The sequence below is a fragment of the Anopheles nili genome, chromosome 3 (assembly GCF_943737925.1).
Source record: "Anopheles nili chromosome 3, idAnoNiliSN_F5_01, whole genome shotgun sequence".
Lineage (NCBI taxonomy): Eukaryota > Metazoa > Arthropoda > Insecta > Diptera > Culicidae > Anopheles > Anopheles nili.
In genome coordinates, this window is record NC_071292.1 from 7,954,769 (window position 1) to 8,093,845 (window position 139,077).

A 139,077-nucleotide genomic window follows, 5' to 3' on the forward strand; every position below is an offset into this window, starting at 1 on the left:
CACTCTCAACTCGAGCGAAACCGCGATGGCGCACGTTCAGCACGAAAACGGCCAATCATCGCTCCCGGACCACCGACCGGAGCAGCGGACTCCTTTCGCCACTTTTGCCACGCCAAAGCGACGGAGGAGCGTGACAGTCCAGGCCGGGCCAAATGTGGTTCAAGGTCGGATCTTTTCATCACTGCCGTACTACGTAGCCGGGTGTACGTGCGCCTAACACCACCCCCATCGGTTCGATCCGGTTCGGGTGGGATTAAAAGACGGCGCCGCGTCACGGACGAACCCGTTCGTGCCGGTTCATTCACAATTTTTGTGGCCACGAGAGATCCCTCCAACCGCCGGGACACACAATTCCGACGTCACAATTCGTGTCACCCTGGCTTCCGTCATTAGCCTGGATAGTTGCGGACCAAATAGAGAGAGAGAGAGAGAGAGAGAGAGAGAGAGAGAGAGAGAGAGGGAGGGAGGGAGATTCCGTGGTCTGTGGCACGTCATCGCGGGAAGGATTTTACAATTCGCACACAACCACCTCCTGTGCATTCGATGACGTGCAACGAAAGCGAGAGTGCATACGGTCGATGGTGACGACGAACGGACGTGGGAGTGGGTTCGTGAGCGAATGCAACCCTCCTCCCACCTACCTTCCATCCTTGCAGGAAGTGGCCCAAGCCAAGCCTCAAACCGCACGGAGACCTAGTTCCGGTGCCTGTACGGGGTTGCAAAAGGGAGCGAAAGTGCCGCTTTGGATGGTTCGTGGGACAGCAAAAAAGACACGTACACACGAAAGCCCACTTGCGCGTTTGTGTTTCGCGGTTCTTATTCTAGCGCACAACATTGGCTTTAAGGAGGTGACCGGAATTGAAGTCAGCGTGACGACTTTTGATAGATCGTACAGGGGTAGAAGAATTATGTAAACATTTTTGAACCCAACAAAACCAGCTGTTTCGGCCTTATACAAGCTTATGCTCTCACACCCGATATGTTGCTCGAATGCGACGGTTAATTCATTTCCATTTGGTTCTCATCGAAAACCTCCCCACGAACAGGACCGCTTTCGTACACCTTTCGCGCATATAATCGATTGCACTTTGCCATCGGCTGCACCGGGCTGCTGCACGCCGGGAGCCCGCTGGATAATCGCGCGATCATTGGCTCGCATTATCCTTCCCTCATGGGCTCGGAACGGGCATATTTCATCATCGTCACCGTCCCGCCGATTCCACCGTTTGCTGGCACATTAACACGAACATACCAATTTTCTCCCTTCAGGATGAAGGACGCATCAATTCGCGTCCGCAAAGAATGTCGACCATCGACGGGCTTTTTTTTCTCTCTTTTCATTCGCCTTTCGCTTTCCACTTCCATACGTTGTGTTCTCGCGATACGGCGCGTCTTCTATCCCGCACGCGTTCATTCTTATCATTTTATCTTGCCCCCTTTTTTTTGCAGCCCCACCAGCCAACCAAACAAGCGCCTCCAGCGGTCGGCGATGAAATATGAAAAGAATGTGCGTAATGAAACGTTTAGCGAATTTTTCATCCGCTCTTCTGCGCATCGATTCACTTTCTTCGTGAGGAACCCTCGGGGAAGTGGAAGCAGGACAGCTCGGGAAGGCGAGTGAGAGTTGTCGGTTTTTATGTGGCTCATTTTTTATTCGCCGTTCCATAATTTATAATTATTATTTAATACATTCGAGCAAAAACCGGACACCTCGTGCGTCGGGGTGAAAATGGAGGGCTCATGCAGGGGAAAAAAACACATTCAACCCCGCATGGCCACCGGGCCTTTCCCATGCGTAAGCCAATACACCGCCGCCGCCGCCAGGTTCTTAGGGCTCGATAACTGCTTCATTATTTATCAGTAGCCTACATTCGGATTACACCCTTTCGCTGCTATCCCGCAGGGTGAGCGACCGCGTGGCGCTGAGCCTGAGACGCGTCCTTTTTTATTTTTTAATTTATTTTTTCCGTCGCATTGCATACCATCACTTGGGGTAGCTCCCAGCGAATGATATTACATTTAATATCTTAATTAAAGATCGCCATGAGAAATAGAAGCTGCAAATGTGAGTTGCCGGAGTCAGTGGAATGAAAAACCCGCATTCGAATGGTAATGAATATTCAATAAATAAAATGTGCACTAGTAAAAAAAGGCGACCGATCCATCGTAAAAACGAAACGCAATATGTAAAAAGCGTCTGGCACCGGCGCTGGAATGCTTTGTGCCTCCGCAAACGACTATTATCACCTCACAAAAACGAATGCCTCAGTAATGGAAGGTGGGGGGGGGGTTCCATACAAATATAGCAGCACTACTAATAATATCCTATGTTTAACACGGTCATAAATAAGTGAAAGGACGAATGGTAAAAAAAAAACATTCAGCGCACGGCTGAATTTTGCTGCTCTTTTTTGAACTCTTCTTTTTTTCTTGCTTACAATTTTAATACATTTTCTCAATCCACTTGAGACCGCCGGGCGGGACACGTGGCTGATGGCTGATGTCCTATCGGCATCCTGTGCCGATTACGCCACACGTTCACCTGATCCTCACCAGCAGACGGACAGTCGCCGATCGCCGTCTCCAAAAGGTAGATAAATTGAAAAACGAACCCAAAGCAAACGCCTCCCAGCGTGCCACCGCGGTGTGTATCATCATTCCTCATAAATAATGAAAAATGAAAATTTCCACTTCGGAAATTAAAACGAAATGCTGCCGCCAAACGAGCGAACCAGCGATCGTGCGCTTCCTTCGAGTCCGGCGAGCGAGTTATAAGAACGAAAGGAAGAATTTCCAATGGAAGGAATCGTAAGAACACGACTTATCGTAACCCCGCTCCCGGATGATCACGACGACGCCCCATTTCCGTTCCGGCGGCTGGTGGCCAATGCGACACTTTTGCGGGTTCTCCATCCAAAAGGGAACCGCTGTGTAGTGCTCGCACACTGTAACACTGCAGGGCAGGTGTGGAACCGAAAACGACGCCAGATCGATGAAGAAAAACGGAGACCAAGAGCAGGCACGGTGTGGAGAACGAATGTTCTCCGGCCCTAATAAAAAAAAAACTACTCCGTGGGACGCCAATAGGGAACGCGAATAGTGTGAGCAGGCGGTATCAAGATCAATTATTTTGATAACGGCCCGAAACTGACACTTTTTTAATTTATTACCGCCCTTGTTTATCGGGCCCCACGGTTCGAATCCAGGACCACCAGTTCAGCTGAGGGATGGTGAAACAGCCACTTGAGCAAACACACACACACACACACGGACGGACGTACGTATCAAACGGTGTGCTTAGTGAATAAAATATACACACTTTTGGGGGATGATAGTGATGGCGCTGGAGTTGATACGGGTAAACGATACGTTGGCTGGCGATGCGACCCTTCCGAGTGGGATAAATATCGCTCCGGGCTCGGTGCATTTGGATTGGGAGGCTTAAAAGTATGCAAACGAGAAAGGACACCTCGTCCTCGTTGCAGTGTTGGAACGAGCTGGGCTTCTGCGTGCGATAACGTAAACGTAAAGCTATTCCGTTTCAGACAAACACCACCCAAATGTTTACCCATTCGCCACAACTGTTCGCTGAGGAGTGTGAAGCCAGGACGAGACCCCAAAAAACCGCCCGTTCGTACACATTTGATAACAATAATGACAATAAAAGACATATGCGCAAACAAAGCACCATTCGTTGAGAGAGAGCGCGAGAGAGAGAGAGAGAGCCTGGTGGCCACAAGCCAAGAGATTGAGACACCACCAGGTAGAATAATAAAAGTTCATAAAATTAGGATTAATTAACAAATTGAAGCGGGACGAACGAACGGCGGATGGTCAGTCGCTTCGCGTCCGAAGGGTGCATACATGCTAATAAATTAGGCAAGAAATGAATTAGTTTGTCAAAATACGGTCTCCACTAGGACACACAGCACCCCAAAAAAAAAAAAGGAATCCCATTCACACACACTGACGCGCACGCACACGCCTGTGAATGACCCGCCATGGTTGTGGTTTTTGTCCTGAGTTCAGAAACCCAGAACCCCGATGGTTCGCTCACCTGCCCTTACGGCGACACAGTGATATAGTTTTTAATTTGAAAAGTGTCCCATCACCCAGCCTAGCACGCCGCCGGCCACCAGGCCACCAGTTATGGCAATAGTAAATCTTGGATTATCGCAACCACGCTGCCGGACGGCACTCGGTCCGGCAGATGGCTCCAGCTGATACGGGGCCCGTACCATGGCATGACCAAGGGCCGGCTTCTGCCCTAGTGACATTTAATGTCCGCGCTACGGCTGGCTTCCCCGGGTGCTTCCTTATCATGCCTCATTACCATATGTGCCGGGGAAGGAATATTTCATCACCACACGGGGAAAAAAAAAAGAAACCCCGGGGCCATTTCACCGGAGGCGAAAATAAAACATTTTATTTACGTGCCGTACCTTCAAATCTCTAATGGAAGATATGTGTAAAAGCGAGCGTCTTGTGGTGGAGGAGATAAAACTTTCGCATGGGAGAGGACTAGTTGAAAAATAATGTAATTAAAACCCATCCATACCTGCACGATATTAATTTCGAGATGCGCGCCAAAGCGCCCATCCTTGGGCCTTGTTTTGGAGCGCCGTTAAACTGCTCGAGCCCGTTCCCTGGGATGGGCCGCGGGATATTAAATGCCAATAGTGAAATGGAACGTAAATCACGGATGAACCACTGCTAATGGCAACGTCAATCCGTGCATCCACCTTGTTTTTTTCTTCTCATATTTACCCCGGCCGATGTGACAATGATCGTTAAAAAAAAGTGCATCACCTTCCCGCGACCAGGCGAGGCCCGCTAAAATTATCCAAACAGCTACAAATTATGGAGACGTTCCTCCTCCCCTCCCCGAACGTGGGGAGACGTTCTCCCACTCTCTGGGACGGTTGACGCCTGGTTAGTGTGTGATTTTAAATTGTGTCGCTAAAAATAGGTCCTCTCTGGCTTTTTCCGCATTTACATTGCCGCAACGACAGAGGGCAACGGCAGCCGGCAGCAACAAGTGTGCAATTTTCCAACTACTTTGTCAAACAGGCAGACGACGATGATCGTCAGACGAGATGCCGAAGATGCTAACGGGTGCCGTAATGTGCATCGTTTGCAGCTGCACTTAAATGATGCCACTGTAAGCAACCTGTTGCACTCAGATGGCGCGAACGATCGTTTGGTTGCCAGTTTAAATGGCGGACGATATGATTTTTGTAAGCATTTTTTTCGTAAAAGCCATCTCCTGACTCCGTTTGATCCTTCTTCAGATCGTCCTTAAATGCGTGCTTTCTAATTTCCCATTCCGATTCCGATTAGTCGCCATGACATTCAGTCAACTGTCGTTCACTGCTACGAGAGCTTCGGTACCGTTCCATTCGACTGAAAGAGTAATCAACAATTTAACGCCTTCCCTCGCAAACGAACGTCATTGACAGATAGCTACGAAAAAGTATCTGATTTCATGGTGCCAATTTTAAGCCACCCCAGTTGCGAACGCCCGGATTCCCGTTCAAATTAATCGAGACATGGTTAGGTTTTATCACCGTTTCATCGCCTTCGCGGGCGATAGTGACGAGGGGACGGTAACAAAAAGCCCTTGGGCTCGATACTTCTCGATCGAGTGACGGGCGAGTTGGGATTGGCCATCGAGCGGTATAGATTAGCCGCCGCTTATCAGGGTCACTGACATAACGGCGTGGCGCCAAAATTCGCCCATTTGCCGTTCACAACGCACCCAGCATAAAGCACGCCGTTCCCGCTTTTAGGGAAAATTCCAATCCATTCCCTCGTGTCTTTCTCTCTCTCTCTCTCTCACACATACACACATAAGGCAAAGCATTTAATCAACCCCAGAGGCCCCACACAGGGCGGTGGTCTGGTTGCTGCGAGCTCCACCGATCGAATTATGCTCCCAAGCAACCCGAAAGCAAAAGGAAATCATGCTCCTGCAGCACAGCACAACCGAATACGGAGTCACATTTGCCTGCGTACCGCACTGCGCCGTCTGTATGTGTGAGATTGTTTGTGCACGGGGAAGGTGATGAAACTTTGCGTCCCAACGTGACCATCATCCGCGCTCGGGTGCGTTTCCTCCGAGCTCTTTCTTCTTTATGCTCCGCTATGCTTCCTCCCGAGTCCACGGCGAGGATCATCATCTCGCGCGATGCCGATCGCGCCTGGCAGCATTGAAAGCATACCCTTCCTTAGCTTAGCGCCAAATGGCACCGGTAGAAAAAAGGGATCGCGGAGGGACGGGATCGACGCAGGGGTTACGGAAAAATCGTGACTTGATCTTGTTGTTCCCTCTCTATCGTTTCCACTTTTGGTGCGCTTCCGTCCCGTTCCGTCCACTCCGGCTGGGCTGGGTAGGCCCTAGGTAGGGTTTGGCACCGTCTGGCGCGGACAACAGAGCCGCTCACACACACCCAAACCGGGGTCGACATTCCCGGGGAAGAGTGTCCACTCCTTTCCCCCTCCGGCCAGCAGCACTCTCCCTTCACGGTGTGGCCTTCTCACGGTGCACAGCACGCTGGGGACTTGGATCGTCGCAATCCGCGAGCGAGTGACCTCTTCGCGATCGCGACCACGGCTACAAAGTCCGAGTGTCGAGTGGAGTGGGGGAGAGCAAAAAACAAAAAGTAAAATCGGGTCACCGCTTATGCTCACTCCCATCAGCGCCGTGGTGATCGGTGACCATCTAAACATAGCCTTCACGATGCTCACCCCGTGTAATGAACGGCTTCGAGTATCATCTCCCTTTCTCATCCGGGATCCGGATTGTTTCTCACCGATCGAGCTCGTCATCGAAGTTACCTTCGCCTGCATGTTGCGGAAGGATCGAAAAACTTCAACGCATGCTGCCTACGGAACGTGCATAGCGCGCGCAATCGAGCTGCTGCTGCTGCTGTAAAAAAAGAGCAAGAACCAAACGAGCAAAACAAAAGAGAACGACGGCAAAAACAATGCATGTGACGATGGCTGACCGCGGGATTGCATTCGCTTTCTTCCTGCTCCATCTCGAGCTGCACCAGTGCGTGCGTTTGTTGTCTTTTGGCTCCACACGCCACACGCCACATGCTCCACGGTCTCATGAGCACACGCTTGTTTACATAACAACACCAACGAGCATCCGACAATGCGGCTCTCGTAGCGCATCTTGTGCCTCGAGGCAAAGATGACCTCTTGAGACGGTCCCGAAATCGAACGGCACTAGGTTCTAGGGCAAAAGGGAAGCCACTCTCTAGCCTACATTATGGTTCTAGCCATCTTCGAGCCATCGACCGCAAACACGCATGCACGAAATCTCACCCCATAGGGACACGGATTTTAGCGCCACTACCATGCACAGTCCATTGACCCACGTAATAATCTGCCGAAGGTTTCTCAGGTACCGTCTGGAGCCTGGGAATGATTTAAAACACGCTCCAGGACTTCGCCCTACGTGCACCACGAGTACTGCTGAAAGCATGGGAGGAGTGGGTGCGCGGAGCGCGAAGGTGGTGGCTTATGGCACCTTGGCTTACCTGACGATGAGGAGTAGGATTGAGCTATTGTCGACATAAGATGTGACACGGCAACGGTACAGCTTCACACGGCACACGATTAAGTCACAGTTTTGAGCACGCAGCGTATTGAAAATCACCGTTTTTTCATGAAACACTTATCACACAATTTTCCACAACAATTTTCACAGTTTTTTTTTGTTTTTGTTTGTGTTTGACAATTTTTTGACAACTGCCTTGGCTGTGCAGAACCAATGGCCGTATGTTTATTGCCCCATGCTCAAAACTCTATACCGTCTAGATGGGTGATGCATGTGGGCCATTATTGGAGCTCTTTAGACTAGTTTGGTTGTGTAATCACTGTCTTTATTAATGGAAATGCATGCTATTTGATAGATGGAACAGTTTCTCAATGAGGTTTCTTAGGATAACAAAGTATTTCATATAAATTCGCGATATACGTGAAAGCTATATCAACCTTGATTATAATACGCCTGAAAGTATGCAACAAACAAGACATTCTATCCAATCAGGTTGCAACAATTGATATTGAACAGATATTCTTTTATTTGTGCAAGACACAATTAGTTTCCCTTCAGCAATTATTATTTTCTTATGCAAAAACCTCTAACACAGCAGGTATTGTTTGCAATCCGATTTTAATTAAAATAAAAATCGTCTAATTAATACCTTAAACAATATCCTTTTAAATAGAATACTTTCAGGAGTATTCAAAGAAGTGGTTTTTAAAATAAATCCTTAGTTATGTTTCCGACATTCTGTTCCTTATAGATAAACTTCCTACTGATAACATCATTCCCATCGGCATTATTTTCCAGTAATTGCTTCTCAAAACCAACTCTGCGCCATGCCATGTGCTCCCACGATGGCCAGCATGAATCCTTTCACCCTTGACAGTTGCATCCGTACGGTGCGAATCGTGTGCCGATGCGCATGACGGTGAGAGCGTTTTTTCCTGCCCAGTTCATTTCCACCATTTTCCAGCCAAAAGCATCAGATCTTTCCCAGACTCGGTCCGACCAGGACCCGGGCTGCAAACCACCCATTCTCAACGACAGCATTCCGACGTCCGTGTCCTTATCCGTCGTAGCAACCACACTCAACCTTGTTGCACTCCACAGCCGGTCGCGAAAAACCCAGGGAAGAAAAAAAACGCCACAGGACGAACCTGAATACGTTGCTACAAAAGTTGCCTTTGCAGGAGTGCGTGTGTGATTGTGCATGAGCTTTGTGTTTCTGAGCGCTTTCTCCCCCAGGGATGTGCAGAGTTTGTGCAGGTTGGAATAAGTGTTCGTTCTAATCGCTCAATTATGACGAAAGCGAGTTGCTCCGTTCGTGATGGCCAATACGTAAGCTCCTCAGCAGCCATTCGAGCCATCCTTAATCGATAGTGGTGGAGCGTAAGTTTGTGCATGCATAGTTTAAAGGGCCCCATATCGGCTGCCAGCATGTGAGCGGTGCTAGGCAAATCGACCCAGGGTGTTTGGTTGTGGTGTGGGTCTCCTCCCATCCCATCCCAACCCATCGCTAGCCCACTGATGAGGCCGAGCTCTTGCGTGGTGCGAAGAAGCCTCCGTTCCAGCTCGTTACTACCCAGAATGAATTGACTGCAGTATCATCGTTCGCGAAGCGGAAGAATATTATATAACGCCGTTCAATTAAAATTGCAAGAACTAATTTTGCCCGAGCCTATGCTATGCGCCGGAACGGTTGAAGTTTTCCATCGCAAGTTCGTGTTCCAGTGCCCCCACGGAATATGGCTCGCAAAGTTCCGTTCAAGGTGGTGTTTGCCTCAGGTACGATGGTGTTCGAGTTAAACCCGTTTCCGATACGATACGCAACATCCTGGCGGGTTGACTCAGTATGCATGCTTTTCCTTCTCTACGCTTATCTCCCCGATGCAGACGAGGACTCGGATTATCCGGCCAGCGAGCTGAACGGCCACAACCCAACCGTGCACGGTTGGCGTTCGAACGCGGACAGCTCCGTCAGCCCGAAAGAAATCGTCCTGCGGTTCTTCCATCCAGCCCGCATCGTGCGGATACAGGTCCTGGCGCATCAGTACTACATCCGTAAGTATCCTTTCCCGCACAGGCGATGCGGAACGGAAGCAAGCGTTCATTTGTGGTTCATTCCGGTTTGGGAAAACTCCGCTCATGAACCGACCCGGAAAATGTTGTTGTTCTCCTGGTGAACGCGTGTGGTCGCCTCGTGTGTGGTGGTAGTAAACACGTGGCGCATTTTACGGTGTTTATGTCCGGGTACCGTGCGACAGTGTGCGAACGTGATAGCCGGCCGTTTCCGGTGTTTTGCTGGCTGCCGTCACCCCAAAAATAGCCCAGTAAACATGGGCTAATTGACAAATAGAGTGGAAAATGGGCATGCGGGAAACGATCGTAGGAAAGGAAAGCGAGAGAACAGAGAGAGAGAGAGAAACACAAACACACATACACACGTTTCTATCTTTCCACTCTGTCCCTTTTTTGGCACGATTTCAGCCGATTATATCGATTATCCTTGCGGCTAAACGACCGGCATGTTATGTGACTCAGCGGTATTCAAATTGATCAAACTTGGGTTCGCAATTAATTGCGTGCATGACATGACACTCCGGCTTAAGTAATTAATGACGGGATTCCTGTTTTTCTCGCTCCAACCGTGCGTCCATCCTTCCAGCGGAACGCATCGAGCTATGGATCCACTATTCGAGCAAAAGCGCCCCCAGCACGCCCTCGAGCCAGAGCTTCGAGTATATGGGCTTTGTGGCGTTGTCCGACAACGCCAGCACCAACTACACCTCGCGCGAACTCCAGAGCGTTACCGTCGCCCCAAAGGTGGGCTCTCACCTGAAGCTACGGTTGGGTCCAGCTCACCCAAACCAATTCAACAAGGACAACCAGGTGGCGCTGTTGGCCATCAACATCCTCGGAGAGGAACTAACGGCTGATGAACTAGCCGCATCCCAGGGCAACGTGTCGGCGTTGCTAAATGCCGTACCAGCCAACATCGACACGCTAACCAGCTCGCTGGCATCGGCCTGTGACGATCTATCGTACTCGATGTACGTGGAGGAGAGCATCTGTGAGGTGGTCCGCAAGATGGAGCTCCTAAAAGTGCAAGCCGTGCAAGGTAAGGTCCTATTACCGGTCCCTACCAAACGAGAGTCTGTGAACGTTTTTATCATTTTCCAGACGAACGCTTTGAGTACGCGAGGAAGCTGAAACTCTGCATGGGAGCGCTCAGAACTGCTGGTGAGCGTCTGGGCCGATATGCACTGGCCAAACGACAGGCTGTCCAAGCGGAGGACTTCACGACGGCTCGGTTGCGCAAGGAGCAGATCGAGATGTACCGAAAGGCCGTCTTCGATCAGCTGCGAGTCGAGTTGCTGCTGCAAAGCGACAAAAGCGTCACGAGTAATGACTCCTGTTCGGAGCTGTACGCCTCCAAGCCAACGTTGCCTTCACCGCCCAGCTTGCAGGATGTGGCCAGTGCACTGTCCGCTGATTCCACGCTGCCCCACGCACACCACATGCACACGCACGCTGGGCTAGAGGGTGCGAAATTACCAGCCAGTGATGCAACTGACTCCACCACCACCAGCAATTCGGCGTCCGGTTCGAGCGCTGGAAGTGTTCCGGTAAAGCCCGAAGGACGTACTTCCCAGCAGAGTCTTACCAGACCGGACGAGATGGCACACGGGTCACCGCTGTTGAGCCACAAGGGTCGTAGTCCGATGCGATCGCCCACGAATACGGGATCACTGCGACGTCGGAACAAGAGTGCTCCACGCAACAGCTACGAGGATTACGACGAACGAGCGATTCCTACGCTTAGGTAAGGTAAAAACCCAGCAGATAGGTCTCAGTTCCTTATTCGTATTTCGCTTTCCATAGCGCCCACACCAACGACTTCCTTCGCGAGTGTCAGGGTACGGCCATCATCGAACAGGAAGGTGGCAAGATCCGTTGCAAGCTGAACGATCGAGAACGCCGCCAGGCAGCGCTGCCGATTCTGATCTTTGGCATGGAGCTAGTGGAGTTGATCTACTCGCGACAGTTCACCGATCGCGAGGAAGGTTTGATACGCCTGCGTGGCATCCTAAAGCAGGAGATTGAACCAGAACCACAGCTCCAAGCGGCACAAGCTGGCCCGAATAAGATATGCCGAGGTGCTACACTACTGCTGCATCGAGGCGTACGCGATGCGGTGTTCTCCGTGTTCAGCCAAGCCACGGAGTCAGTGCGGAGTCTTTTCATGGAGTTCGTCCCTAATCGGTAAGCCTAACAGCTTGTCAGTAGGCTTCGAACATCGAACTAACCTCTCTTAAACTATCTTCCGACAGTGTATCAGCTAGTGAGGTAGCACGATCAGTTGATCGACTTCTACCTGAGCTGCTATCGAAGAGTGGTGATCCTTCCGCACGTGTGCACACACTCGCCCAACACACGATCCTCAGTATTGCGGCTTGTCCGGAAGTGCGTGAGCAACATCTCATCGCTCCAGCCCTTTCACGCCCTGTTGGCAACGGAACTCATCCCCGGTTGGCGTTGAGTCGCATGCAGATGCTCGAACAGCTCGTCCTGAGTCAGGGCATCTCAAACGACAAGCAGAGTGGGCTCGCCTGTCGGACACTCTCGGAGGCAGGCTGTTCCGGTATCCACCATCCGGCCGAATCAGTGCGAAAGGTTGCCGAACGAGTCCTTCTACTGGTGTACAAGGTGAACCCGCGATTGGTGCGCAAACAACTCCCACCGGATGATGATGTCACTCGTCGGAACCTGCTCTACCGACAGCTCTTCACAGAGTTCGATAAGATTGATCTCCAGGTGCGTCGATGCCTTTATGTCCCGTTAAAGCTCGCCTTTCCCATTCTAATGGTCGTCCATCGTTTTCTCGCCCTTTCCAGCGCAAGAAGGAAATGCTGGAGAATAAGCAGTTCTGTGGACCGTCGTCATTCGCCGGCATCTGCTCACCACCGATGTCCAGCAGCTCGAAGAGCTCACCACCGGTGGAGATCCGTAACAAGAACCTGCGCTACGATGGCCGCACGATCGTCAGTTTCTCCGACACGCAGACCAGTTGGCAGTCTAGTTTCAGTTCCATGAAATTGCAGGATACCAACTCGAGCCCGGTCCGGCGGCTGGACGCGACGACTGCGGGCATCATCAAGAGCAAGAGTGGCCACGCGATTGGACATCATGCGCCATGGGCTACCGTGGAACCTCCCGTGACGGTGGTATCCGCAGATGACACCTCAGGCCGGGACAGCAATGGAAGCGCAACCTACTACGATAAGCTGGACGTTGGGAGCGCGCACTGCAACGGGAAGGATCGCACGAAGCTGTCCCAACACAAGACGGCTATGTACGACAGCACGATCGGGTTCCTGCCGGGAACGGGTCCTGAGAATGGTGCTGGATCACGCAAGAGCTCGAATTCGGACTCGTTCGAAGGGATGGAGAACGAGCTGTAAGTAACAGGACGAGGTTCCTGAGAACCCAGAACCGTTGCAGTTGTTCAAAGCACCATTTTTTCCATTCTAGACGATGTCCTTTTTGCGATTGGATCTGTCACGGGGACCCAACTCAGCTGGATAAGCACTACTGGAAGGCATGCCCCGTGCTCACCAAATGTCCTCAGTGCAGCCAGATCCTGGAGGTGGCGGCCTTGTCCGGGCATCTGATACGTAAGATTGATCACTAGCGATCACGATCGTACGGCAGGTGGCAATTAAAACGATCCATTTCATTGTTCCAGATGAGTGTGAGGCCAAAACGAGCTATTTGTCGTGCGAACGATGCACGGAATCGGTACACAAGGACCTCTACGAGTACCACCTGATGGAGGACTTCTGCAGAGGTACAAGACTTGCTTTGAATGAGTTTCGAACTGATCGCGGATTAATGCCACATTCCGCTTCATCGTGTCTCATTGCAGAGTTAACGACGGGTGCTGCCCGATGCCCTCTGTGTCATGACGATGTTCTGCTTCCGCTGGATGGTGGCTGGAAGCGGCACCTACTCAGCCGTGCCGGATGCCTCGGTAACACCCGACGCCGTGCACCGACACAGTGATGGCGGCCAGGCGTCCATTTTTCCCATTTTTTCCAATCAAATACTCCAGGTGCACGAACTAGGTAGACACATAATGCAATCAGTGGTGTTAGCGTAAAACGTGGTGGTGGCTTTTTACGATCGATCTTTGAGTGTGGGGGCGAAATTTAGCTGAATTAGAACAAAAAACCAGGATCATCGGATCGGCAGGATATGCAGGACCAGCGACGAAGGAATGTGAGTGCTTGCGAGCTAAAGCGCAGAGGTTAGCAGTTATTTTGTACACGAGCACAGTTTGGTTGCCGCCAAAGGGAATGCGAATCCATTGCGAAAAAGCGATGCTATTATGCAGTTGCAAGTGCACACGCACTCGTTCGTCTCCTCCGGGCGGAGGGGAATTTCTACACCCACACCTACACGAAACATTACACACAGGGCCACAGCTGTAACGCAGAAGACTTTTTTCGACTCGCCAGGGCTCAGCCAGCGCTGCATATATTCGCCATTTACCACTGGCGGGCAAGCTCTCTATTTTTCTCCTTCTCTCGCATGCGAGTGACAACCTCCCTCAGGCAGCGAGCTTTCGCTGGGAGCGATCGATTGGATCCTCCGGAGGGACTACTATTAGCCGTTTTACTAACTTTTATCGGTAGCATAATTTTGTTGTCTAGATTTTTTAAAACGAATTACGAACGAATCAACCGCAACGCAGGTATTATGGGTAGCGTGGAGAGCCACAGTTAATCTAATCAATCAAACCAAATTCTGATCTCAAGCGTCGCGTATCGCGCGCCAATCGAAATCGATATGTCCAGCCTCGACGAATTCGGAACAAGTAAACTTATTTCCCGTCCTTTACGAAGAAGAAATCATCAATAAAGAGAAAAAGTCGAACCAAAAATTAAACTTAAACACACTTAAACCTGGCCGTTGGCTTCTGGGAGTTCTGATTTTGAGAGAAAGAAACCCGATGAGCGTCATCGGAGCTGATCTCCGAGCTTCTCATCTAACAGGATCAAGGGGTCAAATCCAATTGAACAGCGTTTCGTTAGTGATCTGCGAGCAGAAGCCGATCGGCTCGTTCAGTTTACTAGTGACGCTGATAGCGTTAGGAACATCTTTGTGCAGTCGTTCCAGGAGAAAGCAGTGATTAGGTTCTGTCTGACGGTGTCGAAGCAACTCGTTATCGTTTTTCCTCCAACAGCTCATGGAAGTGTTTAATTTTTTGGTGTGAATTCTCTGCAACCTGCTCAATTATGACGATCGGGACGAGCTGGTCGGTAGCCTGGCTAGTGCTGCTATCCGTGGCCACCATCGCTGCTGGACCCGTTCACCGTCGTTCGGCGGAGGAAGCCACGATGTCTGAGGCCGAGGTTCGCCAATCACTCGAAGCGATCGAGCTGCGTTATCAGCAAGCGAAAGCGCGTCAAACGTTAGCCGCTTGGGCGTACGGATCGAACTTGACACAGATTAACCTCGTGAAGAAGACGGCAGCCGCGGCTGAGTTTGCCCAGGAGGCAAAGGTACGTGATGGAGGTGTCGACCATTTTGTGAGTGCACGTGGTTAAATGACTAACGCTTCGTTTGTCCTTTTTTTTGTCCTACAGAACATTGCCCACGAGCTGCGCGAATTGTCTACCGATCAGTTGGAGAACGACGATTTGAAACGTCGTATCAAAAAGCTCTCGAAACTGAACTATGCCGTGCTGCCGGAGGATAAATTCCGTGAGCTGCTTGGAGCGATCGCTAACATGGAATCGAACTACGCGAAGGCAAAGTTCTGTGCGTATGGTGATTCAAGCAAGTGTGATCTCTCGCTCGAGCCGGAGCTGACGGAAATCTTTGCTAACCATCGCGATCCGGAAGAGCTGAAACACTACTGGGTGCAGTGGTACAACGCGACTGGGTTGCCGGTACGTGATTCCTTCCAGAAGTACGTTGACCTGAACCGCGAAGCCGCTCTCCAGAATAGTAAGTACACCGGTTGACTCCAAGGCGACATCATCGTTGAGCGATTCCATCCACTAGATTTCAGCTCCGGTGCGGACGTTTGGCTGAAGGAATACGACGACATCACGTTCGAGCAGCAGGTCGATGACGTTATCGAACAGATACGGCCACTGTACGAACAGCTGCACGCGTACGTCCGATACAAGTTGCGGCAGAGGTACGGCGACAAGCTGGTTTCACCGACTGGTCCCATTCCGATGCATTTACTTGGCAACCTGTGGGCACAGACGTGGGATAATGTAAGGCTGATGGTGATGATGATCTTTCTGGCTCGTGATGATCGCTCGTTAAACCCGCTTGAATGCTTCACTTACAGATCGCTGACTTTACAACGCCCTTCCCGGAGAAGAAGCTGTTGGATGTCACCGATGAGATGATCCGCCAAGGGTACACCCCGATCAAGATGTTCCAGATGGGTGATGACTTCTTCACCTCGCTTAACATGACGAAGCTACCTGCGTAAGAAAATCGCCGCTATTTTGTGTTGGTTTTAGCTAACAGGTTTCCGCTTTCCACTAGATCGTTCTGGGAGAAGAGCATCCTGGAGAAGCCCGCCGACGGTCGGGAATTGGTGTGTCACGCAAGTGCGTGGGACTTCTTCTCGAAAGATGACGTGCGCATCAAGCAGTGCACTCGCGTGAACATGCGCGAGTTCTTCGTGGTACATCACGAGCTGGGTCACATCCAGTATTACCTGCAGTACCAGAATCAACCCGTTGAGTACCGAGGTGGAGCAAACCCTGGGTTCCACGAGGCCGTCGGTGATGTCCTGTCACTCTCCGTAGCGACTCCGAAGCATCTCATAAAGGTGGGCCTGTTGAAGGACTACGAGGAGGATGAACAGGTGAAGATCAACCAGTTCTATCGGGCCGGTGTGACGAAGTTGGTGTTCCTGCCATTCGCGTACACGCTCGACAAGTACCGCTGGGGAGTGTTCCGGGGCGAAATCAAGCCCAAGGACTACAACTGCAAGTTCTGGCAGCTACGATCGCGCTACTCTGGTGTAGAGCCTCCGGTTGTGCGCTCGGAGCAGGATTTCGATCCACCGGCCAAGTACCACGTGTCGGCTGATGTCGAGTATCTGCGATACTTCGTGTCGTACGTGATTCAATTCCAGTTCCACCGAGCTGCCTGTGCCCTAGCGGGCGAGTACGTAAAGGGTGATCCTGAGAAAACGCTCAACAACTGCGACATCTACCAGAGCACAGCAGCCGGAAATAAGTTGAAGTAAACCATCAAAAGCTTCACGCAGGCACGTAGGGAAAGAAGGCTATAGCTATTTTTTTTTCTCTTTTTACACGTAGGGAAATGCTTGCTCTTGGATCCTCGAAACCATGGCCAGATGCAATGGAAGTGCTGACCGGAGAGCGTAGGATGAGTGCAGACGCCATTCTGGAGTATTTCGATCCTCTGTACCAGTGGTTGTTGGCAGAAAACAAGCGCGTTGGAGCGCACGTTGGCTGGACCGAATCCGAGAGTAAGTAAACCAATATCGGTGTGAAAAAGAAGCGACAAATTTATTACTCTTGTCATCCGTTTCGTATTGCAGAGTGTACCTCACACCCGATTGACTTCATTACGGCTTAAGCATGACGCAAACGCCATCTACCATAAAGCTCCTGCAACATAGTTCGTTTTATTTGTTTTCACATTGACTGTTAATAAAATTTTAGTGACTTTTTAGACATAAACTCTCGCATTTAAATGCATACATTCACACACGCCGGTAAGCAAAGGCAAGTTCTGAAAGCCTTGAAAACATGTTCTTGTTCAAGGTTGTGGTACATTGGAAGTCGACCTCCGCAGGATGGGCGTGAAGCGATCCTGGATGTTCCAGACAAATAAATTTGCCTTGAATTGATAAGCGTTTAAAACCGGTTTCCTCCTTTGCGGCTGAAATTCTCTCGTTCATACACGCTCAGTCTTACTTGCGTCATTCGATTTAATAGCCTGGATGGGACATTACAGACCAGGGCCAATATTGTCAAATAAATGCCAATAAATTATTGCTGGTAAGATTCTTTGCTAGGGAAGATTTCCACCCACGGGAACTTTTCAATCAGAGCGTAACATTTCTAACACACCAACGAAACGCCACCGTCGATCGATTATCGGCGAATTCCGACCCGGACCGATCGATCGCACAGTAAGACGAAGTTCCGCGGCGTAAGTGGAAGTAGATAAACATCTCGTGATGTGATAAATACTCGATAGATTCGCATCCCCCTTGTCGCTCTGTCACCGATCAGCGTAAATGCGTTTGATATAAAAACGATCCCAGCGGCGTAATGCGCCCCAGAGTTTCTCCGAACTTGGCCGCGTAAAAACGCGCCCGCACGTAGTGAACTGATTCCAAGGGCCACTCGGATTCGTCCTATTATCGTCGCCATGGCAAACATCGCGATGGAGCTAGTGATTGTGTTGCTGGTGTTAATTGGCTTATCGGCTGGAGCCCTAGCACCGTCTGGAAATAGCCACCTTCTAGCGAGCGAAAAAGCGGCCCTCGACTTTCTTGATGAGCAGGAGAACAATATTCTGGAAATCAATTACAACACTACGCTGCAATCCTGGAACTACGAGACGAACATCACCGACGATACGCTCGATATGCGCAACGATGCCGTTGACGAGCAGTCGGGCTTCCTGAAGGTACCGAAACGTGTGTCTAGTTACATCACAACCTGGGGGAAATCTAACGGGAGTGTCACCTAACGTGATCCGCAGCTTAAAAGAACCCATTTCCCCCAAATGATCGTGTTGAGGGAATATTTTTCCCTCATCTCAATCGCCAATCGAAGACGTCGAAGGACGTGCGCGTGGGATGGTCGTCATCCCTGGTCTACATTTTACATCACTTTCGTTGAACTGGTTTATTGTCGATCCTTTTTCGCTTCATGCTGGAAGATCACGCGTCGCGAGTTGTCGCCTGTGATCTTGATCTTCCTCGAGGTTCCACCAAAACGGGTTTTGGGATAATGCTTTCCAGCGTTTCTCCCTCATCAGCTGTCCGAGCAACCGAGCCAAAAAACCGGAAAGGAAGGCTGCATTTGGATGTTGTTATTTTTATGCTGGCATGGGAGATTTTTATTATTCCTCCACTCCTGATCGTGGCGTTTCGCTTGAGGATTAACTTCACCATCGAAACTTGACCGATCAAATGGAGTGAGTAGAAAGTAGATCGCGAGATAAGCCCCCTCCCTAGCCAGTGGTAGTTGTTTTGCTTTTTGGCTTATCAAATTCTTAAGCACTTTTTAACGTATACTAAACACACTGCTCACGATCGTGAGCAGCCGAGGGCAATGCCCTTCTTAATTCACCATAATTGCACGCGCAAATCGAACCACAAATTCCAGTTTTCATCCCCCACGGTGCCGGTTCTCCTTCTTGATGGGTCTTCGTTATTCTGCTGTTGTTTAATGCAGGCGGGCGTGCGATCGCGCGTGCTCGCCCTCGCGAGGAACCGCCGGCTATAAGAGGGCTTTCACCGGGTGCGTCCGAGCCAGTTGTCATCTAAACCCTCGGAACAAATGACGCACGTGCAACCGCGTAGAACGTACGCCCGCGTAGGGCTACTGCTGGTGTTAGGGCTGATCGCACCGATCGTAGCCACCGATCCCGAGCTGGAACGTAGCGAACTGGCCGCCCAGCGCTACGTGGCTGACCTGGAGGAGGAGCTGTTGGGGCGCAACAACAACGCGACCGAGCTTTCGTGGGCTTACGAATCCAACATCACCGAGCAGACGTTGAAGCAGCGCAACGAGGCCGCAGCGCGCAATGCGAAGTTTTTCAAGGTGCGATCGCTTGCGCTAGAGGGTGGATTATGCCGTGTAACGATTCGCGGCTGGTTTGTATGCATGTCGTTAGCAGCAGTTGACCGAGGAGGGCTCGAGTTATCGGGGTGCATTCGCACAAGGTCTCGCGTGAGAAGGTCGCTTTTGTATCGTCAGTTAAGCCGATCGGCTTAGATCATCGTAGAAAATCCCACCCCTACCGGTGGGCTGAGCGCCATGAGCAGTGTTTCCAGAACACCCTTCGGTGTGGATCCATGATCTCACAGACGTTTGCGCCTATCATCTGGCGGCTATTTTTGGTAGTTCACAATCATAGCGCACGACCTGCGACAAACCACCGCGAACCGGTTGACGCATCGGTTTGGATCTGATATTTATGGCATCCCGCGCTGGCGCTGGGTGATAACAATCACCGACGTACAACGTGCGCAAACAACGATCACCGACGGAAGATCCTGTCACCGCAGCGATCACCGGCTTCCGATGGTGAGCAAAGAAAAGATGGCCGACCGAAATCGGATGACTTCCTTTCACCGTCAATCACCCCCTTCGGCGTGCCATCCCGTGGTGGAAACGTCATCACGGTGACCATGATAAATTAGCTTTTATGGGCTGCTCGCGGGTCTATGCGAGCGGTCAATTATGAACGACACACGCACACAGCGCAGCTAAACCCCCGCGGAATCTGTTTTTTTTTCCCCCTCTCGTGTGCGATAAAGCACCCGCGAGTAGAACGATCGTGAAGCGGAGGGAAGCGTCCGATTTCGATGGCGCGAGTTTCGTTTTTTTTTATGCTTCTTGCCATTGCTCCCACCGGCCCTCAGGGTGAGCATCATCTTCTACCCCGTTTTCGTAGCACACGTGATCCATCCCAAACCCCCCACACAGCCGAAAGCTAGAATTGGGTTCGAATCGCGCAGTTACGGTCGAGCGGTGGAGCACAATTCATTTGCCGATCGTTGGACGCCGCGTGTGGAACGGGGATTCGCGATCTCGTTTGGGGATGATGCGGCCGGTTTTCTGGTGCTGGTTGGTGCTGGTGGGCGAAAGTTTTGGCCGGATCGAGAGGGCACCTCTGACGGTGGAGAGCATCGTGCGGATGTACCTGCGATCGGTGGAACCGTCGGTGGTGCAACGTACGTACGATGAAACCATTGCCTCGTGGGACTACGAGTCAAACATCACCGATTACACGGCCGAGCTGTCGATGAAGGTGGCCCTGGATAATGCCGCGTTTTGGAAGGTGCTAATTCAGCTGGCCACCCTCCCGTTAAGTGGTGATCGCAAACGTCCGGGTTGGCTGCACGAGTGTAGCAGAGAGAACGAGCACAGTTTTTATCCTATTAACACCTTCTCTTTGGACGGTCTTTTGCATCCTTTCCTTTGCAGGAAGTCGCCCGGGAGCTGCGGATGTACGATTTCAACAGCTTTAAGGATGCGGATCTGAAGCGTCGTATCAAGAAGCTGACTGATCTCGGATACGCAGCGCTGGACGAGGCGAAGTTCACGCAGCTCGTCGATGCCATCTCGAGGATGCAGGAAAACTATGCCACCGCCAAGGTGTGCCAGTACCGGAACGAGTCGAACTGCAACTTTGGTCTCGAGCCGGAGCTAACGGAGACGCTCGCGAAGAGTCGTGATCCGGAGGAGCTGAAGCACTACTGGGTGCAGTGGCACGCGGTCGCTGGTAAACCGGTGCGAAAGGACTTCGATGAGTACGTCACGCTGAACCGCGAGGCCGCCAATCTGAACAGTGAGTGTGGAGCTCACGTGTAAGGGAGACAGAATATTCATCCATCGATCGTACGATGCATTTCAGATTTTACCTCGGGAGCTGAATACTGGCTAGATGCGTACGAGGACGACACGTTCGAGGCACAGGTCAACGCAGCGATCGAACAAATTCGTCCACTGTACGAACAAATCCACGCTTACGTGCGATACCGCCTGCGAAAGCACTACGGCAACGATATTGTCTCCGAAAAGGGTCCAATTCCCATTCACCTGCTCGGGAACATGTGGGGACAGACGTGGGACAATATTGCTGATATTACGACACCGTTCCCCGATAAGAAGTTGCTCGATGTGACAGAAGAGATGGTCCGCCAGGGTTACACCGCTGTCAAGATGTTCCAGATGGGTGATGAGTTCTTCCAGTCACTGAACATGACCAAACTGCCGTCGTAAGTAGCCCGAGATTGGAAGGAATAATGCACAATGTCTAATGGTTTATTCCGTACTCGCTTGCTGACCTACAGCACATTCTGGGAGAAGAGCATCCTCGAGAAACCCAACGACGGACGGGAGCTTGTGTGTCACGCCAGTGCGTGGGACTTCTACAAAAAGGATGACGTTCGCATCAAGCAGTGCACGCGTATCAACATGGAGGACTTTTTCACAGTACACCACGAGCTGGGCCACATCCAGTATTATCTGCAGTACCAACATCAGCCTAGTGTGTACCGTGAGGGAGCGAATCCTGGCTTCCATGAGGCCGTCGGTGACGTCCTATCGCTCTCCGTATCGACACCAAAGCATCTCGAGAAGATCGGTCTCCTGAAGGACTTCGTGTTGGACGAGGAATCGAAGCTCAATCAGTTCTACCAAGCCGGTCTGTCGAAGCTGGTGTTCCTGCCGTTCGCGTACACGCTCGACAAGTACCGCTGGGAGATCTTCCGCGGTGATATCAAGCCCGAGAACTACAACTGCAAGTTCTGGGAGATGCGCTCGAAGTACTCCGGGGTCGTGCCTCCGGTGATGCGCAGTGAGAGTGACTTCGATGCTGCCGCCAAGTACCACGTGTCGGCAGATGTCGAGTATCTGCGATACTTCGTGTCGTACTTGGTACAGTTCCAGTTCCATCAGGCAGCTTGTGAGAAAGCCGGCCAGTACGTTAAAGGTGACCCGGAGAAAACGATCAACAACTGCGATATCTACCAGAGCGCTGAGGCGGGTAATGCGCTAAAGGCGATGTTGGCCATGGGCTCTTCGAAACCGTGGCCTGATGCGATGGAGGTACTTACTGGACAGCGCAAGATGAGTGCCGAAGCCTTGCTCGAGTACTTCCAACCGCTGTACGATTGGCTGGTGAAGGAAAATAAGGCCCTCGGAGCGTACGTCGGATGGGAGCAAAATTCCAGTGAGTTTCTTTTTCTTTTGCAAGCATATCGCGTTGCAGCGTTCTGTTTCATGACGTTTGGTTTTCTTTTTCAGTGTGCAAATCGGCCTAGGACATTACACGTGTATTATTTGGCAGCAATATCGTTCTATGATCTCCAGACCGCACAGGTACCGACAAAAATCGACCGTATGACATTGCCTGTTGGTCCAGGGGAGCAGCATTTTATCGCTGAAACCTACCTAATAAAGTAAGCAACACAACCATTCATTCTGTTGTCGATATTGGTGTCACTGTGTAGCGATAATGATTTTGTAACCGGGCCCACAAACAAAACACAATCTCATCTTATCGGGGTGTACCCATCGTCAATGGATGCTGCGTTCATTGTCGTTTGGTATCAGTTGTGTAACGCATCAACAGCAAACGAAATTGACTGCGCACGGTTTAAATCGTTATCACTTATCAGTCGTTGCGGTAGACACCTGTCCGTGGTCTCCGGAGATATCGTAAGCAAATAAATACGTATGCAAATCGATTGCCAGCGCTTAGTTGCACCTTCTCGAGCGATAGGTGCCCTTGCAAGATGAAGTGCGTATTTTTAATCACGGTGGCCATTGGGCTCGTGTGTCACGTGAGTGCTAGTGTTTGGCCGCACCCGCATTTGGCAGCCCAGGAACGGGAGGTATCGCGGTACCTAAATGGGATCGAAAACGCAATCCTAGCCCATCGCAACACCGCCAGTGAAGCGAATTGGGCGTACGATTCCAACATCACGGACGATAATTTGGACGCCAAGAACGAGGTCGCTACGGAAAATGCCGCTTTCTTCAAGGTAGCTAGCGAAAAGAAGCCATCTGCCAGAAGGGAATGTTTGATTGCGTGTTTATTGGGGCTTTTTCTGTAGCAAATCTCGGAGCATCTCTCTCGGTACGACTACGAAAACTTCCGAAATCAAGACCTGAAGCGACGCGTGAAGAAGCTCGTGGGATTGGGCTATTCCGCGTTGCCGGAGAAAAAGTTTACCGAAATGCTGGACGCCATCAACAACATGAAAGAAAATTACGCCAAAATTAAGGTGTGTGAGTATCGCGATAGGACCCGTTGTGAGTTGGCTTTGGAACCGGAGCTGACGGAGATCCTGGCTAACAGTCGTGACCCGGAGGAGCTGAAGTACTACTGGCAGCAGTGGTACGATGCGGCCGGAGCCCCGACGCGAGAGGATTTCCAGAAATATGTCGACCTGAACAGCGAAGCAGCTAAGCTAAACAGTTGAGTGTAGCAAGCTACAGCTAGTATGAGATGATTTGATGACGGATTGATATATGTTGTCACAGATTATGACTCGGGTGCCGAATCCTGGCTAAGCGCGTATGAGGACGACACATTCGAAGAACAAGCCGATGCGGTTATGGAAGAGATGAGACCGTTTTACGAACAACTGCACGGTTACGTACGGTACAAGTTGCGCAAGTACTACGGCGAGAGGGTCGTATCTGAAAAGGGCCCGATTCCGATGCACCTGCTCGGTAACATGTGGGCGCAGGGATGGGGCAACATCGCGGACATTACCAGCCCGTTCGGAGACCGTCAGCTGCTGGATGTGACGGATGAGATGGTCCGACAGGGATACAATCCCATTCAGATGTTCGAGATGGGTGACGAGTTCTTCCAGTCGCTGAACATGACCAAACTGCCTCCGTGAGCATAATGTTGGAGTTATTAGCTTCAATGGGCGTTATAACAGTCTTCCTTCTTTCTAGAACATTTTGGGAGAAGAGTATCCTTGAGAAGCCGGATGACGGACGCGATTTGATCTGTCACGCTAGTGCGTGGGATTTCTCGAAGCAAGGAGATGTGCGCATCAAGCAATGCACTCGCGTGACGATGGAGCAGTTCTTCACGGTGCATCACGAGCTGGGTCACATCCAGTACTATCTCCAGTATGAGAACCTTCCCAGCATGTATCGCGGTGGTGCGAATCCTGGCTTCCATGAGGCAGTAGGAGATGTACTGTCGCTGTCAGTATCCACCCCGAAGCATCTCGAAAAAATCGGCCTCCTGAAGGACTTCGTGCTGGACGAGGAATCGAAGCTCAATCAGTTCTACCGCTCGGCCTTGACAAAGCTTTCATTCCTACCGTTCGCTTACACACTGGACAAATACCGCTGGGGAATCTTCCGTGGGGACATTAAGCCTGAAGAGTACAACTGCAAGTTCTGGGAGATGCGCTCGAAGTACTCAGGGGTCGAGCCCCCGGTAGTTCGCTCAGAAGAGGACTTGGACGCTCCAGCCAAGTACCACGTGTCGGCCGATGTCGAGTATCTGCGCTACTTTGTGTCATACATCATCCAGTTCCAATTTCATCGTGCTGCTTGTGAGAAGGCAGGAGAGTACGTTAAGGGTGACCCGGAAAAGACGCTGAACGATTGCGATATCTACCAGAGCACCGAGGCGGGTAATGCCATTAAGGCAATGCTCCAGGTGGGAGCATCTAAGCCGTGGCCCGATGCGATGGAGGTCCTTACGGGAGTCAGGCGTATGAGTGCCGATGCAATGATCGAGTACTTCCAACCGCTGTACGATTGGTTGGTGGCCGAGAACGAACGTCTCGGAGTACCTGTCGGATGGGAGGCATCTGATAGTAAGTATACATTGAAGATCGTTCAATGAAATTGAATTTTAAAACCATCATCATTTTTGTCTTTGTTGCAGAATGTGTATCTAAATAACTGATGATCGATTGTAATTGCTGCTAATACATTAAATTTGAATCATATGGAAATTGGTTTTATTTGTATACATCCGAAACGATCAGAATTTTACAAATAAAAAACGAAACGTGACTTTCACTACGATTTTCGACCACTCCTTGTTTGCTCGATAGCGGTACGGGTTTAAGTATTCAGAAAATTCAAACAACGACGATCACATTTTCTAAGACGGAATTTGATCCTCAACAGAAGTTGAAAAATTTGCATACTATTTTAGCGGTAAAAAATCGACAACCTCTCTGTTGTCTTATAACAAACAGATTGGTCAACAGCTGGCTAAGAAGTCGACTGATGATTTAGGTAATTATCTTGTAAATAACGTACAGAGCCGGATCGCTTCTCAAAGAATTATGCTCGTTCCAGACACCCCAAAGCTGTCCGTGTACAGTGCGAGAGATAATAGGCAAACGGGCCCCTTCAACGATACATATTTATTTTTGAGTCCCGGCACGTTTTCCCTTGCTTTTTTCTCCTCCCAACACGCACACGTTATCAGCTCTGGAGGTAGGACTGTCCATCCGTAAAACCCCATTGATGGATCTCAAGCACGGACTGTGGCACAGCTGAAGAGCTGAGGAGTGACTTTGACCATCACCGGCGTGTGATAAGCCAGCACCTATAAAAGCCAATGCAAATGAGCGTCTATGGACCAGTTTTGAACTTGATTCTAAGTGTGCCTCACCAAGATGAGGATCCGTTCGGTTGTGCTTGTGGTGTTCGCACTGGTGTGCTGTGCTTTCGGTGGCCGACTTCGTTCAAGGAACGATGATGTCGGTGATGAAGAAGCCGCAGCTCGCCACTACGTGGAGCATATTGACGTGGAGATTCTGGAGCGGCGCAATGTTGGCGTCGAAGCCGAATGGGCCTACGAGTCCGATATCAACGATGCCAATTTGTTGGTGAAAAATGAGGTGGCTGCTGCGAACGCCGTGTTCCTCAAAGTAAGTGACCCACGTGAATGATTAGAGCGTTACGTAATTTGGTGGTTTGCTATCGTCACTGGTGCTCGTTGCAGGAAGTAGCCGATACGCTGAACAAGTATGACTATGAGAGCTTCCAAGATGAAGATTTGAAGCGGAAAATGCGAAAGCTAACGAAACTGGGATATTCCGTGTTGCCGGAGGATAAGTTCGCTGACATGCTGGACGCCATCAATAGGATGCAAGATAACTACGCTAAGGTGAAGGTGTGCGACTACCACGACGGTAGCAAGTGCGATTTGGCCCTTGAACCGGAGCTGACGGAGATCTTTGCCACCAGCCGTGACCCTGAGGAGCTGAAGTACTACTGGCAGCAGTGGTACGATGCGGCCGGAGCCCCAACGCGAGACGATTTCCAGAAATATGTCGACCTGAACGGTGAAGCAGCGCGGATGAATAGTTGAGTAGATGAGAGTTTGATTCGTTTTCGTGTGGCCGTGTGATAACCAGTTTTGTTGGTGACATGAATTGCAGATTACGCGACCGGTGCTGAATACTGGCTGAGTGCGTACGAGGACGATACGTTCGAGGAACAGGTCGACGCCGTGATGGAGCAGCTACGTCCACTGTTCGAGCAGATACACGCAAACGTGCGCTTTCAGCTGCGGAAGTACTACGGAGATGATGTGGTGTCCGAAAAGGGTCCGATTCCGATGCACCTGCTTGGAAACATGTGGGCACAGGATTGGGCAGGAGTCGCAGATATCACCAGTCCATTTCCCGATCGCCAGTTGTTGGACGTGACGGAAGAGATGGTTCGCCAAGGATACAATCCAATTCAAATGTTCGAGATGGGTGACGAGTTCTTCCAGTCGTTGAACATGACAAAGTTGCCAGAGTATGCTTTTTAAACGTTGGCCGATCTGAAGTTGTCAATCTAACACTGTACATTTTGCTCTTACAGCTCATTCTGGGAGAAGAGCATTCTCGAGAAGCCGGATGACGGACGGGATTTGGTGTGCCATGCTAGCGCCTGGGAGTTCTCGAAGACGGATGACGTGCGTATTAAGCAGTGCACTCGCGTGACGATGGATCAGTTCTTCACGGCACACCACGAGCTAGGGCATGTGCAGTATTTCCTGCAGTATCAACACCTTCCCAGCATGTACCGAGATGGAGCCAACCCTGGCTTCCATGAGGCCGTGGGTGATGTGCTTTCTCTGTCGGTTTCCACCCCGAAGCATCTCGAAAAGATTGGCCTCCTGAAGGACTTTGTGTTGGACGAAGAATCCAAGCTGAATCAATTCTATAGTGCCGCCTTGAATAAGCTTGTGTTCTTGCCGTTCGCTTACACGATTGACAAGTACCGTTGGGGAATCTTCCGTGGGGACATTAAACCTGAAGAGTACAACTGCAAGTTCTGGGAGATGCGCTCCAAATTTGGAGGTGTTGAACCTCCAGTAGTTCGCTCGGAAGCTGATCTAGACGCACCCGCGAAGTACCACGTGTCGGCTGATGTCGAATACCTGCGCTACTTTGTATCGTTCATAATTCAGTTCCAATTCCATCGTGCTGCTTGTGAGAAGGCAGGAGAGTACGTTCCAGGGGATCCGGAAAAGACGCTGAACGATTGCGATATCTATCAGAGTGTTGAAGCGGGCAATGCGATTAAAGCGATGTTGGAGCTGGGTTCTTCTAAGCCGTGGCCCGATGCGATGGAGGTGCTTACAGGAGAAAGACGCATGAACGCGGACGCCCTGATCGAGTACTTCCAGCCGTTGTACGATTGGTTGGTGGTTGAAAACGATCGCCTTGGAGCCCACGTTGGATGGGAAGAAACCACGAGTAAGTTATGGGCAAAGGATATTGGAACGATCAGCTTAATTTTTGATATATTTTCTATTCCATTTTCTTTCAGAATGTGTGCCATACTAGAGCATAGAACCACGGAACACCTGAGGTGTAAACGTGTATTATGTAGCATGTTTTGTTTTAAGCACTAACGGTCATCGATCACCAGGATCAACAGAGACACGGTCGATGAATAAACGTCCAGTAGCTACGCTCAATGAGTTTACCGTGTTTCACGAACGCGTGGTTATATCCTGGATACTTTTCCGCTCGCACGTACTCCAGAAACCCTCCGAGAACGTTCCGTTGGGCGATCGTACCACCTTCGATGCCCTTCGGGAGTAGATAGTACGATCTAGCACCATTAGGCATGTCCACCGTGTACAGAAAATTGTGTGCACCAGTGAACAGGAACTGTTTCGTCTGCAAGTTCTGTAACGTTACAACCGATTCTCCGTTTGCTTGACGCTGTTGAAATCTCCAGGTGCTGGCGAATCCACTGCTCTTTGATGCCACTGCGTACTGGAAGTCGCTTTCACCTTGATCGCCGAGCTCACTGGGGACGAGAAACTCGTGCGTTTTGTTGTTGATGATTGCGTAACAGCAGGACACGCGCAAGTCCGCCAAGGACAATCCAAACCGTATAAGTAGCAGTTGAATACCCAGAAAGGCTGCTCCGTTCATTGCGGTTGTACCTTCAGCGAGTGTTATGATGAGTACGAGAGATCGACGACAGATTCTCAGGGTTACTTTATACGATCGGATGGAGGTTAGTTTTTACTACCCACAAACGTATCGGATCGTAAGTCACGCATGGAAACTATGCCAGTTATTTGGGATGCGGTGGGATTGCGTTTCCATGACAATGAGTTGCGCGTGCGGTGTTTGAGATGGTTGGGGTTGTTTAAAATTTACCTAACCCATAACTAGCGTGAATCATCGACGGCTTCGTCAGTGCGGGCGGCATCTTGTCACCGTTTCCATACTCAAAAGAGGAACAAAAAGAAGAAGAAAAAAACACACACGTCAGCCCGTAAATATCACCTGTAACCGCCGTATCCGCGTGGCACGCGTGCTGACCATGTGGTGAGTCGAGCTTTCACGGTCGCTCGAAAGAACGTTCCTGCGGTCAGCGCGTGGTGGGCCATAAAAATTGGTTGACAGTTTTTGTTTGCCGCAAATCGACCCTTTCGCGGGAGGCCCACGGAACCATGGGAAGCCACAGAAAGAATCCTATTGTTCCGAGCCATCGGTGCCTCGGGAGGCCACTATCACACATATCGCACACTCGACCGGGTTCCCAGCAATTTCCCACGGCGCTGTGACTCTCCCTCCACCCCGTTGACCCGTATCGAGGAGGGTGGGCCTGATAGGGGAGCTACAAACCCCCCCAAACTGCACCGGTGTGCGGCCGCATTGTTGCTCCGTCGCATATTGGCGCTTTGAGTCATGCGCGCGACGTTTAGGTTTAATTTTTCATTAACATGCCGACTCGCCACATGAATGCTTCCATTCTTATCTCATCTGGCGTTGGAGAGGGAACATTTTGTCCGTTGTGTATGTGTGTTTGTGTGTGTGTACGCACTGTACGTGTGCCAATTTACCAGTGGCAGGTCTTGCGTGTGGTGCAGCACGCCCACACATACACGTACGGCGTAAGAACACCAGCTAGAAGCCACCATCTCCCGAGCGGGTATCAGGTGCTGGATGCATGGCCCGATGGCGCGTAATTGTTTTCTTGCGCAAGTGAGAAAACACTTCGAATGACCGTGGGCAACTGGGCAACAGGGTACTGCCGTTTCGCTTTGCCACTTAATTTGAATACCATTAGAGGGGTATGGTTTTGTCGCCGACCGGGTGGGGGAGGAAAAACCAAATTTCCCGCTCTAACCATATGACAATTGGCTTGATTGCTTGGGACCTGGCACTTCCGACCCGGGGGGTTGCCTGTGTATGGAGGCCAGTACGCCACGGGACCGATAGGACTGTACGCCGGGAGCTTTCAGTTTCGTTCGGTTGCTCGTCGCGGATGGACAATTTCGTAAGAATCCCGTCGAGAGCGGAAGTGCAGGTAAAGCTGGTGATTCGAAATCGATTCCTATGAAATAATTGTGAACAAAGGAAGGGATCCTGCGATCGAGAATTATTCCAGATATTCCTTGTGACGAATATCCTTGCGGGAGCTTATTGTGTTTGTTTATACATAAGGTGAAAGCTATTGTGGATTTTTCAGTGTATTTTTTTTATGAATTTTGCCAAATTGCCTTCGATTGGAAATAAAGGTTCTAAACACAAATGAATTTATAAATGAATGAAGCAGCAAAAGTATAAAACATACAAAGAATCTGCAGCTAGTGCCATTCGTGTTAGTTTTAAATACATCATTTTTCAACCCTCCCGAATAGTGTCAAAGTGTTCCTCTTGTATAACTACGTAATATGTTTCTAACCCTGGTGCGTTGTAAAAAGTTATGAATTGCACGCCTGTACAGTGACGTGTTGTTTCTGTGTGCTGTGGAATACATTAAAATTAAGTGAAAGTGAAAACGCACCCATTGCCGAAACGCAAACCCACATGCGATTAGCATAATCCCGTTCGAATAGTTTTCCTTCATCAGGGAACACCTTGTACTGAATTGTTTCCACCAAGCACATGCCCGCAGGCTGCATTGCGTAATGTTGGTGCCGTTGGTTAGGTGCACCCTCTGTGTGGTGCTGGTGCTACAATCGGTTTATTGTGAGGCAGATCCACAGCTAAATCTTCCACCTTTGGCACCGCCGGGAGCGGATCGGAATCGTCCAGTGGTATTTCCCAGTGGGGAAGCATCACCGACGAGAGTGCCCTTGCGTGTTGATGGAGAAGGGACTAATGCACACGATCGTAGCAGGAGTGAACGGTACGGTCCACCCTACGATGGGGACGAAGACGATGAAGACGAACGGCCCAATTATCCACCACAGCAACAGGGACGTGCTAATAGCGATTACGATAGGAGAGATCGACCGGATTCGGTAAGAGCTGTTTACCGGATGGTGATCAGTAAAGGACAACGTGAGATTATCAGTGATTTTTGCTTTATTTTTTGAACCTGCAGCCATACTCTTTCAACGATCGAAATCGATACGGTGGAGATCGAGGATTCGATCCTGGGCGTACTCCAAACGAGAGATACGCAGGTGATCGAAGCCCCAATCCACTCGTTTCCGATGTCGACAACCCGTTGCTGTACAGAGATCGAGATGATCGGAATCGAAATCGGTACGTGTCAGATGTAGAGAACCCACTGTTGTATCGCGATCGCACGCCATACAATCCAAACCGAGATGAGAACGATCGCAATCGTTACAACCCCAACGGCCGACCGTTTAATCCCAATGATCCTGGAAGCTATGGTGGACGTGATCGCGATCCAAACTATCGCGAACCAGGCTTCCGTGATCCGAACTATCGCGAACCGGGCTACCGTGATCCAAACTTCCGTGATCAAGGATTCAGAGATCCATCTCAACGAAACCCTGGTGACGATCCTGCCTATCGCGATCGCAATCGATTCCCGGATGATCCTAACTACCGCGATCCTTACCGAAGCCCTGAAGAAGAACGGTTCCGAGCAGAAAACGAACGACGGTTTCGGGCGGAAACTGAAAAGCTGCGCACCTTCCTATCCGAGATCGACCGGAAAAGCTCGCTGGAGTGTTCGCTGAACGTTGCGGCCCAGTGGAACTTCGAGACCAACATCAACGAGGCGACGCAGGTCGAAGCGGTAAGGTTCTGTGTGGAAAACTCCGGTTACAAGGTCACAAAAATAACGGTATTTTTAAACGCGCACGCGGCTCAAGCCAGCAAACGGTTGTTGTTTTTTAAGACGATAATGATCGCAGTACGGTTGTCGTGTCGTGGTCAGGAAAACAGCAGTTGTGGGAAAACTAGTGCCGTACTAACCGTACTGACGGTGACATTGACAAAGAACGGTGATTAGTGACATCCAGCGAGTCCAACTCACGGCTTCGTCCATGTTTATGTATGAGTCGGCTGAGGCTGAGAGTTTCAGAGATGCAGAAATTAGCATTGTTTTACGGCACCCAAGTACGGTTCAGGGTATTTGCAGGTGTACGCTTTGTAGATACCACTGCAAACGAGCGGAATGTTTGGTTAGCAACAAACAGACGCAGTGACAATCGCCTTTTGTGGTGAATGATAATTTTGGAATTATCTTTAGAAGTATTTGAAATTCTTCGTAGATGATGTTCAAAGCCACAATAAAGCTCTTTTTCATTAATTTCAATGCCAATGTAGATATTTACTCAACGCCCAGCGCAGGGAATAGAAGTTCATTGTAAAAAAATACAGGCTCAAGGAAAATGTAATCGATACGATATACTCTTTCACCTTCCTACAGCTGGCTGCTCAGCAACGATATAACGACTTCCAGCGCCTGCTATGGGATCAGATGCGGCGGATAGATCAGACGAAAATTTTCGATGACAAGCTCTATCGTCAGGTACGGCTGATGTCCATCATCGGTCCAAGTGCTCTACCGCCGGATCAGCTCGATAGAGTAAGTACCACATGGCATTTAGCGTGATTGGCAATCTTGTAACCCCATCTCGTCGTACAGTACAACAGAATCGTCAACGATATGTTGGCCATCTTTAACGGGGCTTCGATCTGTGCGTACGAGCAACCGTTTGAGTGCGGTTTGCGTCTTCAACCGCACCTCAAAGACGTAAGTAAACTTATGATCGGTTAGTACGGTCACTGTTACTAAGCGAAGTGTTACACTCACCCCCAGATTATGGCAAAGAGCCGGGATTGGAATGAATTGCAGTACACATGGCTCGAGTGGCGCCGAAAGTCTGGCCGAAACATGCGCGATCTCTTCGAGCAGCTCGTCGATCTGACCAACGATGCTGGGCGTGTGAACAGTGAGTATGCTAATAGGAGGATGATTTGCAGGATTTTCTAACAAATGGGAATTTTCTCGTTCATACAGACTTCACCGACGCGTCTTCCTATTGGACGTTTCCGTACGAGTCGCGCAATTTCCGCGAAGAGATGGAGCAAGTGTGGCGTGAGATACTCCCTCTCTACGAGATGATTCACGCGTACGTTCGTCGTAAACTGCGCGAGTTCTACGGCCCAGATAAGATCAACAAAAACGCCCCACTGCCCGATCACATACTAGGCGACATGTATGGGCAGAGCTGGCAGAACATTCTGGACATTGTCATCCCCTACCCGGGTCGCAGTTTCCTCGAGGTGACGCCAGAAATGCAGAAGCAGGGCTACAACCCACTCGTCATGTTCCAGATAGCGGAGGAGTTCTTCGTTTCGATGAACATGACCGCGATGCCGCCTGACTTTTGGGCTTCGTCCATCCTTACGCAGCCACCAGATCGACCGATCCTCTGTCAACCGTCCTCGTGGGACTTCTGTACCGGCAAGGACTACCGCGTGAAAATGTGCACGCAGGTAACGCATAAAGATTTCATCACCGTCCACCACGAATTGGCGCACATCCAGTACTTCCTGAACTATCGCAACAATCCGAAGGTGTTCCGCGACGGTGCAAACCCAGGTGAGTGACTTTCTCTCTGGCTTTCAGCACGTGTACGATCACCCGATCACTTACCAGACGAGAGGCTTTTTTCCACAGGTTTCCACGAAGCGATCGGTGACGCAATCTCACTGTCAGTGGCGTCGCCCAAGCACCTGCAAAATCTGGGCCTCGTGCAGAAGTCCGTCGACGACACGGCGCACGACATCAATTTCCTGTTTTCGCTCGCAATGGAAAAGGTCGTCTTTTTGCCGTTCGCGCTCGCCCTTGAAGCCTGGCGTTATGACGTCTTCAGCAAGCGGATTCGCAAGGAGCAGTACAACTGCCACTGGTGGTTGCTCAGGTAAGTGAGCCCTTCGGAATGCTGTCGTGGAACGCGCATACACGTTCCTCCATGGAAGCAAGCATTGCGACGGTTCCGGCAATAAGATGGACGGACTATAAGAGCGCTTTTCCCTTTCTTTTCCTTTTTGCCACCATGACACCGCAGGGAGGAATATGGAGGCGTTAAGCCGCCGGTGCTGAGGTCCGAACTTGACTTTGACCCTGGCGCGAAGTATCACGTCGCGGCGAACATTCCCTACATCAAGTGAGTACGATCCCTCGTGGTCATTCACAGTTAATTTGTATCGATTTTTCACACTCTCTGTTGCCATCTGACCTTTGGAAAGCCATTTTCAGGGCATTTACATAACCAACTCGAAAGTAGACCGGAGAGTTGCGTTACTTTCCATCTCATTTAACTATACTATTATATGTCTCGAAACAGTCAAGAATGTGTTCGTAATAAAAATCATTGTGGGTCTCTTAAACTGCCCCACCTTTATACTGATCTACGCTAAAGTGGGGCTTCGTTTTGTAACAGCGCTCGGGCTTAATCCGCTGGAGCTTTCAAACCGTCAGACCTAGTCGCTGTCAAAAAAGATCACTCCAACGATCGGTGACATGACGGCACACACTCGACACCGTGGCGTACCTTGCGAAAGCTTTCCACGGTGGAAATCGCCCGACCGAGGCACCCGCGAGCGTTTTCCACCGCCAGTTATTACCGTATACGATGCGCTTCAGCTCGCTCGCCCAATGCATCCACAGCCACTGCTGGTTTGGCTTCCAACGATCCGTGCGTGTAGGAATCGTGCACTTTCTCATCTCAGCGCCACACGGAGCACGGGATTACCAAACTCGATCGCCTCCCCCGAGGCTTGGATTCGCGCAATCGCGCGCAACTGACACCGCTCATTACCTTGCGCAAAGCGATGGCGCTCGGTGCGTGTTATGTTGGACCGAATTTCCACACAACCGCCCGGTGACAGGAAGTCTCGTGAAGCCACGGGCAGCCACCGTGTTACTTCACCTGGTGCAATTTGTATTGTTTCGTCGCTGCTCTCGATACGCGAGTCCGTTCCGGATCGAAATCGACGCATCGGTCGATAAGTGCGCCAGAAACCGTTCGGCGCATCGCACGTGGCGTAATCGTAATGCGCATAATTTGGTGCCGGTTGGTGACTTGCCTCACGCGCCCCAACGCATGTGACCGAGCCTTGCGCAATCCGTCGCGCTCAAGAGGCGTTGAAGGAGCCTTGCCAGAAGCTGTGTGTCCACTTGGGTGGTGTCTTTGCAACCTCTGCGATGAACGAAGCCACCGTTTCGCGATCGAGAGGCGCATTCAAGGAGCTCCCAAGTGTCGAGCCACTCTACTAAGGGTTCCTTTCGTGGGGCACCTTCTTTCGGATGAGAGTCAATAAGGGTTTTAGAGAGCTCATTTTTTTTTTACAATCACATTTTTTTATTTCATTTTTTCCTTTCTTTTTTACATCGTAAACAGAGCAAAGAAAAATATTTAAAAAAAAACAAAAAATAAACAACAATCAATGCATAATGAGAGGAGCGCAAAGCTAAGAAAAACCATGATCAGTTACGTCGGGCTGGCCTATGTTGGGTGCGTTTTTCCATAACTTTCGATCGTTTCCCTTCTTCTTCTTCTTCTTCTTCTTCTTCTCTTTTCCTTTCTACTTCCTCGTTCGTTCGTTCGATCGCTCACCCTCTTGGGGTGGCGGTCATGCGGGCTGAAAGCTGGTTGAAAACAAAAATAATCTTGAAATGTTCGGCACTTCGATATGTACAGCACTTCCGCCTGCGCATCCTTCTGCCAGCGATCCGCGTGTGCGATTTGGTATTTCGGCCGGCCTGCTGGCTTTTGGTTTCTGACTGCGCGGTTACGCCGTGTTAAAAATCTACATAACAAAAAAATTGCTGCTACTGCTGCTCGTTCGCGGAACTGGCTTTCTCTGTCCAATCGGGCGTGCTCCAGACCGTGCTGGGGGTTTTAGGAACGTTTTTGGGCTGCGCATCACTGCCGCCCCAGGGTCACGACCCATTGGAGAGACTAAAGCCTTCGCTTGACTTCCGCTTTCCACCGGATGGATTTTCACCGAATCGGCGGCGTTGGCTGCGTGACGACCGGTGAACGAACGTTGGCCCGAGGGCACTCGAAAGGGTCAACCGGACGACGGCCGGACACCAAACGGTCCCGTTTCCCGCCAGCTCGGGGCGATCAGTTGACCCCGATTGCGCTGAAACGTGGTTGCCGTCGATGCGTGTCGCGGTTCGCCGTTGGCTGCGTCCGTAAGAGTGAGCTTCCACTCGGGGGGGTTGACCGACGATCGTTCGGCAGCACGCAGCCATCCGCACGCAGCCGGTGGGTGGTACAATTCGAGGATGTTCGTTTTGATCAGTTTTTCGACATTACTTTACAGAGCGTTCGGGCGTTGATGGATCTTGCGCTAGCTATCGGGTGCCCGTCGAGTCCTGCGGCGAACCCGACGGTGTTTGGTGCGGAGCATTGCAGGGTTATGCTTTTGGGGGGCAGCAGGGATAGGGCTATGATGGAAGAGGGGCGATGGACAAGCCGCAGACGACCCTGCGCTTGGTCTAGCAACTAAGATCACAAGTTTTGCGATATAAATAATGAAATGATGGGAGCTCTTCTGGGCTTAGTGATGAGAACCGAAGTCGTGGTGTTCGCTCAGTCCCTCGGAGTGGTCCTCCTCGTGGTGGTGGTAGTGTTCCTCCTCATGGTGCACCGGAACATGGACCGGAACCTTGACCGGGTACGGCACCGGCTTCTCGACCTCAACCGGGACGTGCTTCTCGATCTCAACTGGAACCGGGCGCTCGACTGGGACCTTCACTGGGTACGGCACGTGCTTCTCGACCGGGTACGGGATGTGCTTCTCAACCGGGTAGGGCTGTGGGACCGGGACCTTCACCGGGACTGGCACGGGCTTCTCGACATGCACCGGAACCGGACGATCGTACGGGACATGGACTGGGTACGGGACCTTCTTGATGACCTCATACGGCACAGGCTTCTCCACCGGGACTGGCACGGGCTTCTCGACATGGACCGGAACTGGACGATCGACCGGAACGTGGACTGGGTAGTGGACGACCTTCTCAACCGGGTATGGCTTCTCAACATGCACAGCCACCTTCACCGGGTATGGGATCTTCTTCTCCACTGGGTACGGAGCCGGGACGTGCACCTTAACCGGGACTGGGACTTTCTTCTCTACTGGGTAAGGAGCTGGCACGTACACCTTTACCGGGACGGGACGATCGTACGGAACATGGACAGCGACTGGGACCTTCTTCTCAACTGGGTACGGGGCTGGGATGTGCACTGGCACCTTCACGATTTCCTTCACCGGATAGTGGACGGTCTTGTACACCGGGTAGGGCTTGGGCACTCCGACCTTCACCGGGACAGGGATGTGCTTCTCGACTGGCACTGGGATGTGCTTTTCCACTGGGTATGGCACCGGGACCTTCTTGACGACGGTCAGGGTCTTTTCCTCGTGGGTCTCGAAGTGCGGCACCTCATGGTGTTCCTCGTAGCCACCGAAGCTTCCGGTCCATCCGTGCAGTCCACGTTTGTCCTGTTTCTTGTCATCGAGCGCCTGAGTTTCGGCCGCCTTGTTGTCATCTACTTTGGCCTCCGCCACTGGTTTCTTTTCATCTTCCGCTGATGCGAAAAGCACCAGGGCAAAAAGGCAGACAACGCCCTAGAGTTGGTGGGAAGAAGAAAAATGGGAAGAAGACACGTGTCAAGGTGAGATGGAGGTGATCGAAAACAATCGTAACTGAAATTATCTCCCTGATCGAGCCTACTAAGTCAGTGATCGTATCGAGCTGTCAAAATACCAACGATCGTTGTACTAAATCACTTCTAAATGGCTGGATTAGTTCGTCCTTACGACGTTTTCCACAGACCTATCGAAGGTGAATGATCTCAGCGCAGTCGAGAGTAGCGTTTTTCCGAACCATTCGCAACCGGAAGCCCAACGACCTTGCACCGCGTTCGCGTTTGCGCACCGCTTTTGCCTTAATGATCGTGCTCCAACTCGACCGCCAGTAGCCTAGACCACCGAGCGCCCGTTGAGCAATGCACATTGTGCCCAAAAGAAGATGAAAACCGGCACAACGGAGAGGGAAAAGACCAGTAATTGCATGGAATGGAATGTTTTCCGTTCGTAAATGAAACGAAAGTCGCTCCGCTGCGCAAACCAACGGAACAACGAAGCACGGAAGCGTGAAAGGGAAACGGAGATGATTTCGAGGCTTCTTTCTTTTTTTTTTAGCTCGCGCTTTTTCACCCCTTCGATCGGGTTGTTTTTGATTCGGGCCTTTTTCGAAAGTTTCCGAAAGAAATGCGTCCAAAATCAAGAAACAGGTTAGAGAGAAGATCATTTTGCCATCGTGCCAGCGAAATTCGCGTCGAATTAGCCACCGTTCGCCAAGTGCGGGAACGGCCGAGAATAGGGATCGAAGCTGGATGAGCTTCCCGGTCGAAAGGATCGATCACTAGATCGAGGATCCCTTAGAGCTTCACTCGACTAGGAATGTGTAGTAGGCACTCTTGAATCACGAAACTTATTGCACGTGCTCAGGCTCAGGACTCTTCCCGTTTTTGGGAGTCGAGATTCACGCTTGGGAGTTCCTTTTTTTGCTCACTGTCACTGTGCATTTTGTGCATCTTTCTTTACACCATCGCCAAACCCCGAACCACTCACTAAAGGCTGCGTTGCACCGAAAAACTTGGCTCCCAAAAACGGCTCAAGAAAGAAAGGCCACCGAAATGTTTTGCTTACCAACAATTTCATATTTAATCCGAGCGAAATGTGTTCTGTAAAACAAGCAAGTAGACAACTGATGGTGAGTTTGGCGCTGCCGATGGTTTTTATACAGACGGGTTTCTCCTCCGGCACCGTCCCACCGCTACCCTTTCACGCCCTCCCTTCCACCGCCGCGAGCCACCTCGAACCATCCGTCGCCCTGCGAAAGCTCGCCGTGAAGCCTTCCACACCGGTGGCTTCGGCCGTTACGCTCTCGGTTGGTGCCCAAGTGGGAGAGGGGAGGGGGGGTGGATTATACACCCCGATCCGGACGCCGATAGAAAGAGAGTGAATAACGCCATTTTCACGCCACCACCAATCTCTCCCTTCCCTACCCTGTGGGGTGGTTGGACCATACCGCCATTTCCAACCCATTACCCAGACATTTTCTTTGCCCTCTTCGCTGGCCGTCAACGAAGCGCACCCGAACCGCACCGGGGGCACCGAGCTGGTGACGACTTCTTTTTCCCGGCTCTGTGTGGGGTGGTATTTTTTTTTTTCTCGGTTTGCGCTCTCTCCATCTCGCTCCCTTCGGTTTCGCTTTTCCTCCCGCTCGTCAGCCTTGGCACGGTGTTGGGCAAAAGAAATGCTCGATGGTCAGCTGGGGGGGGGGGGGGAGGGGTGGGGGTGTTGGGTTGGCCCCGGTCGGTTTGGGGGCAGTGTGCTGATTCTACGCCAGAGCCCTCCCCCGCGCCGGTACCCGCGATCGGTCATGGGGTGTAAAATTTGATGATCTCAAGCCTGGCTGTGGCAAAAGGATCGGTGGCCAAAGAAGAAGAGGGGCAAAAAAGCCTTGGAGCCTTCGAGAAAGAAGCGAGAAGGAGGTGAACTACTGGGTGGGGGTGGTTGGGGGGGGGGGGGGGCGGTGGAAAACATACGTCAAAACTGAGCGGCGGTGGTCGGTCGTAACCCAACGGCCAACTGCAGCGTATTCGTAACATTATGCATACAGTTTTCCGATCCAATCGAGCGGTCGCGTAAGGCTCGGTGCCGTGGCTGGCTTTTTCACAGGTGTAACCGATGGCGGGTAATGGTGATGGTGCTGTTGAGTGGTAATTTTTGCACTTGGGTGTAACGCGTTGTATTTTTTTCCCCCTGCACGAGAACATCACACACTCCGGCCGGGAATGTAATGTGGATCGATCTGTCGATCGATTTTCGGGACGTGCGAGTGCGTCGGTGTTGCATGATAATTTATTAATTACATAAAATGCCGTTAGAAGGCCATTGTTTAAATGCTCGAGCTGAAATGTACGGGTTTTTTTTGTACTTAGATCAATAAAAATGGGTGTTGATCAATACCGATTTTGTGAACGGTAACGTGTTGAACGGTTAAAATTGATTAACAAAAAAAAAGCAATTTTAAAAGGTTTTGCATGAAAATTCTCCACCGCTGCGCTCGAGGCATACTTATTTCATTTCCATAATCACAAGGCCATTCGTTTCAAGCATATTCAACTTCAAGCCAACCGATTTCCGGCTAATTATATGTGGACGCCTTACGATTGCGACCAATTTGTTTCGTTATCTTTCGGGTTCGGGTGAGCGCATCCGTTTTGGGTGATGAATTCTTCCGCCGTCGAACGCAAAACTACAGCAAAGCTAACGGCCTTCCGAAACATCCTCATTCACGTCTTCTTGTGCGTAATGCAATCGTAGCTTTCGATCGAAGATCGTCCCCATACGGAGACAGACTCAACACACCCATTCGCGGGAGGATCGTCGCTGGTTGGGCTAACGAACGAACGATCGGTGTGCTTACCAAACCATTCGACAATTAGACGTTGGGAAAGGAGAAAGAGACACAACGATGAAGATAGAGAGCCAAAGCGAGACAGGGAAGCAGACGAACCCGTGCATAAAAACGAGCGTACCTCGGGTAAAAGTAAATAACAGCCACTGCTAAAATATATATAAAAATTAATGGCTAAATGTGTTCGGTTGCAAAATCAAAAAAGAAGCAACTCGCCCAAAGCGCCAACGGGGGTTCAAAAAACCTATCGAAAAATATCGCCACCACACTCGGTGGGTGCAAGGGCGCAGCAGTAAAATGAATACTCCCCTCTCGACCCAACAGAAGTACAACAATGGAGTGAAAAGCGCAATCCCCGTACCGCACGCCAAGCCCGATGCGACCGACGGCCCATGCCGTATGCAATCGATTGACGATCGGTCCGATACATAAGGCAGCGAAATGCGAAGGAATAAAAGCCACCGGCCACAGTACATAGGAAGCGAACCTCAAGGTAGTGCGCGGCCGCACGGAAAGGAAGATGGCGAAAATAAGTAAAAATTGGCAAACCGGCGAACGGACAGTTTTCCGCGGCCGCGGCGTTGTGTGCGAGGGTTTTTTTGTTGTTGTTGCTTTCTTTCTTCTTCGCTCACCTGCACGGCGCACCCCTTCCAGCGTACTGTCAACGAACCGTGGCACGCTAGTGTGCAGGATGCCCAAATCCTCCGGAAGTTTAGTAACGATCTAGATCGCAACACACGAACGTGCCCAGGCAGGGCGAGCTGTAATTGATTTAACGTAATTTCACGTGAGCTCACCAGGGCGCTTGTTCAGGCTTGGGGTGGCTTCGATTTTAACACGCATTTACATCGTCATGTAATCCGTGGCCCACCCTGCCTGCAAAAGGGCATGTAATCGAAGCGATGGTGCATAATTTTGCCCATCCTCGCAGTGATACAGCTAGACGAACGCTCGCGACGGAAGCACGATCGACGGTTCGGTGCCGATCGTTGGAATCTCTCAAGCGCAGTTTGAAAGTCATATTTTTGGCTTTTCCACCTCGATGACCACCGGCCGAAGGGTTTTGCTTCGAAAGGGTGACGCGAACGCACAGAATGGATGTTTAATTGATTCGATTATCTCACTCCTGCCAGTCCCCGGCCGGTGATCGTGTGCTGGTGATGCATATGTGACTGCACCGCGAGCCCTGGAAAATGCCCGCGGCTGGCGTAAATGCTGAAGTGGATCGTTGCGGTTCACGATCGACGTGTTTCGCTTCCACGACGTTGCACTACTCGAGCTCGGTCCGGTCGAAGGTGTCAAATAAATCATCATAATTACCATTGTGCACCCTTGTGGTGGTGTGCGAAAGGAAAATTCCAGCCGCCACTCGGCTGCAACAAGGGCTGCAAGATTGCGGCCAGATTTGGCCAGATCCTGCCTTTTGTGCGCGTTCGAGGGCATGCAAGCGGCTGTTGTGTGATCGCGAAAGGCCCTTTATGAGCCGCAGCACCCGTCGATCGTGGGCGCTGGAGAGTCGAACGAGAGTGCATAAGCACGCGTTGGCAAAGACGCTGTCACGCTGGGTGAGCTTCGATGCATCGCGGAGGTTTTCTTTCCGAATGTCTGCAAACGCAGTTTTGCCACCGAAGAGCAATCAAATCTACACGAAACCATCAAGCCACCATTAGCCACAGCTGACGACAGCTTGGAACGGGAAATTCCATTCGTAATGCATCCTCATCGCACCGTACAAAACAATGGCAGAAAAGTCCCATATCAGTCAAAGAAACAGACAATTCGGTTGCAGACGCGTGAAACTGACTCTAATAGGGAGGAAAATTCGAACAATTTCCATCCGCGATGCTTCTCGGTGGCCCTAATGAAGCCTAATTTGCGCGTGTACATATATTTACCAATGTACCAGACTGCACACACACACACGCACGCACGCACACTCTCTCCTTGGCCCTATTGTTCTTTCTTTCTTTGTCGCTGGCTCCCCGTCACCGCATGTCTCCCGGTCGATTAATTAGCGAGATATAGGTTATACGGTCTTGATGATAGATTTTTATTATGCAACTCCACCGAAGCGTTTTCCTTTTCGTTTTCTTCGCGTTCAGCCTCACACCGCGTCGCGTTGTTGTTGCGTTTCTGCTTCTGCACTTTTGGTTTTTCGCCTCTTGCCGCTACCGTCTTCTTCGCTGTGGGCAAAACCACCACTCCAAGCCTAATGGTCCTACCTTTCGCATCCCGTGCCGGAGGGCACGCAGCATGAGCCCGTGCGCCATCGCAATGGCCCGTGCGCCTTCGTGCCAGTAGTACACGTTCGTTGTTACTTCTTGCGTTTTTTTTGTTGCTTCCCTTACCCAGGCGAGCCTCCTTTCTCGCCACACAAGCATCGCTTTTTTTTTCTTCATTAATTTCGTGCCCGATGGCTCAAGAGCGAGAAAATAGCGTAAATACTGCGATGGCACACATTATGCTACAATCGTCCGTAGGTCACCGTTGGGCGGGGTTCCTGGGTTGGGTTGGTTGTGGACGATCAGCCAGAGGATCGCGGAGATCGCATCATGGAGTCATAACGAACATGCACACACATGTATGGCAGGGCACGCGTACTACGCCAGCCCGGCACTGGGTAACTTGGTCAAATGGCGTTGACCTGCAATGCTTTCACTTTTCATGCCGCGCGAGTGAAGGAAACAACCGACCCTACCGTCTATGGTAGCGGCATAATCCTAGGCTCGAGGGGTCCCCAACAATCTCAGCCCCGTAGCATGAATGTTTGGACGTAAATAAACGTATTAGTTCTACGCTCGGTCTGGCCGCTTAAATGGAGCTTTTTTTTGTTTTGTTTTTGATTTCGTTGCTGGTGTCCCCTTTTTCACATTTTTTGTTTTGTTTTTCGTGTGCCCTTTGCCATCGCGATCGTTCCTTCTTGCTCTCTCGTGGTCCCACAGGGTTGACGGGAAATTGTAAGTAAACTGAACCTCGGGCACCACCGGAAGGGACTGAGTGGCAATCCATCGTCCGCCACACCAAAGCTGTGTCCCGTTGGCATCGTTTTAACTGTGAGAGATGCTGTAAAGGCTTCTGCGGCGCCTCGGGGAATGGGACTGGGAATGCTCGCCAGAGCTTAATGGGCGTAAGTGTGCGTGTGTCCCGGTCGTAGCATAAAATCGGCCGACATGACAGAAGGCGCGAGGGTTCGCAAAGTTTGCTGAAGTCGGCGTGGTTTCCCCTTACGATGGTACCAGCCTCCGTTCGTTGATGAGACAGAAAACAAAATCTAGGTCGCTCGGTATTTGGAGCAATGGCATGAAATGAAACCATGCTCGGAACGGAACGGAACGGTCGCTCGGTGATGGATTGGAAGGGTTCGTCGCTTGAATTTCAGCCACAACCCGCTCATTGAAGTCTTTCGTTCAACGGCCTGCCAATGTTTACTATTAGTTGGTGGGCTTACGTAAACAAGGGATTAGAGGCTGTAGCATCGGCGTGGTCGATGATTGACAGTGTTTTTGGGGCGTTTTAAGCGATTTGGAGCAGTTTTGAAACCGTGCGCCAGTACAATGGGAATATGGTTTAATATGGTTGTCCGAACAAAAGGTCGATTTTAAACCCCGTAGTTTCACACCGTTGATAATGGTTGGAATGTTATTAATTGCTTCGCTAGTACCATGAATGGCTGATCGATTTTTATCATTTTGTACTCTACTCTAAATAATTTTTGTCGAATTCACTAACCTTTTAGTGTTTTTGCACCAACAAAGGCCTGAGGCGCACATCCATGATCATGGGGTGAAATATAGCACTTTTTTATTCAATCTTTTCCATCGAGAGGATGCATCCGATTTGTTGCAAATCCTACCAAACATCATGCACCGCCCATTGTGATTGAGTAATATTTTTTCCGTGGTTTCCGTTCGAAACGAGCGACCGAATTTCTACCCCTATCATCATTACATAAAACAGATTATGAGGCAAAGTTTTTTTTCCACAAATGTATGGCATTCTGAGCATGCACATTGGGCGTGGTATTGAACGGAATTAGGCCGTGTGGCTGCTTAATAGCGTCAGAAATTGAAATATTTCACTAAACTCATCCTCGAACCGTTACGCAAGGTACCGTGTACAAATGCACCGTTGGCATTGTTGGTGCATGTAAAATTGATTACAGTTTTGGCAACGGACAAAGTTGCTTTTGAAAAATGGTCTGCCCTCGCAAAATTATCCGCTTGATTATAGATTAATCCCCGGTCGCTTCTGCGACCGAGGTCGTCCGAAAATTTCACTTGCTACGGTTGAGCGGCCTCCCGGCTAAGAGCAGATAGATGCTCGAAGACTCACCGGTACACGCTCCACGGGCAACATTGATGGACCGCAAGAATTGGTGGCTCGTTTCTTTTCAGCTCGCTCACGGACATCCCTTTTCAGTAGAGTAAAAATAAAAAAAGAAAATCAAATCCGTGCCGTTTTCGATTTAGTTTCAATGGTTGTCTTCTTCTCCCGTGAGCAACTCCATCGAAGGTATCGCACAAATTGTCGAAGCACTTTTCGATTCGACACAAGCCCCCCCCTAACACGCAACGCGCGTCAATTAAATTTATTATTTTTCCTTTTTCTCTTCATCCTCGCTGCCTGCTTGCACCCTCCGCAGTTTGGGCGGATGAGCAGTGGCCATCGTCTGCCACACACTCACACACACACTTGGTGGTAGTAAACGGATTTTGGATTTAGTGGCTGGCTTTATGATGGAAACTAGTAGTAACCAGTTCGCCTTGCGAAGAGCGTCGAATCGACCACCCATTTCATCACGGTGCTGCACCGATGTTGAAAAAAAGAAAAGAAAATAAAAACACCCAACTTCCTCCGGATTAAAAGGAAAACGGAGGAAAATCGAAATCCTCCACATTCCAACGCTGCCCCGGTACAGCGTGCGTTGCGAAGGTGGCGTAGATCGGCAGGAAATCCACCCGCTCGCTCTTTTCTATACGGTGCGGCGAGTTTGGTGAAATTCATTCGGTGATCGAATTTATTAGCCGCATCGAGCGCTTTATGGGTAACGCTCGGGAAAGTCCTCATGGCCCGAAAGTTTGTTCGATTCTGGGCGAGAAAATGACGGCCGTGATCGGCTTCACCGGTCGTCCCGGTGGTGATGGTGTATGTTTGGTGTTTTAATCGGCACCTTGATGGGCTTAGCCAACAGGAAAACTCATTGGCTTTCGATCGAATGCTCACTGAAACCCCGGTAGAAATGGGGGCAAATTTTGCACAACGATCGTACGAAACGCGAATTGGTTGCGTGGATGTGTGGCTGTGTGTGAGCGAAGTTTTTTTTTTATAATTTATTGGCCGATTCGCTACGTAATGATGTATGGGTGGGGTTTTCGCACATTTTTGTATTTCCTGCCGTGGGTCTGTTTTACTTATCAAACAGCAAGTGCTGATATAAAGCCGCTTACATGAGGGCAAGCGTTGCGTAACACGCTACCGAGGAAAAACTCTCGCGATAACCCTTTTCGACCATATTACACCTGCAGTGGATCAATGTGAAGCATCTAAAGTGGGTCTGCAATTTTCATTTTCCACTATAGAAGCACGTGACGGTAGTTGATGGCGCGTTCTTGCTCAATTCTAATCAACGTCTTATTTTTCCTATTCGTAATGAGCCCGTGGCCCCGGGTATACTATTTTCCTCCGTTTAGCAGACATTGTATGCTACCGTAAGTGGGCCATCGAAATCACTCACTCCGATGCACCGTCGCTTTCTCACGCATCGACTTTGCATCCTTTTTCGAGCGTTCCGCAGCCGGGCACTCGCTCTTGATTGTGCGCCAGCCCGTAGTGGCGCGTATACACGCGTCCGTACTCGTGCACCGGCGCAGGAGCTGCATTACGTAACACCTCGCACCAGCTGGAGCGGAGATCACACACGAAAATTATCTAACGATTCGCGAACCACCAACCCGACCCGGGTGGCCATTTCTCGAGCCTCGAAACGACCCGAGTAAGCAGTGAACCGGCGCCGGTTTATTGCAACCGAGCCAGTCAAGCCGGCGGCACAATGAGACATCGTCAAACAAGATTCTTAATGGCAAAAGGAAATTTTACCGCCGTAACCGTTCTCGATTCGTTTCGTTTTCTCTGCCCCCACTGGCGGGCGCTTGCTGCGAGTAATGCACACTCGTGCAACTGGCTTGTATTGCGACATGCACAATGCATCGGTCGGTGCAGTGGCTACGGCAGCTGCTCCCTAGGATCGCGAACAGATCGACCTCATTTCGCAGAACCGTCAAGTGTGGTGTTCGAATGCATCGGGCTTGGTGGTAAAAAAAAACAAGAGCCACTGCTTGGGTCGGGCAGGCCGTTTTGGGCGGGTTCCCTTAGCAGTTTTGCGCGGCCAAAGCCATTTCTGGGTGAGAAAGCTTACCTCGAATCGCATCGATTAGTGACGCCCAATCCCACCAGCAAGACCGACAATTATGTGCTCTTCTAAATGTCCGATTATATCATCCAACGAAACCCGCCTCGGTGCAAAATGTGCACTCGTGCCGGAGTCTGTGGGGTGACCGGTGGCGCTTTGGTTATTTTTTGTTTTGTGTGCGAATGCAACTATTATTACCCTCACACACACACACGAGTGATCACTGTGTGGCCACTGGCGTTAGCTGTTGCCTCGTGAGCATGTGATCTTTCTCCTCCTCGATCGCTTTAGTACAGCCTGGTGCGATGTGGGAGCATGTTTTTGCCCCATTTTTAAAGTAGGAACCACATCGGCATACACGAGCAAAGCCCTCTCGAAGGACGAACGGTTCGATCGGCCCTGCCAACCATGCACATGCAAAACACCCAGCAAAAGCGCTGATCTCGTGCGCGAGCGGTGAAAAACGATCTCCCTGTTGGACAACCGCTCGGACTGGGCCGAAGAAACCCATTTTCCATCGAACGGCGCGCCGGTGCGGCTTCAAGGCAAAAATGGTATCTGTAATAATGACACCAATCCTCTAAATAACTCGCATCAATCAATCGCCCCAGTACCGACCGCTCGCAGCACATACGGCACTGACGAATACAATCTTGTGGCGGTGATCATAAATTATGCAATTACCATCGAGCGATCATAAGTAAATATGATCGCATGCTGAGCTGTACCGTGAACCGGAGAGCATTGCGCTGGAAAAGCATGACGAGGGGGGTTTTCTTTTACCACTGTTGCTTTCCTGCTTTCACCTGGCCTTGCGATGCCGCTAGGTGCTGGAACCGGCCGTATAATGTTAGATGAATGAAATTATTTAATGCATCACAGGTATTAAAAATAATAGCAAAAAAAGTTTGGAAATATATGCACCATAGATATTAATATAAATCTGAGTATAATTATATCAGTTTAAATGATTTAAATACATATTGAACAATGATCGCTCAAATCATAAATCTATAGCCAAGCCCTTTCAAAATTTCGCCAAAAGTTTTGAACGCACTGTACTCTGTAATTATTGTGAGAGAGAAACAGATGATAAAGTCAATAGTTTCCCCACCAGCAAGAGCAAAGCAAGGAGCTACAAGTTAAAGCGTTACTTAGATCGCGTTTCGAAGATCGTTGTACTAAATTTTACCACCCTGAATGTATGCAATATGTAGGACAGCGTTGAACGGGTTGAAAATGAATTATTTCAGTGTACTAAATTTATTGAATTTTTGGTTACTACTGCACAGTGATATTTTAGATATTGTGTGTAGTATTTGAGCTACACCAAATTTAAATAACTATAAGCGCGAAGACGAAAGTACTGTGTTTGAAATGAAAAAAGTTGGTTTCATAACATTTCACTCAAATTTTATTCTTGCAAATAGCTCTGCTAACAAGAAGTTTAAAACAGAATCGTAGCCTGTGCCCATTGCACGAACCTGTTTCATTACGATTCTACAAGGCTGTTTCTCATGACTTCAGGTTTTTACTCATTCAACCTGGGAAAAGATCACCCAAAGTCGATACAGTCACGATCGAAAACTCGCCCTCGTTCATTAGACGTATGAGACCATCTTAAACTGGAACACCACAATCCTTCCACAGTCTCCAAAAGCATGTAGTGCGAGTCTAAGAATAGACATTGTTTTCCCTTTCGATCGACATATTGAAAACCATCGTCTGATGGTCCACGCCGTGGCGTTCTGATGTCACGCCGGGCTTCTGTGCGGTTGTAAAGCACGCTCGAGCCCAAGTCTCACCCAGACGAGCTGGTCGTGCTGGCGGCAAGCAAGGTCTGCCAGCGAGCCGGCAGGAAGCCATATTTCAACAGCACCAGAATCGTGAGCATGGTACACATGTTGGGCACCCGAGGCAGAAAGGTACCTGGCCATCGCCGCAAACCGGAGGTTGCAGGGAATGTGTTGCGAAACCCTGGTGGTAGGCGGTCAAAGCATGCCCGCGTTCTAGGGCGCATATGGCAAACGGAAAGGAAATGCTAGCGCAACAGCCAGTGACGCTTAATTGCGATCGCTGGTGGAGATCAGAAACTGGATCGAAGCGTACGAGAATGCATGCCGGTGTGTGGCTTCTGGGTGATCTCTGAACCGCTCGAGACCGCCAATGGTGCAAGATCTGTGGCTTACGGTTGCTCAACATCCACGTCGCTACAGATTCATGCATGCGATCGATCGATCATACTTTCGAATAGCGCTAAATGATGAAACAATTGAGAGCAAGGATTCGTTGGAAACAGTCGTTTAGCGTGGCTCACCGGCTTACCAGGAAATTCAACAGCTGTATTTAGGTGCAAGATATATGGTTATGTTCAATCTGCTCTCCGACTGGCACATGTGACTTTTTTTGACGAAAATTAGAGTTGATTGTTGTCCAACATTTGTTCATCTATCTATGCCCCGATCATCTTGCCCCTAAAGCTGTTATGCTTCGACAAAACAGGAAAGTTTTTTCTAAGCCCTGCCCATTAAACTCTCCATTCGGAAACGCCGAAAAAGAAACCGATATCAGCTCAAATTTGGAAGGTGGCATAATTTTCTTACAAACATCGCAATAAAAGTCGTACGATTTGGTTTCAACAATGATTTTATTTTCGGCTTTTTTTTCTCTTATTGCTCCGATTTTCCTTTGTCTATCTTCCGCTTTCTTCTGGTATAACATTTCGATAAAGCCGTGTCGATCATATACTCAACGCGCCTCTCGCTCGACCGGCAACCGGCCATGAAAAAGTATAAATCGATCCTCGGAAGATGCGAAACGATCCGGCATGATCCTCGGGACGGTTGGTTTGGTTCGCGTCGACCGTGCGCTTTGTTGCACGGTCGCATGCGAACCTTTAGGCGGAGGTTATGAAAAGGTTCGTCAGCTTTCTCTACTCGTATCACACTCCTCTAGGCTGTCTGCTTACACGCCTATCGCTGCTATCTAACAATACACTTATCAATCGAGCTGAAATCGACGATCGATACCACTCATCGAGTGAGTTAAAATATTGCGCAAATACGGGATACGGTTCGTGTCCTTATCATGGGTAACTTTCGTGTGTTTGTGTATGTGGATTTGTGTAGGGGTGCGTGTGTCTGGCGATGCTTTCATGGTTTTTTTTTACGATTCTAGCTATTACATAACGGGCCTTAGAGCATCGAGGTATTGGGGAGTCGTTCGGGGATATCGAGGGAAGGATCGGGAAGGATATTCCTATGGTTATCACAATGCTAAATGTTTATCTCTAGTGGTGGTGGTGATAGTCAACGTGCTCAACGTGATCGTGATGGTCATAATGGTGGTGCACCGGAACATGGACCGGAACCTTGACCGGGTACGGCACTGGCTTTTCAACCTCAACCGGGATGTGCTTCTCGACGGTGTACGGCACAGGACGCTCGACTGGGACCTTTACTGGGTACGGCACGTGCTTCTCAACTGCGTACGGAATGTGCTTGTACACTGGGTAGGGCTGTGGGACCGGGACCTTCACCGGGACTGGCACGGGCTTCTCGACATGCACCGGAACCGGACGATCGTACGGGACATGGACTGGGTACGGGACCTTCTTGATGACCTCATACGGCACAGGCTTCTCCACCGGGACTGGCACGGGCTTCTCGACATGGACCGGAACTGGACGATCGACCGGAACGTGGACTGGGTAGTGGACGACCTTCTCAACCGGGTATGGCTTCTCAACATGCACAGCCACCTTCACCGGGTATGGGATCTTCTTCTCCACTGGGTACGGAGCCGGGACGTGCACCTTAACCGGGACTGGGACCTTCTTCTCTACTGGGTAAGGAGCTGGCACGTACACCTTCACCGGGACGGGACGATCGTACGGAACATGGACAGCGACTGGGACCTTCTTCTCGACTGGGTACGGGGCTGGGATGTGCACTGGCACCTTCACGATTTCCTTCACCGGATAGTGGACGGTCTTGTACACCGGGTAGGGCTTAGGCACTCCGACCTTCACCGGGACAGGGATGTGCTTCTCGACTGGCACTGGGATGTGCTTTTCCACTGGGTATGGCACCGGGACCTTCTTGACGACGGTCAGGGTCTTCTCGTGATGCGGGTGGAAATCAAAGTGATGGTGACCATGGCCATAAGCTTCGAAATGATGTCCGCCGAAGTCATGTCCTCCAAAGTCGTGGTCGAACAAACCGCGCTTGTCATGGCGCTTCTCGCCCTGCTCCGCTGGTTTCGCTTCTTCGGCCTTCTGCTCAGCCGCTGAACTCAAGACCAGCAGAGTGGCCAAACCCAACAACACCTGGAAGTAAACGAAGGCGTACATTACCATCTACAATTTGCTTCATTTTTTGTTTTTGCTTTTCTCATTCCGGAGCCGGAAAGATCCGATGTTGTCCCGATCGCCAAGTGCGATCAAGGCTCATGATTGCTCGACGCGCTCGATCAAGATCGAGATGTGCGTTAATTTCCACCGCTCGTTATCATCAACTTCCTACCAACCGTTTAACGGCCGGAAGGCGTCGAGTAACGTCCCTTTCCCGAGCTCGCATTGCAGCGCGTTTTCACTTGTCACGATGGATTAAGCAGCACGACGGAAAAAAAATGTAAACCAGGCACCCGAAGGAGTCAAACACGTTTCACCATCCGATCGCGGAACTCTCCCGTCAACGTAGTGCGCAGTTTGCATGCAAATGACCACCCATTTGGGCGACATCCTTTAGCGAAGGTGAGCCTTAACTCGCACACCATTCGTCGTAACGACAGTCCAGTGGTTCGTTCACGCTTTTTCACTTAATTTTCACCTCCAAAATTCCAACACCATTCCATTTTCACCTCCAAAATTACAACACGATCACTGCCCACCCTTAGGAAAATGCCTAACCCCCCGAAACGAGAATGCGTTTTCACGTACCAGAGACTTCATTGTGATACGCCTACGACCTGTGCGGGCACTGTGCTAACAGCGGTGGATACTGGAATACCAGAGTCCGAAGAGATACTGGATGATGACGGTGGGCCGCAAACGTCTTTTATACAAAAGCCACTTTATGATACACTTTTCGCTCCCCCACCAGGCCACCAGGCGGGTGTGTATGCGCGCGCGCGCGTTTTCGCGCGCCATCGCGATTCGCTCGACCGGGCGTCCCCTCTACGCGTGCCGAGTCCGGTAACTCGGCTTGTTGGTGAGCGGTCGCTTACAGCGCGAGACCTTCCGAGACGGCTCAGTCGCCCTTTTTGCCTTAGTGCACCCAACGAAAGGGTGAGTGGCAACGTTCCATTCCGACCAGCAGCAGCCCTTTCCCAGTATGTATATGCCCATGAGAAGGATTTGCAATCGTAATTTTTGTTAGCTGCTTTTTCGAGGAAGCTTTCAGAAGCTTCAGCGACCCGTGCTGAATTCCACCTTCAAGCAGCTTGCGAACGTTGAACCGATGCGCTTTTCCGAAAACCATCCGAAGGCTGGCTAATTATGCGAGCGAGACGCAGCATTCTGAGCAGCGGCGGTGGCGGCGTTTGTTCTGGCGTTTTATTTTGGTTGCAAATTTTCTTTGTGGCCCGAGCGTGGGGCGGAAGCTTGCTAATAGCGGAAGAGTGCTTCACGGCCCGTGTACAATGGGAAAGATGTGAAATATAGCAGGAATCGACGATGGTAACGCGTGTGTAGGCTTATTTTTCAAGATCATCTCTGCAGAGGAGTTACAAATCGGCGCTGTGCCTTCGGTTTTCCCGAGCCGAAGGATAAAAAAAAAACCCTCTATCTCTTGATGGTGAAGTTGTCGAAATTTGTGTCATTTAATTATGCTCGCGCCGATGCATTCGCATTTTGTGTCCACGCAGCTCACTTACGCCGGGCCAGCGCGAGGCGTCAAGCTAATTAAGGATCCTTGGCGCGAGTACCGAGGCCCGCTTAATCTGTATCGCATGCTGCAACCCGCGCGGCATGATAAACGACCGTCACGTAGCAGCAAGCGTAACCGCCTTGACGCTTCCCAAGCCTACCCGGCATGTCCGCACAAGTGCACGAAACATCACGGTCCGATGTTACGGCGCGCGATAATCTGCCGCTCATTAGCTAACCGCAGATGTGTGGCCGTGTTTTCAGATAGTGCGTTGCCAATTTTGCTCCATTGACTTTCGACGGCTGGGGCCGTGGGCTGTCCGGCGCATTTCCATCACCATCCAGCCGAGCGTCGCATTGTGTTTGCGTTATTTGCCTTTTCTCTAGCGCGTGGTGCGTGGAATCGATGGAGGCGATGAAAAATTAGAAATCACCTCCTTAACGCCATGTCGCCGTGTCACGCTGGCCTCGCTGGACGGAGGAAAAGTCCATCAAACCACGTCGCCACGCACTGATCGAGCCGTGCAAGCTCACCAGATCTGGCAAGGTCACGCGAAGCACCATCCGCCATAGACAAGGGGGTTTTCCTCACTACAGCCTTGCGATCATAATCCCGAGCCCACTGGCATCTGGGCCACATGGTGAGATGGAAATACCTTCGACACGGTAGCCAAGAGACACGGCAGTTCGACGCGCAAGACTGGCAAAAACATAGAAATCACTTGACGCGGTCCTCGGGAATGGTTTCGACCCACGGAGGCCCAACTGAATACGAGCCGCTAGTTGCGACATCCTGTCGCGCGTTGTGCACATTAATGCCCACTTGCGACCGTTTCGGGGCGCCTAAGAAGACCCTTAAGAAGAAAACACCTTCGCGGCCTTGGACGGCGGGATGCTATTTACAAGCGGATTGACTTGCGATCGAAAATCCTTCGAAAATATAAATTAAAAAGAGGCAGATATATGCGCAAGTCCGTGAGTGTGTGTGTGGTTTTTTTTTCTTATGGGGGGGCGTTCGTTCGATGGTTGTTGGGTTAACTGGTGACCGGTGGTTGGTCAGGTGGATGAAATCAGTGTCCGAATTTAATGCGCTTGCTCTTTTAGCAGCTTTATATGCCACCGGTGAGCACGTGCTAGCGACTTGCACGATTTAACTCTCGCCATAACATGCAATCCACTCTGCCGAACGTGGAGGGCAAAAAAACATAATCCACCGGTTTACGATCGTTTCATTTATCAACTCTATCAAATATGCGGCTCAACTGCTGTGATTGATTATATCATTACAGCTACACGGAGGAAAAACTTGCTGTCAACAATGCGCCGTTAAAAACACACCAAAAATACAAAATCTCACCAAAGCCACCTTTTAGTGTGTGAAAAATGCTAAAATGCTCTAGCAGAAACACAACGAGCCAAACAAGCAGCTTTGCTCATAATTAACATCCATTCCAGCCGCATGACGCAGGCGGTCTCCGGCTGGCAACGCATTACCAAAGATATTCCGTGACATGACACGAAGCGTTAATTAATTCCACCCTCGGGACGCATTAATCTCATTACTATTGTCTTGCCGAGCGGAAGAGGAAGTAAATCTCGCGCACCGCGTCAAAGAGGCGGATCTAGGCTCATGTAGCATCATCTCGTTACAGTTCTTGGTGGCCGTCTGGTGTTCTTAGTTGACCCGTTCTTGAAGGGGAGAGAACGCACTGTGCGAGCCGCACTCGTGTAGGGTGGATTTATGTAAACCTTGAGCTCCACGGTTGACTTTGTCCGGGAAACTCGTAAGCACGGTTCAAACCGGAAAAAAGGCCAACAGCATCGCTAAGGCAAAACCCCCACCGTGTAGCGCATAATTGGTTGATTAGCGTCACGTCGCGTTGTCGATGTTCGTTTGGTCAATTGTAATAACCAGGTTACGTTTTCAAACGGCTACCGGCTTGCCCGCGCATCGGTGACGTACACGGTTTGGGTGGGAAAATTCTCCCAGTAGGGTGGAAAAACAGGCAGCTCCGCAAGAAAAACTCAACGCACTTGGCACTGCCGGTCAGCAAAGTGAAACAGCTGTGGTCTTATATCGCGTGCGAAGTGCCATATGGGCTACGCGAAGCCACATAACCGAGATGTGCTACCCGGTCCGCAAGGTATGGGTTTGAAACCGGCGAAACGGTTGTGGAAAAGGCAAACCGAAGGAAAACAACAACACACCGCCTGCGTGCGCGATGTTCCCCAACGGCCTCAACGGCCCCAACGGGCCATTACGAAAACGGCGTGCGTACAATTTCCTCAAAAGCGTCACCCGCATTCGAACCGATCGTAGCGACTCGCTGCACTAAGACTTCAATGGCTACCGAAGCGACGAACCCGCGGTGAATAGGAGGAGGGTTCGGATGGGTAATCGGAGGCGATTTTCTTCCGAGTCGTAATTGAACTTTTTACTGGGTGCTGCGAAACATCGAGCCAAAGCCACCACTCCGGTTCGATAAGAAAGTACCACCGGCAGGCCAGCCCCCGATTTTTTTACGATTCAACTAGCTCTGGTGCGAGCAGCGGCAGCTTTCACAGCCGTACGCGCGGCACGAGAAGATTTCAATAAAAATCGGTTCAATTATCGCCGACCAAAATGTACATCCGAAGTGCGTTACACAAATAAAATAGTTTCATCGCCTAAAGAGCAAAAATAAGAAGCCGTAAATGAACCGCCAAGGCCACGAGTGCATTGTGCCGGTCACTCTTCGGGACGGTTTGTTCGCTTCGCGACGCACTTTCGCTGGCTTGTCACCGTTGTACCGTGGTATTACGCCGCTGTGCAGATGTACTGTAGCGGTGCTACTTGGCTTGGCGTCATCCTAATGGAATCGGCTTGAAATTGTCAATCGCACTTTGCAATCTGCGGCCCATCGCCCGCTGATCCATTTGCCATCCGAGTGGCGATCGTGACGATCGCATCACGGGTGGTGTGGAAGATTCAATAGCTCGAACGCGGCACGATCACCCGCTTAAGTGGGTCAACGTGGTTAAGATTGTTTCTAGTCTGCATGCGGTAAAAAAAAAATGACATGCGTCAAGGTAGCAAGCGGTCCGTTCGTCGCGTAATGAGACCGCAAGGACTTTTTCACCATATTTTAGGTACTCATTACAGTTTGAGGTGCGATTTTCGAAAACATTTTTTTTGTAAGCCTCCAAAGCTAAGCCTTTGAAAGCTGAGACCAAAAATGAAACAATTCCACTTTCTTGCACAAAGCTCGACCAATCCGGTGGTGTTGCATAAATTAGTTAAACACATTCGATTGCTCCTCGCCTGTCGGTCGATGATTTCCACAAGACACAGCCGAATTTACACCGTGCCACGATGCCTACGCGCATTTCGACGCATTCCAATGGCGCGAGGAAAAAAAACTGCTACCAAAATGGACGGAAAAAGCTGCCCCTCAGTGATATATACGAAAACGAATCGTATAAATAAACATCCCAAACGCTCCATCCATCATCCTTCCTATCGTCATCACCATCGCCACAAGCCTTTTGCGTATGGTGTTGCATTTTTCAGGCCACCATCCTGCCAATGGAGGCAGTTTACTGTGTTAATTTCATTGATTTTCCAACGTTTTCCTTTAGCCACCCCTCCGCAGCTCGGTTCTGCGCAATGAAGGGTGTTATCTGTTTTCTTACTCAAACACACAGCCCCACCACCGGGTGGATGACATAATCACACTCGCGACGATCGCCATTTGTGCATCGGGTGGAATATTTTTTCCTTCACAACCTGCGCCTTCCGTACGGTGCCGGACAATGACGGTCACGGTAACGTCCAACTAATTACGAACAGGGACTCCTTCATGCGGCGCAGGCGATCGGCTTCGCGTTGCAAACCTAATGCCTAGCGAGGGTGACGTTGCAACGGTGTGGTACGATCGGGTTGGCACATTTGCATCGTTGCACCGCATAGCTGCATGGTGCAAGTGTGCAGCCCTTAAGGGAAGCCGGCATCGATTGGTGGATTAATTTAATCCAACTGGGTGCCGGGAGCTTACTTTTCCTTTCACATTGGCCCAGATTTCCTCAACGGTGACGTGCCGTTCGGAAACGAAGGAAGAAGAAGGAAAAATGGTGTCATGACTACTAATTGAGTGGTTGCGTTCATCAGCAATGTGATGATTGACCGGTGATTGAGTTAAGCTGTTAAGTGACGCGGTGCGTTTTGGTAACAATATCAAGCGTTTGTAGCCGTTGCTCATTCGCAAGATTATAAAATATGAATCTATTTACCAAGCCCTACTGCAGCGTTCGTTACATGCATTCGAGGGTGCACGAGGTCTATCATCGAGGTAACAGTATATTTAATTCAAACATGCTCTTAAAAATCTTAAAGCAGCTCGTAACTTACGAGAGGACGTTTTACGTTGGTGTTTGGTTCACGGTTCGCTGAGAACGCTTTCATGGCCGTTGTCGCTTTTCGATCGTAAAATGTACCCAACGCGAGGCTAATCTCTGTGTACTATCCAGCTGTTGCTTCCGCTAGCAGACGATGCGAAAAAAAAATCACAAGGAAGTAGTTTTGTGTAACTCGTTGAATAAATTCTAGCCGAATGGTTGCAACCGCGTTGTATTGAAACAAAGAATACTCAGGTGTCTAGTGGAGAAAATTTGAAATGTAGATCATCAAATGGATGCAATTTTACAAAAAAACCAGTTGCTTTGGGCCAACACGAAAACCTCTAAGGTTAGTGGAAATCAATTTTGCAGAATTTATTCGTCGGTGTAATGTTGAGTATAGTTAGCAATGGGTAATTCAGTTCCTAACTCAAAGCATAACAATTCATTAATGCAGTATTTCACACTGCAACAGCATAGCATTTACATCTAAACCAATGAATTTCAACCTGCACGCAGGCTGCAAAAGCTGCTCCACCTTTCTATGCTATCCCCTCGATTAAATTACACTCCACGACCGAAAACGATTCTGTTTATAGCTTATTTAACATTTGTTTCCCACCTTACACCGATCTGTAAAACGTATTTATTAAGCCCCCAGCCGACGCTTTGGCTCCTCCGAAACCCAACCCGAAAGGGTCGAGAAATGCACTCAATCGTCGCTGTACGATGGTATACATCAGACGCGAGTTGACAGGGGGAAAAACGGCTTTTCATTACATAAATCGAATCGCATTCTCTTTTCATTTTACGACCTCAACAAGACGAAACACACACTCGACGCTCGCGCTAGATGAATAGACTCGCGCTGCCGTTTGGAACAGAACCAACCATCACTGACCTTCCCGACGGCATCGTGCTTGTTGGATGGGTTTTCTTGTGTTTCAATCAGCCAAGAATCGGCGGCTTGAAACTGAGAGCATTGATTTTCGTAACATTCGCACGAATTCAATTGAAAAGCGTTGTCCGTCCGTGTCCGTGCCGTCCGCGGGATGAAAGCCGAATCAGTCTATTTTTCTTTTCCCCTTCCGGCGATAGAGTGCACAAAATCTGCATCTACAATTATCTAACGCGTCGGGTAGTGGATGACCAAGAGGAAAGACTTCGGAATGCACGCGTCGTAGGGTACCTAAAGGTGTATGGTCGACGTGACATCGTTTAAATGAAGCAACAATTTCAGTTTTAATTGCCACAATGCACTTGAAGGACGGTCGGTAAGGCTGAATAGTCACTGAGGAAATGCGTGCACGAGCTCGGTACTGGCTCGGGGTTGTTTTGGGGGTTTTAATAGTGTCTTGAGATACCTGAATAAAAAATGTCTTACACAGCAACCTTGCTTCCTTTTTGCTGGCAACAGGTCAGAAGTTCATTCAGATAACTCTAGGTGTTGTTGAAAGCCGCAATTAATACGAGAACACACCATTGTGACGTGAAGTTGAAGGGGTTAAATGAGCAACTTCTGCGCTAGAGCTCGTCAGCAAACCCCACAACACGATGTCGTGTGGCCAAAGAGCAGTAAGCGAAGGAGCAAAACGATGAAATAAGCTCCCAACACCAAGCGAAAGCACCTGACATTCGATCAACTGCGACACATTAGCTGCGCCCGATTGGGTTCGTCCGACGAAAGCCGTCCGCTAACCTTGGCTCTCGGTGCTCAATTAGGCAACCGCCAACGGTTCGGTGACGCTGATCGCCGTCACTGCACGTACCACCGGCCATCGCTGCATCGTAACGACGCAGCATAACTTTCGCCCTCGTTTTGCGCAGCCACCCGACCCACGGTCCCGGTTCCCAAGCGCTCGCGATCGCGCTCCTATTACTTCACTTTTGTTTTTCAAACCACTCGGCGGTGCGTGTGTGTACATTCCTCTCCGGGTGTCTGCGAGAAGAACCACGATCGCGCCACCGTTCCAACGGCAGTGCCACACGATCGCAACATCTCGCATGTGTCCATGTTACAGGGGGGGCGATTTTTCAATCGCTCCCTTCAATCAACCGAAGCCTCGGGATGAAGCCGAGGGAAAGTGAAAGAGTGCATCGTTTGCATCCATCGGTATGCACCGTCTGCCATGTGCGAGTGAAAAACAATCGTACCGATGCGAGGAACGATGGTATGGGTGGCTCAGATGGGCTACCGAAAGGCAGATTGTATGCGAACCCGACACCGGTCTCGCTTGGGGCTCCAACATGCCGACAAAGAAGATGTAAGTTGGCAAGTGCATGCGGCCCAAATGGGAACACTTGGCATCTGGTTTGTGTGGCTCCACGAGAGAACGATCGCTCGTGGTTTGGGCGGTGGTGTTTTATTGCCACAGTTTTCAGAGCATAGTCGGAGCCGGGAGTCGCGTTGATGGATTTTTTCGAACACCACATTGTGCCATTGCGCATCCCAGGGTGTGCTCATTTCAGGTGCATTTTACGCGTCATTTCTGTTGAACCAATTAGGCACACTTCGCGCGGGTTTCGACAAATGCTAGCCTTCGATTTAGGATGGTTCGAACAGCGGACGGTTCGGAAACGGACCGATTGTTTTGCTTTATTTTTTCCCCGCGCGAGTTTTCGTTTTGATGGATGAGCTAATTTTTAACCGAGAGGCCACCGAAGAGGATGCCAACCATTTCGCTTTCGCTTAAGCCAGCGAAGGTTGCGAACGGCAGGAAAACGGAAGTGCCGGACGCGATTTCTGTCCGGTGTGTTTTTTTTTGTTCAAACATAAAACACCTTCGAAAGGCGTCCGCGCTTGGAAAGGAAAACGATCACGATCGCGTCGCCGAGCGAGCTGTCCGTCGGCGACGTGAATCAAATGGAAAATCAAACTCATCCACCGAAATATTATTCGCACAGCACCCTTGGCGTGGTGCTTGTTAGCTAATGAGACAACATTTCATGGCACAAGTGGGCCGGTGCAGGGAGCCATCGGCTACGCTGTGCTCCTTTGGCGGCAGTGACGGAACCTTTTCGACCGGGCAAATTAATTTATTGACATTTTATTACCACTCGTCACAGACACACACACACTCACGCGTGTGGGTGGGCGGGTTTTTATTGAGCGTTTTGCAGTGGTGAAGCATACCGTGGCTTAGGGGTGTTTTCTTTCCATTACGCGGTTGGTGCCGTGTTTTTGTCGGGAAGTAAATTGCACGATGATGATGAAGTCACGACGGCGTGTGGGATTGTGCCGCGATCGTGAGTGCAGTATGGTAAATGAGGAAAATGGCCTATTTGACGGCTCAGAATGATTTGATCGAACCAGCTCTGGGTGTGGCAAGGAACACACGAATCATACCGCCTCATACTTGAAAATGATCATGCTGACCTTTTCCGAAACACCCATCCTTGAAGGGAGTTTTCGCTTACTTTTACAAAATGGCCTTTTCGGGTCGGTTTGTTTTTGGGGTTTTAGCGAAATATGCTCGAAATGCCAACGTGATAAGAGTGAAATAACGCACCTAAAAAAAAACGAGCACCAAAAGCTGAAAGTTCACACGCATGCATGCAGGAAGTTTTGTTGCTTTCACTCGTGGCTTACGGTGGCCTTGGGGTCCACGGTGTGGACGAACTAGTTTTGCCAGGAAAAGCACTGTCCAGTGCGCGGATGGAGGGCAAATGGTCGATTCGAGCCCCACGCAACCCACACCCGTCGCGCGTGAGCCCAATAAATAATCAATTGCAACGACGACGACGACGACGACGCAACGAAACCGGCTTCAAAGTAAGAAAAAATTGATATTCCAATGACCGGGTGAAAAGCAGCGGACGTAATAATCGACTCCAGCAGAAAGGTGCAACCGCAATTCACTGGAACGGTTTTTCCTCTGCTCGAAGCCCGGAGTGAAAGATGCATCGCTAGAGCCCATTTGCAAGCCTCCCGAGCTCAGAACATCTGGCCTCGCGCATGATGGGTCGTTGAGCATTCGAACGCTCTCCGTGGAAAGGCCGCCCGAGAAGTGGCCGAGAAAACTCGTTTACTGACGTACTGCTGTCTTCAACCAGTTCTGCGAAAAGGCTCCCGCCAACGAGATCGAAAGTAAACCGAGCACCCGGGGATGGTTAAAGAAGCGGCCTCAAAAGAATGGGAAAAGGGAAAATAACTATGTTAGTAGTGCTCGGACCGTATCTGGTGTTACGTAACCGGACCGGGACCGATGATCGATGTGTGCGATCGGCAAGAAGTACGGTCGTACCTTCGCGCCAGCTGATACGATGCCGTACTGATGATGATGATGATGGTCGGCCGAGTGAAGGTGTTAGCCGACGGTGGAAAATTTTTATGCAGCGTGCAACGTCGAGCAGGACGTCGAGTGGGGAAAACTCCACCCTGAGAGAGTGAGCGAATGGGCGATCGCTTGTCCAAGAAAGGAGAGTGAGTGCAGCGCTGTGATAAGCGTTGCGTCGCTCATGAGCGGCCTTTGTTTTGATCTTCAGTGGAAGAGATAGTGAGGGAAGGTGGGGGTGGACTCGTGGTGATGGGTTTTTCGCCAACAACGATCGAAAGTTTACCCTTGCAGGTAGGCAACCACTGCCGTTGAAATGTTTCAAACGCTGCACCTAGATATGAAATATTTCATCGCCATTTCAAACGCAACGTGCATTTTTCTAACACGTGTCGAGGAAAATCTATTCATTTTTTGTCTTTAATGATTGCTTTCGACCGTTTACTTGGCCATCATTAGCGTTTTCTTCTACTGGTTGCTGAACGAAAGGAATTAGAAACTAGTAGCAGGTGGTTCTGGTTGCATCCTAATTATTTCACATAAAACGTGCTACATTTCCACGGTGCGATCGTTGGGCTAGCATGGCCGACAAGTTTCCATGAAAGCGATCAATCAGCCAACTTACCGCAAGTGAATAAGTAAGTAGCGAGTAAGTAAGTAAGTCAGTCAGTCACTAAACCGCCCAGCTCTTCCGAACCATCCCACACCGATCCTGCACGATCTGTCACCGCGTGTGCCTGCCCCTCGCGATGTTGCAATAAATTAATTTGCTTTCGTTTAATGTGACTGTTATTATACATAATGCCTTTTTGCCCATTCCGTCAGCAACCGGCGCGACCAAGTTATGATTAACGAACCCGTCCCGGCCGTACGAGATCGCGGAGTCGAATGACGAGGATTGCATCGGGCGCTCCTCGACGTTCAGCCTGCAAGACGTGCGAGACCACAAGCGCGATCGTTTTAGTATTGTGCCACCTCCGGAGACCTTCAGCTACCAAATGAAGGCACCCGCGATCGGTGTGCCCACACGCGCAGGCCCGAGCGCAGGGCTGAAGTAGAACGATTCGAAGAAATCAATCTCCGTAATTACCGTTTGCCAACACGCGCAACATACATAATTCCTCATCTCGCATCTCGGTGGGCTGGACGGTGGGTCGCAGTTTTGTTTAAGCAAATGTTTTCAGACGCGTTGCGTTAGTGCGTTGGGTGCTCGCGCTCTCGTCTGATTTAAGCGGCGAACGGAGTTTGTTTGAAATGTTAATTAGCAGCCACGCAGGGCAAGGAAATTATTGCGCTGCTGTTTTGTTGCTGGTGTCATTAAACGGTACAAGGGATGTCAAAGGCCGTGAAGCCGTGAATAGAAATTTAGGAAGAAGATGGCACAAATTTGTTTCAATTAAATAGCCCTTATACAAAGCTAATAATGCAGCCGGAAAGGTGTTACTATAATGGATGGCTATCACGCCTGTTTTGCTGGCGCTCGTGCGCTGTGTCATGGCTTGTAGAAGCCTCATGTACGGTTGCCTACTTTGTACCTTATCATGTTCGTCTTGTGGCAGGGATGATGCAGCTCTTTACGTCTTCCAACACCACAGCACGGACCGTCGGCTGGACCAACGGTGGCGAGAGAACCTCCATCGGGCGGCCAGCAAATGGCGAATCCCTCCGTGTGCGCTCTGTGCGCGTGCGGCCTCCTCAATCAACCGATAATTGGTTTGATCTTTTAGATGAAGCACTTCGTTTTTATGTAACTTGCATTTTTATCGCCACCCAGACGCTTGTCGTGGTATGGCAAGCAGCCGTGAAGTAATGCTGTTGCTGCTGGAACGGTGAACCGGTTGATTGATTAAAAGCGTTTTTGTCCGCATTTTATCAGACGAGCATGGTTTTAAAACGTCTTCATCATTGCAGACGGGCTTGAATATTTTGCCAGGTACGTCGCACTGATTTCATAATAACTGAAGCATGTTTTGAGGTCCGCATTTTTTCCGTCATACTCTTACAGCTGATCGTAAAACTCGTGCTAAAATTACACACTCCTTTTTGTCTTTCAAACCTATCACCACACTGCACCAACGACGAGAAGCAATCTCGCCACCCAACCGATTGTTTTGACTCCTTTTCCCACAGCTTACGCAACACTGTTACTGTTAATCCAGATTAAAACCGCATACGCACCGTCACCGGGCTCGGTTCCTTGCTGGTCAATTTGCATTACGAGGGCAGTCCTCATGCACTACGCACCACGCTTGTGTAACGTCGGGAAGAAAATTTCACCAATGAGCTGGGAAAATAAAGCAAAACCCACTCGGTTGTCCCGGAAAGTGTGCATAAAAAATCGTTTTTGTCCTGCTCCTGTGTTTCGTGTGCGGCCCACCATAGTTCTCCTGCGTCAACACCACCTGCGAAAGCTCCTAACCGACGTACGTCGACAACAAGGAAGCATTAGCGGACCGACTCGTTAAATAAATGGTGCCCTCCCGACGCGCAGCTCTGGTTTCAAACGGTTTGGGTGGAAAATTAACGACCGCTTGACTGTGAAATAAATGGACCTAGTTTTTCGCACGAGCTGCAGGAGTAGCAAAACGTACCGACGAGGAACCTAATCATGCAATCTCGGGAACGAACGGCACCGCGGTAGGGAAATTGAACTCGTTCTGTTGGATATTAGATAATGCACATGAAGTGCGTTTCTTCTGTACTGTACCGAGCCAGCCGGCCCGCCCGTGGGGCCTTTGACGGCCACGCGTTCAGTTGTTACTGACCGGGAACGGACCGGTGGCAGGATTTGGTTCGGTTCGGTAAACGTACATACGCCAATCAGCCCGCCGGAATGCATTGGCGGATATTTGAAACGATCTCTTTTATTTTTTGCACCCACCACTCTTCTGGCAATATTCAAATCAGGTTGGCTGCCCATCCCACCCAACCTTACGGTGGGGACGTGATGTGAATGCAACGCTGGCTGGCTGGAAGCGAAATTGTTGGAAGAATTTATGTAATCGAAGCAAACAAACCAGACGACCGAGTAGCGCCATCCCACCGCAAAGGCCAAAAACCCTTGTCGACCTAATAACGGGTTCGTGTGCTGATAGCTCGCGCAAGTCTTCTGTTTTCTTTGCGCCGGTCGGTGAAGCGGGGAAACAAAACGTTCACGCTTCACGTTCGGTAGCAGAGTTAGGGGTAACTCATTGCAGTTTAGCCCCCTTTGGTGGTCGGAGGGTTCCGATGAGGGATTTGAGTCCGATCTGACAGGCCTTATATGGGGGCGCGGTTAGATAAACTACCGTGGTACGTTAAACGCTGACATGGGGGATGGTTGATAGCCTTTGTTTGATTGACATATTGAACTGATTAGTGCTTTTCTTATTTATATGCATGATTTGATTACTTTATTGCATAAGAATAACAATTTTTTCGTCGTTTTTATAGATATAATCAAAACTATTCGTTGACCTCGTAAGAGACACCAGAGTTACAAGTTCCTTTCGCCATATCACATGGGCATTGTCGTTGAGCATTCATCCGCCAATTATCAAACCGATCCATGTCCGAGGCCACCTTCCAATTGGTACTTCGTTACAAAATAACTCTTCCACCTGTGGGTCTCCATCATTCGAATTATTGATCCGTCTCGATCGTCAGCAAATGCAACGCGACACACATGCCGTTACGCATTCCCCATTGTTGCGAAAACGTTCATAAAGAGCAGGGAGAAAAAAAATGATCAATAAATATAGCTAATCAGCGCGGCCGATTCCGATCATCCGCCCGGACCAGTTTGCAAATGGTGTAAAATTATTATTGCCGTCCGCTGGTCGGCAATCAAGTTGATTATCCACTGGCGTTAGCATTGACAGAGCTTGACGAGCGATCGAAACTAGATGGCTCGCAACCGTGCGGCGTTAATAATCAGTGGCTAATAGCAGCGCGGACGTGCAGAAACTGCTAACCCACATGGAGGAGCAACAAATCTGCGAGAGATGGAAGCCCACCATAATCAATGCGCTGTATTTTGGTCACCTTTTTTGTAGGCCTAAAACAAAGCATCGGATTGTTTCGCTGACAGGGGGCGAGTTCGCTGGGTTAATTAAGACGTTAGTGTGCGCCCGAATTGCCTGGATGAAAAAAGGCTTCATTCAAGGTCCCCATCGGCGGCTTTTACGCTCTCCACGATCGTATGTTACCTGATCGTGAACTCGATCGACGTGACGTAATATCACTCACATGCGCTCATGTCATCTCATGTCCCGGACGTGCGCGATGAAAATACCCTCCACAACAAGGAGCGCGTGCGCGAAGGAAAAGTGGTCTGGCGTTTCTGATTCACCCCAAGGCCACTCGGCGCAGACTCTCGTGCGCAGGGCTGTTAAGCGGATTCGGTACGATTCCGGGCCCCGTGGGTCAAAGTCAAACGCGACTGCAGACCGCGATCATAAACGCGTACACAACGCGGAAGGTCGCGCGACGCGTAATGGCAACCGAGGTGGAGGAAAAATGGTGTGACCGATCGAACGATCATAACGAGCCCGGCACACCGGCTGTGGCATGGAAATGAGCCTAAATGGAGCTAATTTCCCTTTCGCGGTTCAATTGGTTCCCGGCGCGGCGCATTTTCCTTTCCCTTGCCGTGTTGTTCCGTTGGCCTCCTTTTCACCGCCGATTTGGACGGGAAGCCCGCCAAGTGCGCTCTTTGGCCTTCCAATTATACCGGTGGGTCGCACATTTTCTCATTACCTGTGCTCGAGTGTTACAGCATCCTTCTACCGGCGTCGCTTAATGGCGTGCCCGACTGCGAGATGCGAACCGAACGTGCTGCAGGATTCGGCCTTGACCAAGGCAGCAAATGCATATTCTAAATCGCGATCGACCTCCACGATCGTGCCACCCCCGCGGGCCAGTGTCGTACCGGCCCTGAGCGGCATTAAGGCTGCAATAAAGCACCCCGAGTCGACCCTAGATGGCCCAGATATGTAATAATTGATCGCAATGCGGATCCACTTTGGCTAGCAATTAAAACAGGATTCAACCCGCGATCGGGCGTGGGCAGAGCGAACGGGTTGGTGGCGAGCCGGCACGTTCTCAGATGAGTATATGGCGTGCAGAACCACATCTCTCCTATTGAGGGACTGGCTCAACCGGCCTCTAATGTCGCTCGTGAGCAACGTAACCGCCAACCTGGCACCGCGTTACCTTGGTGGGCCTTTAGACCCGGATAGATGAAAGTAAAAGTTGACCAGTCGTCGTTTTCCTGGTCAATGCTGTGTTTTTCTCACTTGTGTAACAAGAACGCGAACTGGTGGTGAGAGAAGCCGTTGAGGAGTCACGGGGAAACTTGCTAGATCCGTGGGTGGTACCAGCTCCGAGACATTAATATTAATGAGCCACAATAAAACAATGGCAAACGGCTAAACTATCGGTGGCCACGAAGTTCCAATTCATGTCGCAGGTGCGAGCCATCAATGCTGCTTATGAAACAATGTTGTCCAGTGAAAATGCTGTATCGGGTTGTGGTAGACAGATACCATCTGGTGCCTTGACGAGTTTGTATTGAATATTGACAGATCAGACACTGCTGCTTGGCATAGCTAGTTATGGGTTAAAAAAAGGGCTTAAATTTGCTATGTTATGAACGGTCTCTAAGTAAGTACCAGAGGTTTAATTTTAGTAAGGTCGTACTAAGTAATCATAGAAATAAAATACCCAATGGTTAAAAAAGGCAATTTTATGAATATGAAACAATTAATAAATATTCATTCACCTCAAAAGTAAACGGGGCTTTATTTCGCTTGAAAATAATAGTCACTAAATTAGGGTGCCAAAGATCACTTCCTTATCGGTGCGCCAGCCGCGATCACGTCCATCTCTCTTTCACCCAGCGGCAGTTCTCACCGTCTCACCGTCATTTACACGGGAAAAACGATCGAGCTTTTCGCGTTATGCTGCTACGGTGCAAAGCACCTAAATAAACGCGCTCCACCGGCCAATAACGATTATGCCATGCAATTTACCATTGAGAAACCGGCTCATTTCGCTGCAAAACAACAATGAATCTCGAATCGACGCTCGAGCTGGAACCGTCTTGTGGAGGAGGGAATGATGGGAGGAGAAAAAAATCGAAACCAAAATGAGCCTCGGGCGAGCTGGAAAGAAGAAAACGGTGGTGTGCGAACCCCCAAAACTATCACTTGACCTTTGTCGGCATTTTGCACCGGCAGCGTTAGCAACGATCGAAGGCATGCGACGTTGCCCGCATTCGTGAGGCCGCCACATAACCGCATCGCGCGTGGTACAATTGCGCTCACGGATCGGTGCTAGGTGCTTTTCTCGCATGGAAAAACGGTTACGATCGGTGGGATCAGTTTCTTCTTCTACGTCTCGCTGCAGCTCTATTTTCATTCACACCCAGCAATTCACGCGCGCGCGCACCCCATCGAAGCAGGCCCGGTTCAATTGGCGATGGAAAAACAAATACTGCGCACTCTTGCCGTGGCTGGATGCTGGTTCGCGGGCGACTTACGGCTGGAACGTGTGCCCATTGGCACGCTAACGATCGGTTGCGGTTCTTCAACCGCAGCGCTGGGAAAGATGAGCCGTTCTGGCGCGTGGTGCACACATTCCTGCGCGGAGGATTGTTCAAATTGAAGCGAAAGATCACAACCGTAAATTTGCGCCCAGCAAGCCCACCCGCTGTTATGCATGTGTGCGATGGTACAATTGGTTGTGCAACAAGACGTGCCGAGCTTGACGGACGTCATTTTCATGCGCTGTGGGTCGCGATCCGAGTATAGCCCGATGTAGCTGCGAGGCACACTAAGAACGAATCGTACATCAAAACGATAGACTTCGACGGCCACAAGCGACAAACCCGGCACGGTCAAACGAGTAGCCAGCGGAGAGTTTCTTTAACGAATGTAGCGGACGTGCCCATATTTTCCATGCTTCCCTTTCAGTTTTGTTTGTGTGTTATTTTGTCTTTTTCCCACCATGAAGCGCCGGGCATGATTTACGAAGTTTTACGACCGTTTAATCCGTCATTCTAGCCCTTGAGCGAACATCTCGTTGTGTGTGGGGAACGGTGGGTGGCAGAACCTGATGCTGGGAAAATCCTTGAACGACCAGCGGAAATGCGAACCATTCCCTTCCGGCGAGTGTTTCTACATTCTGTAACAAAAAAACGAGAAAGATTTAAGAGAAACGATAAGCCCGATCGCCACTGATTTTTGTACAACAATCTTTGTTTCGTTTATTTTTCGTCTTATTTACATTAAAATATAATAAAAAAAAAGTACATTGCGCCCTGCCAGCCTTGGGAAAATGCACGCTTGCCCAACAGCATGGAGGTTACCTTGAAGGAGCACATGCACTGGCCGTGCTGACTGTCGGAGGATCGCAACGGAGGTTGCAGTCATTAAAAGTTATGTTTTTTTGGCTATTTTCTCACAAAAATGTCAAAAAATCTAAGCTCTCGAGCAGGGTTTCTCCGGTTTGGGGGAGAAAAATTCGTCCAAAATTTACACTAATTTTGGGGCTCTCAGTGGTATTGCTAACGCGCTATCACGCGTCCGATCCTCCAGACATCAGCACATTGTTCGTTCGCTTCGATCGTTAGCTTCTCCTTCAGGCAGGATTGTAGAGTGTAGAGAAGGCTGAGCCCAGCGTGCATTTACAGAAGGCTGGCTGGCGGAGTCCCATTTTGTTTAGCGGTGCTTCAAAGCTTTTCCGACCTGCATAGAACAGGGCACGATAGAATGGGGCAGTGTTTGTGCACGTTCACGGGTATCACATCGGGTGCGCAATCGCTCGACCGTTGAGACCTAGGTCTAGGTCTTTCGATGTAGCCTTGTGGGGGACGGTGCGTTTGAGTAAGTATCCGTTGGATTGAGTATGGGAAATAACTTGTTCGAACATGAGTGATACGATTCGTGACGATCGATGGTGATAATAGCTATTTAGACGAGCGCTCGCCGGTTTGGCCGGTACGCCTCGAGAGTTGGCAGGTGCTCTTTAATGTCGGTACGAGTGCAGAAAACAGGACTCCAGGCATCAACCAGGATCCTTCTAGTTTATGGTACAAAACTCCAGCCACCGGGCCGGATTCTCCTCTAGTGGTGGTAGCTGTAATCATGTCCGTAGCCGCTGAAGCTAGTGTAGCTCACATCGTGATGATGGTGCGGCTCGTGCAAGTGCTCCAGATGGTGATGGTGATGGTCGTGGTGAACCGGAACCGGGACGGCAACCGGGACCTTTACTGGGACTGGAACAGGCTTCTCGACCGGGATGTGCTTCTCAACCGTCACTGGGTATGGGCGATCGAACGGCACCTTCACCGGGACCGGGACTGGCCTCTCGACAGTGTAGGGAACGTGCTTCTCGACGTAGTACGGCTTCGGGACGGGCACCTTGACTGGGTATGGGACGGGCTTCTCAACCGGCACCGGGTATGGGCGATCAACAGGGACCTTCACTTCATACGGGACTGGCTTTTCGACCGTGTACGGGACGGGTTTCTCAACCTCAACTGGATAAGGCGCTGGCACATGCACCGGGTAAGGACGATCGACTGGAACCTTCACCGGGACGGGGACCTTCTTCTCGACGGTGTATGGAACAGGGACTGGGACCTCCACCTTCACGGGCACAGGCACATGCTTGTGCACCTCATAGGGCTGCGGAACGGGCACCTTCACCGGGTAAGGCACATGCTTGGTCACTTCGTACGGCTGCGGAACGAACACCTTCACGGGGTATGGCCGATCGACCGGGACGTGCACGGGATACGGGACCTTCTTTTCCACCGGGTACGGAGCAGGAACATGCACCGGAACCTTGACATACTCCTTGACATGAACCGGGACATGCTTGACGACTTCGTAAGGCTGTGGGACCGGTACCTTCACGGGATACGGCACATGCTTCTCGACCGTGTATGGGACGTGTTTCTCGACGGTGTACGGCACTGGCACTCCTTTCACGAGCGTGACCGTCTTCGTGACGTCCGTATGGCCACCGAGGTACACGCTGTGACCGTAATGATGATCGTGGCCATGGTGCGCATCATGATATGCACCACCGAGATGTCCACCGCCGATGTAACCTACGTCCAGCCCGTTGATGCCGTAACCGTAGCCCAGATTCAGCAGGCCTCGTTTGTCCAGCTTCTTCTCCAGCGGGACGGCCGCCTTCCCATCGGCTGCGGACTTCTTCTGCTCTGATTCGGCATTCGCCGAAACCAACAAAAGCGCCGACAGACAGATCTGCGGAGCGGAAAGATAAAAATTGGAAACCCGTTATCAGAAGCTGCTCAACCATGCCGAACTCGGAGACTGAGCGAATTTGCTGCTAATGCTCGGAAAGGTGGAAAAATTCCAATGAGCATTAGTCGTGCTATGGAAAAGGATGCTGTTTTCTGTTTGCTTCCGAATAGATCGAGAAGCACTAAAATTCTTTTAAAATTCTGAGAGCGAAATTCTCAGCTTTAAATCACTATCGATCACGCTTTTCTCATCCCAGCACACGCTGAAAGGTGGATGTTTTCAACATCACATCGGGATACGGAGAAAAAACTCCCAAAAAAAAAACAGGAAAACTCTTCTCAAACTGTGTCACTGCAGCTACATCCACTAAAACCGCCGAGTCTCGAGAACGGACACTTGCCGCAAAGGCTTGTACTCACAAACAACTTCATTGCGACTCAGCAACTGGCTAGCTAGAGCGAACCCACGATGCGCAACTGTGCGGTTCCAGACACCGAACTGGATGCTGATTTGTGCTAAGTCGCCGCTTTTATACTACATAAAACTACGAAATTCACTTTCATCCGATTCTGCGGTGCGGTGTGAGCTCGCATTCGTCCCCCCTCCTGCCGTCGCGTTTTCGAACCACGAACGCGTACGCCCCGCCATCGAAACCGAAAGCGTCTTAGCGTCTTAACCCCCCACGAGAACTGAGTGCGTGTGAGTGCCACCCTCCCAGGAAGGGATCGAGTTTAGTTTTGGGGTAGGTCACCCGCCATACGCTTGATCAACTTGGCCACTCGCGTAGAGCCTCGATCGTGGCGCCTGCAGATCCCCCCCCGGTGAGTGACTTCGTGAAATGAGCGCGTTTTCCGAGCGAACCACCTTCGAAGGGAGGTGGAAAGTTGACCTGCTCCCATCGCAAAAGGCGTCGTCTATGGGTCGCCCCACCTGAGCCAACCCGTCGACGACATTGTGTATCCGGAGCAGTTGGTGTATCCATTCGGGGTCGGGTTTTTCCGAGCTAATGACTTAATTCTGCCTCGTTTGGGGTCGTTTTCTGATTGGCGCGCTTCAGGAAATGGGCCGTCGGGGGAGAGACCATTTTCCGAGCCACCCCTAGAGTTGTGGACGGTTGGAGAGGAGTTTTTCATTTTTTTTTGTCACAACCAAGGTGCCTCTTTTGTGGCTGGAGGCGCTATTGTTGGTGTTTTGCATGGGACTAAACCTTGAAACCCATACTGCACGCACAATGCGAAACGCATGGCCCGTTGGAGTGGGTTTGTTGGTTTAGTTTAATTGAGCTCCCCGGAGCGCGGAACTAGTCCTTCCTGTGCTGTGACGGGAGCCGTCACTATGCCACCCGGAACGTGGGAATTTTGTACGATCGAGTGCGCGAAACCTGTCACCGGTAGGAGTTGCGAGTTGGGCTTATTTCTTCATTGCCACGCCGTGCTAAGGAAGTGCACTTCCGGTGGTTTTGCACAGAATTAGCGTAGCTTTTTGATTGTTTGTACGTGAGGAATTTGCAAACATTCACCAAACCACGCAAGCGAGATCATTGTGATTGTTCTTACGAAGACGGTGATGATCGATCAGAAGTGCTTGTTTCACGAAAACCCTCGCGATGGCCTCAGCTAGATCCTTCGTACGCATGGACCAAGTAAAGTAGGCAATTTTACGCTGGTGTCCACCAATTTGTGTCCACCGAAACGCACCGAAGTGAAGGATGTTCCAGTTGTCGCGCAATTAGTTCCGCTGACAGGCGACACTCGGCCGGGTGCGTTGTTCGGAAGGTCTCGCCCTCATTCAGGGGTATGTTTAAATGCACCGAAGAACCTTAGCTCGTGATTCGTAAGCCGTGGAACATTCTTCTCATAGCTCAATAATTAGTTCGACAATTGACTGAGCTGAAAGTGAGCTGACCTTAGCTGCCTTCACTATCTCGAAATCGGAATTCTAAGGCATCTTCAAAGCGGTACCCAAAATAAAACAATACATAATCTAATCAGCTCACGAGCAAGGGCCTTTGAGCCACAAATAAATTGTAGATAGATTGCTCATTTGTTCCACGACGGAGGGTTGTCTACAGAATTCCCAGCCACCCAGCCGCTGCGTGGAGATTTCTATCGGATGATTTAATCAACATTCAATAAGCTTTTCCATTTTTGTTTTGTTTTTGGGCCTTTTTCCCCTCCCATCACACGACCATCCGAGACCATCCATCAAGGTCGTGCACGAGGAAATCGCGTCCTTGGCAGACCCCCGGCGAGTGCATCAAGCCGGGCGAGACAAAAACGCGAGAAAATCCCATCAATCCGCGAGCACGAATGCGTCGGTCCAGTATGCTCGCGGTTAAGAAGCGTGAACATCGCGTCAACTTGGCATAAATCAACCATCGTGCTAGCCGGCCCACGTCCACTTCCCAGCCTTGAATCAGCCGTACCGTCGTGACAATCGTTGCACCCTCCCACCTAGCCGGCGATCGTACATAATTAGCTCGCGATTATGGCCGCGATTGCGATAGTTTGATGCGATGGTAGGCGCCTTCCTGTGGCACAGCCACCGAGGTGCAGCATAATCTTAAACACCGGCCAAATGGCTGTCCATAAATTAATTAACCACGTGCCATGTGAATTGTTCCGAGCGATCGCGCAATGCGATCTCCCCGCGACTGGCGACTGTGCAACTGACAAATGCTTGCGCTTGGTTTTGCTTGTTTACTTACGCCAGCGTCGCCGCGTATATCGCGCCGCGTGGTTTTACTTCGCTTTATTTGGCCTTTGGCCGATCTGCGCAACAACGTGCCAACGCGTGGGTATCTTTGCTCTGAGAAATCGGCCACCTCAGCCGTCGTTAGGTCGACCTTTACAGGTTGATAGAAGAACAATATTCCAAATCATGCCAACCAATTCTGGGCCACACCGGTGTCATTACTCAATACCGGCACCGATCGTGCACGGTTTCGTGCGTTTCCGCGACCCAAACCGGGCTGATAATGGCAAGCGGAATCATGTGTTTCACATGATCTGTGACCACCTCGATCCAAAAGAACCACAAGAAACGTGCCACCCGTTCTTAGGTCACGCTTACTACAACCAGTGCCACCGGCGTTGAATGCTGCAGCCGGTGGAAAATGGATCACAACGTGTCCCCGTGAGGTCTGAATGTTATCTCTGCTCCGGAATCAGATCACGGTTGGGTCGCTGTCGCGTTTTTGAGCAACGATAAATGCACCGGTCGGTGTTGTTGGTATAAATTAAATGGTTAGATAATTGGCTTTTGTTGCACCAAGACTCCCAGCATGTGGAGCTGAACCGTGCGAGCAAAGGGTCCGCCAGTTCCGGGGGCCGGATCGAAGGCATCGGTAACATATGGTTTGGTTCACGTGTACCATTCGATTCGGGGTGTGGCTGGCCAAAGAGTACGTGTTGCTGTTGATGGTTGGCTCACTGGAACAAATTAGGTACATGATTTAGAACACACACTGGGGATATTCTAACGATTATGAAATCATGCTGCATTTGGCTGGAAACAAATTGTGAAGGTAGATCAGAACATTAAAAAGCTCATTGATCTTGATCAAAGTGATGTTTCAATTCAACTTTATGAAGAAGTGCAAGTAGTGACGTGTAGTGATTTAAACAGGATGGAAATAATCTTCCCTTGTGTACGATCGCGTATAGCAAACGATCACATCAGCACTGCGTGGTTGGGTGTTCTTTAAATTTACGACTTTATTACTGAATCGCCTGTCTGACAGCCTGTCTCAAGAAGACATCATCGCATCAGACTTCATTTGCAATATTATCGCTCGCTTTTGCATGTCACAATTGATACATTGCTCAAGTCCCCAGCACGGCAATGATGTCACGTACCGACCTCATCCGCTCTTTCGAGCTCTTCCTCACTCGATCGCTCGAGCAGTACCATACGTCATCCATAACCGACCTCGGCAGGCAACAGCATTAACCGAAGTAGCAAGGGCCCCATCGATATGCAAACTCTTCCGCACTTTTTATTTTATTTTTGGAACTACCCTTAAGCCTTCCGATCGCAGATAGCACATGTACGGGAGTGTTGTACGTCACCGGAGTGGCTTTTTTCTCATCCATTCGGATCACGCACCTGACTTTGCGTGCGCGGTTTCGCGAGTACGTCTTGCGTTGGTTTTGTATTTGTTTGTACTGGCTTACCGCTGGTGAGGCCACGCAAACTTTGTAGGCAAGAGTTTGCGCATCGAAAATTTGCGATCGAATGCCGACTCGATGTAACTATGGCGTGTGGGTTGTGTATTTTCCACCGGCTGGTATCGTGCAAGCTAATGGCAAACTTTGATGGTGGCTTTGGAAAAACCCTCGCTCTGAAGCTCATTAAAAATTGAACACCACACACATCAGATCGAGATCAAGATAGGATAACACGATCGAGTTTATGAGCAGGAAATGGTACCATTCGCAAATTAACGCCACCTGGTCATTGGTTGCTAGTGTTTTTTTAGTGAATTTTTGGTTTTTTTTCGACCACCAAACTCATATCTAAAACACTATCATATTACCCCTTGAGATCAAATGGTGGGGCGTTAAATTCAGCAGTCTTCGCCGTGCACCGGTTGCAACAATTTACGGCCAATGATAAGTTCATTCATCATAAGTAGCATCGTTGCTGGAACGAGATAATGAACGTTCGGTGAGACTCGACGATGATTTACGATGCACTTGCGTGGTAGTGGGCAAATGCAACACGCTGTTTGCGTTAAAAAAAGCCTTATGGGGAGCTCCAGCAGTAGATGATTTAATCTTCCCCCAGCAGCAGAGACGTCTGCCGTTTGCGCCCGGTGCTCGTACATGTGTACGAGTTGAACAAACGAATGGGGAGTCACACAAGGGAATATGCACCCACGGTTGTGGCCACCGAGAGTGGGAGAGTACTTTTTCCATCGCCAGCGAAGAAGGCCCACTCGTGTGATCGTATTTACAGTACGCCGATTTATTTGTTTCATCAACCAGGCAGCACCAGAAGCATACGATGTTGGTCTGCCGGCTCCGGCTTGGGCCACCGGTACCGAATCGCTTTGTACATAATAATACGCTTTCAGTGGTTGTGACAGGGCAGACAAAATAACGAAGACGAAAATGCAAATGTGAAATTGCGGCTGGGAGAGCTGCTAGTTTGTAGCTAATTATCTATTGCTTAATTCCCGCTCCATAGTTCACCGTGGAGTTCAACAGATCAAACGATCGAAGCGAGCAGCTTGCAACGAGCTCGGGTTCTCATCTCGCGATCCTGGTAGGGAGCAAACAAAATGTATATTTTGAAGGTTTTTTGAGACTATCACATCTCGATCGGTTTGCCTCGCCGTGAAGGCACAGTGCCGGAACGTTGCATACATTAAACATTCGTCCTCCCGAACGCGCCGAAAACCCGTGAATCGATTCGACCGAGACACGTGGCCTGAACTTTCAACGAAAGGAATAAAGGTTTCGGGTTCTTTGCCCTCTTTGGCGCAACATAATGCTGTGCTACCCCCGTTCGTGGGTGCGCTAGGCTCGAATGGGCGCTACGAGTGGCGAAATAATTTTACCGCCCCACGGTACCGAGCCACATCCAGACGAAGTCTGCATTTATTCGATGCACCCAATCGAACATCGATTCACCGGTGTCGCTGATGTTCGTTCCGAACGACCGAGCGTTCTTGTTTCCCTTTGTGCCCTGGCACATGCGTCAGTGTGCAATACATACCCGTGTAAGCTACCACAGTACGTTACTAGCCGACGCAGCGATCTGTCGTCGCTACGATGCACTATTACACCATCCACGGTGCTTCTCGAACGACGGTGAATCGGTACGGTTTCGCGGTAAGTAAATTATAATCAAGTTTCAAACGAAAGATTTCACCACCGGCAAGCGACGGACCCGACTTCGCGTCAACATTCCATCCATTCCGGCATCTTGTCTACGGGCGCCAGTCGCACTGGTGGAGGCACATTAAAAATGCAGGCATGAATGGTACACCTTCCAAGAATGCCGACTTCCTGCGATGCGACTTGAAACAAGTGACCGCGCGTTGCCGAATTCAAGCCGCCAGCTGACCCCACAGGGCCCCATAATGGACTTTCGATTCTGGGTCAGCTAGGGAAGGGTGGATTGGGTGGAGGGTTGTAGGAAAAAAAAACAAAAACCAAACACACTCGGTGATGAAAGCTAGCAGACGCTCCTTTGCTCAATATGCATACACGCATTTTAATATTCCATCCAAACCACGCACATGAACGATTATTTATGCATCTCCTGCCCGGTTGCCTTTTCCGTTGGAAGTGACCCGTAGACCGTCGGCAATACCGGTAATGGGTCCGGTTGTCCTGAATCTTCACCGCGTCATCGTTCCTTGGGCAAAACCACACCAATTCATCGTCTTTCAGGCAGATGCCTTTCCTCGTGTGATAAAGCGTTACAAATTCGCACAAAAAAAAACCTGAAACGCCATCAACTGACACACCGATCGACAGCGGCTCGCTTCGGGCAGGTCGGTGAATGCGCGATAAAACATCCACGGAAGTGCAATAAATCTCACACAGTATCAATTTACGACGTTGGCCCGTGCGCACGTTTTAACCGATCGGCCCACCTCGCGTGATTGCATAACCGAAATGACACAGTTTTCGCGAGCGACGATCGCCAACCGATGGGTGGTTACTCTTTCCCGCTCGTCCAGGTGGGAGTGCTTTCTGCAATGGTGCAGAATTCGTGCGGATTGTTTATTCGCCGTTTGTGTCGATGGCGCCCGATTTCGGACACCGGCATCGCCGATAGCACGGAAAGACGTTTGCGGTTGTCCGATCCTGTCACCAACGAGCAACGGGTGGATTGAAATCGCTAATGTTCGTCCACTAAAAAGGACACAATGGTGCGGACTAGCGTTACTTAACCGCCACAAATCATACGACTGGACACGTTTTGTTCTGGTCTTTTGGGGTCTTGAGGTACGAGCTGTCGACGTGAGCATAAAGCGCAGATCCGATACGCGGTTCGATATTGCTAAACGTTCCCCTAACCCCCAACCGAGCATAAACCGCGAATGCAGACAATCAATTACACGTTCCCATAGGTGCCATTGCCAAATGAGACCGTGGAAAAGACCGTTTGGGGTTTTCCACCGAATCCACCCGATCGCGAAACAGATGGCGCCGGACAGTAATGAGGCGGCGGCCCTCACGGTGCAGTGTGGGTTTTTTTCTTTCTTTTGCATTCGTTCCGTTCCTTAACGTAGCACTCGCTCCCTACATCAGACTTCCCGATATGCATACCGAAAGGTAGGGCGTTTGTTTAATAATGAACGTTTTTGAACCAGAAATGGAACCGAACCGTCTCATCGGACCCAGAGCCAGCCGGAGTATTACATAATGAGTAACCGCCCAGGAATGGCGTGGCTCCAGCTAGTGGCTGGTTCTGCCAGTGATCGAGTGGTGAAAAAATGGGTTATGATGTCTTACGCGTGGCGCTGAAACACGGGATCAACCGTTTCAACCGGCAGGGAAGCGATACACGAATGTGGGCAAACCTGTAGGCAGGGAAATTATGCTACCGATCGAGCAAGGAGGCCGCACCATGCTCGTGGGAGAGATGTCTAGGTGGATTTTTAGCCAGCGCTTACACGACTGCATTTCCCACCGGCCGGTCAGTCACGATGCTGATAGGGGGAAAAAAACTCCAACCGCAAGATGCTACCAGCTGCATACTGGCGCGGTAAACGATCGTGGCCCTCCATTGCACCGTGTGGCCACAATGTTGGCCCCCGCGGGTGACTATATGACGAAAACTGGCTGTTTTGTGACTCAAAAAAAAACGAGCAGACCTCAGAATGTCCCAAGCATAAAATAGTAGAAACTTCGGTTCACGTGGAGCTAGCCAAGATGCCTTTTAGACGTCGTGATTTTGCGCACCAGCCTTGAGGGTTCCTTATAGTGTCGAAACGAGGTCCCGATGCAGAGGTCAGGCAGATTTGCATACATTTCAGCGGAGATCGCATTAAGGTCGGTTGCTCTTTTTTTTTCTCTCCTCTTGAGGCTCTAAAACAACGCACATGGGCTCTCCCTTTCTTGGGCTGTCGGGTATTTTTCTCAACCGTTTTTGGCACACCCGCTGGAATGTGGTGCAGTTTGCAGCGTTACGCTAGCGCCTAATTTATTGCGTAAGACGAAATTAAATGTTAACGGGCTAATTACGCCGCTCACCGAGATAGGGAAAGGAAGCGTCCAGTTCCTACCGCTTGGTCGCGCAGTTCCCGTTCGTAGCAAATTTAGCGGCTCTGCGACAACCATACAACCATCGCAAGAACTAATTTCATTTACGTAACCTCATCCCCAGCGGGCCCAGTGACGCGGTCCGTTTTGCATTCCGGGTGTGTAATTACCGGCAATTCTTGCCAGCATGAAATATGATTGATACCGGCCTCGGCTGCCGGTGGTCGAGCATAAACACACATTAAATGTCCGCAACCACTCGACGCCTCTGATCGATGGTTTTACTTTTTCTGTCACCAGCGAACACCGAACAAGGGCCGCTAGGAGCAGTAGGCCGTGTGTTCTTTGCAATTGAAAATCGCTAGTAGTCGTCTAGCCACGTTGCTTATGCCTACGCATGGATCACCTTCCTTGCGATCGCGGTTGGCTTTGCACAACACGCGGCTAACGCGGATGTTATGCGTTTTTACACTTCAGCCTCATTCGTTCGCCTCGGGGGCAACGATATGTCGATCATCGAACGTACTTGAACCCGCGCGACGTACCGAGATTCTTGGCCCGGCTGTCTCAAGTACCTCGCGATGTCGGTGTTGAAGAAATTTAATGACATTGTCAACCATCGAAACCGTTTTCATCTCATTCGAACGCTACGAGGCGCTTTCGGTTTCACCCCACTCGCGCTAGGTCCCGCTAACAAGGAGACCGAGTGGTGGAATAGTGCATTAAAAAAAGCCCCACAACCCGCACCATTTCAAGCCGGAGTGAGTAAAAAAGGGCCCGCGCACGCTTCAACGATCGCGAGATGCGAGATTTAATTACACCGTAGCGGTTGTACGCGATCGAGCCGCTCGAGGAGCCGTATTTGCGTCGACAGAACCCATTTAGGACGCGGTAGCTCGCTCTTGTTCTCTCGTGTGTGGGTTTGTGTGTGACTGTCCGCGTGCGTCCCCAGTGCTTCCTTTTTGCTCTCTTTATGACCTTCCACGATCCCTGGCTGCCCGCATGCCAGTCGACGGGCCATTTCCTTGAGCGGCAGAAGCACACTGGCCATCCGCCATTTAAAATCCTCCGCACAGCTTGAAACGCGCTCGAGTTTTGCGGCACTAATGACACCGAACGTGAACGAGCTTCACCGAGTAGCAACGAGCTAAAGATCGCGATTTTAGCGCAATAATGGTTGGCTTTTCGCAACCACAGCAGTGGCTACCTTCACCGAAAAATCCGTCGCTTAATGCGGGACGGGTACCGTTTTTCCAACCACACGTCAGCCAGTCTTTTGAGCTTACATTTAGCCGATGCAGCGTCCTCGGGGCATCCCTCGTGGCGAGCTTTTTTCGCTCATCGTTCAGCCGATTCCCATTGATCACGCGGGATCGACAGGCACCTTGCCGAAAGGCAAGAAGCAAATAAACAATAAATCAAACGATTTCGTGTAGTGCGGTACGGCAACAAGCGACGAACTCGATCGGAGGCACGAAGCAACAATTATGCCGGCCCTGTAGCCCCCGGATTGGCTTCTAATCGGAGCCCTCTTGGGGTGGCGCCGGGTATAATAAATCGATCGGCAATATTCAACCACCAGGGCCTGGCTCTCGCTCGAGAGCAATCATCGAGACCTCAATGCGGCGAAGGTGTGATATGATTAAGGATCGCTTGTTTATTAGCGGGCATAAATCACTGCCGCCGAATCGTACATCAAAACGATTTCATCAACTCGGCGCATGCCGCAAGTGAGTTGATGTGAGGTTTTTTTTTTCCTTTTAGAGTACCAACAATCACGGGCACTTTGCTGAGCGAATCTCGAAGGGCCACCAGCGTGAAATAGTTGTAGAATTTTTATCGGCTAGTTTGTAAAGCCCAGTACGAGAAACCTGCCACAACTGGCTGGTTCGGTACCATTTTATCGCATTTTCCCATTCACCCGCCCTCGAAAGCAATCGATTCGACATTGTTTGCCAAGCCAGGGCACTGGCAGAAGCGTAAACATAAGTGGCGCAGCATTTATTGCGCGCTTTTCTTAACGGTGGCGAATTTATTGCATTTGCTTACTCACGCAGCACGAACGATCTTCCGCTTGTGAAGTGGCTCTCGCATGCATTAAAAAAAAAACGTTGCTGACCACTCGCTACAAACGATCCTCTGGAATGGGGACGCGGTGCAGATGTTGAATTTGAATGGGTAATCTTGTACCACAAAAGCACCCCATGATTAATTCAAGGTCTTTAGCCCAGCAACCGCTGCTCCTGGAGAAGCTAACAGTGCTTTCGTAAAACCTCACGCAATATCCACGCGATATCCCTTTCAACGGTGGCGATAAAAATCACGCGGCATGGGGCTTTAATAGCGAGCTTGTCTGCTCAGAACAAAACCGATTTGAATGCTACTTCATTTCATTCCATTCCTCTTCAGCCAGTGTTGAAAAATGAATTTTCACACCATGAGCTAGTCGAATTCGATCGACTGGACTGGAGCAGATAATCACCAGTTTGTGGCTTTTGCTCCATCGATTTCATTACCAGCATGGCAGATTTATGGGTCATCCGATTATCACGCGGCCAAGCAGAGAGCAAGTAGCCCCCCTAAACGGGAACGGTGTCGATCCGTGATTCTAGACGAATTTTGAAACCATCCTCAAGTACCGCGGCCGTCGTCAGTGGCCAATCGTTAACCCGGCACCAAAAGCGGAACGGTCACGGAATCATGGCACGATGTCGATGTGGGTGCCCAAAGCCCTTGTCTCCCTTCTCGGGGACGATTGAAGCCATCCGATGGAGCAATCGGCTTAACTGTTCGGTCCGCTCACCACCGGACCGGACGTGTAATTCCACCGGCTCGACCGACCCAGTGAGCGGAAAGCACGATCCGGTGGCGCAAAGTGAAAGCCCTTCGCGATGGGAAGACGGACCCGAGCCGGGGGTCGACCGTCGGAGGAAAATCAGGTCACCTTTAAATAGGGAAACGGCGAACAGGGACACGACCTTGAACTGACCAACGGTGACGATGACGACGATCGTCCACCCACCGAACACTTCCACGGTGAAGATCGCAAAAGGAAGGTCTCCCAAAACGAACGAAAAAAAAAACTGACGATGTGAGTCGAGCGTTGATTACGCGATCCGCAGGTGTGCAATGCATAAATGAAGGGCACACAGGGACGATGGCCGATGGTAAAACCGATGAGCTTCCCCAATGTGGGTCAACCAGAAGCCGATGACAAATGGAGACGAACCGAACCGAAAGGAACTGCACTCGATCGTCTCGAACGAAACCGGACAACGAGCATTACGTAAAGCGGGCCCTGTTTGGCAATCGGACCGTCCGGTTAATTAGGCATCAAACGTTGATCAGCGTCAGCATATCGCGCAATTTACGCAAACCACCCGCGTACGGTGCCCCGTCAAGCATAACCGGCTTCTGATTCACGGTGGTGACACACACGTGCTGGAACGCACGCATTACGACAAATTGTCAATCAACAGGTTCGCGAAAAGCATGCCCACGAGGGAGAAAAACCACGTGCAAAACCACGGTGGAACGCATCGGTTGGGTTGCTTTCAGGCTTTAGCGATGACAGTTCTAAGCCGCCGAGTCTGCGCTTCCCAACGTGGCGGCATTTGGGACGCCGGATCGAAGCAATTACGGCAAATGTCACTGTCAACGGAGGCCATTTCTTCGCGGTGCGGTTGTGCCATTTGCTCTCCGTCACCGACAATGGGACCGACGATTTGCCAACCCATGCTTGGCGGGAACTTACTTACAGCAGCAACAGAAATCCGTCTCGATTCGTACGATCGCAGCAATCGGTGCAAAATTAGCGTACAACTCAATCCAAGGGTGCGATGGATTGCGTTGCTGGGATCGACATTTGGGTACATTTGTTGTGTGCCTGTCTTTTTTTTTTGATTCGCGATGAACCGATTTGATACGTGCCCATGCCCGGGAGTGCTGTGAAATTCGCTCATCGACAATGGCCTTGATATTTGAGCAGGAGCTTTTCGTTGAATGGATTGCACCAGCCCTGTTTTGGTGGGTATATTTGGGACGGTAATTAGATGCATTGTTACGAAGCATGCTGACATCGGCAGTGCTGTTTATGTGACAATTTTACACCGCGAACTGACTCTACGATCACTGAACGATCGTCAGGACCTATCATGAAGTGATGACGAGATCAATCTGTAAACGATCGAGCTGCAAATCACGAGCGTGCCTGCATCGTGACATTTCTTTTCGTCACATTTGTCAACTGAATTCAAGGTCTCCCAACTGCATGCACAATGGCTGAAGCTCTCGAGCTGAGCTGCATCTGCGCCAAAGGCTCGATCATTAGCTGACCTTTCTTCGGCCGTATGTATGCCATTGTCAACGGATTAGATCGGATTATGAGCGAATTAAAAGTGATCGCAGAGAGAGACACACCGCGTGCTATTTGCGAAACGCTCACAAGCTGTTTGGTAGTTGCGTAAACGAATGATTAAAAGTGGAATGCTGTACGATAAATGCGTTACTCTTGTTAAAAATTGTGCTCTTTCTTCCACCACAGCAAGCAGCGCAAGCAGCTTAACATCAATCGTCGTTTATTGTATCGGACCGCCTTAAACGGCGTGATTTAATCTTTCGCCTCAAGTCACTTATCCAAACGATATCCGAAAAGGTGGCGTGTAAAGGCATCTCTGTCTCCTTTCTTTTCTTTCTCCCGGCGTGGCATAACGGCCATGATCAGCCATGATCGTGATAGCTATCGTCTATAGCTACGTACGCAAGCAGCAGGAGTAATGGCGAGCATTATTATTATGTAAAAGTGAACTATCCGTAATGTCTGTTATTATTTCACCGCGTTCTATTGGTAGCCGTTGGATTTTCCTCTCTTGAAAACGGCCACATAAAACCAACCCGCAAACCCAGCGCACGTGTTGGTTTGGGTTTCGCGCGAAAAGCCGTTGCCAGTCTTAAACCGGGACAGCTCGGTTGCAGATTGATATCGTGTACCAGAGATTCGGCACGGCGCTACCGGGCTTATGCTGGCGGGCGCTTATCCCACCAGCTACCGGCAGCTATCAATCAAGGCTATCGGAAGGTAACCCGCGTACGGTTGCTAAATTGATTGATCAGAATTATCAATCAGCAAAATGCTCACGTCTCGTGTCGGCAATGAATAGATTTTAGCACCCCTCGAAGGGACCAGCGGGTTTCAACTGCCCAAGGGTGCAAGAGATCGGTTCATTGAGTCACAGTTCAAGGCACCGAAGGAATGCGCTCGAAGGCACCGTGGACGGTGGTGGAACCTTAATCAATCATCACTAATCGATGAAAGCGAACAGTCAAATCGAACCAATCATTCGACGAGGGAATGTCTTTTCAGCATCGGCAACCGAAGCGACGCAATCGAAAAAGCTCAACGAGCGCAAAGCCACGAACCGATCAATTCAATTAACGAAAAACCCGTTCCGAATAACGGGTTCCATTACACGGTTGGCACCGGTGCGCGAGCTAATTATTGGCATTATCACTTATTCTCATGGCAATTATACTATTTGGGGTGTATTTTTTTTTCTTCTTCTCACTCGATTTGCCTTCGGCACCTTGCCAACATGCGCAACCATTTGAGCGCGAGCTCAACTTCAATGTGGAGCATTCATACGTGGAGCAGGATGACGGAGCCAAACGGATCCAAGCATGGAGGCTCGCTTCGTTCCCTCCGAAACAATCTGGCTCGTACAATGACTTGCTACTTGAAACCACCGGCCTCAGCTACATGCACCATGCAACATTGTGCAACGCCCGAACGCGAACGTTACGGTGAATGTGCACCTTTTTCTCTCGTTTTGGGGAATCATTATTTGCCTCACACGCTCGCGGTTGTTTCTGTTTTATTTATCTTACGCATGCGCTCCTCTACGCCCATCCAACGCGCGATCGAACCCAAGGGGAGGTGATCGAGCCGGTCAACACTGGGTCACAATGGTGTAACGCATCGAGTGGAGGGCATCGGAAAAAAAACGACAAAAAAAGCATTAGACAGCATTTAAAACTCCTCCCGGTTGCCTTATCGCCGTGCACGATCACGGGGAACGAGCACGGCTATGATGTGACTAATTATGATTCCTTTCCTGTATGGCTTACGACTGACCGAGCGTTTATGTTGTTTTCTTGCAGGTATTTCTTCTCCAACGTGCTCCAGTTCCAAATTTACAGGGCCCTATGCACCGCCGCCGGCCAGTACGATCCACAGGATCCCGCCAAACCGTTGCATAAGTGTGACATCTACCGTCAACCGGCTGCCGGCAACATTCTCAAGTGAGTTGTAATGCATCAAATGCTTTTCCCGAACCGCACCACGATCGATAGCACGGGATTACACGCCTGCCCTCAAAGTGATTGTTGTAAGCTTTTCCCCCTAGAGGCGACGATATGCCGAAACCGAGCCCGAAATGTCACTCACATTGATGCTGGAAAATCGGGTCGAAATTAGGGGTGAAAAAGTGAAGCGGTCCAGGGTTAATGTGGCTCGGTTCGCTTATTACATCAATCTTCCTTCACTGGGCCGTCCTTTAAGCCATCGAACTATTACATCAACGCACCAGAAACTGGTCATGGCGTGTTTGACGCGTGCGTAGCACACGTCCATTCACCTGGCGCGTGCGTTGATCTTGTTTAGAGGTAATTCAAATCCACCCCGTCTGATAATAAGGTCACGCCATCGGGAAGCGAACCTAATCTCGTCCTGATTCGCCAGCCGGCAGGCGTGTACCGAAGTTTGTTGGGAGATAAACACGGGCCGAGATTAATTGGGGCTACTCAGGCGAGATGGAAAACTCGTTCCACTCGAGGTTGGCTCGAGATCAATAGTAATCCTCCAAAACATAATCCCATGTGGATCATATTTAGCTCACGATCATGCGTGCTTGCGAAATGAAGCTGTCGCTCATTTGAGGATCACATAAAACTGCGTCATTGGGGATCGAGAAAAAATGCACACACTCACGCCAACTCCCATCACCTGCCAGTCCGCAAACGGCTGCACCGGCCCAGTCAGGTGGCCAATAATTCTTCCTCTCAAGTGGATCACTCGACACTGCGAAAGCGAAAGCAACCTTCACCGATCGTCCATGGAGCGCGGTAATTGTGGCCGCTTTGACGTTTGATTTGCACCCGCAGGGACGCCAAGTGCCCATTGCGAATCTCCCCTTTTGCGCGACGGTTGCATAATGCGACGGTTGCACTGTGCCGTTTCTGCACTGCATTCCGGTGCACCTGTGGCCCCATGCAACCCGAGTTGCCGAGGGTTTGCGATGGGATAAGATTGCGTTGACGAAGAACGATCGGTGGGACTGTGCGGGCGAAAAGTGTCCAATAGAACGCGATGCGATCCAGGCGCCTAATGGACTCTCCCTCGAGGTTTTATCTTCCTTTATCCTTGCATTAGGCCTCGCCTTTTAGCATGCCTTTGTCCAATTACACGACTCCCCAGGCGGCACTCGTGCGGTAGATTTAATTTACAACCCAACTCTCACACACTGACACCCGCGATCCTCGATCGTACTCCTGCTCCGGGTTCGGTTCAGCGAATGCTTGACGATCGTTTGATCATGCTTTTTTGCTTCTTCTTTTTCTCTCCCAACACCACCCACAGAAAGCTGATGGAGCGTGGAGCCTCGCAATCATGGCAGCAAGTCCTGCAGGAGGTACTCGGCGAGGGCCGGCTAGACGGTTCGGCATTGCGTGAGTTTTTCCGACCCCTCGAGGAGTGGCTACGAAACGAGAATCTGCGCAACAACGAGTACGTCGGTTGGATCTACGATGGTGACTACTGCAAGCACAGCATCGAGACGGCTAACCTGCAAGTGTTCGGTGGATTCTACAATGTTGCCGCTGGGCCATCGAGCCCCGGGTGGCTGCTACTTCTCACCATTTCCTGCATCGTTCGGGTGGTGCATGTGCAGTTGCAGTAGAAAACTGTGCCCCTGCACGTATGAGAGCACATGGTGCGCACAAACCCAGCACTCAGTTTCAAATGACATAAGTAATATAGCATAAGTGTAATAATAAATAACGAACGCAATGGTCGCGGTGAACCTCCGCCCGGGCCGATGACTCGTCAAGTTCATTGTCGCACGATGCCACTGCATCCAGGAAATCGGAACTCACAGGGCCAGTCAACTTCGAGCCGTTTGGAGCAGCAGAAACAATTTGCCTCAATTGAGTGAGTGGGTCTGGTTTTGTTTTTCGCTTTGTCCACGACTCGCCTTTCGAGTTTCATCTTTCCGTGATGCGTGCGGTTGGAGATGAGCTGTCCTCGAGAAGAGGCTCACCGGCTAAGGGGCTAAGCAGGGGTCTAAACGAGCGCTCTTCGAACCGTTGATTCACTTCGGTCACTTTAGACGACGAGATCGAGAGTCATTACACTCGAACGGAGTTGGAGGAGGTTTTAGCATTGAACCATGAGTTACGGTATCTTTCTATGTAGTGAAATATTTCAATAAAATGTTAGATAAAAATAGTTCTCTGCTAGCAACTTTATTGTGGGTTTGAATTAAATTAATTTAAATATAATTGTGCATTTTCGATATCACCCATTTTCGTGCCGTTTCCATGACCTTACACGACAGCATCGTCCGCTGCATCTGAACCGACTCGACCGTTTGATGAATATAGACTACCAAAGGCCACCGGCTGGGTTGCCCTTACCCGGTTTGGAAGTTTACACATGCGCTCGGGCAACCCCGGACTCGCGTGACAGCGACCTGGCACAGAACAACATCCCATTAACGGACGAACCAAGCCGGACAGCGGCCAAGATCAAGTGCAGCGCGCCTTATGCGTGGTAGATGCAGGCCAAAAGCGTACCGCAGGCCGACCACCACCGAGCTGGTCGAGCTAAATTGAATTTGATCGCTCCATCTCGTTACATTTCCGAGCGAGATGATGATCCTCGAGACGGGTTGCGTTCGAGGAAGACTCGCCAGTGGCCTATCGGATGTGCCAGTGTTCCGTTGACTTCTGACCGATACGTAAGCGGAAAAGCGAGCGCGAATACGTGTACGTGTCTGTGAAAACCATCATAAACTGAAGGGACGTGAACGTGAGCCCAAAGTGCCGCAAGTGATGCGCTTCGTGCAAACTATGACGGTTGGCAAACGGTGAACGAAAGAAACATGAAGAACGTACGATCCTGGTGGTCGATTTTAGTGCTGTTCGATCTTCTAGCCGCGTCCCAAGCGCTCTCGTTACAAGGCGACAACGTGTGCTACCGATATGAGAGGTAAAGCACAACACCCCAACAACGCACCCTTCATCAAGGTCATCCGAAATCGCCATTAGCAAACAAATGAGTGCCATTTGAACGCCACAGGCTAGCTCATAATACGAGCCGCGTTAACTCCATTAAACGAACCCATTATTTCGCGCGCCGTGCACGAAACAAACCACATTTCACCCAAGCGTCAATAGCTCACCTTCATTAATTGGATAATGTAATGTGCCTGCAATTCGCGCCCCATCAAGGTGCTCCAAGCTCGGGAACGGCAATAAAACGGTCCCCAACCCCGGGCTGTGTGGAGTCTCTGCGCGCTGCAGTTGACACTGCACTCGAGGAGAGTTTTCCGACCCCCCCAAACAGCCTTCTGGCGAACAATCGGGCCGGGAAAACGAGCAAACGGGCGCTACAAAATTGCCACGCTCCCCGATAGCCGTCAGCTGCGGAACGTGACGCATTCGCGCGGTTACGAGCGCGAAAACGCGGCCGTTGGCGTACATCCCCGTAATCACTGAACTGGACGAATCTCCGGTTACGGGTGCAGTTGGGCGCCATTCCTACCCACTAATGGGCTCCGGCAACAAAGATGATAATAGCGCAGACGAGCCACCGAACACCGAATCCCGGTGGGACACTTCCGCGTCTCTGCCGATCGCGTCGTTCTTGTGTCGAAGAAAAGTGGGCGAGTTTTTCCAGCAACCGTTCGTTCGACCCCGGGGCCCCAGTCGATGTTGCGCAATGACTCGTTCGCTCGCGGTCGTGGTCACCTGTCCCAAACCGGTGGATGGGTTGGTGAGCGAGAGGTGTCATTTTTCCAATCCCAGCCACGCAACACCGGATGATTGATGAGAAACGCTTGCGCGGACTAACGAGGGTTCGAAAGGACCCGATCGATACACGCCTGATGGGTGAAGCGGTTTGCTAGCGGTCAAATTTGACGGCCATCGTGGCCGTTGTGAGTGATGGAACGGGAAGATGGCCACCCGGGCGCGTGTTACAGTTTTGGGGTAGAAGCAACCGCAAATGAGACCGATCGAGATGCACTTGCGTAACGCGTGCGCTCGGGCGATTAGAAGTGATTGCGTCTTGGAACATGCGTCACATAAATCATGCACAATTGCGCTAGTGGCGAACGGATCCTGGCAAAAGTAGCGTGTGAAATCACTCCTCCACGAATAGGAAATCAAAGGAGGTGTTGCGAACTAAATCATAAAACAGATTTCGATCTGATCGATCGATACAAACCTCGATCACTCGTGATCACTCCGTCTCCGGTAGAGACCAACCGTTCGGTTTCATCACCCGATCCGAAACGCCCATTCATCAGAACGTCTGCTACCGTGGCGTTCATGGATCGGCACGATCATGGCGGGAAAATGAAATTGCTTCCCAACACTTCACCCAAGCCGGTTGTCGATCATGTCAGTCTTTCTTTCATCTTTTTTACCATCGGCAAGCAAATCTTGGTGGCACGAACGCATTTTTATCTGCACACGGGTATGCGTGCGGATGAAATTGCCGACTTGCAGGCAATTAAAAGTATGAAGAAAATCGCGAAACCGAGCGAGAGAGAGAGTGAAGTCCCGATCACCCGAAATGTGGGCCACCGGGGGCTAAATGTGAACATCGTGAGTGATGCAATCGAATCGCGGGCTTCGCGTGCATGCACCCCACCGGGAGAGTGCAGTGTCAGTGTTTGTTCTGCGAAATCCACCCATCTCGTTATGGCATTTGAAGTGGTTTGAAACCCGCAAAACCGGGTTTGTAGCAGGGCCAGTGCATACCACCCCCGAAGATGGAGGGGTTGTTGATCTCGAGTGGGTCAAAGTTCGCCCCAATACAGAAGCGGGCTTTTATGCTTCTGCAATTCCATTCCTCGAGTTCTAAAGACCGTTCCAGAAGTGGCAAATGTGCCCGACATTATTTGTGGCTCAAATTCATACGTTTTCTTTTCTCACGCACGCATACCTTTTCAGCTACACCGAAACGGAAACCATCCCACGCAATCAAACGGTGCAGGTGTTGACGAGGCAATGGTGTCTGGAGTTTATCCCGCGATGCACCTTCTACCAGACGGAAATTAAGGAGGTGTTCGTCAAACAGGTATTTTTCTACGGCAGAAAAAAGATCGTTGGCTCTCGCTCCTCTTTAGGTGAACCCGAAATTCCCCACAAAATGAGTCATTTGGAGGCACACCCCCAAAAACACGCCGTTAACTGCAAGGTTTGCTCCTTTTTCGTACGACCCACCCAAAGCGCCACATGCAAATTGCGCCGCCGTTTATGCATTCGCATCGAATTATGCTCGTTTCGGCTGCCAAAACGAAACCAAACACCCGCGGTTTGCGCCCATAACAGATCGTAAACATCAATTACCGCTATTAGATTTGGCCCGCGATCCCTCGACCGATCCTCGCCCGATCCTCGCCCGTTAGCCGGCTCGCAGCACGTCTCACGGTCCATTATTTCATATTGCCACTTCCGCCGGGGGCCGCGTCAAGCGAACTCGCAGCTTTGTCTCCTATCCCGGCTTCTTGAACCTTCCCGATAACGTCCCTCAAAAAGCAACGGAAACGTAGAACCGAGGGCTGCGAAGAAGAACGCCACCAAAGACAAAAGCCCATCGAGTCGAGTGCTATCGGGCGGTTCGCCATCTTTTCCTGCGGGTTGCCGCGAGAATCCAACATCTCCACGCGCCCACTTAGTATTCCGCTCGAAATCGGGAAGTTTCGGTTACGTCCGCCCTTTGTTTCTCGCGCTCGAAGCGTTGAGACGTCGGGTGGGCTTAATTTAATCAGGCAGGTCCTCTGTCTCACCCGCCCATGCGAGGGATGTGTTTTAATGTTACGCCGGCGAATGTCGCGCCGCTGTTTTCGGACCGGCCCATGGTCACGGGCGAGCCTGGGAAATGGTAATGCTAATGCGCGTGAAGGGATCTGCTCCCTCAAAAAAAACCAAAACCGCCAAGAAGGGACTTAAGCGTGAATGGGCTTAACATTACCGCTTGATGTTCTTGCGGTTGAGCCGCGCTTCTGAGACGTTCCCATTCCGTCTTCCGAGCATGGCCGGACGAAAAGCGGAAGCGCACATTTAGAAATGGTAATAAATTTGAATGTATTTGCTTCGGAATGTTTCGGGGAATGCCATTTGAAACGAGTGTGTTCTTCCTCATGCTCTGGTGGCTTCTTCCAGCAATCTGTTGGTGCAATTTTTGCGATCTCAATCCATCTAGCCTTGCTCGGGTGCATGTTAATGGGGCGTGTTTATTGCGTAACACCATGTTCGGACCACGTGGCTTCCGGTTTCGGTTTATCTGATGGTGGGTTATGAATTATAAAGCAGGCCCACAACACGCCCTCTGTAGGCTGGCTCCATGGCTTTCCAGCAACCTCGTCACTTTGAAGCCCTAAATCAACACTCCAAACCTACCGTAGCTTCGGGCGTGCTGTTGAGAATATTCAATTATCGATCCAGCCGAAAGGGCCACCCCATAAATTTGCACGATGGCACAAGCGATTCCATTCCATCTCACCGTCCATTGCAATGCTACCGTAATGGTTTTTGAACGTGTATACTTTCAGAACGTCACGAGAACGCGCCGGGTGGAGTTCTGCTGCGAAGGTTATCAGGAACGGCGCACCGGAAATGGGTCGATTGGCGAGTGCCATCCGATTTGCCGCGGCGGATGCATTCACGGCGAGTGCCAGGCGCCGAACGTGTGCAATTGCATGTCCGGTTTCAGCGGGAAGCACTGTCTTCAGAGTACGTTTTTTAATCAACTCCATAGAAAGAATTATCCACACGATGATCAACTTTGGGAGGGTTTTTTTTTCCAGGATGCCGCAATGGAACGTGGGGCGTGAACTGTCGGAATCGGTGCCACTGCCAGAACTACGCTCACTGTGACACGAAAACTGGCCACTGTCGCTGTACGGAGGGATGGATGGGCAAATTGTTGAGTATTGTGCAAGAGTGGGTTTTTTAGAAAGAAGAATAATTGTTTTTTTACCACCGCAGCTGTGAGATTCCGTGTCCTGAAGGAACCTACGGGACGATGTGCGTCAGAAAGTGTAAGTGCAACAACATGTCCTGCCATCCGCAGACGGGTGTTTGCATGCCAATCGAGGAGATCGTGATGTTTGACAACATCACGCGGACGATCGAAAACGCGTACTCCTCAGAAAGCACCGAACGAATATCTGCCGAGCAGTGGATCAAAGTCGAGAATGAAACAAACTCCACTGTCAGCAGTACAACTGCCGCTCAAGACGCCAACTCTACGAGTTCTACCAGCACCACGACCAGCAGTACAATTGCCTTCGGTAATGACACCTCAACGGCTTCTTCTAGCAGTAGTACCAGCAGCTCAATGCAACCAACACCTCCAGCAACATCGACAGAAGCCAGCGGACAAATGATGCCAAACGCAACGTACGCCGAATCGTATCACGAGTACCTCCCAAACAACACTGAGATGAGCATGGTGCTTACGAAAGGTCATTTAAGAACGGCGAGCAACGAGAGTGTGTACGAGCTGGTCACCACGACGTCTCGCGTCGAGATCACGTTCATCGACACGGCAGTCAAGAAGGTCGAAGATCCTGCTACTCTGAATAACGCCACAGATCACGATGGTCACGACGACACTATCTCTGGCGATAACTCAAACGACACCGACACGCAGCTGGTGTACTTGGAATCCGAGAACCATCCCGTGCTGTTGGACATGTCTGAAGAGGACACCGTCCTGCACGAAGCCAACGAGCGACAAGCCCTCGTAACGATCTCCTGCCTACTGATCACTCTGTCGCTACTTCTGCTGGTGGCAGTATATCTGAAGCGGTTGAATAGGAAAGCTCTCGCGAAGTCAAGCACTACCGTCAGCCCACCGGCACCTGTGAAGATCGTGGACGAGAGTGTTCAAACGGGAAGTGACTCGAACCGATCGTCTGATCCTCTACCTGACCTGCCGCACGTGACGTACACTCGGGTGAAGCCGAAATCGCAACGGAATGGCTCCATTGGTAAGTACACTAGAGAGATGATCGTGATCGAGGTTATCCTCCATGAGAGGTTGTTGAATTATGGGTCCTTTGGACTGCTTCCTCAGAGCATTATGACATCCCGGCGAACAACAGCTTCATACACCGGGCAAAGAACGCCTCACCGTACAACTACAACTTCCCTGCTGCCAACCTGAAAGTGACACCGAGAAGATACAGCCTGGAGCACATCTACGACGAAATTCAGTACCCTCCATTGCCGGAAGTGACGGCTGGAATCGATACGCCCGACAACAACACGCGAATCCTCGAGAAGGACAACGATTACTCGAAAACGGTAGTCGTGACGTAGGGTACGAAGGTGTCTATGTACGCAGGTTATGATCGATTAGGTTTAGCGTTGCCAAAATACACTGTTTTTTTTTGTAAAAAAATCGCTCCTCAACTTAATATGCGTAAATTGTCATCACCCCTATTTGCTTCTCCAAGGCGGATCTGCAACTGGGTGCCATTTTTTGTAGCGATCAATTAACGGAATCCCCCGAGGTCTTGCCGACGATCATAAGCACCATCAATCACCTATCGTTTTGCTATGCGAAGCTGCGTTTCCATTCGAAATTCCTCTCCGGCTATAACCGCGTCGCAAATGCGCTTGCTGATGATGGTGTTGTTTGTGTGTGAAGACTGAGGCCGCTTAGATGGCCTCCCTGGGGCAGTCGTTTTGTTCGTTCGCCATCACAAATCCCGTCCCCGATATCAGACTTTAGAATAACCCATCACGTCATCCCGCTTGTCGCCTACACACGTTGATAGCGACGCCACTACGTCGTAGATCCAACGGAGCCAGCATTTTAATCCTCTCAGAACCTTCCGTGCGGTCAGCTGCGCTTTGGGGGTTGGCTAGTTTATTTCTAGGAATCGCTTCAGATATCGTGAATCGTCATGGCGAACCTCAAGTGGTGTACGTTTGTGGCGGTGGCGTTGGTGTGCCAGTTTGGGCTCGCTCCTGGCCAGGAAGGAGTGAAAACGGTCCGCAAAGGTGTCAAGGGTGGCTCCCACAATGTGTCGTTTGGGAACGACAGCTTCTTCGCACCTCCAGACGGTGTATTCCGGCCGAATCACACCACGATGGATCTGCACCGATCGAACGAATCCCTCAGCGCCCTCGATCGGTTCATGAACAAAACGAAAGGTCACATTCCGTCTGGTGTTTGCTTCGAAGAGGTCCCTACGGCGTCTCTGTTGAAAAACACCCCCGTGGGGTATGTCCCGCAAGGAAACGGGGTAAGAATGTCAAGGAGAGAGAGAGCCACGAGTCCTTTCGGAATGTTGAATTTTCTCCCCATTTCAGTCGAATCCTTCACTAAGCCGCGTGCAAGTCTGCTGTCCCGGATTCGAGCGAAACGTGCATAACTTCCGCAAATGTGAACCCGTGTGCGAGGATCCCTGCCAGAATGGATTGTGTGTGGGGCCAAACACCTGCGAGTGTTATCCTGACTTCGTTCGCAACACCAAGGGTCGATGCGTGCCAACCTGTCCGATCGGATGCGATCACGGTGAATGCGTACAGGGCACAAACGAATGTCGCTGTCACGAAGGATACGAGCTGCAGCAAGTCGGAGGAAAACTGTGCGTTCCCAAGTGTACCGGTGGCTGCGGAGAAGGTCGCTGTGTGGACGTGGAACGCTGCGAGTGTGGTCAAGGATACACGTTTGATCCGCAGCGAAAGTGTGCTCCACACTGCGAGGGTGGCTGTCATAATGGGCGTTGTGTGGCACCGGGAGTTTGTGAGTGTGAAGTCGGATATGAACCATCGGATGCGGGTTGTGAGCCTGTCTGCTCGAAGTAAGTAGTCCTTGAGAATCCTCGAAGTTCCTCAATAATTCTTCAATGTTATCGGGTTACAGTGGGTGCTTCCACGGTGTCTGCACCGCACCAGAAACGTGTTCCTGCAAGCCGGGGTACGAAATGAACGACGGACAATGCACGGCTAGCTGTGATCGACCCTGCCTGAATGGAGCCTGCACAGGACCGAACGTTTGCAGCTGCAACCGTGGATTCATCTTAGACGAAGTCAACATCTTCCAGTGAGTATAACGTGCCGGTTTTCCACCCACAACACTGAAAAGCTGCTGTCTCTATCTCACCCTAACAGCTGCATCCCACACTGTCCCGATGGCTGCCCGAACGGGGTCTGTTCCGGTCCGAACATGTGCCTCTGCAACGCAGGATACGTCAAGGATCGTTCGGTGAAGGGAAGCCAAGCGTGCATCAAGCGCTTCGGTGCAGTAAAAGCGTAGGCAAGCGCACGCGCCCGCACGCCACCGATAACCGAGCTGCCCGTTTGCGGCGGAATTTCACAGCTGCTCACAGCGCTGACCTTCTTGCTATGACTTCACATACCCGCTGCATGTTGGATCGTTGCTGGTTTTGATAACGCGTTATCAGCCGCGGTTTATGGTACGGGTGGTATGCAAAAACAACATTAAAAACAATCACGCATATGTGCACGAAAGCACGAGAGAAATAAATCAAGCCTAATGGCCGAGGCGATGCGTTTTATTGTTGTGTTTTCATGCGAAATTAATGAGGATAGTCTTTAACGGCAATCGCATGAAGCATCCGTTTGCCTGGCCGGGGGTTTGATAAGAGCTGATGTTAATATCGTCCTGTTATGAGCTAAGCAAATTTTGTTTCACAATTTTAGATGAAATGTACACTTGACTCGAGCAAATAATTCCTTTTTATGGTCGGGAAAACGGCCCTCTTTGATCATGAAGAAACCGCAGTTTGCTTAGATGCAAAAATTGTGCAACAAACATCACTGCAAATGGCCACTCCCATTCGAACCCATTCGCCGTCGAATCGAACGCGCGCCCATTAAAGAAAACATGATCATTTTCCAGATGCCTCTCGACCTAATTGAAACGTCTGCAAACGGATGGTGCCACATGCACGCGAACAATTATTTATAACCAGCTAACCGCAGCACACTCCCAACTCGTCGCTTGGAATAATGAATCGTTCGCGCAAAGTGACGACGGATTTTCACCAGAAGTGTGAGAGAGATTTCTTATCGAATTTAAAATTAGCCCCAAGCCACCAGCACCACCACCACCACCACCAGTGGTTTAGCCGGATGAGCTTGTGTGCCTGGCCCCAGAATAGCTCTCACTGTGAGGGCTTGGGTGCGATATTTATCGTCCCGTTTTCCTTCTGTTGCCGTGGGTCCTATCCCTTTTTCAATTTCCCTTCCCCGGTCGGTTCATTAGCGGCCGCTTTCCTTTTTCGTCCGCGTCCCAAAATCCATTCGGCAACAGCCATTAGAACACCCATTAAGTCCACCAGCGCGCCAGAACGGTCCATTCGATTGTCCCCGGGATGGTAATGGCGCTGCCAGTGACACTCTCCATACTCCATTGCGCCATTGCGTGCGGTTGTGCGTGAGATGCATTTTCAATTGCAATAGCCAGCACCCTTTCCCAGCCGGGTCCGGGGGTCTTCCCGCCCAAGGGGTAGGTGGGAAGTTGAGGTGCGGCAAAAGTCAACATTTGTTTTGTTCCTCTCAGCAACGCACAAATGCACCGACGCTACGAGAAGAGTGTTGCCTTCGGAAGATCTTTCGCCTTTTCCCGCACGCATCGCTGCTGGAGCCGACGGAAAGAAAGATTACATTGCGTTTGCCCGTATCCCATCGCACCCATCTCTCGTTCACTCTCTCTCTCTCTCTCTCAGTATGTGTGTGTGTGTGTATATGTGCCTACGCTACGCCTGCGGAAGAAGGAAACGACGCGAAACAACATAGGCTGTAACGCGAACGACTTTAGAATTCTTATAAGTCTTCTCTTCGACGCATGGCACACAAGACGTTGGAGTAGCGCGGTTTTGTTTTGTGAATTTTGATCAAACCCCAACGATTGTGTCCGGTGTGCTTGCGAGGAAGCGTCCCGCAATTGGTCCCCTGATCGATACCGATCGCGATCAGTCAGCAAGCGAACAGGAACCGGGCAGAACGTTGTCTTGGCCTGTGGCTTTCTTCACCAGTGTGACTTCACTGGCGTTGAGCGCAAGTTTGCGAGTGAACTAAAGCCTGCGATCATGATGATCATTCTGGTGAGTTGCGTGATCGTGACGCTGCTTCCGATCACAACCGTCGATGCTGCCTGTTCCAAAACGGTCGTGTAAGTACGCGTATCCCACCTCATGCTCACGAGCAAACCCAGTAGCAAGCGTTCGCTTTTCGGATTCCACAGCAAAACGAAGGTGATAGTGAAGAACGACAAACGGATGACCGTGATCGACGAGCCATGCTGCAAGGGCTACAAAAGGGTGAAGCTTCGCTGCATACCGGTCTGCTCGTTGTCCTGCGAGAACGCCAAATGCACCGCACCGGATGTCTGCACCTGCAACACTGGCTACGAGAAGCTTTCCGACCATCGGTACGTACGGTATCCTGCCCGGAACTGTGGGTGGTCAGAAACCGGAAACACACCGACAACCGGGGTAAGGAGGCCACTCGTCACGCTTATCTCACCCGATTTCGCTTTCCTTCCCGAACAGATGTATTCCGCACTGCAACGATTGCGATAATGGTATCTGCACGATGCCAGGCTTCTGCCAGTGCCACACCGGGTACACTCGAGGCGAGAATGGCACGTGTGTGGCCGAGTGCAACGACTGCACCAACGGGTTTTGCTTGCAACCAAACGACTGTCAGTGTTATGACGGGTACGAGCTGACAGGATCTGGTGAACAGCGCTCCTGTCGGCCCATCTGTCCAGGCCAATGCCGGAACGGGCTTTGTGTCGCTCCCGGTGAGTGTATGTGTGCTGATGGGCTTTCGCTGGCACCAACGGGCGAATGTCTTCAGCCAACTACTCCTGTCCCACGCTGCCCGGAAGGATACGAAGAGACGTTGGAGGACGCCAGCCTGAACCTCGTCGGATGTCGGCCGGTGTGTTCGGAACCGTGCCAAAACGGAACGTGCGTTGCACCGGATCAGTGTGAATGTTTTCCCGGGTTTTCCAATGATAACTCCAGCTCACCGTTCGTGTGTCAACCGGCGTGTAATGGTGGTTGCGCGAATGGAGACTGCGTGGCACCGGGTGTGTGCATTTGCCACCCACAATATGGCAAGATCGGAGACGAATGCATCCCGCTGTGTGAAGGATGCAGTCTTGGGCATTGCGTGCAACCGAACGTGTGTGTCTGCGATCGTGGCTACCGGCTTAGTGAGGGCGATTGTGAACCGATCTGTGAGGATGAGTGCAAGAATGCGATCTGTACTGGACCGAACGCTTGCACCTGCCTGCCAGGGTATAACTACACCGACATCAACGCGCTGTTCGATTGTCTGCCCGTGTGTGACGATGAGTGCATTAATGGCCGGTGCATCGCACCGCAGCAGTGCGAATGCAATGAAGGTGGGTAGATGTGTGTGTGTGGGTGGGAAATGAGTGTCATACTCTTCCGTGGAGGGCTAAACCACTCGTGACTCATCTGTTCTTTAGTGAAGTACAGAAACACAACTGCTATCAATGTTACATCATTTCCTGCTTGGAATCTTAGTTTCAAGAAACGTGCGTTTAAATTAATGAGAGCTATTTTTATTTTCTCAACACCATGCAGGATATGTGCAAGACGACGAGAACGGATGCATCCTTCCAGAAGATCTGTGCCGGCTAGGGTGCATCAACGGGCAGTGTCACGGTGCGAAGTGCATTTGTGACCCAGGTTACATCAAACACTCGATCGAGGGTCACTGCGAAAAGACGTGTCCCAATGGATGCATCCACGGAGACTGCAACGGTGGTGATTGCTTCTGTCACGATGGCTATCGCCTTTCCGCGTACAACGCATCCGTGTGTGAGCCGATCTGCGGGGAGGATTACGATTACAGCAGCACCGGTTGTATCAACGGGCGCTGCATACGACCCAACGTCTGCCAATGCGACGAAGGATACGAGTTTGTGGACATCAACCAGACACGGTGTGAATCCGTGGAGGAGCTAACCCGTCAGCGGTTGGCTCAGGAAAGGATGGCTGAATGTCGGCGTGGTTGTAGAAACGGTAAATGCCGAGCCGGGGAATGCCGATGTAACGAAGGATATGCCCATCCGGAAGGAAGCGCATTCACCTGTAAACCCGTCTGTCCGGAACCCTGCCGAAATGGGACGTGTGTACGACCGGGGATCTGCGAGTGTACCACCGGATTCGTGTTTGTTGAAGGCAGCCAAACACACTGCCGATCGGAGGAGGATCTGCTCCGCGAAGGACACGATCGATGTGTGCCACTCTGCCGGAACGGAGAATGTCATGGCGATCGGTGCTTCTGCATGCTCGGATATCGAGCATTAGATCCGGAAGATCCGTACAATTGCCAGCCAGTTTGTGGACGTGCCTGTGTGAATGGAACGTGCGCCGGAAACGATCGCTGTCATTGCTGGGATGGTTACGAGAAAGCTGCTGAGGACGATCACCAGTGCAAACCGATCTGTTCGTCCGGTTGCCCACACGGGGATTGCGTCGGTCCTGCGCAGTGTGCCTGTCATCAAGGATATGCTCTATCGGAAGGTGGCAACACCTGCGTGAAGGAAGAATCGTTTGAGGAGCGAGCCACTCGTCTACGACAGTTGGAATGTGAGCGAGAGTGTTCGAATGGATGGTGTGAGTCAGGCGAATGTCGATGTGTCGAAGGGTTCTACCACGATATCAAAAACCCGCTAAGATGTGAGCCGTTCTGCGAGCGACCCTGCGAGATGGGTCGTTGCGTTGGCAATAACACGTGCGAGTGCTTGGACCGTCACGAGCTCGTTGAACCGTTCGTATGTGCTCCCATCTGCAGCGTGGAGTGCATCCGAGGATATTGCGCTGCACCGGATCTGTGCCGTTGCCACGACGGCTTCCGGTTAGTGGACGGGTCGGACAGTGTGTGTGAACCGGTGTGTGGTGAGAACGGTTGCACTAATGGAGTTTGCGTTGGTCCAAACGAGTGCAGCTGCTTAGACGGATACCTCCAAGATCAGGACGATCCAGCTCTGTGCCAACGGGAACCAACCGTGATCCTGCAATCGCACGAACAAAGGTAAGTGTTTGCGAGCCTTCGCGGTCTTCGAGTGACCTTCATGCGACCTTTCCAACCAATTCCCATACAGCAGTGGCAACGAGTACTACAAGATATCGTACATACACTACTTCATCCCGGTGATCGCAATCGTGACGCTGATCGCGGCCATCCTGATCGCGAATGCGATGATGCGCAACCGCCAGAAGAACTACCACGTGGGGAAGCTCGGTAACGTACGGCGGCGGAAGGCGCCACGAAGCGGGTCCAGCAAACGGGACGCACCCGAACAGACCACCGATTATAACGATTACAATCTGGTCGTTCTCTTCCCTACAGAGAGCAAGGAAAACTGTGTCTACTTCATGCCGAAACCGGACTCCAAGACGAACGAGCTCACAAAATTGAATCTCGAAGTTGAAACCATCTGAAACGGTGAGAGAGAGAGAGAGAGCATCCCGGCGACGACCGAACTGAGGTTTTCCCGGGCGCTCGGAAAATCGAATGCGAACTCCCTTTCGACCACATTCCCTCCTTCGATTCGCTCACACTAACCCGCTCACGCGTAGGACCGGAAGCGAGACGCACTGTTTTCCATTTTGCCTCTGTAAATATGTGAACCATGTCGCTTCCTAGGAAGCGGCTTCTTCATTGTACTGATTACCTGGTAGTAGATTAAGCTATACGAATGATCATGACCAAAATGGGTGCAATAAATCAAACGCCTTTCGTGTATCAACTCGTAAAGGATTCTCGTATATTTGACTTTATTTTTCTCACCGCCTTACAATAAATAACCATCGAAACCGTGAAGCTGGTGATGATCGATGGATGGAATTCCATGAATACTGCTACTAACGGCTAACGCACAAAGACCAGCAGCTAGTCGATATCCGTTTCCATGGAATTTCTCGTCTTTCGACACTTGCAGATAAGAACGGACGTGACCGCAACGAACGTCACGAGACCGACGGCTACGGCTATCAGGATCCACTGATTGCGATCGATCGCGGACAACAGGCTTGATCCTGCGAGCTGGACAGGTTCCGCTTGCGTCATGGTGGTATTATCAGGATCCACGCTCGTTTCTCCATTGGACGTATCGAGCACCTTAACCGTCTCACGCGATTCCACATCTAAACACGTACCATCGTCAGTGACGGTACCGGATAGGCAAATACATCCGCCCGTCACAGGCTCAGGCTGGAAACCTGGGGGACAGTCTAACTGCTGCATTTCCTCCTCCTGATCCAGCTCATCGTCTTCGTCATCCTCATCATCACTTTCGAGGTTTAAGCGGCTCCGAATGAAGTTGTCGTTTTTCTGCGCCACGCATACATGCCCATCGCGCAGGATCGCTCCCGGTTCACAGAAACAGATACCATCGACACACTCCCCATTAACGCACGCTGGGTCACAATCCAACCGACAGTTACCGTCGATGTCCGCAGAGAATCCTCCTTCACACCGACACACGTCAGGTTCGGAGCAATAGGATCCCCAAGGACAGCCATCCTCGCAGTACGGTTCGCAGCTGCCGTTGGAGGATTCCACGTACCCCGGAAGGCACGCACACACATTCGGCTGGGTGCAAACTCCGTTGGTGCATTCGTCCTTGCACACAGGCTGGCAGTAAGCGATCGATTCCGAACTAACCGCTAGCTGGAAGCCGGTGTGACACGAGCACACGTTGTTTTCCACGCAATCACCATTTTCGCAGTTCACATACTGCTCGTTACACGCTGGCTCTTGGATGGGAGTGGTTGGGCACATCGATGGTGGCGATACCGTCGGACAGGTGACTTCCGGACAGCTCTTCTCTGGAGGACACGTCACCGGAAACGCTCTGGGAGTTGTAGTCGTTACCCTAGTTGGAGGCATCGTAGGACAAACCGTCTTTGGGCACGGTTGGGGAGTTACATCCTCAGAAGGACACGTAACGTTACACACCGGTGGGACCACTTCCGGGCAGTATGGCGCCGGACATGGTTCCGACTTCTCACAGGTACACTCACGCGACTCATTGTCCACGTTGTAAATGATGACGTCATTGGTGCATTCTACCGGGTCAGCGATCAATTCGCACGTGGGCTTCCCCAGTGCATCGTTGGTAGAATAATAATCGTCGAAACAGCGACAAGAATTCGGACCTCCACAGACACCAAACGTACAATCGACCACGTCCGGATTGCAGTACGGTACACAGGTGTATTTCGACGGCTGCAATGTCTCCATGTCTTCCATTGGGACGTATCCTTCCAGACACTGGCACACGTTCGGTGCCACGCACTCTCCATTAACACACTCGGGGACACACAAGGGTTCGCATTGATCCGTCCCAGGACGACGTTCGTATCCATCATTGCACAAACACTCATTCGGCACAACACACCGTCCGTTAGTGCATCCATTCGCACAAACCGGAGCACATTCTGCTGGACCGCCGTTCGACGGGACCTGCAGAAAGTATCCTTCCATACACTGACAACGATTGCCACCCAAACACACGCCATTGTAACAATCAATCACATCCGGATCGCAGACAGGTTCACACCGGTTGCTGCCATATTGCCATTCAAATCCGGCGCTACAAACGCACGTGTTCGGTGCAATACAGGCTCCATTCACACAGCCCTCTTCACAGATCGGTTCGCAGATCGCGTGGAACTGTTCCGAGGGCCGATAGCCCGGGTGACATTCACAACGACCTTCGCCAACGCAGAACCCGTTGACGCACTGTTCGCTGCACGTAAGCGGTTCACAGAGCATACGTCCCTGCCGGATGGCCAACGTGTATCCTTCGTTGCATTCGCACACGTTCGGTTGTGTGCAACGGCCGTGCGTGCAATCCACCAACGATCCATCGCAGGTTGGTTCGCACACGTGCGTGCTGTTTTCCACGAACCGATATCCAGCCAGACATTGGCACACGTTCGGTCGGATGCAGTACGCATTGACGCACTTGTTCCGGCAGGATGGGGTGCAGATCGCTGATTTTGAGCTCATTGCTGTAAAGAAAACAAAGGTCAATGTGGTGCAGGATGAATAAAGCTTACGATCACGGCCCACTTACAGCTTGTCGTTGTGATGTAGCCCTTCAGACACTCGCAGTGATCGGGAGCGACACATCGACCATTGGAGCAACCCTTGGAGCATTTGGGTTCACACACGTTCCTGCTGTTCTCGCTCTTCACGTAACCTATTGGGGGTGAAGATCGAACGATTAGAATCAACTCCTAACGCATGTGAATCGACCTCCACGTACCTGTTCTACAGTCACAAACATCCGGCGCAACGCAAACCCCGTGAACACATGGTTTTGAGCACTTTGGAACACACTTGTGCGCTTTCGTTAGATCGAGCTGGTAACCATGGTAACACTGGCATTGGTTTCCTCCAATGCAAACACCATTCTCACACGGCTGATCGCAATGTGGCTGACAGGAACCGGTCGTTTCGTTGTACAGCAACCCTGCTGCACACTCGCAAACCCCTGGACCAGAGCATCGCCCATTCACGCATCCGTTAGGACACTCGGGAACGCAAACATCAGATGGTTGGTCGTCCTGTTGTCGGAAGTTCCGGTGGCATTTGCAGGTGTCGGGAGCTACACAATCTCCATTGATGCACGGTTCGGAACAGCTGGGCACACAAACGGTATTGTCGTCCTCAGCCAGCACGTATCCTTCACTACAGCTGCACGTGTCTGGTGCGATGCACTGGCCACGCTGGCAGGGTTTACGACACACCGGTTCGCAGCGATTGCCATCGAACAGGTTATATCCTTCGTGGCAGCCACACTGGTTTGGTCCAAGACATACACCGTTTATGCACCCGTTGGTGCAGACTGGCTCGCAGGTGAAGTTTGATTGCGATGATAACGCGTATCCTGACAATAAAGGAATCAATTTTAAAGCATCGTTCATACCGCTAAAAGCACCTTGAAGTGATCAAACTAACCTGCCTCACACTGGCACACGTTGGGTAAAACGCATACGCCATGCTGGCACTCTTGCATGCAATGTGGCACGCAAGCAGCCTCGTTCGTAGGATCAAGCCGGAAACCCTCATCACACTCGCACACATCGTTAACGCAGCGACCAAAATGGCACGTTCGATCGCACTTCCGGTTGCACGTTCCACTCGTTGCGTCGCGCTCGAAACCCTCATCGCAAGAGCACACATTCGGAGCAACGCATCGGCCATTTTGACACGGCGTTTCACAGACGGGTTCGCACCTGTAGAGTTGCGTTAGAAAACAAAAGCTCTTTAGTAAAGGATGCTCCAAGGATACAATCTTCTGTGGTTGTATTACCGGTGTTCGTTCACCTTTCGGTAGCCATCGTAGCAAGTGCACGTGTTCGGAGCGACACATTCCCCAAAAATGCATTTCAGGCGACATGTTGGTAAACATTCGGATCCTACTGCGTGAAAACCGTCGCAACAGACTGGTTTCTTGCGAACCTCGTAGTCAATCTGGAAGAAGCCTGCACGTTAGCACGTTACACCACACCGGGCACTAGCTCTAGCTCTAAAAGTACACTCACGGAACAGGACAGCGCATCCACCATGATAGGAATGCGTAAGGAGTGCTCACTGAACATGCAGTAGTACGTTCCGTCACCATATTTGATTGCCTGGCTCTTGTTTTCCACCAATTTGGCCACTCTGCAATGAATGAAATCACGGTGACATAAATTCGCCTTCGTGTTAGCGCACCGAAAACAACCATCCGTATCTACACGTACTTTTCATCCTCGTAGCACAGTTTTCCAACTGCTGTAACAGTTGGTACTAATAACAGAAACCCAATCGAAACCAGACCCCAGAAAACTATAATCGAACCCAAGGGGGCCCTACGGAATGGCCCGCAAGGCGGTCGACCCATTTCGAGAATCGCTTAGCTGGTTCCAAGAAAACCAGAGCAGAGTTCAAGAAATGCGTGATCGCTACACGCTTGCCAACTCGTTACTGAAATGTCCCCTCGGACTATAATCCAAACGCAACTTCGTACGACAATTTGGCACCGAAGATGGGAAGATTCTGGTCGAGAAGAATGCTAATCAGGAGTGAGGAATGCGTGTTCCTTCCACTAACAAAAACCGTTTGACGATGATTGCAAAGCGGAACTAACAGAGAAACAGCACCCCACTTGATCGTTGCTCTATTTCGAACGTACGATTTGGTCAACCGTCCATGGTTTGGTTATCAATGGGATTATAAAAACGTCGATGAGAATAGAGGGACGTGCCCTCAACCCTGTTTTCGAGTAATCTTAATTGCTTTCTTGACGACTTTTTTCCCTGGCCCTGAAGTGGAAACTGTGAACGGAATTGTGAAACGTTAGTTCGCATTCCATCACCACTATGGAGTTATTTTCCATAGAACCGGAAGTGTGCTGTAAATCTGATGCAGAAAATAGATGGCACTTTTCAAAGACATGCTACTTATCTCGATGAACTTTAACAGTTTCGTATGAATAATTATACAATAAAGAAAATGTGTGAAGAAAACCCGAGATTGTTATGTTTGTTTTAGAAAGATTGCGACAAATATATCTCCCATTAGGGAGGAGAAAAAAACAGGAATAAAAACAGCGATAAGCGTGCGATCTTCTTTGCCAAAAAAATGGAAATATTCCATGATGATACGCACGAGCTGCAAAAACTTGAGCGTTGCAATGGCAAAACAAGAAAACTGGCCGGAATTGAGACATAAATAATTTTGTTTTGTCACTAGGACGTTTAATTAGAGCTAACGGTCGAAGATGTACCAAAGCTTTGCAGACTCGGTGGCGTTTGCAAATTTGCATAGCGTGCAGAAGCTCTGCCAGTGTGTGAATTGTTTTATTTTCGGTCACGCTGCAGGTCAGCGTTTACTCTTGCGCTTATCAGACACCCCAAACGGGCTGCGTCTATGTGGGTCAATAAGATGACTAACAAGTTACTAATCAGCATGGTGATGAATGTGTACTAATCACTTGAGTGTCGGTTACTGCATCGTCCGTTGCGGTTGATGTAACAGATAACGATACAAAATGTACTGTAGTCAATTTTTTTCTGACAACTTTACATTGAATGTTACTTTTTGGATTCTCGCGACATCAGTTAGTAAAACCCCGAAAGCAGCTTAGCTTATTTAGACAATCCGAATCTGTTGGTGGAAACAAAATCCTTATCATTAGAAATATGTTTGTGCCTGTCTCAATTTATTTTCAATTGCATAAATCTAAAACATTGGAAACGAACTGATAATTTGTTAGCAACATGACCATAAAAATTTGTTAGCATTCTTCTTCTTCTTTGACCCGTTCATAGTTGAACACGTCGAATCGAATTTCATGGCTCGATGCATGCCAGCAGTCCTATATCCTCAGGAACATCCAATGACTTTCTTTGGCTCCATTCGGGAAACCGTACTGGTGCATAGTCTTCCAGACGTCGTTTAAATGGACGAACATGTGCTGCGAGCGCGTTTTATTGAGCTCAGATTTGATCGAAGGTACGTGTGGATGGACGAGTGTTTAGTTTTGCTAAACTAAGGTGTTTAACCATTGCCAATACAGTTTAGCAACCGACCTGGTCTGCGTCGATCATGTGTGGATAGATGTTTCTTCAGATCGTTTCTTGTGAAGAACGAATAGTTACAAAGCTCACACGGGTGTTTTCGTTCGTCACGATGATATTTCAGATGCTGGTTTAATCGGGCCCTGTTCAATTAGATGATAATCGTTACGAAAAGAATCATACAAGAGAGATTTCAACTTACTTTGAAACGAACAACTGATCACAGAAGCTGCAAGGGTGCTTTTTATCCCCATGACTATCCTTTTTGTGATACCCAAGACTGCGTTTGGAGCGCAAAATCTTGCCGCACACGTCACAACAGAATGTTTCACCGTTGTGAACATTCCGGTAATGGTGTAAAAGCAGTTGTTTGCAGTGAAATCGTTGCTCGCATCCTCGTTCGCATTTTAAAGGTCGCAAACCAAGATGGATGTTTCTGTGACCTTCTATGCGGGATTTAGAGAAGCTTTTGTTACAAATATCACACTCCACGAGCTGATTTTGATACGTCTGTTTGCAGTCGTAAATGTATCGTTTTTTGCCGCTAGAAGATGTTACAATTGCCTGAAATCTTTTGCTCGAGTTGATTTTAGCTGGCTCTAAGGTTTCTTTTCCAGCAGATTGTATCAACGATTCGGTTTCTTCGGTGCTCGATGAAAGATCGTTTCCAGAAGTGACTGTTGGAACATTTAGTGCTGGAGATGCTTCGGACAGATTTATAAACATGTGCTATACTTCAAGACATCTTTCGCGATAGTCTCTAAAATCATAAAGCTTAGAGAAGCAATCATGGCAAATTTTTTTCGAGTGTTTGTCGGTGTTTTCAATCTAAAACATACAAGATGAGTTAATTACTAACCGATGGAAACTTTGTATCGATGGCTTACCATAATGCTGAGTAGTTTGGTAATCAATACATCCAAAGCTGAAACACAAAATATGTCCAGCAATGAAGATCCGCTAAGACACAACCGACATACGTCGCGAATCTCTGCAGCCATTAGAATACCTAGTTTTCTCACAAATTTTCCGGGAAAAACTAAAACGCGTGCGATGGGAGTCTGTATCTTAAAGGGTTTGTTTATATTTATACTTCAGTAACTGTCATGATTCAAAACAGCAAACCAATAGACATATTTTCAAATACTTCGCAAGGGAACGGTTATAATTCTTTATAATTGCTCCAATTTAGCTTGTATTATTCCTACATCGAAATATGTGCTTGCAGAGCCCAGATAAAGAGCAGCATCCTATCTCTACTTTCATTGTCCAACGGTCGTCCACGTGGTTGTCGCCAGCCGGTAAGGAATAACTTTTTTTGACTACGACTCATCCGTCGCCACAGATTCAAATGCGGTTGATCATCTTGTGACCGATTGAGAGTATTTCTGTGAGAAAGCCGTTTGCTTCTACGAACGTACTGATTTTGTTTCATGACGATCCTGGAATACAAAAAAATCAAATTTAACGAATATCTGTGCTCTTAAGTAACCTTCTCCAAAGATTGCTTAGAATAGAAATATAACCTTAACTCAGTATAAACTTTTCAATTGCATAAATAACCTTAATTTCAATGTAAAGAGACCAATTTATAAGTTTTTAAAGAAAAATGTAAGTGTTATGTCTTGTAGAATCGGATACTAGATGAATTTGGCAGCTATTGCATCTTGAATAGAGAGACTAACCCTGCTTCTAGTCCGTCAAACATTTTTGTTGACGTCCTCAGCTGTCAGATGAAAATATCCTTCGTGTCACTTTTGTAGATGCAATAATACACAAGTTATTTACCATTTATTCAAAGTGAATTTTTCTTAACTATTGGATTAATCGTGTAATTTCGACTGAGGTTGGTTGAAAGCGTTACAGAAAAGGCTCGCTTCAGAGTGCTTTAATCAAAATTGATCGTTAAATTCGAGCACTCGATCGAGATGGGTATGAATGTGAGTCGCCAGGTGGACCTAACGGAGAACGAATACCTTCAACGATTCGTCGGCAAAACCCACATCCCCGCATATGATGATGAATTTTGGAACAATTTCTTGCAATATCACATCAGTCTACCTACAAACAGGTGCGTTATCGCTGAGCCGTGAAAATTAAATCCGCTAACGTTATTTATTACGTTCATTTCAGCCAGGAACAGTTGAGCTTGGACTCGCGGCTGGAATCTCTTTGCCAGAGCTTTATCAGCCACAACCTACATACCGGCAACTTTGGATCGCTGATAAACGTGTTTCTGCTTAAGGTATCTGAGCTGCTTACACTGTCCGACACCGAAAGGTTAGTACAAAAGACGCAATGAGTTGTGACATGTGTTAGACGATCCGCAGAACTAACAAAACTAAAGCTTATTTTAATCATTCACATTTTAGTAATGTCCACATATGGCACGCATTCAATGCACTGTTCATCATCCGATGTTTGGTCAAGTATATGATCGAGACGGGTTCCGAGTATCAGTTGTTGCAGCATTTCGAAGCATTGCCAGTTCAAGCGGCTGATAATGATGTGGCAACCCCGGAGGCAGCAGCGACGAGCACGGCTGTTCCTATAGATATTCGAGCGGTGGAAGAAACGAAGGCGGCGGTCGCAAAGCTGGTTGATGGTACAAAATTTGAAACTTTCCTCGAGGCACTGGTCAACATTATAGTCGTGATACCGGTGAAGTATGTTGTCGAAAAGAAGGCTGAATCTAGTATTAAAGCATGCTAAAAGTATTGTGCATTTTTCAGAGAATTCACATATCACCTACATCTGGAAGCGGTCAATTGCATGATCATTCTGCTCTCGGTGAGCCTATTTTCGCAGCAAACGATGGAAAAATCCACCATTTACAGGACAGTGTACCGCTGCCAGCATGCAAACACGTTGATGAGCGCTTTGTTACATTTCCTAAGCCGCATGAGCCAAGCTCCACAGACCATGTTTGGCTTCGGAACCGGGGGTTCGTTCGTTTTCGGTATCGCTGAATCGCTCTGGTCGATACTGACGTTCGCTCGCAAACAACCGGACATACTTACCGCACATGATCTTCCGACGGCCTTCAGAGAGCACTATCCTCTTGCGAATCAGAGCCTGTTGCTGATTCTCATCCTTACCAATCATCACGCAACGAAAGATAATCCCTATCGGATCAGCTTATTCGGATGTTCAGATTCACAAGGTACTATGGGAAATAGCCGATTTGTAATTCTTATTTGCTCAAGTTTCATAATTTCCGTCTTAGATTCTCCGAAGGAGGATCCTGCTACATTCAAGATTGATTTCTCGTCTTTGTACAACACATTGTGCCGGATAGTGACTATCGATCAGGCTACACTTTTGTTGTATCTGTTGCTTTATCGAAACCAAAGATTCCAGAAATACGTGATGGCACAACAGAACCTGCAGCAACTTGTGAGTTAATTGCGAGCCATGTGAGTAAGCAACCAGTAACTGAGCTTTTACTTTTATTTCCCGGTATAGGTTATTCCAATACTGCAGACCCTGTACAATGCCCCCGATAGTACTTCACATCACATTTATATGTCGCTGATAGTCCTGTTGATTCTCAGCGAGGATGATAATTTTAACAAGAGTGTTCACCAGATCGTAAGACCACATCATTTCACCAGTCACCCAAATTTCATCTGATCAATTAATTATCACTTTCGGTTTCTTACAGATGCTGAAAAATATTACCTGGTACACGGAACGTTCAATCAGCGAGATTTCCCTCGGTGGCCTCTTGATACTGGTTGTCATTAGGACGATCCAGTATAATATGCTCAAGATGAGGGACAAGTACCTACACACGAACTGCCTTGCCGCCCTGGCCAACATGTCGGGTCAGTTTCAGTCGCTTCATCCGTACGTCGCGCAGCGATTGGTTAGCTTGTTCGAAACGTTGGCCAAGAAACATGCCCGGCTGGATCAACAATTAAAACAACCCAACGGAGAGACCGGCGAAACGGAGGTTGCAATTCCGATCGGTGGCGGATTAACATCAGAAGACATGGTAAGTAGGTTACCCTCTAAAGTCGCTCTACCATCTAATGATTGGCCGAATTTCTTTCCGGCTTCAGTTGCAGGATTTGTCCGTGTTGGAGGAAGTGTTGCGAATGGTGCTGGAAATCCTTAACTCCTGTCTTTCGCACCAATTAGTGTACTGCCCAAATCTTGTGTACACACTGCTGTACAAACGCAACGTGTTCGAGGCCTTCCGAAGCCATTCGGCATTTCAGGACATCATACAGAACATTGACATGGTAAGGTTGAGCTGTGAGTGATGGAAAAGAACGGCTATATAAGAAAAATATCGTCCACCAGGTTGTAGGATTCTTTTCTTCTCGACTGCAACGGGTGCAGGAGCAGCGCGGAGAGCTAGGCGTGACCGAAGTGTTGGAAGTGATTTCCAAAGGAGCTAGCCAGTGGTCGAGTGATCGGTTACGGGTATGTTAGATGGCCACGTGTACGCACATGCGCAATGCACTGGTAACTTAACGATGTGATTTGCTTGCTTTCAGAAATTTCCTGACCTTAAATTCAAATACGTGGAGGAGGACGCACCCGAGGAGTTCTTCATCCCGTACGTTTGGACGCTCGTGTGTAAGGCTGGCTGTGTACACTTTAGTTCCGAGACGATAAAGGGCGTCAGTACCGAAATCGTTTGTTAACGTTACCGTTTATTGTCACACTCCTCTCGGAGGATCGTTTCGCGGTACTTTTCAAATTCGCTTCTTCCCAACTAACATAATCTATTCGGCACAATTACGGGCAAAACTAGAGTGTAGGATCTAGCGGTAGAATTCGGAAGCCTTGTGTTCCGACATTGTTTTTTTTCCCGCCCTGTGCAATTTAACAAGGAACTTAATGGGCTGCTGGAGTGACGACTGCTGGCATGATTCACCGCTTTTTCAGTCCTCTTTTTCTTTTTCGATCTGTTCTTACGTACGCAAACTAGCACCTCGAATGATTCGATGCAATTTTGTATAATTTTATCATGCATTCCTACTGATGGTGCTTCGTTTCTTATTATACTATCTGTTGTGCATTTTTTGTTATTGTTGATGTACTAGTCTTATTTTCGACGGCTTTATTTTTCATGTCACACTGCGTAATTTTATATTTGCAATCACTGTTCTGCGTTTTCAACCTAGATGCTAGATGCCATTCAGCGTCCGATCAACGTGCATCGTTAGCTTTCGTTAGTGGTCGGTTACGGAATGATATTGGGAGAAGACTGGAACGCAAAGAGCTACGAAATCAGGCAATAATAACGTAAGAGTTAGACGATATATAGTAACAAGAGGTTCTAAAAAAAATATTCAGCGTGATAACAGCTCTATGTCTAAGGCGAGTGTGAATATTGTAACACGAGAAGCCAGTAATTATTTCAACATAAACCACGAATACCGCGGAGGGTAAAACAAGCTGCCGTATTTTAGATGGTCGTCGATTGTGGATTTGCTTTAGGCACAGGAATGGTCGGGAATATCCTTTGTTAGCGCTATCCTTTGAAGCGATAATGCCATTGACGGCAGCATTGAGAATCGGCAAGTTTAATGCGAGCACGTCACTGGATTGTGGATTCGAGCGGGTGAATGAACTATGCAGGAGAAAAGTTGAACGTTATACATTTATGGAAGACAAATGGTAAACAATATTAACCCCGAACGAGGCAAGAACATAACCTTGCGGTATACTAAAGCCGTGTTTCATTCGCAACTACCAAAGATTACATGATGACAATTGAATCACGACACTTGTTTTTAGTCAAAAAAAAAAGGTCAGTCCGACATTTATTACCACAATGTAACAACGATTCGAACGGTGACTGAATAAATACTATCAATAGGATGTGGAGTGAACCGAGAGAAGCTTATCGATCTATTGTGCCATCCCCGAGCGAAGCGGGTTGGCGAAGTCTTAAAACACTACATATCACTTGGTGGGGACGACTGGGTGTTGAACTGGAGCACCGATCGCAGGATCTGGAAGATCGTCTAAACTCCTTTGCAGGCTTCCATGCACTGCTTGTAGGACATGAAGTTGTTCGCATTTCCGTCGCATCCGCCGAACTTGAACTCGATGCAGTCCTTCTGTTCCGGGTCGTATCTGTGGGCGAGATGCAAAGCAAGAAATCAATGCATTGACATACACGCGATCGATGCAGCTGTATCAGGTCATCTCCCTATCGCACGTCTCCTGTTCCAATTCCCCTGCACGATGGATGTCATTCGTACGTAGCAGGTCATACCGGGGCATTAGCATATTATCACGATCGCATATTAAGTAATCGCGAACGCACGAGCGATAACACCGAACGGGTCGTTGCGCGAGGAAAAGCTCAACACCGGATCGATCAGGTCGTTGTCACGATCGCACAAACAAATCAAACCCCCATTAGCCCCAGCCACGTAATCGACCATCCATCCGACATCAATCAGCAACTGTGGCTGTGCGTGTGCTATAATTTGCACCACCAACGATCGACCGAGATCGCGGTGGACATCGCAATTTAGCACAACTTTCACTCCCGCCCCGGGAGCGGATGGGCAATAAACGAGGAAACGGGGAAACGGGGCTCAGGAAAAGCGCGCGTGTGAGCGAGAAACCTGCAGGAAGATTTTCCCGTCCCTCGTTTCGGGAAAGCGGTGATGTGGTCCTACCTGAAGCGTGGTAGCAGCGCACGGCACACGCCCCTTCTCAGGGGTAACTTGCACTGCTCATCTCGTCCAGCCACCTCAACCCGGTTGCTCGTTTGCAACGGTAACGAGCCAATTTGCTCCTCACGCTCCTGTGGCCCATCCTCCTCGAGCTCATCGTAATCGCCGAGGTATTCGAGCATTTTGTAGAACATTCGACGGCTCTCGGAACCGATCTGATCGAGCATGTCGATCGGTTGCGTGGTGGCCGGTTTCGGCAGGCAGCACAACACCATCACACCAGCCAACACCAACCAACTGGCGAGGGTGATCGTCTGTGACACGGATCTGTTACGGGTTTCACTCCTGCACACCATTTTGGACACAATTGAACCGTTCCACTCGCACTTTGAATTCCACTTCAGGGGGGCGTTTTTTTCAGTTTCTCGATCCGTTCGGGCACGTTTCGCGCACACAACTGACTTCGCGGCCGTCCCCGTTGGTGGATCTTATATTTGTTTTCGATCGTGCGGCCACTCCACACGTCACGGATGCTGCGGGTACGTGTAAATCAGCCACACACACACACCCTTTCGGAACGGTGACGACATGAAACCGGTCGGGGTGATTCGAGCGTAAAAAACCCCACACTTTTCGTCCGTGTCCCACACCAACGTCGTCGGAAACGATTGCACCAAGCGCCTGAGCGAGTGAGCGAACGAAAGATTTCAACGTTGCATCAAGCGACGAACGTTTCGGTTGGCACGCCGCGTGCCGCGACTTTTGTTGTTTTTTTTTTTCGATGCTTTCTGTTTTGTTTGCGATCACCCCCTCCCCCACACGAGGTGGGGCAGCATATGCTGCTGGCGTGCTATGCTGCACGGACACCGGCCGTTGACCGCGCGTTCGCAAGCCGGAGCCGGAGTGAATCATATTATGCGCTTTCGGTTGTCGCGATGTTGACACACTCGAAACGCGCTCTCTCTCTCGCGATTGCTTCACACGATCGATTCCGCTTGGTTTTGCGGTTGTTGTTTTTTTTTTCTAAAGGGTGGTCACGGAAGTGGAAATGGGAAAAAATAGAAAGCGCTAGATTTTTCTCCCCGGTTTCGCGTGGCGTCGTGGTGACGGAACGATCAGCTGCGAGGTCGGTTCCGTTGCGGGAAAATCCCGCACCCTTCGATCGGTTGACGTCGTCGTAGTGGCACAGTTCCCGTTAAGCTTCAACAGTGGGGTATATCGTGGGGGCTCTGGTCGATCGAGTAAACACATTGAGTAACTATTTCCTAACGCTGGTCACAACCGGGGCCGGGTTGGGTTCGCGCCTTTTGCGATACGTCACGTTGCGATCGGATCGGGGTGCGTATTTTTGTACGCGGATACCGAGCACATGAATAAACATAACGCGTCGGTGGATTCGCGAATGGGTCGACCGGCATACCACATGATGCGACGGATCAGCGGTCCATTAGGCGTTTGACGTCATCGATAGGGAGGCCATAGACGGGATGGGCCGCTTTAAAGGAACCAAGACACCTATTCGATTCAATTAGCGAATTTATAATCAGCTGGCGATGCATCGGGGGAACTTAAAACAATATTTCGATACCGATTTATTGCCTTTAGATAGCTCCATCCACAACGTGTGGTGCTGCTGCAACTCGACAGGCATGTTAACACATTTTTTCCGCGTGTCGCGACAAAACGTCCATCGCAAATTAATCCACCTCGCGTTGGCATTTGCAAGAAAGACAATTGCCACAGCTCGTCTCGGACGAAAGCTTAACGCCTGTCAGCCGCTCCACCCACTAACGCCGGGTAAGGACAGGCCGGTTGTGGTAAACAACTTCAAGGATACTGGGGAGCGAAATTTCCCACACTCTTTCATTCGTTCCCCGGGGTGGCGTGACGGATAGCGTATTTCGTAGCCGGGCTTCGTACTTTCTTGGAATTCTGCACGCGACCCAAGCGGGGGTGCCCGCGATATCGCAAATAGCGCGTTGACATCATCGTGAATGTGTCGTGCGTGCTGTTATTTTTTTTTTGCGCTCACCCCGTTCCATTGAGGACCCAAAACCAGGCCCGGGAGGCGTGTGGCGAAGGTAAATATTAATAAAAAAAACTTGTACAATGCATGCCTCGGTGGAAGGCGAGAGTGTTTAAAGTAACTGTGTTATTACGTAAGAGCTTCTCCTCGTTCGTGTGAGGATGTCGAAGCGAATGCATGAGGGATCGAATTGTCTAGAATTTTACCTCACTTTCGGGATGCACTTTGATTGCATTTCAAGCTCGCTTAATGTGTACACAGGACGATGAATGAATATAACGGTCCTGTATAGCTCATTCATGAGTTTTTGCGTAGTATTCCTGCAGGCAAAGTTAGTGCAAACAACCGAACCCATACCATTTTCGTTGCAAAATGTGCGGCCGAACCGAACGGCTCGCATCGCATAACATCCATCGAGTGGCAGGCAGGAAACGGTCGATTCATCACACTTGAGATCGATTGGGGGCTCTCGAGCTGACAGCGAAGAGCCTTATTTGCGAGGCTAAATTGCCCTCGGATGGACGGTTGGCGCCAGCATTCCTGCCGAATTTGCAACCAAGTGAATTTCGCGCGGATGACGTGAGCCTCGTGCGGTGTGCCCACCGGAGAGGATGATTGCTTAATCTGTAGTTCCCAGCGTACGTCCACCGTGACCGTTGGTTCACCGAACCTTCGCCATTTCACTTCGCAAAATGCCACCAAAAACGAAATGCTCGTAGCAGGCGCTGAGATGCGAAACCACGAGCTTCGGCCTAGAGACCGGGAACGCGCTGGAAAAGGCCAACAAAAGGAAGTGTGGTATTTTTACTTCAAATGTCCTAACCAAACAGATTGGTATGCTTAAAAAATGAACTGTGTTTTAGCGAAATAACAGTCCTCAACTCCACCGTTCACATATCTCATCCGCTGGAATGCAGTTACGGTGAGATTAAGTTTTCCCGCCAATAGCTTTTCAATTATCCTTTCGGATTCCTCCCGTTCTTCCAAACCCAAAACTTTGCTACGTAGACGCGCCGAGAGGGAAAAAAGATTGCTCCTCAATTCCCCAAATTCCCTGTGACCCCCTTTTTGCACCACCAATCGAAACGAAAGGCAGACGGACGAATTTCTGCCCCTTCGAAACGCGAGCCCGCGCGTATGCTCAATTCTCTAGCGGGGGAAAATATATTTCCCAAACTGCAACAGGTGTTGAAGTAATGAAATAATTTACAATCTGTTCCTTCCAACAACTCTTCTGCCGGCTGGCCACCTTTCGACAGCCCACCGCAGTTCGCCGCCCTCACGTTTGTTCTCGGCTCGACTCGAAACACTTACGATTCGTTCTTCTCTTTCTCTCTATTTCTCTCCCTGTGCTTCCAGGAGGTGGAAGCAGGTGGCCGTTCAGGACGAAGCGATGTAACAATGGCGTTAGCGTAAGACACACCCACACACACCGGCACACATTACCGACCGCCCCCGTTGCACTTTCCGATGGCAGCTTAATTTCACATTCGTCCTTCGTACGCGGCTCCCGTGCCCCGGAAAACTGGTCAGTCCCGGGCTGCGTTAGTCTTTCGTTGGGCTAGCGTTTTCCCAACGCCAAACGGGTACGGGTCGGGCTTCATCTCTCAATGGATTTTCGCTCCGGTACAATTTCCCGCCGTGATTTAGTGCTCCGTGCTTCCCAGTTCCCTGGCTTTCCACCCACACACATACGCCCACACACACCCACATCGCCGGTCAGCGGCACGAGCGTGTGCGGGAACGTTTTCCGGGATTTCGATTTTCAGCAGCATTTCCCAACGGAAGCGAGCCACACGGGGCCGCAGCTGGCCGCCTGGGAAGGCGAGAGATTCGTGGTGAGGGAGTGAAACTGAGAGCGGGCGGAAGGATACGGTGCGGCAAAATCCGTTCCGACTTCCGGGCTTCGGGTGGCTTCCGTTCCCGTTCCCGGTGGCCGGGTTTTATGGAGTTTGTGTGATAATCAATTGGGTACGGAGGGTAATGAAATGGCGTTTAAAGGATGTTTACCGGACAATAGCCACAATCCGGTTAACGGGCTTGGCGTTGGCTAGGTTTCCATGCTATCGGAGCTGTTCCGATGGGAAAAAGGTACAAAACGGTGGGAATTTGTGGAACCAACCCTCGTTTGGATGCGTATTTGTTTATGCAATAATTAGTTACAGATAGGCTGGAAGGGATGCGTCCTTATCTGAGCGGTTTTGGAAAGAACGCCCTGCAATTCTACTAACCTCTCATTCAGGACACGCTAGCTCTCTAAGTCGCGTGTATAAACTGAGCTAAACAATGAAGCCAACGGATGGAATTGGTTAGAGGCTGTTTCCCAGGCGACACGATCTTGTTGGCGCTTGGATCAGAACTAAGCAAGCGCTGGCGGACTGCCGAACACAATAATCAATTTGTTTTTCATTTGAATAACTTTCAACGAACTTTCGGGACGAAGTTGTGTCCTCGCCATGTTCTCGGCGCTCCGGCTGTACACGGTCCTACATGATATGGCTTTCTTCCAACCCTACAAAACCATCTTTCGCTCTCACGGCTCCACTAAACCGTCCTCGTCGTGCATAAAAACGGTGTTAAAATCTTCAACAAGCAACGAACAACTTTTGGCCGCTTTTTTTTCTCTCTCTCCCTGTTCTTCGTTTTTCACCACGCCCGCGCTTCAACCATTATCCTGGCCCGCTCGATGTCCTGTTTTGTTGCCATTTTGAGCGCGATTTTAGCGCAACTTTACGCCGTGATTCATGCCGCAGGGTGAACGCGAATCACTCCGCGGAAGCACCACTCGAATGCGCCCCGGCGCGCGTTCGCTTTGTTTAATGACTGTTCGCTTTCTTGCGTTGATTAAGTCGCCTCCAACTCCCGTTTGGTTCGAGTTCCATGTTGAATGACGCCTCCGTTCGCTCGCAACACCACAAGCTACAACGTGGTGCATTGTGTGGCCGCAGCATGAGACTGGGGGGGCAGGTTAAAATAGGCATTCATAATCTTCGAAAGTGGTTTCGATTGACACCGGTCGCGTCTGACGAACCGAAGGCAACCACTGCCGTATGAAAAACTATTGTAGAGTCGCCCGAGATAAGCCTATCGCTTGCCGAGCAGCCGTGGCAGTTGAATGCGACGTCTTCTGCTTGGTGGAGGATTATCCCGGAGCACCAGGCTGGGCGGGTTTCTGATGAATGAATGCCACACAGTTCATTTGGTGTGCCGAGCGATGGAAATTAAGTTTCCGATACCGCTCGGAAAAGCCACAGGAAATTAAGACTTTGCCGTTTTACGCGCGTCAGCAGTTGCCATTCGTTGGAAAGCGTTGGATGCAACGACCGCCGATGGTGGAACCGATTGCTTAATGAAACTGCCTCTCTGCTGAAGGTGGCATTGTAGCCGGCTGTGGATAAAAACTCGAGATTACAACCGTCGGTTGAGCATATCGTACGGCATTATTGAGTTAACATGGCGCTCGGTTTGTTTGTCAATCAATAAATTAAAACTCACCCTCCCGGGGTGTATTTCACACGGAGAATTGACGCGTTTTGGCCGTAATTAAATTTAAACGCCCAATCGAGCCACTTTACGCCGTTTTTACCACAGCCCTTTCACGCGTGCACACCCTCGTCGCCTTTTTAAATAGGCTTTTGATGGGTCACCGGAGCCCACCAGGCCAAGCTGGCAGTTTAATTAAAGAGAGCCCATTTCCACGAGAGCTCCACACAAAATAAACCGCACGCGCCACGTGTCGAGCGCGACGGTGCGGTGTGGCCACATCAAGAAAAACACAAAAGGCCTTCCCCCATCCTGGGGTTTGCTTTTCCGGGTGCGTCAGCGGGCACAAATCCCCTTCGAGCGGGAAAACTTTCTTTACCGTCTCACCGTCTCGTGATGGCCCACTCGAGCCCACCGTCTGCCTCTAAACGGTAGTAATTCACGCGGTGCCGAGAAGCTCGTTCCCAGTTTTCCGCTTTCCGGAGTGATTTATTTTTATATCGGAATAAATCAGTGTGCGGGAGGGTATAAATTTTCTCACCTGTGTCCCGGGCGCGATCGTGGCACGAGCAATGGCACTGTGGCCACCACCACCAGCACCACTAACAACGGCTGGCTTAGGGGTTTTGCGGCCGGTTTTCCTCGGTGGGCGCGGCGAACGCGAACCCTCGCGCGCGTGGTAAAGTGTCGCTGCATTATTGCCGCCGTTAGTTGTTGCGTTTACTGTTATTATTAATTTATCCATCATTCATTCGGGCGGAGAAGATGGTGTGGCGCCTACGGTTGGCTTTGCTGGTGCAGCCGAAGGCGGCTGGTGACTATCGAGACAGTAATTGAGAAAATCAATGGCAGGCGAATTGGTCTACTAAGCGGTGGGATTAGCTGAAATCGCTTTTGATTGAGGCGCACGGTGGCAATCTGGATCCCCGCGGTACGTGCCCGAGGTGCCATAGCAGTAATGAGCAAAACAATAATGCTAATTAGATCGGGGGCACGTGCGAATGAACGGTTTACCGTGGTTAGGCTGTTTAACGCAGCTGGCTTAAAATAGCAGATTGAACACACATTGCAGGAATTCGACACATTTCGGATTAAGTTGTATTTGTTGTTCACTTTATACACATCGAATGTAGGTTATACACCGTTTTATGCACTAAACCGTCGAGCTTTTATATCATACTACAAGCACTTGATAAGTTTATACTAAAACATTTGAATTTATGCGATTTTTTAGTATGCGCCTGAAAGTATGTGATACGCAAAACACCTCACCACGTGTTGTTGACAGTTGGCTGGTAAAACATTATTTTCCGTTAAAAAGTTAATTTGTTTCTAATCTAATTCACCATCCCCATGGTAGATCGGTTTATTGGCAGGAATCTATTATAAAATATTCACGTGATGGATTATTAATGTTCGAACAACATCATCATCGCGTTGTCACCGGAAAACAATATCCGTGCGGTGTTCGGTTTTCGCGCGCCTCCCAGCATCGCAATTATGCTTGCCGCGCACGTTATCTTTCCCCGATGGCAACCACTCGTCGTTCGTCCTCCGCTACACATCGAAATCAATACTTAACTGTCCGCCAGCAACATCGTCGTTGCGGTTATTCCGAACGAGCGGAGCAAACGGGCAGCTCTCAACGCCCGAGAAACAGGTCTCACAAGCTCACAGGACTGAAGAACACCGATACCGCCCGCAAATGACTAGAAAACAGAAGAAACCGATGCCGAGGGCTCGTAAATTTCGTTACTTTATGGCTACCTGACGAGTAAAACTTGACCGTAAAAATATTTCCCCCCACCGGGCCTGCTCGGTGGGTCCGTTCGTTTCCGATTTCCGAATGCATCTGTCGTGGCCTGGCTGTCCGGGACGTGTGAAAACTCCCGGGAAAACTCCCAAACCCGCGCCGCTCGGTTTGCTGGAGAGGGAGATGCAATTTTCCGATTTTACTTTACTTTTTCCCAACAAATTTTAGCACTCTTCCTGATGAGCCAAAGTGCCCTTCGTGTGTCCTTAGTGTCCCCGTCGCTCGGGAGTGTCCTTTTTTCTTGTGGGCTTTCCAAACGGGCCAGTAGAACTGGCACCGATGGAAGAAAATTTCATTGTTTCATGTAAGCTCTTCTCCTTCAAATTTATCGATGGCGTGGGTCACCGTGGAGCATATCTTTGTAGATACTCTCATCGTCATCATCATCATCATCATCATCATCGTGAACGATCGTATATTTTCCGGCCCCACCAACGGCGATGGCGATCGGTGCACCGCTGTGGTCAAGGGTCCCAGGGCGAGGTGTAAATAATTTTCGTCATCAATGCTATTAGGATCGAGTTCCTGCTGTCACGCTCCCGACCGAATGCCCCTTCGAAGTGGTCTCACGAGGTTTAATGTGCCGGGGACACGGCCCATTTGAGGAAAGCCGCACCGTCGTCCTCATCCTTTCCACCCTGCCGATGATGTTGTAAAGCAGACAATAAACATGGAATTTAAGAACCTTGGCCACCGAACCACCGTGGATGGAGCTGAAAGGACCGTTTCATATCCGAAACGGGTGAGGAAAATGTCGTCCGAGTGAACGGTGGACCTCTTCCGGGTTAATCGAACCACGTGCAACGGAAAAGGAATAGCCACATTCTAGCGTGTAATTGGAGAGTATCTGTATGTGAGGCGAAATGGCTGTGAGATGCCAAAATGGTCACAAAGAGAGTAAGTTTCCTTCGAAAGGAAAACCAAAAGGAATGCTTTTTTTTCCATCCAAAAGACTCCCTTCTTCCAGTGCACTTTTTGATAGTTTTTACGTGAATTATATTATGTTTTCTTCGGCCTTTGCGGGGTTCGGTTTCATTGTTTCGTTTTAGCAACATTTTCCGCATCTGGTCACATTGAGATTTAAGCTCTCGCAATTTTTTACCTCCGTTCCGCTCCAGAGCTCAGCTTCCAAATTATTAATCAACCAAAATGGTACACATGTTTATGCGGTACGTGGGCAACTAAATTGCTTCCGAAATGCATTGTACATTCCGGACGGCACGGCCAAAGTTCTATTAAACTCATGCATGCGATAAGAAATGCAGCGAATACTCACCCCTAAACACTTCCTTTACCATTTTCTCTTCGGTGAAGCAAAAAAAAATGCTACGAACGGACTGCGGACGGAGAAAATATTCAAATTGTGTTCCTATGCTGCACGGCGAATGGTGCCGGTTTTCACTTTTCTTTTGGCCGCTGTGCCGCGAAATTCTGTGTGTATTTTTTTTCCTCCTCGTCACCTATTAGCTTTCTGGCACCGTGTCACGTAAGGCAGTTGCTGTTGCTGCTGCCAACTGCACACACCCGGAGAAGGGTGGCTTTTATTCCGTTTTATTCCGTCTGTCAAATATTTGTTGCTTATTCTTCTTTGAAAATGACTGTTTTCCTAGCCCGGCCCGGAGTAAAGCTGTAACGTACGTTGGCCTTGCAGCAACGCCTGCTACGACCACGCGGCTCGTAGAGCCACCACGAGTTGAAATAATTGTTTTAGAAGAAAACTAGCTCTAAGTTTTGTTCTTTGCTTTTCTCGTTTTTTTTCTTCTCTTTCTGGCTTGCTATCTTCTCGAGAAGCATGCTTTTTTATGCTTGCCCCTGAAGCCCGCCGTATGTGCGCACTTAAATTTTCACGCGGTTCCAATTCAAGGCACGAAAGGTCTGCGGCTGCTGGGCTCGGGAAAACACATCGGATGACTTTTAATCACGAAGCTGCTCGCCTGCCTATTTGGAGTTTGTTTTTCTTGTTGTTTTTTTCTTCTCTTTCCAACCACCGTGTCCTAATAGACTTGAAACGGGACGTGGAAAGTCACACACACAGCGTGTAGTTTTGTCTGAGAAAGGGCGAAAAGGCATCGTATGTCGCGGCAAGGATACTAATGGTCCGGTTTGCCGTTGGTTCTGGAGAATGCAGCTCGCCTTCGAGGACGACGATCATAAACATTTTTATTCGAAATTTACGTGGTTCTCATTTTCACTCCTGCTGTTGGTGTCTTTCCTTGGCTTGTGGCATCCTTTTCCGGTGCTTGCTCCTTGTTTATTTACCTCGAGAAGGTTTTTTTTCTTGCCTCCGTAAGGAGTTTTTCTGTCATCTCTAATTAGCAACACTTTTCGAGCGCTTAATCGACGATGAAGGCGGTTATTGACGGCCCCATTCGGGTGTTTTCCACTCGACTTTAAACCGACAAATCGTCATAACTCAAACCGATCCGTTGCAGCTGGCATGTAAAACAATTTTACGCCCGTTTTTTTTTCCTCTCCCGTCTGGCGCAAGTTTCACGTTCCACCGTTTGCCAGTGCGAACGTGAGAAGAAATGCTGAACCGCTGCTAAGTTATGGGTTGAAACATTTTGGGGCGCATTATTTATTTACGAAATGTTTTGCACTTTGGCCGCTACTTTTCCGTTGCACTTGCCACTGGACCGCACTTTCCGCTTCTCGGGCACGGAAGCACCCGGGGATGTAATTTTAGTAAGCGACCGTACGAGCTGGTTTCCCTGTTTTTCTCGAACCAACGTCCCACCAGCCCCGGTTTGGCGCAAAACAGTCGATCGGGTGTAGTTTTGTGTGGGGTTTATTTAAAGCACAAACACTCGTGCATAACACTTGCTGTCACGCTAACCGTGGATCACAATCCGTTACGCTGCTTTAGCGCAGGTTTGAGGTGATTAGCAGCTTTATTTACAGCTCGACGCAACTTTCACCACCTTCCTGGGCACGTGTGGAACGCAATTAGATGCGGAAAAAATCGTCCCTATTTTACAGCACTTTATTGAACGCCGTCTTTCGAACCGATCGGTTACGCAACAGTTTCGGGGAGAGCAAAAACGCAGACTTAGTTTTGTGAGTGGAAAATTAACCCCTGATTAACTTCCTGAAGTCGGCTGTGGTGGGAATGTTTCGTGCTTCAGTGGCATTCCCGCATGGACTCGCAGGACGAATGAAGCGACCCGACCGCACCATGCTGGAGGAAGAGAATTAACATGTACTTTATGGTTACCGGCTGCCCGAAGGTCATTCAGCGGCGGTAAACCTATCCAGTCGCCGTTTGCACGATAAAACGCCGGCACCGGCCCCGGGTTCAATTGATCGCAACCGAACGACTGCAACCGGGAATGGTTGATGGGTGCCATCGCACGGGAAGTGGTATTAAACTGGGCTCCATTAAGACCACCCCCCATCGAGCGACCTGGTGGTCTGTCTCAAGGCGGCGTGGATCGAGTTGAATTTTAAAATATTTTTAAATATTCAACGGGTATTTTTTATTCTACTTTATAGATGCACCTCCGGTGGGATCGCAACGAGCGCATCTTCGACCACATCCGGACCACATGGCGGAAGGAAGCAAATTTACTGGTTCCGGTGTATTGTCGGTTGTTTTACGCTTGTTTTGCGGGTCTCCTGCATCAACGATCGCATGCACACGGTCAGGCACACGGTTGGCTGCAGAGCGAGTATTTTATTTGCCAGCATCAGCACGCGAATCTCTTCGCACCGGTCGCCTCTCGCAAGACGGTGTCTGTCCGCGGTGGAAGACGATGAAGTCACCAACAAACAGAACACCACGGAGACAGAAGGGCAAGACAAATCGAAACCGAAACCTTGCTTACCGCAGGATATTGTTCGCGGAGGTGGTTTCGTGCCCTGATGGCGTGCTGTTTATAGATGAAGCTAGTAAATGCTCATCCAGCGTGGTCTCGAACATGGATCGGAAAGAGGCACACAAGCCCGAAAACACACTCACTCCATCGCCTCATTGCGGTGGATTTTGGGGGGATTTTGGCTGGCTTGTTAGCGCCCGGCAAAGGCAGCGATTGCCATCGAGTACCAAAGAACCCCGTGGCGAATGGGAGATGGCATTGGTTTGCTTCCCGTCTTTCTTTCTTTCTTTCTTTCTTGTCTGGTTTGTTTGCTTCCTTTCCCCGCGCAAGGACACGAACACGGACGGATGGTTGGCTTTGCCGATGGCATCGGTACCGGTGAGTTTCGGTTATTGTTGGAAAACCCTGCCGATGGTGCTCTATAAAATGCAGCTCGTTTCGGCGTTTTATGCTTCGGCTCCAATTTTGTTTGTGCCGGGCGGACGTCTTTCCCGCCTTTACTTACTTGCGCGAGCCTGGTTTTATGTGTGGCCGGGTGTGCCCGGTCTCTGCTGGTGGTGTGGGTGGATTGTTTTTATTTTCGCCTCTCACCCTCCCCCCCCCCCAAATAGCCGGATCCGGATCTGGGGTTGACTATTGAAAATTCCTTGTTCATTATTTTTTCAGCCCTGCAGCGGTCGGCTGGCCCTGGAAGAGATATTTTCATCCCGGTAGATAAGGTTCCGGCGTGGTTTTATATTCTGTTTCTTATATTGTCACTTACGTGCACCTTGCACGGCGTGCAAGATCTACTGTGTTTCACTGTTGACAAAGCGCTGGGAAAATGTATTTATGCGCAACGTCCAATGAAGCATTCGGTTATCGTTTCTTACGTTAATTTCACATCTCCCACCTATTAGATTCACTTTGCTAGCAGCTCGAGTGTTTCGCCTTCGATCGACTCCGGTCACCCTCTCGTAGGAGGATTCGATTAACCACCCCCCCTTTTTGCCACCCTCCCCACCCTGCTGGCACCGAGACGATGCCCCCTCGTCTGGCGGAATTTGTTGTTTGGTCACGGGCATGCTTCAAGTCGCTTCGTTTGCTCGCGTTCTCTGATGGGTTTCTGAAATTTTTATTTCCACCTTCTGCTGCACCTGACCGGCTCGGGTTGGCCTTGCACTTAACATACGAGTCGATGGCAACGTGTGTGTGTGTGTGTGTGTGTGTGTGTGCCTGCACCATTCCATCGATTCCGAACGTTTCGGAAATCTCCTGCGAGTTGCCCGGTTGTCTGATGGTTCGTTCGCGCGGGTGGAATCAACCAGCCAGGTGAAACATATTTACTGCATGATTAAATTTTAAGGCTACATTTTTATTAGTCTTCCCTACTCTCAGCAGCAGACCGGGTTTGGGGGGAAACAAAACAAAAAAAAAAACAAACCGAAACGTAATCAATCCGCAAGCTTTTCATTCCGTTCGTCTCGCCGGAATAGATCCGTTCGTTTTTCCGGCGGATTTGCTTTGACATTCGGGCTGGGCAGAATTAAATGCAACTCCAATGATCCCGACCCGATGTGGTGATGTGGTGAGTTAACAATGGATTAGGATAGTGAAGATAGAAGAAGAAGAAAAAAACATACCCCAAGAAACACACAAACATCGGGATAAATGAGCGCGGCCAGGATAATGCAGCGTGCTAAGTTCGTTCACCTGCTGCCCGGTGAAGAGAGGAATTTGATAGATGAAGCTAAACCATCCGTTGACAACCCCATCCTTGGCTCACCTGGGGCAAATTCCACCCCGTTTCGTCCTGTCGTCCCGTTCGTTTGATTCTTGGACTCTCCTGGCTCTATCAGGCTAGCAAAGAGGGCCTAATTTTGCAGCTGAACAGAACATTCCCCATGAACAGCAACCAGCTACGGAGGTCCTTGCATGGTTGTATTTTTTTTCTTCCGCTCTTTATTATTTTGATCTCATCCTTTCGGTTTGTTTCGCTTTTTCTTTTTCCCGTTGTTGTTAGTTCGCCCAACAACAACAGCACAAACAACACAAAAAAAAAGAAAACAGAAACCCCTTTCATCCATCAACACATTGTTCAGTGTTTCGAATGTGCTGTATTATTAAAACCACATCCTCCCTTTCGCTCCCATCCTCCCACCCCCGCACCGGAAGCACCGGCGGGGGTCCAGTTTCTTCTTTTGCTTCCTCTTCACGAGGCAAAACATTTCATTACAGGCGTGTGTGGGCAGTTGGCAGCGGTACAACAGCGGTTTGTGTGTGTGGGTGAGTGGTGATTTCAGCATATCACTGGGAAATAAATGAAAAGCCCATGAATGCCGAATGGACAGCGGGCTAATCAGGGTCTGGTTGCACGCTCGCCTGGACCCTTCCCATTCCCAGGTGGGTGGAAAAGCCTTGCGATAGAGCGATACACCGTTTAAAGCGCACGTCGTCGAATCGTTGTTCATTTTCATCGCGCTGGATGCTGAATGCACGATTATTAAACCAAAGCCTAGGCCGTGATGGGTTGGAGTCCTTTTTTTTGCGTTATTATGCATAGCAACAGCCATCCCACGGCGATATAATGGAGAGCTTTTATGCACACACGAAACGCACCATTAGAACATTATTTACCGACGTAAAGACACTGCGTCGCAAAGCGCTAGTAGTTTTATCACGAATGATTAAGTGCTGCGCTTTGAAGACTTACTTGTGCCGTGTAATAGTTTCCTTTTTCCATCCGACCACCGGGCTTGGGAAGTTTGTTTTCTCCTCTCTACTTCTCTTGGTCTCCCTGCTTCACCTTCTCTTTTATTTTTTTTTAACCTCCCCCACTCGCAGGAAGCCCACGCAGCGCCATGGCTCATAATTCCGCGCGCTGCAACGATGCACTCTCGGGTGCATTATTTTCTTTCGCTCTGTTTACCCACACCTTCCTGGGGGCTCTCACCGTCGGAGGGCCATCTTCCGTGAGTCGCGTGCATGGTCTCGTACTTCCTTATCTCGAATCTCGATCCTTTCGCAAACCTGCCCGTTTCCGACGTCTACCGGTTAAGGATATGCGCGCGCGCGCGCTCGCGTGCTCGCGTGGGAGATGAATGGTGGGTTCGGTATCGTCATAACGAACCGCCATCGCTTCCACCGGTGGAGTGGCACGGGAGACAGGTCATTGTATTAACAATAATAACAATAATAACGATCCCCTAATGCTACTCCGCCGGTGGCGGTGGGGAATTTTCTACCACCACTGCTGGGTGCAGCGGAGCGTGTTGCTCTCGATTCGAGTTCATTTTACCCTTGATTTTACTTCAAACTCAGTGGAGGAAAAATGTCCTTTCGCATTCGCCTGCACGACGACGGTAGGGATTAGGAAGAACCCCGGTGGTTGTTGTTTGTCGTTGGTAAATCACAAATCGAAACCGGAACGGGACTGGGCGTCTGATTGGAACCGGGGTGAAGCCACCGGCCGGAGTAAGATCAATAACGATTCCTTTCCCGCCGAGCGGATCAACAAGGGCTCATCTTACTAACGCTGCAACCTTGCACCGCAATCGAACCGGATCTTAAAGCAAACAATTGCAAATTCTATAGAAAAATGAGAGAGAGAGAGGTAGAGAGCGAATAAAAAAAATGCTTGTGAATGTGACTTTGAACTGTTGTTTGGGAAACCGTCGGTGCGAAGGATAGTTTCGGTTTGTTATTTTAGATCCAACCATCCAACCGCGAAAAGCCATTCCGTTCTGTGAGTTTGAGAACATGACAAAAAAAATTGCAGGGAAAATAACAAACCACAGAACAAAAATGATGCCGAAATAAACATGTTTCGCGTGCTCGGCGTGAACGCAAAGTAGTGAACAAATAGCAACAGAGAGGAAGAGAGAGAAGAGCGCACAAGATAGAAAAAAAAACTACGAGTTGTCCACCGTTGAAATGTGACGAGCTTTTGATTCCTGGAAAGAGATTTTATTTTCCTTTATTTTGCCGTTACGCCGCATAATAGAGGAAGCTGCCCAGAACATCAGCCGCACAATGGGGCGATGGATTTTCATATCAATCATCTTAAAAGCATAACTTCCGCAAGGTGCTTCTCGCATAATCGCAACAAAGCGGATGCTCAGTGCGAGGCGGACGAGGGCTACTGAAAACTTTCGACCGTTACCCGTCAAAAGCGGAAAACCCGTGCGTCTCTGGGTTCGGGTACGGTCAAGGGAAAAAGGATGCTGCGCTTTGAGTAACTTTAAAAATTTCCAAACCGAGAAAAAGACCCCTTTCCTGGCATCATCGGCATCGAAATCTTTTTCTCCAACTCCGTGTTCCAAGTTGGCCCCGTTGTGTGTCGGTTGTTTTATCCGATTTCCTCCGGCGGTTCCCTTGCGGACATCAGCAACTCATCAACTGTAAACCTGCCGAGGGTGCGAAGGATGGGACGACGGAAAAGGACTCTTGTTTTCCCGCAACTCGGAGCATTTAATCACTCAAAAAACTGTCACTGTGGCGCTATTAAGCGATACGGTGATAGTAAACAACGGCTAAATTCGAGAAAAAATAAAGGCTCGGCACAACTAATGTACCGAATGGGAGGGAAAAACTCACCACAAGAGACAGAGGGCTTTTCCACACGCCAGAACGCCGTAATTCCGGTGGCATTTGGTTGGACCGAATATGAAAGCGATTCCATATTTCGCCTAGCCGGTGGGTTTCTTTTTCCGTTTTGTTTCGCTTTTCATCGCTCCCTTCCGTGCCATCTACATTGCCGCTTAGGCGCTTCCACAGGGACAGCGGCGGATGACAATCAACTCCGGGTGGGGATAGAAACGAAAGCGACAGGACGCAACAGGAGACAGCGCTTGCCCACTTCTAAAAACAACTCTTTCATTAACGGTATCCCTTTGCGGCCATCGGCGTGTCCTTGCGGCGTGTCCCGTCCCGTGGTAGGGGCTCAGGATTCTTTGTAATCCTTAATTTTCCCCCCACATCATGGCCTCCGACGATGGCTCGCCGGCATGCTTGGATGAGTCCCTGGGTGAAACATAACAACGCACCAACAGTGCGAGAGAGAGAGAGAGAGAGATGAGAAAAAACCATCCACCTGTCCAAGCAGGCCATGAGCTGGGGATGATTTTTCCCGTTGTTGGATGAGGTCCTCTTTTTCTTCCTCTGTCCGATCGACGTGATTTTCCCGTTGTTGTACTCGCCGTGACGTCGCCATTTGTATGCTTTATGCTCGCATGGTAAACTCCCCGAGCCGCGTTTATTGACGCGAAACAATGCGCCCCGTGATAGATCCGGTGAAAGAGATCCACCGACCGCACGAGTGGGAGCGTGTCCTTCGAAGCCACAGAGCCAGCTTAAAGGAAACACCCAACCCTAGTGCTCGATTCGATTACCATCCGTCATTCGGTGCATCTGTAGCACATTTACTTGTTTGTTTCGGTCGGAGATTACTTTCCCGATTCCGGAATGCCGGGAAAGCCCTTCGAGCCACGAAAACAAATCGTTCCTGATGGCTTTGTTGTTGTTCGCTTGTTAAACACAATATGGTAAACGGGGCTTTATCCTCCCCCATTGACGCGAGCCAGGGCTTGTTTACATGGCAGAGAGTCATATTTTTATGTTTACGGTAGCCCGCGCCTCAGTGTTCCCGTCATGTCGATCGAAAATGGATCGAAACCAATGGTCGTGGCCAAAGGCCATAACGTACGAAAAGACGAAAACCCAGCCCTCGTGGCATCTTGGCTTCTTCGGCGGATGACGCCGGATGTGGCACCAGCAGCTTTTCACGCCGACAGCCCAACGAGCAGCCCTAAGATTGATAATTGACTAACGCGAATATTTATCTTTCCCATCGCGGCGCCCACCACCAGTTCCACCCGCATCTGCATCTCGTTCGGGTTCGTAACGAACGGCAGCCTTACGAAGTGGCAGCGATTTAGCGCAGGGAGAAAAGAAAAAAAACGGAAACCATCGCCGAGGGCCGAGGGCGCCCTACGGCCCGCAGACACACCATCACCATCAATCATTGTTCCATTAGTGGGATTATTGAAAAATCGTACTCGCAGTTAATAAAGGGCGGCGGCGAAATAGCGCCCGCGTCGAAACGGCAAAATAATCACTTGCCGTGCGAGGGTTTTCGGGCTGCCGGTTTGGTGTAAGTCAGTGCAATCCGCTTCTCGGTGGCGCTAATTGTATGCAAGTGCCGGAACTCGAGCGCCGCCAGCCACAGGGCAACGGCTCATTTGTCAGGAATGGAGCGAAATGAGCATTTTGTGCACGCTGCGAGGTTTTCCGTCGGCGTCGGCGGTGAGTTACACCAAGGATAATCAGCACGGGAGCCTGCATCCTAGCCTCAAGCGGAGTATTGGCGAAAATCAATCCACCGCGGGAGTCTCGAGGCCGGAAAATTAAACGGAGCGCATTGAACTGCACCGTGAAAAGCCGTCAAACCGCCAAGGTACTTGTGGAAATTCGGGCCCGCCAGGTAATTGGTTGTTATCGTAATTGAGAGTTATTTTTCTTTTTTTTTTTGCTTTGTTGGCCAGCCATTGCAGCCGAAGAATATTTTCCCTTTCGGTGGTTAGCAATAATGAGGCCGAAATGAGGCCGAAATGAGGACGGTGCGGACTTGCGGTGCAAGATATACAGTTAAAAGATTTAAACTATGGCAAAAGGCATTGCGGGGGCATTTTCTTTCTCTTCCGTTCGCGACCGCCGTTGAGAGAAACCCCGGGGGGGTGTATTGTGGGTTTTCTTCCTTAAATTGCTCCTTTGCCAAAAAAAAAAAATGTGGAAAACTCCAAATCCCAAACCCTGCGCTGGTATAAACAAGCATCTGTAAGATTATGATCCGACCTGTGCTCCGTTGCCGGTGTCGGTGGTCATAAAAAGATCTATTATTAACATAAATTGAAAACCGATAACGAATCCTTTCCGGCCCGGCGGTTCCCGGATTTCGGGCCTCCTCAGGGAGCCACCACCACACAAGGGCGTCCAAAGGCGGGTTCGGAAAAATGGGAAAACAGTCAAATCCAGGTAATTTTCCCGGGGCCCTCACCGGCCGCTACCGAGCTACGCCGGCTGCCGAGTAACAAGATGATAATGTGGTATAATAACAAGGATAACTATGATATGATAATGGCAAATCGAAGCTGGGCCGTGGCTGGGCTTCTCTGGGGCCTCTACTCGTGGTGCCCGTGGTGGACCTCGCAGTAGTGCCAAAATTACAACCCCAAACGGCAAATGAGGAAAGCAAATCTCGGCCAATTGTAATCCTGGTCACAAATTTTTCGTTTCGCTTCCATTCCGTTCGTCCCCTTTTTATGTGCCGAATATGTGGGCCCCTTACCGGTGTGGCCAAGCGAAAGAAAGGAAAAAGAAAACTTGTGTGGTGCTGGCGAACAGAAAAAGGGGTTTGCGGAAAACGAGCACAACAAGGGGAAAGGCGGAAAAACTACCGACATTATGAGCCTGCCAGGCTCAGCCAACCGACCGATGGTAGAGGCTTCGAGTCGTCGGGCAGCACGTGTAATATGCCGTGTGCCTCCCTGAAGCAACACGGAGCAAATTGAATAAAAATCAGATCGTAATCGTATCTTTGGCCGTTCGATGCCGTCGCTCTCGGTTCGTTCGTTTCGTTTCGTTTCGAGCCGGATAGGCCATACGAGGGGCGCCGGATTGTCCCTTTCTTCTTCTATCGAATAACAACAGCAACCACCGCTGTACCGCGGCCCAGGCGCCAGGCATTTTTACACAACCCCGTGGGTGGGCGATATCTGCGATGAAGCCCTCGCCGAAGCCCTTCCGATAAGACGGTGCCAAAAAATTATCTCCCCATGGCCGGCTGAATGCGTGGGCGAAAAATAACGTGAAATTAAAGCGCCCAGAAAATGGAGGGGATGGCCATCAAAAAAAAAAAGGGAGAAGAAGAAGTTCGCGGCGTGAAAACGACCGACAAAGGGTGTGGGAAAACAGAGCGAACCCTTTTTCTTTTATTCCGAAGCCCTTTGGGAGGTTGGTGGGTGTGAGGCTCAAAATCCCAAAACAACGCGCCCCGCGTGGGGTTAAGCCGCGCGTTAAGAAGCAATTTGAGAAGGTGTTATTTTAGGATTTCAAAAGGCAAACTTTAACACGCCGTTATGCTTAATTTCAATTACGTGGCCGTCGGGAAGGGCTCGGGTCACCCCGCGACACGCCACGCGCTATTGCTCTCTCTTTCTTTCTTTCGTAAGTCGTGATCGTTATTCCGTTCGAGTTTTCCCCTTTTTCCGTTCCCGTAATTTCCCGGTGCGAAGGTCAATATTTGGGGCTTTTCCGCACGCTCGGATTACGACGGAAACCAAGCGAAAAAGGAACATCCTTTAGCAAGGTGCAGTAGATGCAGAAAGCAAATGCATCTCAATTCACATGCACTGAGTCCGATTCCCTTATCAATCCGCAAGACGGTCCACGTCGTCCCCGGAAGGACCATATTTCAGACCAACCTGCAAACCCTCGTAAACCAACCTGCAAATGCAAGAAAGCAGGTCCCATTTTTATCAATTCCACACTCAAGCTTCATTGGGAAACGAGTATGCATTGGACTTCCGGGACTTCCGCATCCGGTCGTGCGAACCACAGTCTGCGCGAAAGGACCATAACGCGCGCGAAAAACATATTTCGTGTTTGTGAACGACCACCCTTGGTTCACGAAGCCACTGTCGTGTTGTTGCCGCATTACGCTAATCTTATAATTAAATGTTGTTTTCCTCTCCCTCGATTTCGATTCTAGCCGCTTCTCCCAAACGCCAATGTAGCGCCACTAGTCCCCTTCTAGCGCAAATCCAGCAAAAAGACACCAAACACAGACAAACAAACGCAAAATAATGAACTCTCGCGGGAGGTCGCGTTTTTTTTTGTTGCAGCAAACAACCCAACCGAGGTTTGTACAAACGATCGTCCATTCCGGCCAATCATTCCATGCCGCGGCGCAGTGAAAGTGGAAGTAAATCTAATTTAATTTACTCATCCTCCCACCGTCAGGGGGCAATCGTTTTGCGCGCGGGGCTTTCAACTTTTACGGCCACGATTTTCCTCCCGCAACGGGGCGAGTTCGAGCGAATTGTGCTGTCAATGGGCGGCTCGGGCTCGCTCGGGATGTCTTCTGCGGCTGCTTTCGCGAAGGCGAAACTTAATCGCCAAAGAATTATAATAAAAAATGATATCTCTTTCTGCCATTGCGGCGGTTTTATCCGGTTGTACACTCCGCTTCGATGAGGGTACCGCGTGGAATGTAAAATTAATAACGACAACATAGTACATTATTTTTATTCTTTTCTTCAAATACGTTCCGCCACCGTTTTTAGACTGGCCCCGGAAAACCTTCCCGACGACTTGGGCCGGGAAAATGTCAATTCCCAGCGGAACGATCGTCGGCAATGGTTTGGCCGCGAAATTGCAGGGCTCAGGCCCTTCGTCCTGGACGCACCTTACGAACCGTACAGGTTTGGGTGGGTACTTGGGTACTTGAGAGCGGTGGCAAATGGGCAAAGTAAAGCGTTTTTCCTCCTTTCCCACACACCCACACGGGTTCCGACCGACCCTTGCCCGGGTTCGCCGGGCGGAAAGGCGGAAAGAAATGGAGAAATTGATATCCAGCTTTGGGAAAGTGTATAAATGCTTCTGCTTTGGCCACCTGATGCTCGCCGATTCCGCCGGTCGTCGGGTTGGTTTGTGCCCCCGTACGCCTCGCCTTCCATTGCGGAAAGTCTTCATTTACCGACGCCACACTGATTTCGGTGAAAACTTTTCCCAGTTTTCCGGTCAACTTTTTTGGGTGATGGTTTTCTGTGCGCAACAGCTCGCGTTCGCTAAATCTGTAGCTTCACTTTCGTGCGTCTCGTGAGTGAGCGCGTGTTTTTCTTTCGAACCTGAACATCAGAACCACCACCGGAAAAACGGCACACCTCTAGGTGGGTTGGGCACGGAACCAAATGCAACCGAACGAACACAGTGCGCCAGCGTTGCGGGTAGCGTTTTAACCAGGTGCAGAACTGGCGCTGCTTTTACAATTTCCAACTCGGTCCCAAATGAGACAACACTCTAAAGCGAACATATTTATCATATTTCATTGCATCCGATGCACCGTCCCCGTCGGAGCAGGTCGTCGGGCACTACCCATTTGTGGTGACTTATTCCCTGAAGGAACGCGTGCAAAGAACCACTTCCTTAAGGAGCACAGTCTTGGTGGCCCTTTTTCGGTGGTACACCTGTTTTTTTTTTCTTTTTAATTATTCATAAGCTTGATTTTTTTTTCTGCTCCCACAAAAGACGGTGGGAGCTTTAACGAACGCGCGAACGCCTTAAACCCGTCCGGCCATGCACTTATAATTAGTGACGGGGGTTGCTTGGTTTACTTTGTTGAGGGTGGTGGGTAGTGGTTTTCGTCCTCATCATCCACGGAACTGCGCCATGCATTAGTGTCAAGCCGCCGGTTGAGAAGCCGTGTGTTACTTCACGTAATGCACTGCACTTTCCGCACCGGTGGACGTTGCAGTCGCACGGTAACGGGCAAGGTTGGGACAGCTCGAGCTTCTGGAACCCAGTAACACCGTGGATCTTTCGACACTCGAGCTACCGGCGCATCATTGCCGCTCGTTTGCTTTAAAACTTTTTGCGGACGCTTTCGCCTCTCGGATGTCTAATAGGAAGTGTCATTTTCGCACTCATCGCTTCCCCACCTCGGTTTTTCGGGAACCCGTGCGCTTGGGTGAGCATGCACGAGTGTGTGGTGCGAGGATAAATTGCATTTCGGTTGCATTAAAAACGGTGAATATTTGATGAGACCGTGTGTGCTACCGGGCAGATCGTTTAGTACGTAAGTAAGGTCTGAAGACTTGCATAGAACGGCAGGGAATTTGGCCCTCAAAAGCAGGAGCTGAAAGACCTTGGATTTAACGGGATTTTTCTTCAAAATTTAGGTTCTTCTCAGCATAGGTTCCGTTACAATTTCACTCACCAAAGCTACCGTCAACCAAACGGTGGCCAACTGAATGGTCGAAACAGAATAAATATCCCACAGTCGCTGATTACTCCAGCAGCGGTGCAGAAGAAAAATCACTGAATAAAAACTACCCTTTCTCGACCGGCGGCCGTAGATTTCGGTTGACTTTGCATGTCCTTTGAGAACGTTGCCAACGGCACTAAATTGCAACCGTAACCGGACGTCTTCCGAAGGGTGAACCCGAGCCCGACCGTACCGTAACAAAAGAACCATCAAGGGTGGGAAAGAAAATTACTGCGCCCGCCCGGTAAACGGCAATCCCCTTTTTCAAGGCCCTTCTACACCACCCACATGGAAGGACAATGGCGTCGAAAGAATGCCGGGCCTCCAAAGCTGCTAAAAGTGAGCTCCAAAACTGGCCCGAGACTACGGCGATGACAACGCGGCTGATAAGAAAATGGCAGACGAGTCCGAATGGCAACGATCTGACAATGGGACTGCAGGTGTACGCCATCCCTTTCGGGGGCCACGCTGGTTGCGATGGAAGAAGCAGCCAAAAAAAAAGCAGGTTTCGAGCTTCTAATTTGATTCTTGGCACCCGTCTCACGCGAGACCGGAACACCAACCGGCGGTCCTTATTGGCGATAAGCAAATGTTTAGAAACACTTTCTCGGGAGGAAATCTCTCGCTGGTGGACCTGATGGCCACCGTGGTGGGTTGTTTATTAGAGCGACAAATGGCCCCGGAAGGTCGAGCCAAACCGAAATTCCCCAAGCAAAACGGGAACCGGCAGTTCCTTAATCATTCATCAAATCCACTTATCGCCGGTTACACGATTCGGAAGGAGGCAACCGATCGTGGCTACCTGCCCGTGTCAGCTCGATGGATGGGGTGCAAAAAGGGCAAATAAAATTAATCGATCTCGATCGCGGGCCACGCCTATTTTGGCACCGACTTCAATTAGCGCCCATGGCCGAGGACCGCTGGCCAGCTCGGTGACAAATTTAATAAGTCATCCGATTCACCCGGAAGCATTTTTCTCGAGGTTTTTCCCGCCCAAGAAACGTGGCCGATCTTCGATTCCGAGGTGCGCGGTGTCCCGTGGGCTGTGGGTTGCATCTTGTGCCCTTTCCCGACGCCATCCATCAATTAGTTGATGAAAATGGTCACATCGAGCCGAGGTGGAGCGCGTTCGTCAGCCGACCGTGCAAATGGAGGCAAATTCGAGCGACCGACCGGACCGTCGAAAGATTAATGATCTTTGGGTGGCCTTTTGGGAGATTCGCGTCCCACGGGTGATGGTGATGCTGGTAAAACCCCGTGGGCCTTTCCGGGGCAATCGAATTAAGGTTAACTCCTGCGGGCATGGCACGGATTCACCGGCTTCGGGTCGGTCGGTTCGGTTTCCGGTTGGGGAGTTTGCAGGTGGATTCGATTTTGTTACCGCTGTCTATCGATTTATCCGCACTCGGTCACCCGGTGGGACACGGGTGGTTTGGAAGCTTAAAGTGGCCACAAGACCTCTAGGATGGTTCCGATTTGTGAGTCTATTCGTCGGTGGTCGAGTCTCAAAAGCACACGAATCATCCAACTCTGTGTAGGCTCGTCCCTATCTTGAGCAACAGATGAATTGGTTGCACAACTACTAGCTCGCACAACCTCCTGGCTTGCTTTATCGTAAGAAATTGCTCCTTTTTGCTAAACCGGTTCACTTTTCCACCCCTATTCGACAGCAGAAACAATCGAGCATCGATTCCAGCAAAGGAGAAAAGATCTAGCGTGAAAAGTAAAAAGAGAGCCGTCTCGGGGGTATCGAAATTCACCACCCACCCACCCAAATTGGCCACATGCCCGTTCGGTCACCACCCCGAGGCCAGCGAATGGGCAATCACGCGGTCAAGCAACCAGGGTGCCCCAGCTCCAGCTCCCCGTAATTGAATTTCCTTCTCTCCGCGAGGACGGACCTTCGAGCCGCTTCGAGGGGCTCGGGGACGCTTCCTTCCGGAACGTAACCGCCGGAAACGTGGGGCGCGTGCTCGCCGGCAAATCAAGCCGTCCATTTTGATCGGAATCGTAACGCGCAACCGGCGTTCGGGTGGCCGGCGACGAAAACCACCGCCACCAAGAGGGGTTTGGAAATAAAATACAACGCTGCGAACCCGATCCGCACCCATAAACCCGTGCGAGTGGTGACTGAAAAATTCCACCCCTAACGCTTTCCACGGTGGTCCAGGTGGTGGTGGATGGAGCGAAACAGAACGGCAGGGATATGATTGTTTGCGGATGTCAGGAACAGTGCGAGCGATAAATCATACCCCAGAGCCAGCGCCCGAGCGATCCATTTTCCGTACGTGAATGCGTACGCCTTGGGTCGGTGCGGTCACTTGCGCTTGGCCCGTGGGAGTGGGAGTTGAGATTATATTTCTTCCTCCCACGACAGACGATGGAAAGGGCATCCCTACGAGCCATCTTACGCCCACTCACACCCGGTGTGATGGATCCGGTCTCAATCGAGCGATTTTCCGGAACAATCGGATTCCCCACCTGCCAATCATTGTCTGCACGGGTTCGCATTCATAAATGCTGCGGGTATCGATTAAGAATGCTAATGAAAATTACTCCATTAGCACCCTTCGCAGTCGGTTGCGGTTGGTTTTCGCATTCTTAAAGGCGTCTCTTGGCGTCACCCTTCAACAGCCCGATCAACGGAAGCACGAATTCGTGGTCGAACTCGAGGTCGATCCCTTCCTTCCTTCGATACACTTGCACACGGCCGGGTCGGGTGTTTTCCGGTCGATTTTCCGGTCCCTCCCACCCGTGCGCTTTCGCTTCCCTTTTTTATAATCAAAAACCAACGCAATGAGGCACAAAATTGATGAATTACTGACTCTGCACCGGACGACGGCCGCTCGTAAACGCCGACCGTTCGGTTCGGTCAGGTTCAATTGGTTTCGCAGGATGTAAGGATTCGACCCGTCGGTCAGCGTGTGTGTGTGTGTTCAAATGGCTTAGAGGGGTATAGTTTTTTTTTTACGTTTCTTCCCTCTCTAGACATCCGTTTTTGTGGGTGCGCTGCGTTTGACGTGAATGTCAATCGGAATCGTTCGGTTAAACCGTCGGCTGCGTGGACACGTGAGGAACAAAAATGCTTCACCAAATCAAGGAAGGAAAAGAAGCCAAGCACCGGGGCAACATTCTCCTAGGGTTTCGGTACACTTTTATCGGATTAAAGCCACACAAATTTGTCGCTTTATTTTGGATCAGGCCTTTTTTTGTCTTACTTCGTTTTGACAAGCATGACACATTGTGACAGGAGCGAAAATCTAGTGTGCCTTGAAAAAGGCTCATCAACGAAAGCCAAACAAACGCTCGCCGCGTGTTGATTTTTCTCATTCCGCATCTTAATATTTTCCACCAACAAAAAACCACAAAAAAAAATGCAAGCTCTCCTACGCCCGCCGACAGCCAGCCCCTCGCCGTCAGCAACAATCATCATAAT

At 50.1% G+C, this 139,077-nt stretch overlaps 16 protein-coding genes across 16 annotated transcripts; 10 read left to right on the plus strand and 6 right to left on the minus strand.

Moving 5' to 3' along the window:
* Window positions 1-9,303: 9,303 nt before the first annotated feature.
* On the plus strand, window positions 9,304-14,554 carry LOC128723568 (centrosomal protein of 104 kDa). The gene is made up of 10 exons (XM_053817324.1): window positions 9,304-9,343; window positions 9,452-9,619; window positions 10,224-10,676; window positions 10,739-11,381; window positions 11,441-11,821; window positions 11,890-12,373; window positions 12,454-13,016; window positions 13,091-13,233; window positions 13,305-13,406; window positions 13,485-14,554. Exons 1-10 carry the CDS (start codon window positions 9,304-9,306, stop codon window positions 13,619-13,621), a joined length of 3,114 nt encoding a protein of 1,037 aa, XP_053673299.1. The 3' UTR covers window positions 13,622-14,554.
* A 302-nt stretch (window positions 14,555-14,856) lies between these two features.
* Window positions 14,857-17,234, plus strand: LOC128722518 (angiotensin-converting enzyme-like). Its single transcript, XM_053816186.1, has 7 exons — window positions 14,857-15,123; window positions 15,208-15,571; window positions 15,629-15,849; window positions 15,927-16,069; window positions 16,130-16,837; window positions 16,915-17,087; window positions 17,160-17,234. The coding sequence occupies exons 1-7, from the start codon at window positions 14,857-14,859 to the stop codon at window positions 17,195-17,197; spliced, it is 1,914 nt and encodes a 637-aa protein (XP_053672161.1). The 3' UTR covers window positions 17,198-17,234.
* Window positions 17,235-20,796: 3,562 nt separating this feature from the next.
* LOC128727193 (angiotensin-converting enzyme-like) lies at window positions 20,797-22,796 on the plus strand. Its single transcript, XM_053821074.1, has 4 exons — window positions 20,797-21,154; window positions 21,221-21,584; window positions 21,660-22,540; window positions 22,615-22,796. Exons 1-4 carry the CDS (start codon window positions 20,812-20,814, stop codon window positions 22,629-22,631), a joined length of 1,605 nt encoding a protein of 534 aa, XP_053677049.1. The 5' UTR covers window positions 20,797-20,811; the 3' UTR covers window positions 22,632-22,796.
* A 309-nt stretch (window positions 22,797-23,105) lies between these two features.
* Window positions 23,106-25,573, plus strand: LOC128722520 (angiotensin-converting enzyme-like). The gene is made up of 5 exons (XM_053816189.1): window positions 23,106-23,354; window positions 23,427-23,790; window positions 23,857-24,220; window positions 24,283-25,163; window positions 25,554-25,573. Exons 1-5 carry the CDS (start codon window positions 23,106-23,108, stop codon window positions 25,571-25,573), a joined length of 1,878 nt encoding a protein of 625 aa, XP_053672164.1.
* A 406-nt stretch (window positions 25,574-25,979) lies between these two features.
* On the plus strand, window positions 25,980-28,155 carry LOC128722525 (angiotensin-converting enzyme-like). Its single transcript, XM_053816194.1, has 5 exons — window positions 25,980-26,234; window positions 26,309-26,672; window positions 26,748-27,111; window positions 27,178-28,069; window positions 28,132-28,155. Exons 1-5 carry the CDS (start codon window positions 25,980-25,982, stop codon window positions 28,153-28,155), a joined length of 1,899 nt encoding a protein of 632 aa, XP_053672169.1.
* Window positions 28,156-30,739: 2,584 nt separating this feature from the next.
* On the plus strand, window positions 30,740-86,935 carry LOC128725479 (angiotensin-converting enzyme). Its single transcript, XM_053819231.1, has 10 exons — window positions 30,740-31,075; window positions 31,159-31,827; window positions 32,464-32,622; window positions 32,683-32,790; window positions 32,857-32,989; window positions 33,058-33,642; window positions 33,721-33,964; window positions 34,112-34,210; window positions 85,107-85,247; window positions 86,584-86,935. Exons 1-10 carry the CDS (start codon window positions 30,740-30,742, stop codon window positions 86,900-86,902), a joined length of 2,793 nt encoding a protein of 930 aa, XP_053675206.1. The 3' UTR covers window positions 86,903-86,935.
* LOC128725480 (skin secretory protein xP2-like) lies at window positions 36,615-38,783 on the minus strand. Its single transcript, XM_053819232.1, has 2 exons — window positions 38,772-38,783; window positions 36,615-37,685 (listed from the first exon to the last, which is right to left on the minus strand). Exons 1-2 carry the CDS (start codon window positions 38,781-38,783, stop codon window positions 36,615-36,617), a joined length of 1,083 nt encoding a protein of 360 aa, XP_053675207.1.
* Window positions 50,053-51,979, minus strand: LOC128725481 (skin secretory protein xP2-like). The gene is made up of 2 exons (XM_053819233.1): window positions 51,897-51,979; window positions 50,053-51,284 (listed from the first exon to the last, which is right to left on the minus strand). The coding sequence occupies exons 1-2, from the start codon at window positions 51,906-51,908 to the stop codon at window positions 50,247-50,249; spliced, it is 1,050 nt and encodes a 349-aa protein (XP_053675208.1). The 5' UTR covers window positions 51,909-51,979; the 3' UTR covers window positions 50,053-50,246.
* LOC128725482 (skin secretory protein xP2-like) lies at window positions 68,722-71,159 on the minus strand. The gene is made up of 2 exons (XM_053819234.1): window positions 71,148-71,159; window positions 68,722-70,728 (listed from the first exon to the last, which is right to left on the minus strand). Exons 1-2 carry the CDS (start codon window positions 71,157-71,159, stop codon window positions 69,577-69,579), a joined length of 1,164 nt encoding a protein of 387 aa, XP_053675209.1. The 3' UTR covers window positions 68,722-69,576.
* A 1,170-nt stretch (window positions 86,936-88,105) lies between the features above and the next one.
* LOC128722529 (uncharacterized) lies at window positions 88,106-93,607 on the plus strand. Its single transcript, XM_053816198.1, has 7 exons — window positions 88,106-88,212; window positions 90,183-90,309; window positions 91,787-91,967; window positions 92,042-92,159; window positions 92,223-92,455; window positions 92,606-93,229; window positions 93,316-93,607. Exons 1-7 carry the CDS (start codon window positions 88,106-88,108, stop codon window positions 93,558-93,560), a joined length of 1,635 nt encoding a protein of 544 aa, XP_053672173.1. The 3' UTR covers window positions 93,561-93,607.
* A 499-nt stretch (window positions 93,608-94,106) lies between these two features.
* LOC128722752 (epidermal growth factor-like protein) lies at window positions 94,107-95,826 on the plus strand. The gene is made up of 4 exons (XM_053816431.1): window positions 94,107-94,492; window positions 94,560-95,053; window positions 95,116-95,295; window positions 95,364-95,826. Exons 1-4 carry the CDS (start codon window positions 94,151-94,153, stop codon window positions 95,506-95,508), a joined length of 1,161 nt encoding a protein of 386 aa, XP_053672406.1. The 5' UTR covers window positions 94,107-94,150; the 3' UTR covers window positions 95,509-95,826.
* Window positions 95,827-97,309: 1,483 nt separating this feature from the next.
* Window positions 97,310-100,702, plus strand: LOC128722751 (fibrillin-2-like). The gene is made up of 5 exons (XM_053816430.1): window positions 97,310-97,389; window positions 97,462-97,647; window positions 97,769-98,631; window positions 98,837-100,292; window positions 100,363-100,702. The coding sequence occupies exons 1-5, from the start codon at window positions 97,310-97,312 to the stop codon at window positions 100,700-100,702; spliced, it is 2,925 nt and encodes a 974-aa protein (XP_053672405.1).
* Window positions 100,703-101,153: 451 nt separating this feature from the next.
* LOC128722531 (multiple epidermal growth factor-like domains protein 11) lies at window positions 101,154-106,698 on the minus strand. Its single transcript, XM_053816201.1, is given in 9 exon segments — window positions 101,154-103,279; window positions 103,345-103,470; window positions 103,537-104,160; window positions 104,232-104,509; window positions 104,587-104,747; window positions 104,819-104,939; window positions 105,020-105,185; window positions 106,287-106,313; window positions 106,662-106,698. Coding segments are annotated over 9 exon segments (3,666 nt in total).
* Window positions 106,699-106,817: 119 nt separating this feature from the next.
* Window positions 106,818-107,838, minus strand: LOC128722534 (zinc finger protein 782-like). The gene is made up of 4 exons (XM_053816204.1): window positions 107,818-107,838; window positions 107,573-107,665; window positions 107,040-107,401; window positions 106,818-106,980 (listed from the first exon to the last, which is right to left on the minus strand). The coding sequence occupies exons 1-4, from the start codon at window positions 107,836-107,838 to the stop codon at window positions 106,818-106,820; spliced, it is 639 nt and encodes a 212-aa protein (XP_053672179.1).
* A 927-nt stretch (window positions 107,839-108,765) lies between these two features.
* Window positions 108,766-112,493, plus strand: LOC128723533 (dymeclin). Its single transcript, XM_053817286.1, has 10 exons — window positions 108,766-108,908; window positions 108,971-109,117; window positions 109,210-109,503; window positions 109,570-110,000; window positions 110,064-110,233; window positions 110,303-110,428; window positions 110,502-110,834; window positions 110,902-111,084; window positions 111,146-111,268; window positions 111,343-112,493. The coding sequence occupies exons 1-10, from the start codon at window positions 108,766-108,768 to the stop codon at window positions 111,490-111,492; spliced, it is 2,100 nt and encodes a 699-aa protein (XP_053673261.1). The 3' UTR covers window positions 111,493-112,493.
* Window positions 112,494-112,616: 123 nt separating this feature from the next.
* On the minus strand, window positions 112,617-113,876 carry LOC128725875 (kunitz-type protease inhibitor 1). Its single transcript, XM_053819645.1, has 2 exons — window positions 113,488-113,876; window positions 112,617-112,933 (listed from the first exon to the last, which is right to left on the minus strand). The coding sequence occupies exons 1-2, from the start codon at window positions 113,838-113,840 to the stop codon at window positions 112,822-112,824; spliced, it is 465 nt and encodes a 154-aa protein (XP_053675620.1). The 5' UTR covers window positions 113,841-113,876; the 3' UTR covers window positions 112,617-112,821.
* Window positions 113,877-139,077: the final 25,201 nt, after the last annotated feature.

Coding starts and splice junctions, on each gene's coding strand:
- LOC128723568 (XM_053817324.1), top strand. CDS start 9,304: ATGGCTCGCAAAGTTCCGTTCAAGGTGGTGTTTGCCTCAG. Junction 13,017..13,090: donor GAAGGGATGGAGAACGAGCT/GTAAGTAACAGG, acceptor TTTCCATTCTAG/ACGATGTCCTTTTTGCGATT. Junction 13,407..13,484: donor GATGGAGGACTTCTGCAGAG/GTACAAGACTTG, acceptor GTCTCATTGCAG/AGTTAACGACGGGTGCTGCC.
- LOC128722518 (XM_053816186.1), top strand. CDS start 14,857: ATGACGATCGGGACGAGCTGGTCGGTAGCCTGGCTAGTGCTGCTATCC. Junction 16,070..16,129: donor AACATGACGAAGCTACCTGC/GTAAGAAAATCG, acceptor GCTTTCCACTAG/ATCGTTCTGGGAGAAGAGCA. Junction 17,088..17,159: donor TGGCTGGACCGAATCCGAGA/GTAAGTAAACCA, acceptor TTCGTATTGCAG/AGTGTACCTCACACCCGATT.
- LOC128727193 (XM_053821074.1), top strand. CDS start 20,812: ATGTACGATTTCAACAGCTTTAAGGATGCGGATCTGAAGCGTCGTATC. Junction 21,155..21,220: donor CGAGGCCGCCAATCTGAACA/GTGAGTGTGGAG, acceptor GATGCATTTCAG/ATTTTACCTCGGGAGCTGAA. Junction 21,585..21,659: donor AACATGACCAAACTGCCGTC/GTAAGTAGCCCG, acceptor GCTGACCTACAG/CACATTCTGGGAGAAGAGCA.
- LOC128722520 (XM_053816189.1), top strand. CDS start 23,106: ATGAAGTGCGTATTTTTAATCACGGTGGCCATTGGGCTCGTGTGTCAC. Junction 23,355..23,426: donor AAAATGCCGCTTTCTTCAAG/GTAGCTAGCGAA, acceptor CTTTTTCTGTAG/CAAATCTCGGAGCATCTCTC. Junction 24,221..24,282: donor AACATGACCAAACTGCCTCC/GTGAGCATAATG, acceptor CCTTCTTTCTAG/AACATTTTGGGAGAAGAGTA.
- LOC128722525 (XM_053816194.1), top strand. CDS start 25,980: ATGAGGATCCGTTCGGTTGTGCTTGTGGTGTTCGCACTGGTGTGCTGT. Junction 27,112..27,177: donor AACATGACAAAGTTGCCAGA/GTATGCTTTTTA, acceptor TTGCTCTTACAG/CTCATTCTGGGAGAAGAGCA. Junction 28,070..28,131: donor AAACCACGAGTAAGTTATGG/GCAAAGGATATT, acceptor ATTTTCTTTCAG/AATGTGTGCCATACTAGAGC.
- LOC128725479 (XM_053819231.1), top strand. CDS start 30,740: ATGTTGGTGCCGTTGGTTAGGTGCACCCTCTGTGTGGTGCTGGTGCTA. Junction 31,076..31,158: donor GGAGAGATCGACCGGATTCG/GTAAGAGCTGTT, acceptor TTGAACCTGCAG/CCATACTCTTTCAACGATCG. Junction 31,828..32,463: donor AGGCGACGCAGGTCGAAGCG/GTAAGGTTCTGT, acceptor ACCTTCCTACAG/CTGGCTGCTCAGCAACGATA.
- LOC128722529 (XM_053816198.1), top strand. CDS start 88,106: ATGAAGAACGTACGATCCTGGTGGTCGATTTTAGTGCTGTTCGATCTT. Junction 88,213..90,182: donor GTGTGCTACCGATATGAGAG/GTAAAGCACAAC, acceptor ATACCTTTTCAG/CTACACCGAAACGGAAACCA. Junction 92,160..92,222: donor GAGGGATGGATGGGCAAATT/GTTGAGTATTGT, acceptor TTACCACCGCAG/CTGTGAGATTCCGTGTCCTG.
- LOC128722752 (XM_053816431.1), top strand. CDS start 94,151: ATGGCGAACCTCAAGTGGTGTACGTTTGTGGCGGTGGCGTTGGTGTGC. Junction 94,493..94,559: donor ATGTCCCGCAAGGAAACGGG/GTAAGAATGTCA, acceptor TCCCCATTTCAG/TCGAATCCTTCACTAAGCCG. Junction 95,296..95,363: donor GACGAAGTCAACATCTTCCA/GTGAGTATAACG, acceptor TCACCCTAACAG/CTGCATCCCACACTGTCCCG.
- LOC128722751 (XM_053816430.1), top strand. CDS start 97,310: ATGATCATTCTGGTGAGTTGCGTGATCGTGACGCTGCTTCCGATCACA. Junction 97,648..97,768: donor GAGAAGCTTTCCGACCATCG/GTACGTACGGTA, acceptor CTTCCCGAACAG/ATGTATTCCGCACTGCAACG. Junction 98,632..98,836: donor GCAGTGCGAATGCAATGAAG/GTGGGTAGATGT, acceptor AACACCATGCAG/GATATGTGCAAGACGACGAG.
- LOC128722534 (XM_053816204.1), bottom strand. CDS start 107,838: ATGGCTGCAGAGATTCGCGAC. Junction 107,666..107,817: donor TGGCTGCAGAGATTCGCGAC/GTATGTCGGTTG, acceptor TGTATGTTTTAG/ATTGAAAACACCGACAAACA. Junction 106,981..107,039: donor GATCAGTTGTTCGTTTCAAA/GTAAGTTGAAAT, acceptor CTAATTGAACAG/GGCCCGATTAAACCAGCATC.
- LOC128723533 (XM_053817286.1), top strand. CDS start 108,766: ATGGGTATGAATGTGAGTCGCCAGGTGGACCTAACGGAGAACGAATAC. Junction 109,118..109,209: donor ACACTGTCCGACACCGAAAG/GTTAGTACAAAA, acceptor TTCACATTTTAG/TAATGTCCACATATGGCACG. Junction 110,429..110,501: donor ACAAGAGTGTTCACCAGATC/GTAAGACCACAT, acceptor GGTTTCTTACAG/ATGCTGAAAAATATTACCTG.
- LOC128725875 (XM_053819645.1), bottom strand. CDS start 113,840: ATGGTGTGCAGGAGTGAAACCCGTAACAGATCCGTGTCACAGACGATC. Junction 112,934..113,487: donor GCGCTGCTACCACGCTTCAG/GTAGGACCACAT, acceptor TCTCGCCCACAG/ATACGACCCGGAACAGAAGG.